The sequence below is a fragment of the Oncorhynchus keta genome, chromosome 5 (assembly GCF_023373465.1).
Source record: "Oncorhynchus keta strain PuntledgeMale-10-30-2019 chromosome 5, Oket_V2, whole genome shotgun sequence".
NCBI classification, from domain to species: Eukaryota; Metazoa; Chordata; class Actinopteri; order Salmoniformes; family Salmonidae; genus Oncorhynchus; species Oncorhynchus keta.
The window spans coordinates 12,094,083-12,238,261 of NC_068425.1; the positions used below are offsets into that span (position 1 = coordinate 12,094,083).

Below are 144,179 nucleotides of genomic sequence, written 5' to 3' on the forward strand. Positions count from 1 at the left end.
CCTGACAAGACAGCCCATCCACACCCACATACACACTTACTGATTTTCCCCTCCAACGTGACCAAAACAATTACACAGCCAAAGTCATTCAGTTAAAGCAGAGGGCCTTTGGGGAAGTTCAGCAGAGATTTAAGCAAATCGGGGGAAATAAGTCAATCAAATGTAGTGTTTCTTTTCCAGCCACTGGCATTGACTGGGTTTGTCTTATTCAGTAAATACAAATCATAAAGTACTCTCACTTGGCCCAATCAAAGGCATGTTCCCATTTCAATCAATTTTATATTGATAAATGTTATTGTTTCTCTCCAAAATGTCAAGAGATTCCTTTGATGCTACTTAATATGGCTGGATCAATCAATCATCTCATTTAGACACAACAGTAACTGTATCCTTATGGTTTGGGTGATGTTTTTAGCTCAGCGGTGATGAGCGCTTCAACAGAATGAAACCATCTTCCCTCTCTTGGCCTTTCAGTCACAGCTATTTTCTCAAAGCCAGTCTGAATGTGACTTTGGCTGGGCCATCAAACTGCTTTTGTGTGTAGCTAGATCCAGCCAGATCTACTATTATCCTCAGCTGACCCATCACTAACCACAAAACCTTAATGGTCTCTGTGTCTCCCACCATCCATATCTCGTCCTCACAATCTCCCACCATCTCTCTTTCTCTCTGGAAAGAACAATCATCCATGATCCACATATCCTAACATTTGTCTGTATGCTGCATGGAAATTATGAAGGATCTCTTCTTCTCTTGAAGCTCAGTTATCAGAAAGAGGCTAATTGGCCTTTAACTTCCCAACGCCTTCCCTTTCTCAGAGAATTCCCTTGAAAGACAACTGTCATCTGTCTCTTAATTGCTGGCTGTTTATTCACTACTTCTCTCTCTCTCTCTCTTGCACTCTCTTTCTTTCTCTCTCTCTCTTTCTCTCTCTCACTCAGTCACTCTGTCTTTTCTCTCCCTCTCCAGAGCAATTCTCTCACTGTCTCTGTGTGCCGTTAGGTCACAGTACTAATGAAAAAGAATGCTTGAAGAGTTAAGAGACCATGTTAGGATCAATAGTCTGGTATCCTCTGGGCTAAAGAGCGGGCTGATTATTGCTGATTGGGAGCCTTAGTGGATCAATGCTCCTGATTGGTCCTGTCGTTGTCTGATGGATGCTTTGTCCCCCCGCGATTGGTCGATCAAGCCAATAAAGAAGGGAAACCGATGTTGTCCAACATTGAGTGTTCATGTAATCTAACATTCATATTACATGCTAGAGCTTCAGGTTCCTCTGTGTCAACACACACTAATGCAGCCGTGAAGAGGGTACAACAACGTCTTCAGGAGGCGGAAAAGATTTGATGCCTCAGATCCTCAGAAAGTCCTCAGATGCACCACTGAGAGCATCTTGACTGGCTGCATCACCACTTGGTATGGCAACTGCTTGGCAAGGCGCGACAGAGGGTAGTACGTACAGCCTAACACTGCACATCACGATTTCTATGCCAGGCAGTGTCAGAGGAAGGCCCTACAAATTGTCAAAGACTTCAGCCACTCAAGTCATAGACCGTTCTGTCTGCTACCGCACGGCAAGCGGAGCCAATGGACCAAGTCTGGAACCAACAGGCATCTGAACAGCTTCTACCCCTAAGCCATAAGACTCCTAAGAAATTAGTTGAATAGTTAACCAAATACTGTAGCTACCCGAATTATCTGCATCAACCCTTTTTGCACTGACCTTTTTGGACTCATCACATAAACTGCTGCTACTGTTATCATCTGTCACTTTATTCCTTTATCTACCTCAATTATCTTGTACTCCTGCACATGGACTCGGTACTGGTACCCTATGTACATAGCCAAGTTATCTTTACTCATTGTGTATTTATTATTACTTGTATTATTACGTGTTTTACTTTTCTATTATTTCTCTATTTTCTTTCTCTCTGCATTGTTGGCAAGGGCCCACAAGGAAGAGTTTCACTGTTAGTCTGCTCCTGTTGTTTACGAAGCGACGAATGAAAAAATGACCTTTGATTTTAGTAGGGTATGCCAGTGTAACGGCTGTGACCACATCACATTGTCACTCAAACAGACAAATGACTCAGACAAACCCCAGACTTTATTGAGTCACTAGCTACATATCGAGAAGCTCCACCAGGGATAGAGCCAGGATCTAACCGAGAAATGCTTGAAAGAGGAAATAAACAATGGAATTAAATGGCTCCGTGGATGAACACACATGAAAGAAGCACTCAAGGGCCTCTCTGTGTCTCTGAGCAGGTTGAGTGTCATTGCGCTCTCTCAACGCAGCATGTTTGGAGCACGCTTGACATTCTGTGAACTGGCAAGCTGAGCTAGGGAGCTACAGAGAGACAGAGGAGCTCAGTGCACCCGCCTGCCTCTCTGTCTCTGTTTGGCCAATGTCTGGCTCTGATGTTTACACCCACTAATTTGGTTCTACCTCATCCTCCTCCAATGGAGAGTGAGTGAGAGAGAGAGAGAGAGAGAGTGAGTGAGAGAGAGAGAGAGAGAGAGAGAGAGAGAGAGAGAGAGAGAGAGAGAGAGAGAGAGAGAGAGAGAGAGAGAGAGAGAGCTGTATTATGGTCAAATCATGGGAGAACATCATTATTTTTCATTGTCTCCCTTTGTTGTATAAAACCCACCTTAATGAATCAGGTACTCAAGTGTCCTCTCCAAGTATCTCAATCGCCATGGATGGCAATCATGGCAGGCAGCTCTGCAAACATTTTAGCACCCCCACTACACTGTTCACAGGCTGCCTCAAATGAGCTTGTTTCTGTTGGAGTGGGATCATACTCATCCCTCTTTGCGCAAGTTTTCTGAAGTGGAGAGATTTTTTTTTCTGGAAATATGCACCTGGTGCACCTGGCATTGTTTTTGTTTAATCGGGGCGAGCAGTCTTCATTGAAGCTGAGCAGCTGTGTCAATATTGATGATGGATTTATCAAGTTTAAGGGGTCATTGGCGAGAAGAAGAAGGCAGGAACTTTGACCTTCAGCCTCTGCGGATGCCAGGTCATCAGCAATCCAAAAAACAATAGATGGTGTTAGTGGTTGTGGTAGAGAATGATTCAATGTCCCTGTCTTCAGATATACTCTGGTACATTTCCCTTACCATCTCAATCATGTCTACAATTTCATGCAACTGGTACTTGTGCAATTACTATAAGTTAAAAACAAGAATAGACACACTGTGGCAACTATAGAGAGCAGTGTCTTAATTAAAACAAATGTTAATTTCCCTCGATAAATGATAATTAGGCAAGTGAATTAGTTATTAAACTGTATTAGAAAAGTGGGATTATTTCCCCTTACTGACGGGTAACCAAGAACACATTGACGGAATGATCACCACTCGCCAGTCCCAGTTGCATGAAAATCACGTTTATATCAAATGATAGCAGTTTGCATAGCCCATGAAGGTTACTGTGTTCTATTAAATTAGATTTGACAGATTTATTACTGAATGGGCCTAGAATTTCAACATGCCTTAAAGGTTTGCCATTTGAATGTGCACAGGCTCGTACTGTATGTATCTTCTGTGCTCATATTCCAAAGTATGACATTTAAATATCATTGAAACGTTTGTTAGAATAATTATGCCATTAACCTCTCCTTCTGGTGATTAAAAAAAAAACGTCTTGAGACTTGAGGACCATTTCTACTTCAGTGTGAAGCAAAGTTTAAAGGAGAAGTTTACCCAAAATCAAGAAACTCCCAAGTGGTTCCATAAATTGAAACTCATTCAGTGGAGTTTGCCCTCTCCCCTTCTCGCTCCCTGGATTGCAGAGCTGAGACAGCTACAAAAACGGGTCATATGATACTTGACATTGCTGGATCCAGGCCTCGCTCTTCTCCGTTGTTAGTTAATGTATGATTCACAAATCTGCAAACTTGACAAATTCATTATTTTATTGAAAGCGGACAAAATAGCTTTTTTGTCAAAAGTAAAACGCGCACTTTCCCACCTAAAACATTTGTGATAATTTGATATACTTATTTTATGTAGCAGATTGCCACAGCAGTGGAGATGGGTGACAACTATGTGTTCCCTCCGGGGGTGACAACTATGTGTTCCCTCCGGGGGTGACAACTATGTGTTCCCTCCGGGGGTGACAACTATGTGTTCCCTCCGGGGGTGACAACTATGTGTTCCCTCCGGGGGTGACAACTATGTGTTCCCTCCGGGGGTGACAACTATGTGTTCCCTCCGGGGGTGACAACTATGTGTTCCCTCCGGGGGTGACAACTATGTGTTCCCTCCGGGGGTGACAACTATGTGTTCCCTCCGGGGGTGACAACTATGTGTTCCCTCCGGGGGTGACAACTATGTGTTCCCTCCGGGGGTGACAACTATGTGTTCCCTCCGGGGGTGACAACTATGTGTTCCCTCCGGGGGTGACAACTATGTGTTCCCTCCGGGGGTGACAACTATGTGTTCCTTCCGGGGGGGACACCCTACACACGATATGCCCTTATATGGATCTTAATGTCACAATTTTACTTGGTTGGAGAAGGAGCTGTTGCGAAAGTTTGTAGAGTTAGCCTTACGACAAGTAATGTTAGTTATGCAAAGTGGAAAAAGAGATGGTAGCAAGAGCAGGCTGGTGTTTGCTCCCCGGCTGCACTTTATACAGGAAATAAAGGGATGAAGACACAAAATGTCACAGTTTTCCGGTAGAAGATACATGGAGATGCAGAAGATGGTTAGCAGCAATTAGAAGTAGTAAATACGACGTACAAACTCCCGCAGCCAACTGTACATCGCTGTGTAGCAAGCACTTCAGCGACGATGAAAATGAACGAAGATGTGCAATCTGAAATTATGGGGTCAGAAAACTGAAGGATACTAAAAGATACAGCTGTTTCTACTGTATTCCCATGGACTGGATCTGGCACTGTGCCAAAATACAAAGGTGTGTTTGAGAAGAGAAAGCAAGCGTTTGGGTGTATGTAGCCTGATCCTTGACGTTTGAGGTGTTCTTATTGTGCTATTACCATTACACCATATCATGTAGATGTACCATACCCTTTTCAACGGCACTTCAACCTCTTGTCTTGTGCATTCAACCACCAGACTGTGTTGATCCTGAGGAAGGGTTTCTAAAACGGTGGCTGCCATCTGAAGTTCAGTTTGCTTACATTTTATGTCAGAATAAGTTACTCTGGCTCAACTAAATAAGGTTTGACAACGTCAACGTCCCTCTAGTAGGCTACTCTTCCTCCTGACGTCGTCAGACATGTTCTTATAATGCCACTGTACTGTCTTCCAGGTTAAACGGAAAGCATAGAAATAGTGCACAATCTGCCGCTTCTTAGACTTGTTTTCAATGACAATGACAGATCATAGAATTACTGACTGCGGAGTAGAGTGAGGCCTACATCCAGCAACGTCACGAGTCACGTGACTAATTTTTGCAGCTGTCTCAGTTCTGCACTCCAGAGCGAGAGGGAGAGAGGGGAAATTCCACTGAACTAGTTTCAATGTATGGAATCACTTGGGAGTTTCTGGATTTTAGGTAAACTTTTCCTAACCTCTACAGGATCGGTGGGTCCCCCGCGGGATGGTTGAGCTAAAGTAGGCTAATGTGATTAGCATGAGTTCGTATGTAACAAAACAAATGCCCAGGACATAGACATATCCGATTTGGGCAGAAAGCTTAAATTCTTGTTAATGTAACTGCACTGTCCAATTTACAGTAGCTATTACAGTGAAAGAATACCCTGCTATTGTTTGAAGAGACTGCACAGTTATGAACTTGAACATGTATTAATAAAAGCAATTAGTGTTGATACAAAATGTTGAAATGCAAGGGTTCATTGGATCAGTCTAACACTTTGCACAAACACTGCTGCCTTCTAGTGGCCAAAATCTAAATTGCGCCTGGGCTGGATGAATACATTATGGCCTTTCTCTTGCATTTCAAAGATGATGGTACAAAAAATAATCTTTGTATGAATCTTTTACCAGATCTAATGTGTTATATTCGTCTACATTAATTTAACATTTCCACAAACGTCAAAGTGTTTCCTTTCAAATGGTATGACGAATATGCATATCCTTGCTTCATGTCCTGAGCTACAGGCAGTTAGATTTGGGTATGTCATTTTAGGCAAAAATTGGGGGGAAAAGGGGCGGATCCTTAAGATTAAGGGCACCTAAGGAGAGGGTTGAGACTGACTGTGAGCAAACATGAATTATTAGATTATTAAAGTGTTTGTTAGTGTTTGGGTGACACAATTGGACTTGGGTTGGGTGGACTATTTTTAGGGCCCACAGCCTTCATGCTGTCCTGGGGTGATTCAAGGAGGAGAGAGATACTCAACAACAAAAAACACACCCTTTTGAGAAACAGTGACACATACTCTCTCCACCAAATACACAAACAGGTTCAAAACACATAGCCCAGCTTATCGAGTGGGGAAAATAACCATGGAGACAGAAAAAAAACATCCATTGCATCGTGCCCTTTTAAACTGTCAACTCATGATTTAGGATGAGTCTAAGGCACATGTCGCCCTTTCTTAAAGCCAGGTCCCATCACTTCAGAGAGCGGGAGTGAGGAAAGTGGAGTAGTGTGGGAACGCAGGGAAAATAAATCCATATTTACGCCTGGACACATCTGTCCGTTCCGTTGCTCCGAATTCATCTGCAGTCAAAAGCAAAATGTCACACCTTTCATCTACCTGCCCTCTGCCTACGCTTAATTGCACAGGAGGAACCTGGAGTGATCGAAGGGAACGTGGCGTAGGAACAGGGGTCACGGGTGCAGGAAGGGGCAGTGGGGGTTGGCCAGGGATGGTGGCAGATAGCAACAAGACAGTAAAGCAATAAACCTGATAAATGATGCCAAACTACTCAGATGCTAGATGTCCCCCCACCCACACTTCTCCCGCCCCCCTCCACTACCTCCATCAGAAACGCACCTATCCACTACAGCAGTCGTTCTCTTCCTGGAGTGCTCAGCACCTCCTATTGAGCATCAGTCTGTTTATAGAGCAACGCTTCTCAGCGGCTTTTGGGTCAATGGGATCATATTTTTTATAAAGCAGGATGGAGGACTGAACGAAGTGGAGGTGGAGGGTTTGGAAGGAGGGGACGGCACATGTTTGTAGAGGGGACGGAGTGGCAGGGCATGGGTTGGGTTGGGGGGTTTAAGAGAAGAGAAGAGAAAGAAAAGCCAATGCACAGAACAGAGATCGGATGGGCAGTTGTGTGTATTGACCTCCTGTCTGTCTTGCTCTTTGAGGATCAGTCCTAGACAGAGAGCTGGCGTTCATCATTTAGCCAATGTGAGGATGAGAGAGCACAGTCTGAGGATGTGGAAATGCACGGCAACTATTCAATAGAACTATTTCACTTACATGCAGATCGTGTGTCAATGTTTGAAGGTAATTCAGTAAATGGCCTACGCAAGCCACTAATTACTAAGTTTATAATGTCGTGTATTGGTCTTACAAGAAGGAAGAGGAGCGGAGAGCCAGAGAGAGAAAGAGAGAGAGAGAGAGAGAGAGAGAGAGAGAGAGAGAGAGAGAGAGAGATGTTGAGTCCTTTTACATGGACTATGGAAAAACAAAGACACTCCCAGCAGAGCCGGAGTGTACAGTATATTTGAGAGAGAGAGAGAGAGAGAGAGAGAGAGAGAGAGAGAGAGAGAGAGAGAGAGAGAGAGAGAGAGAGAGAGAGAGAGAGAGAGAGAGAGAGAGAGAGAGAGAGAGATGTGTTGAGTCCTTTTACATGGACTATGGAAAAACAAAGACACTCCCAGCAGAGCCGGAGTGTACAGTATATTTGAGTATATTTGAGAGAGAGAGAGAGAGAGAGAGAGAGAGAGAGAGAGAGAGAGAGAGAGAGAGAGAGAGAGAGAGAGAGAGAGAGAGAGAGAGAGAAAGAGAGTGTTTGTGTGTGTGTGTATTTTTGTTTTTGTTTTGGCATAGTTGACATAATAATTAAGCAGAAATTATCTGTGCCCAATTGAAAAAGATTAGCCATTACTCAAATGAGGGTGAAAAACACATATGGGAGGGGGGTGAGGAAAAAGGGGATGTTTGCCAAACATTAGTTGGAATATGCTTACTTGAAAAAATGCTTGTTGAATATATTTGCATATTTAGAAAAATGCAGGAGCTTCAAAAGTGACTGATTCCTAAACTTTGAATTTTCTCTTACTGAGTTCTAACAGATTGAAATCACATTGGGAGGGATGTGTACGTGAAATAGAGCTGTTAGTATTCCATTTGGATTACGTGTCTCGTTATGCCTGTCACTAAATGGACTGAAGATGGTTGGGCCTATGATTTTAAATTCCATATTGAACTGGTTTTGCTCCCAATGTCTTCTTACTTGCTCAGGCTTTCCTCTCTGGATCAGCACTGATCGTTTGGAATTTGTGGGTTTCAGTCATTTTGATGTGTGTTGTCTAAACCCATTTCCTGAGCAAGGTTTCCTCTCCTTGTCCCCTCGGCAGGCAGTGACACGAATGTATTCATACAGCACAACGCTATTGATTTCTCTTTGGAGGGGGAATTATTTCATGCTGAGCACAAATAATCTTTAAACCAGGCGTTTATTCACACTCTCACACCGTGGATGCTTTTAATCGCTCCGTAATTTGAGAAGGGGGATGCACTGGCATGCTCTGTCAAGTTAAAGCCTCCCTATCTTTAGTCCTCCTCTTCTCGCCCTCTTGAAAACACACGCAGGTCTGCAAACACACACACACACACACACAAACACACAGAATAAATGAGATTAATGTCAAGGACTTTTCGCCGCTGCTGAGAATTCTAACATTTGTTAGAGGAGAATTACAAACACACAGGCAGCCATGCACCTGCACTGTTCAGGGTTATCCCCCCCGTCCTTTTATTATCTATTTTCAAAGTGGCACCAAGTGTAATCCCCCTTAATGGACGTTTAATATTTATACTTATAGCATAACCGCTTAAACATTCATTTACGGGGCCATATTTGGTTGTTCGCGGGCCCTGACAGCGTATTCATCAAAAAGGTAACGTGCAGAACCTTGCTTCCCCCTGCGGCAATCAATCAGCACGCTCCTCTCTCCTCTCTCTCCTCTCCCCGCTTTACCGCCATCACCAGAGATAGGTCTCAGGCCAAAATTAATCAGACGCTGAAGTTTACATAATCCCCCTCTCCTCCCGCCTCCCCCTCCACCCATTACCCCATGTTTGAGAACCTTTACCTTTTACAGACTATTCCGATGGCTCGAAGGATTCATCAAAATAGTTAATTCACAGAGACCTATGCATTTATACGACTTCTGCACAGCCATAATGTGATATGTAAATGGTGAATTTGCATACAATCATTGGATCACAATCCTTGTTGATTAGACAATTTAGCATTTCTTCTATACTAGAATGAATACAAGTCAAGCATTCAATGTGTAACTGGCGAACCATTAAACATGTAGGCCCACTAATTGACTGGAAAGTTACATTAAAGGGTAGTATAGATAGATAGGGTCTAGACACAGGAAAGACTGAAAATAGTCCTTGGGAAGTGCCAGGTAATGGCAGACTGACTGAAACTGTTCGCGCTAAGTTGAAGTTCACAGGCAAAACAAAATGCATGTTGTTTTTAAACTCTTGTTTCACATGAACTACATGTTCACTCATTACATGGTTCTCCAATAGAACATGTTCCCGCAAATGAATACTTTTTGGATTGATACGGATTTGACGTTTAAAAAACATATAGATGAGCCGGTTAAGAAGCTAAGATTTAAAGTTGGCTTCTTCTACAGAAACAGATTGTGCCTTTCTCTAAGCAGTAGGAAACAGATTATTCAGTCCACCTTCTTATCAGTTCTTGATTATGTGATGTTGTTTATCAAAGTGCAGCTGCTAATCGTCTTAAACCTTTGGATTCTCACCACCAAAGTGCCCTTCGTTTTGTTACAGGTGACATGTTTGATACTCATCACTGCATCCTGTATCAAAAGGTGGTCTGGACTTCGTTAAAGACCCATAGATCTCTGTATTACTCCCTTTTGTGGGCCCTACATCATAAACTTCCATCTTATCTAACTTTGCTGTTGAAGTATAGACACTTGAGTTGCCTAACCCATTCACTGGATTGATTAACTCTTGAGGTTCCGAGGGTATTTTAGTTTTAATGCACCATATTGCTTGAACAAAATTCTAAAAACATTCAATCTTGATGTTCTGGTGCCTTTCTGGCAATTTAAATTATTGTCTGGAGACTTATTTGCCGAGGAATGTAAATGTTCTTCTGGGTGATGTTTTATTTGTGCTTCCCATGAATGTGTTTCTGTATTTTAATATACTGTATATATGTACAGTGGGGAGAACAAGTATTTGATACACTGCCGATTTTGCAGGTTTTCCTACTTACAAAGCATGTAGAGGTCTGTAATTTGTATCATAGGTACACTTCAACTATGAGAGACAAAATCTAAAACAAAAATCCAGAAAATCACATTGTATGACATTGTATGAAGCAGGGTTGGTAGGAAGAAGGAAGAAGAATTCCGGCTCTCACAGACCTGTTAGTTTTTCTTTAAGAAGCCCTCTTGTTCACTCATTACCTGTATTAACTGCACCTGTTTGAACTCGTTACCTGTATAAAAGACACCTGTCAACACACTCAATCAAACAGACCTCTCCACAATGGCCAAGACCAGAGAGCTGTGTAAGGACATCAGGGATAAAATTGTAGACCTGCACAAGGCTGGGATGGGCTACAGGATAATAGGCAAGCAGCTTGGTGAGAAGGCAACAACTGTTGGCGCAATTATTAGAAAATAGAAGAAGTTCAAGATGACGGTCAATCACCCTCAGTCTGGGGCTCCATGCAAGATCTCACCTCGTGGTGCATCAATGATCATGAGGAAGGTGAGGGATCAGCCCAGAACTACACGGCAGGACCTGGTCAATGGCCTGAAGAGAGCTGGGACCACAGTCTCAAAGAAAACCATAAGTAACACACTATGCCGTCATGGATTAAAATTCTGCAGCGCATGCAAGGTCCCCCTGCTCAAGGCAGCGTATGTCCAGGCCCATCTGAAGTTTGCCAATGACCATCTGGATGATCCAGAGGAGGAATGGGAGAAGGTAATGTGGTCTGATGAGACAAAAATATAGTTTTTTGGTCTAAACTCCACTTGCCGTGTTTGGAGGAAGAAGAAGGATGAGTACAACCCCAAGAACACCATCCCAACCGTGAAGCATGGAGGTGGAAACATCATTCTTTGGGGATGCTTTTCTGCAAAGGGGACAGGACGACTGCACCGTATTGAGGGGAGGATGGATGGGGTCATGTATTGCAAGATCTTGGCCAACAACCTCCTTCCCTCAGTAAGAGCATTGAAGATGGGTCGTGGCTGGGTCTTCCAGCATGACAACGACCCGAAACACACAGCCAGGGCAACTAAGGAGTGGCTCCGTATGAAGCATCTTAAGGTCCTGGAATGGCCTAGCCAGTCTCCAGACCTGAACCCAATAGAACATCTTTGGAGGGAGCTGAAAGTCCATTTTGCCCAGCGACAGCCCCGAAACCTGAAGGATCTGGAGAAGGTCTGTATGGAGGAGTGGGCCAAAATCCCTGCTGCAGTGTGTGCAAACCTGGTCAAGAACTACAGGAAACGTATGATCTCTGTAATTGCAAACAAAGGTTTCTGTACCAAATATAAAGTTCTGCTTTCCTGATGTATCAAATTCTTATCTCATGCAATAAAATGCAAATGAATTACTTAAAAATCATACAATGTGATTTTCTGGATTTTTGTTTCGATTCCGTCTCTCACAGTTGAAGTGTACCTATGATAAAAATGACAGACCTCTACATGCTTTGTAAGTAGGAAAACCTGCAAAATCGTCAGTGATTCAAAAACTTGTTCTCCCGCTGTATACAGTATATACAGTACCAGTCAAAAGTTTGGACACACCTACCCATTCAAGGGGTTTTCTTTATTTTTACTATTTTCTACATTTTAGACCTTAAAACTATGAAATAACAGATATGGAAGTAGTAACCAAAAAAGTGTTAAACAAATGAATATATATTTTATATTTGAGATACTTCAAAGTAGCCACCCTTTGCCTTGGTGACAGCTTTGTACACTCTCAACCAGCTTCCCCTGTAATGCTTTTCCAACAGTCTTGAAGGAGTTCCCACATATGCTGAGCACGTGTTGGCTGCTTTCCTTTATTCTGCGGTCCAACTCATCCCAAACCATTTCAACTGGGTTGAGGTCGGGTGATTGTGGAGGCCAGGTCATCTGATGCAGCACTCCATCACACTCCTTCTTGGTCAGATAGCCCTTACACATCCTGGAGGTGTGTTGGGTCATTGTCCTGTTGAAAAAGAAATGATAGTCCCACTAAGTGCAAACCAGATGGGATGGCGTATCACTACAGAATGTTGTGGTAGCCATGCTGGTTAAGTGTGCCTTGAATTCTAAATAAATCACTGACTGTGTCACCATCAAAGCACCCTCACACCATCACACCTCCTCCTCCATGCTTCACGGTGGGAACCACATATGCTGGGATCATCCATTCACCTACTCTGCCTCTCAGAAAGACACATTGGTTGGAACCAAAATTTTCAAATTTGGACTCAGACCATGACAGATTATAGAAAAAGGAAACGCCTGACATTCCAGATATACTATAGATGGATGTGACTACTAGTATCAGTCTTGGATATGGTGCATCAGGGATGGGGCAAGATACAAGTTTGGCATAGACAGCAAACGACGTCTGGAAGCCAGCAGACAGTGAGTCAGGAGTGTGAGTGCCTCAGTCACCCTCTCTGTCTGCCTCGTTCTCTCTCTTTGTTCTTTATTTCACTATTATTATTATATTTATCCTGATGCCTAGTTACTTTACCCTGCCTTCTAGTATATATCTACCTCAAATACCTTGCACCCCTGCACATTGATCTGGTACTGGTACTCCCTGCATATAGCTCTATTCTTGTGTACTTTATTTTATTCCTTTTCTGTCACTATTTTATTTTTCAACTCTGCATTGTTGGGAATGGCTCATAAGCAGACATTTCACAGTAAAGTCTACACCAGTTGTATTCAGTGCATGTGATAAATCAAATGTGATTTGATCTTTCTCTCTCTCGCTCTCTCTCAAACTCAATCTATATTTTATTCCCAACGTGTGTAATGTGCAATGTGTAGAACATTCCATAGCAATTTGCCATCAACCAAGCAGAGCACATCAACGATTGATATACAGTAGGTGTGTTAGGTCAATAAGAAATGGTTGTATATACGGAACAATGATATTTCAGAAACGTTGAGCTCTATGCATCAGTAATAATAGTTTAATATGCAGTTCTTCAGTCACGGATAAACCCCAGCGACAAAGATAAAAGACAATCAAGGCATAAACTATAACAATTACCGTGACCGACGACTGGATTTTCACTGCATCTTGTCGAATGTTTATTGTGTGTTCAGCTCTTATCCGGTTGTGTTTTCTAGTTTTGGGTGTGTAAGTTTAAAGAGGACTTTGAATGTAAATAGTAGGACTAATATGATCAGGTTGAGATTTGTTTTATAAACATATCCCACTTATACAAACACAATTACCAAGATGCATTTAACATTCGGACTCATTCATACAGAAAGAATGCCTTATTCTAGTCCTTATGGCTGAAGGTTGCTGTGTGTCCTATGTTCACAGCAGTGGAGGCTGCTGAGGGGAGGACGGATAGTAATAATGGCTTAAATGGAGCAAATGTAATGGCATTAAACACATGGAAACCATGTGTTTGATGTATTTGATACCATTCTAGCAACTCCACTTCAGCCTTTACCACGAGCCCATCCTCCCCAATTAAGATGCCACCAACCTCCTGTGATTCACGGTTATTGTTGTTGACCATAACATGACATTTTCACAGTACTCTATCAAATCTGTGCAGGACTAAATGTTAATTTCTGATATTGAAAGGTCAAACTACAACACAGAAGCATCAGTGCATTTCTGAAAGCATTGCGACCTTCGTAAAGCAAGTTCTATTTGTCCATAAGGCTGACCATTCAAACTGTAAGTGCATGTTTGGCGCCATCTGGTGAAGTCTGAAATCTGGTAACACTATTACAGCAGTCAGCAATGATCCAATTACACCAGCACATCTCACAGCATTTAGTGTGACCCAAATGGTACTTTATTCCATTTATAGTGCCCTACTTTTGACCAGGGCCCATAGGGATCACTATATCCGCTATAATTGAGAATTTCAATAATAATTTTTCTACGTCTAGCCATGCTTTCCACCTGGCTACCCCTACCCCGCTCAACAGCCCTGCACCCCTCACTGCAACTTCCCAAGCCTCCCCCATTTCTCTTTCACCCAAATCCATATAGTTGATGTTCTGAAAGAGCTGCAAAATCTGGACCCCTACAAATCAGCCGGGCCAGACAATCTGGACTCTCTCTTTTTTAAATTATCTACCGCAATTGTTGCAACCCTTATTACTAAGTTCAACCTCTCCTTCATATCGTCTGAGATCCCCAAAGATTGGAAATATGCCGCGGTCAACCCCCTCTTCAAAGGAAGAGACAATCTAAACCCAAACTGCTACAGACCTACTGTATATCTATCCTACCGTGCCTTTCCAAGGTTTTCAAAACCCAAGTTAACAAACAGATCACCGACCATTTCGATTCCCACCGTACCTTCTCCACTATGCAATCTGGTTTCCCAGCTGGTCATGTGTGCACCTTAGGCACGCACAAGGTCCTAAACAATATCATAACCGCCATCGATAAGAGACAATACTGTGCAGCTGTATTCATCGACCTGGCCAAGGCTTTCGACTCTGTCAATCACCACATTCTTATCGGCAGACTCAACAGCCTTGGTTTCTCAAATGACTGCCTCACCTGGTTTCCCAACTACTTCTCAGACAGAGTTCAGTCTGTCAAATCGGAAGGCCTGTTGTCCAGACCTCTGGCAGTCTATATGGGAGTGCCACAGGGTTCAATCCTCGGGACGACTCTTTTCTCTGTGTACATCAATGATGTCGCTCTTGATGCTGGTGATTCTCTGATCCACCTCTACGCAGACGACATCATTCTGTATACTTCTGGCCCCTCTTTGGACACTGTGTTAACTAACCTCCACACAAGCTTCAATGCCATACAACTTTCCTTCCGTGGCCTCCAACTGCTCTTAAATGCAAGTAAAACCTAATGCATGCTCTTCAACCAATCGATGCCCATACCTGCCCGCCCGTCCAGCATCACTACTTTGGACGGTTCTGACGTAGAATATGTGGACAACTACAAATACCTAGGTGTCTGGTTAGACTGTAAACTCTCCTTCCAGACTCACATTAAGCATCTCCAATCCAAAATTAAATCTAAAATTGGCTTCCTATTTTGCAACAAAGCATCCTTCACTCATGCTGCCAAACATACCCTCGTAAAACTGACTATAATACCAATCCTTGACTTCGGCTATGTCATTTACAAAATATCCTCCAACACTCTACTCAGCAAATTGGATGCAGTCTATCACAGTGCCATCCGTTTTGTCACCAAAGCCCCATATACTAACTACCACTGCAACCTGTATGTTCTCGTTGGCTGGCCCTCGCTTCATATTTGTTGCCAAACCCACTGGCTCCAGGCCATCTATAAGTCTTTGCTAGGTAAAGCCCCATCTTGTCTCAGCTCACTGGTCACCATAGCAGCACCCACCCATAGCACGCTCTCCAGCAGGTATATTTCACTGGTCACCCCCAAAGCCAATTCCTCCTTCGGCCATCTTTCCTTCCAGTTCTCTGCTGCCAATGATTGGAACAAACTGCAAAAATCACTGAAGCTGGAGACTCATATCTCCCTCACTAACTTTAAGCACCAGCTGTCAGAGCAGCTCACAGATCACTGCACCGATACATAGCCCATTTATAAATAGCCCATTTATAAATAGCCCATCCAACTACCTCATCCCCATAGTTTTATTTATGTATTTATTTTGCTCCTTTGCAACCCAGTATCTCTACTTGCTCACTCATCTTCTGCACATCTATCACTCCAGTGTTTAATTTCTATATTGTTATTATCTCGCCACTATGGCCTATTTATTGCCTTTCCTACCTTATCCTACCTCATTTGCAGACACTGTATATAGACTTTTCCTATTGTATTATTGACTGTATGTTTGTTTATTCCATGTGTAACTCTGTGTTGCTGTTTGTGTTGCACTGCTTTGCTCTATCTTGGCCAGGTCACAGTTGTAAATGAGAACTTGTTCTCAACTAGCCTACCTGGTTAAATAAAGGTGAAATATATACATTTTTAACTATATAGGGAATAGGTTGCCATTTGGGATGCAACCTATGATAATTACATGGGTTTCCAAAGCACACATTTGTAGCTCTTGTTCATTCAGTTGTCATTCCCAGCCACCAATAACCAGCAGACGTTTTGGACATCCGGTATCCACTGGGTTTCTCAATCGATGCTGAGTAATTATTCCCCCGCTCGGTTTTTACATTAAAAGAAGGGTGTGTTTATTTTTCTATTGACAAGTGTGAGTGAGGGAGAGGTTTGTGAAGCTGGGGTGTGTCAAAGGCTGTGTCGCAATGCATTGTTTTGATAGGGTGGTACCTGGCTGTGAGGAATCTGTTACAGGTCGGTACGTGCACATGTACAGATGCAGAACCCACATCTTTCCCAGGCCTGCAGTGATACCAGCAACAATGTTTCATTTGATCTCCCTCATCATGTCAGTACTATGGAATGTTCTATGAGTATTGTAGAGCTGGCTGTATGGATAGCATTTGGTACAACAGTCTCATTGGCACAAATCCCTTACTTTTCAATCTAAAATATCTTCTCCCATAGTATTTGATGTAATAATAGAACTGGCAGCAGCCAGCATAACACCAATAAATACAGGAAAAGTCTAAACTATTACATTGGTATGCAGTATTTCCTGTTTTTCGTTCTTTTTTTGGCTGCTCTCGTTCAAAAGTATGCCTTGTTTCTGTGTTCTGTGCCACACCTGTGTTTGTGCACGAACACGCAAAAGTGTAATCGGAGTAGGCGTGACTTCAGCCAATTCCTCCTCTCCTCCACCAGTCTGGGGAAACACGAATCTACTCTACTCTGCCTGACACAACTGGAGTTTTCTGAACTTAGAAGGTGAATATCTTTACATTGTCTTCATCATAATTCACGTCTTCTGCCTGCTACAATATTTAGCAAGTGATGCATTGGGATCAGAATGGTTTGTTTGCTACCGTGCCTAGATTTTTAGAAACATGCATCTGCCTGCAAACCTGTTCTGAGGTTTAAGTTTGAAGGGAAGATTAAAGAGATGTTTTATGAATGTTATTTTGATTGTGTTGGCAAAGCTACTCTCATGAGAGAAATATTATGTCTTCAGCTGTCATTATCTTTACACTCCAGACGTACTCTGTTTCCACACATCTAAATACCACTATACAGCTTTTTCCCCCTCTAACTCGCTCAGACCAGCCAAGATGCCAGAGAACGCAGAGGCCGTTTCAGCCACTCTAACCACCAACAGGAACTGTACTATAGAGCTCACCAATGTCACCACCGGTTACTGTCTCATCAACCCCAAGTATGTTGCCATTCAATACTCTAATCTCCCTACATTACATAAAGTATACCACTATGGAAATGAAATTACTTAACCAGATAACAAACCAGCTGACCATCCCCAGATTGTTATTTGTATGTTACTTTTCGGTGCATTTCTCAGAGTAAATATATTTTATGACAGGCTTCTCTTGGATGGGTGGTTTTCATGTGTAACGTGTCTTTGCGTACATCCACCTATCCATCATGAAGTGACACAACGTGGCTCATTGCACACTGCACGCTGGCTCACTCTGTGTTGCTTACGAATCCATAGCAGCACTCACACTCCATCCATCAGCACAGAGTGGCTGGACAGGAAGAAAGGAAGAGTGAAATGACTAAAAGTAGAGAGACAGTGATCCTAAAAGTTAAAAAGTGTATTTTCACACAACTTTAAGTCCAGTTGTAAGGTTTAGCATTTTATCAGCAACATGAATGTTCAGATAATTAATTAGAACTTTAATGACACCCCATTCCCATTACTAACCCCCCAGGGTGTACATGTCCAGTGGTTTCTGCTACCACCCACCCCAGCCCACTGTCCGCACCACCAAGACAGAGGTGTGTTCCTTCACCAAGGATGACGACACAGCCACGGGCGCCGTGGGGGTCCTGACCTACGACCTTTTCCACATGCAGAGCCGCGTGTGCTCAGAACGCATGGCCATCATGTTCTCTGTGCCCTACGACTACAACTTCTACAAGAACTGGCTGGGGGTGGGCGTCTTCGAGGTGGCACGCGCCTGCGACAAGCAACTGTACAACCACATGTACAAGGAGAAGGACTTCAGCAAGTTTGTCCGATCAGAGGCCAGTGGGTCAGGGGTGGAGTACAAGGCCCAACACGTAGACCTGAGGGCCACCATGTCCAATGTTGGGAAGTCCATCATTAAGGTGGAGCTCTATGATAAAATGGGGCACTAATAAAACAAGCCGGTAGCTGAGACATTTTTCCAACTCACAGCAGGGAACAAGTTTATATTGATACATAATCACGTACTAAATATAAGAATGAATGAATCAACCAACGTAGGTGGTTAATGTTATCCAATTAATAAATCTTTATCAACTGGAAGATATTACTGTCTAATTGTTCACAATATTTGATTCTGTGTCTTTTTATGCACCTGTACATGTTTGTTTTAATAAAACGTTTAACAATGAATTGGTGTAAGATGTTTTAGTGATAACCTTTATTAACATGTACTTACACACCCGATCTATTGAACCGTTTCATGTATCATTAATATTTACCATTAAGAATAAAAGGTTATACATTGAATTCAGATTTCTAGAACTGTCCGTTTTCAATGAATCATAAAGAGACCTTATACTAATACAATAATCCAATGTGATTCAGTGACTATTGGCTCAGAATTGATCATAATCCTGTCAGGGTTCACATGGTTCTTGGTTTCTTGCCTTGTCCAACGTCCTGTAGAACTGCAGCATATAAGAGATGACCGTAGCTTCAGGGGTGCATGTATTTACTTGTTCAGCTTTTTCAGTGCCTCTGTTGCACAATGCCATTGCAATGAATCACCCAATTCCTCCAAGTCAGTCAAGCATGCAGTCACACATAATCTATCATGAGAAACGGAGTATACTGCAGAGTGACTGCTCCCTGCTTACATAATGGGACTTTATCCACCTGGAACCATCTATTGTTCTGGTCTGCCAACTCCAAACCCAGATTAGGGTGTGGTACGGACTCGTTCCCACAGAGCTAGACAACATAATGTTGTTGGGGTGGGGTGGAGGGTGTTCTGAGAGTGTTTGACAGAGTAGTGAAACTGTTTCCTGGATTGAAAAAAAGGTCCCTCCTGTCAGGTGCATTTTTACTAAACTAAACTCTAGAGCTGAGAGAACACGCTGAGAGAAGTCTTTTACAGGTAAAATATTACTCCTATTACTTTTACAGGCAAGATATTACTCCTATTACTTTTACAGGTAAGATATTACTCCTATTACTTTTAAAGGTAAGATATTACTCCTATTACTTTTACAGGTAAGATGTTACTTCTTTTCATGACCACTATGAGTATTACTGGAATAAGTAGAACTAGAGGTTATATACTGTAGGAGTTGTAAGGGTGCCAGTATTCCACCTACATTTGATCCCTTCCCATGATACTTTTTAACACAAATCTTCTTTCCATTTGGTTCTCCCACGGTAACCATTGATATGATGACAATTTATAGATTCATTATTGGGCATATGTGAATCAATTAGTACAGTTTACATGTGAGACATCCGTTTGATTTGTGTCCATTTCCCTGCAAATGAAAGTGGAAATGATTTTCTCTAGGTTTCCCCTCTCTAAACTGTTTATTGCACCGTTACTTAGTAATGTAATGAAAGAGCCAGGTTTCCTAATGAGCTGAGCAGAGTGAGCAGCCATCTTGTTATTGTTGAGAACAGCTTTGAAGTATTCCTTATTACACACAAGTTCTCAGGTTTTTTCCCACGTCTCCCATTCTAAACTGGCTGTTTAAAACCTGTGCGTGTCGTGAAGACGTTGCTTTTGAAATTTGAAAAGTTCTCTACTGTATTTGAGAAAAACCTCTTGACACTGAGCAAGGCATGTCGTAACAAAGAGTGAAGGGTTTCAGAGGGTCACTTACAGTAACTGTATTCTACAGTACGTTTTTGGATGGAATTGGATCAGATATGAATACAGATCCCCTTGGCATCCCAGGGGGTCAACCACAGATGTATTTCTGCACAGCAGTCTAACTGAAAGGCTTAACCCTGCTAGTCTCTGTATTCTAGAAATAAAGAGGTACATATCAGAACCACTCCAAAATGGCAGAGTCAGCCGAGGCCGTGGTCGCTAACCTGAGCAGCAAGAGGAATGTCACAATTGAGATCACCAATCTCACAAACAACTACTGTCTCATAAACCCAAAGTGAGTACACACTTTACCAAACTATTGTTATTGTCACACTGTACATTCAAGGAAATGTTGAAAGCGTAACGTTGTGCGTGTGTCCTCACTAGGGTATTCCTGGAGAGTGGGGATACCTACAACCCTCCCCAGCCCACAGTGAGGCCCCTAAAGACCGAAGTCTGCACATTCAGCAAATCAAGCGGCAAGGCAACGGGCAGCTATGGCGTTCTGACCTATGACCTCTTTGAGAGGTCCCGGAACGACTACATCGAGACGGTGGCCCTCATGTTCGGTGTGCCATGGGACTACAACATCTACAAGAACTGGTTCGCCGTGGGCATCTTCAACAAGGGCCGAGCTTGTGATGAGTCACTGTATAAAGAGATGTACTATGAAAAGGACCAGAAAGGTTTCATAAGAGAAGAAGCCAATGGCTCAGGGATCAGCTATGAAGGGAACTACCTGGACATCAAGGCCACCATGTCCCCCATGGGCAGGGCCATCGTGAAGGTGGAGGTATGGGACAAGCTGTTCACTCCCAGCCAGCAGGCCCACTAAGGGGAACCTCCAGCCTCCACCCTCTCCACCAGCACTACAGTATACCTCTGCTGTGTTGTACCTCTCTAACCAATCCATCCACCAATAGATATTACTATTCTGCCGTACTGCTACTGTTTGTATGTTTTGTTACTGACATGTCTGAATTTCCAGACATGACCTTTCAGTAAATCTGGTCAAGATCACAGTTTAGTTTGTTTATGAATCCAGGCAGAAGCGATATCTGCTCTTTTCTGTAGAAGTCACTGTTCATCTCTCAGTAGGATCCTCTTTCAACTGGCATCTTCTCTAGAAATGTAAATCAAACAATGACTCACCGGAGGATGAGGGTGCATAGCTCTCTTAACAACACATGGCCAGGAGCTGTCTCTGTCTGTATCTACTTATGGCAATGATAGTCTATGGAATAAATGTTGTTGTTTTTCTAAAGCTATTTGTGTTTGATGAGTTTCTCTATTGATTGAGCCTGGAAATATTATGCAACACTGGCCCATGAAGGAAAATTATTCTGGCCTTTAATGGATAGCTAATACTGATATGAAGTCTTCAACTTCTGAATAACATTATGCATTGCATACCATGCAGGTTATGTGCAGTGGTGGAAAAAGTACTCAATTGTCATACTTGAGTAAAAGTAAAGATTCCTTAATAAAAAATTACTTGAGTAAAAGTGAAAGTCACCCACTAAAATACTAGAGTAAAAGTCTAAAAGTGTTCGGTACATGGAATTGCTCAAATGTACTTAAGTATCGAAAGTAAAAGTATAAATAATATCAAATTTCTTATTTTAAGCAAATAATCTTCTTGTTTATTTATTGACGGATAGCCAGGGGCACACTCCAACACTCAGACATCATTTACTAACAAAGCACTTGTGTTTAGTGAGTCTGCCAGATCAGAGGCAGTAGGGATGACCAGGGACGTTCTCTTGATAAGGGTGTGAAATGGACCATTTGTGACCCGATTCAGGAAACTAGGCGTATGTCACAAGTCACGACTTCACAGGAGAGCCGTTTGAACTTAAAAAACATTTTTTTTTAATCAAAATGCGTTTTTTGGCAGAAATGCCTTCTGGAACATGTCAACTTTTATGTGCCTTAATAACAAACTTGTATTCCATCTGTAAATATACAAATACAATTGTTAAGTTACGAGCCTTGGTTGGTTAAGCCACATAAATGTTTGCCTGTCGAAATGTATCGAGTACTTTTTGGTGACAGGTAAAAAAGTACATTATTTTCTTTAGGAATGTAGTGAAGTATAAGTAAAAGTTGCCAAAAATATAAATAGTAAAGTAAAGTACAGATACCCAAAAAAACGACATAAGCAGTACTTTAAAGCGTTTTTTACTTTGCACCACTGGTTATGTGCAGTATGTAAGGCCATATTACATTTTCATCAAATCATTTTTTCATGTGTTTTTTTTATACTTCAAGGGGACTTAAAATTCTGTATCAAATAGGCAATTATCCTTGGTGTGACCTTCTTAAAACAATTCCATATACTGTAGCTTAGTAGAACCCCCCCCCCCTGCTTAAACAAGGCTTAGTCTGTAGAGGGTACCTGTGATCAGCTAAACTATAGTGTATCTGTAGCAAGATGAGTGACTCCCAGAGTTGTAGTGAGTCAAGGGCCATGCCAGGCACACCCTATTCCACCACAGAATGTTTTCCTAAAATGTGTCAAGGCATAATGCACAGTTTGCATTATAGTAACCCTTGAGAAGCACAACCATGTCAATATTAAACCTCTATTGAAAGCAAATGTAGCATTTCAAAGGCTCTTCAGAGGAACAGTAGAGCTGCCGACTGCTTCGAGGGCCTGACAGAGGAGATGACAGCCAGTGAATAGGAAGTCTCTTCCCCCTAACAGCTATCATTCACTAAATACCAACACAGAGAAGAAACCTTTATCACTTCTACTTACAGTCTAATTCTAATTCCCGAGCCCTATAGGCTGAGGCATGGGTATTTCAGACTATCAACAATACTGCTCCAGTCCCACAATGGGAGTGACTTACACACATGGAGTACACACATATTATGCTAATAGTACTGCTACGATTGGAGGGATGCAATCATTAACCTTGTGAAAATGAGGGTACTGCTGGGAGAGAATGCTGCAGAAGCTCTTAAATCACATCCCAGCCAGATGTTATTGCGTTTCTAACAGCAAATCCATTTACAATTCCAACTCTGCATTTCTAACTCTGTTTCCCCCACGCGGTAGATTCATTTCGCTTAAGCTGCGTTAACTGGTTACCGCCACAAAGAGGCCCTGATCAAAGGTTTCTCCTCCCGCTGTAGCATTTACATAATATAGAAGCATAAACTTGCTCTATTTAGGCTCAATCTTAGAAGCGTTGTTGAGTGGTGCATTGAAACAGAGACAGGCACAGCCGCCTATAACAGATGGGGCCACACCGCGCGCAAAGCAGGGCTTTTTGTCTGTTACATCTTTGAAAGGGGATAAACTCCCTCACTCCTTTCACATTCTCCCTCTTTCAATCTCCCACATTTATTCACTCATACACCTGCATATACTTAAGCATGCTTTCATGTATTGTGTTGTATGTGATTGTGTTTTGTGTGGGTGCGTGTGTGTGTGTGTGCGTGCGTGACTGCATTCGTGAGTCTGTTTGTTTGTGTGTGTGTGTGTGTGTGTGTGTGTGTGTGTGTGTGTGTGTGTGTGTGTGTGTGTGTGTGCGTGCGTGCGTGCGTGCGTGCGTGCGTGCGTGCGTGCGTGCGTGTGTATAGACTCATACAATAGTAAGCTTGGCATTTAGTATATTTCCTCAAAAACAGCCAAGCACAACAACATACACATAAGCCAGTATCACAGCATTCACTTGGTAGTCAGCTAGTTCCTGCTGATTTCCTGTACTTTTACTCTTTGATTTGAAGAGAAGCAGTTGATTAGAGCTGAACATTCTCCTGTGTCTGGTGTTAAACATAATGCTGGCAAGATAATAATGCACCTTCATCTGCTAAAACATTCCATGGTCTGAACTAACGTTACCAATTTATTGTGTTTTCCCAGTGCTCTGTATTACTGTGAAGTGCTGAGAGCCATCTTTATCTGCTTTCAAAGACTGCCACCTAGAGGCTATCCAAGGTAATGACTCACACTGCTCTACTGTACAGCAGAACGTTATGGAGCATTTATCTAACTAATACTGGGCACAATATATAGAGGTACATCTAACTTGATGGTTAGCTGCCATTGAACAAAAATTAGGAGAAAAGAGGAGGAGAAAGTTTTGAAAAATCCCAAATGTCAGCACAATGAACCAAAATCTCATGTTAACAGATTTCAAAGGACACAATATCCTCCAGACAGCCTTCATCAGAGAGGAGGAGGACTGATGTCGTACTGAGAGTCAAGGGGTTAGAGTTGAGAGATCAGCTCACCCAATGTCTCCTCCCTTCAGCAGCCTGCGGTCTTGATGTCCAGCCGGGCCTGGTACTCCTGGGAGCTGTGCTCTGTGTCTGACCTGATCTGGGTCAGCCGGCTCTCCAGACCTGTCACCGACGCCTGTAGGCTCATCATCATGGCTCCGTAGCAAGCTTCCATCTCCGCAAGGTTCCCCTCCATAGAGCCTTCTACAAGGGCAGGGCCACAGACACACAGTGAGAACTGAGCTGAACTCTGAATCTTCAATCCTTTTTGGTTAAGTCTGACTTGTACACTTCATTTCTGGAGGTCACTTAGCATTTTATTTTCCAAATAGATGTATGTCCAATCCCTACAGCAGACGAGTACGGGGCAAGAGTTGTGATGTCTTGAGCTGAAGTGATCCTTGGAACTGTAAAAAATAATTTGTGGCTTGTTTTGAAACTCTTTAGGCCTATTTGTTCTGAGCATCATGACGCATGTTGTAATAGTAAATCATAGGGTCCAAACGGAGAGTCTTATAATGTGACAGGTAAATGAGAAACTAAAGTGCTTCTATCCAAGAAGTTCTAAATCTGCCGTGCTGGGCGTGCCACCAAACCATGGAACTCTATATCGGTTGTGTTGGGAATGCCACTTTACTGCAGCCCCAGTTCCAGGTCTCTGGCAGTGGACTGGCCGCTCTTCAGCTCTACACTGGTGGTCTGCAGGACCTCAGTACTGGAGCTCACCTCCCGCTGCACCACTTCAGCCTGAGGGAACCAACACGCACAGGTCAAAATCATTAACTCATGAATAAACATTTCATCAGTATAAGACATATAAAATATATGATATGAAAACGTAATAATAAAAATCATCAATACTGTTATTTCTTGAACAGAAAAAATAATCTTGAAATGTTATGTTTTCAGGTCCATGGAGTCATACACAAGGGTTGCGTCCCAAATGCACACTATTCCCTACATCTCGTGCACTACATTTTTACCAGAGCTCTATGGGCCCTGGTCAAAAGTAGTGCACCCTACAGGAATAGGGTGCAATTTGGGATGTACTCTATGTCTGTGTGTTTGTCCCCTTGCCTTGTTCTTGAACCAGGCCCCGGTCTCTCTACGGCTCTTTGACACCAAGCCCTGGTTCTGATCTCAGTGATGACAGTGTTCAAGTCCTAGACCGGGGCCGCGTCCACCTCCACCTGCACCTGTCCACTCATCGGGGCACGGAACCACATGGTCTTCTAGGAAACAACAACAACATCAACAACAACATTACAGAGGTATCAGCATAGGAATTGGCAGCACAGACAGATCTGGGACCAGGCTAACCTGGCCAAGCATCCTCCCCCAGCATCCTCTTCAGCCCCCACGATGTCAGCCTCAACAGATTGTCGTGAATGGAGAATGTGGCCATGATGACTTCAGAGAGCGCAAGAAGCATGGTCTCTGGTGGGAGATGCACTGCAAGTGGGGTGCAGTTGTGGTCTCTCTGTGAAACACTGTTATTAATGGGCATGTGGAATGTGATGACTGGGGTCTGCCTTGAGCCATCTCTCAATTTTCATGTTCACGATCGCAGGGTCTCTCTCTCTCTGTCTCTCTGGCATGCTCTGCCACTCAGTCCTATCTGTCAGCAAGTCAGCCCATCTGCAGGATGTCCTCTAGCTCTTTCACTCACAAACATGCCACCCCCTCCCCTTCTCTCACCCCTTCCTCCAAATCTTGTATGTCCAGACGTGCAAACAAGAATGATAGGGTCATAGGTTTACACTACTTAGTGGAGGCTGCTGAGGGGAGGATGGCTCATAATAATGGCTGGAGTGGAGTCAATGGAATAGAATCAACCACATGGAAACCACATTGTTAATGTGTTTGGTACCATTCCACTGACAGCATTCCAGCCATTATTATGAGCCGTCCTCCCCTCAGCAGCCACCAGTGACACTACTGTACAACTGCAAACTGCAGTAACTGCACATTTGGTCAAAATTGAGTTAAGACCGAAATCAGGTTTTGTAGTATCTGTTTTATCTTGTGTCCCCTGGTTCAATTAACTTTAGTTTCAGAGAAAATACTATGGAGTGTCAAATTTACAGTAACTACAAAATAAGTAGTAAAGTAAAAAACCAAGGCAAACAGCAGTAACTTAAGTTACTAAGTGAAGTTACTGTACTCTGGGTTTGTTCCACTGTGTTTTGACTGCAGTTACTGAAGTTTTCCCATTCTATTCGAGTTCAGGCCATCCCGATCATGACTCACACACACCATGAGACAGCCAGTGATCCAGTTGCTAACAGAATAAACAGGGCACAATCCCACAGACCAATTATGGCTGAACTCGCATTGAAATGCAAATACCCAGATAATGTATACATCGTTTGTGATCTTGTACCTACCTATTTAGTCACAGATTTAGATCCCTAATGCAATTGGAAACATTAATGTCATCACTTGCATATTGCATCAAGACACATTGTTGGATCTGTTTGGATATGTTTACAGACTAAGCTTCTTCTGCCTTTAGGTTATCCCACCAATGTGAAATTAAAGGATTTGAAAAGCATAAATGAATCCGAGTATATGTCAGAAATGACTGGTGTTACGTAAGTGAAAGGTACACCATATGGATGAGAAGACTAATGACAAGCAGGCTAGCTTGTCAAAATATTCCTAAGTAACTTCGTATTTATTTTAGAAAGATCCTCTTCGAATGGGCATGGTCTAATTGAATCAACAGTTAAATATACATATCTGATTTGAGCTTTCTTAATGACGCAAGTCTCTTCTCATTATTGGTGTCCTTTAGCAGTGGTTTCTTTGCAGTAATTTGAACATGAAGGCCTGATTCACACAGCCTCCTCTGAACAGTTGATGTTGAGATGTGTCTGTTACTTGAACTCCGCATTTATTTGGGCTGCAATCTGAGGTTTTCCAGAAATGTTCCGGATTGACTGACCTTCATGTCTTAAAGTAATGATGGACTGTTATTTCTCTATGTTTATTTGAGCTGTTCTTGCAATAATATGGACTTGGTCTTTAGCCAAACTGTGCTTCTTCTCTGTTTCATCCATACCTTGTCATAACACAACTGATTGGCTCAAACACATTAAGAAGGAAAGAAATTCCACAAATGAACTTTTAACAAGGTACACCTGTGAATTGAACTGCATTCCAGGTGACTACTTCATGAAGCTTCCTGTGGTTTACTGCGAAGTGGTAGGCCACATCGGGACCGCCGAATGCTGTCTGTCCTCTGTTGCAACACTCACTACCAAGTTCCAAACTGCCTCTGGAAGCAACATCAGCACATTAAATGGGTTTCCATGGCCAAGCAGCCGCACACAAGCCTAAGATCACCATGCTCAATACCAAGCGGTGGCTGGAGTGGTGTAATACTCGCCCCCAGTGGACTCTGGAGCAGTGGAAATGTGTTCTCTGGAGTGATGGATCACACTTCACTTTTGGATTGGTTATTCTGGAATGTTGACAACTCAGCGGTTTGGATTGGTTATTCTGGAGTGTTGACAACTCAGCGGTTTGGATTGGTTATTCTGGAGTGTTGACAACTCAGCGGTTTGGATTGGTTATTCTGGAGTGTTGACAACTCAGCGGTTTGGATTGGTTATTCTGGAGTGTTGACAACTCAGCGGTTTGGATTGGTTATTCTGGAGTGTTGACAACTCAGCGGTTTGGATTGGTTATTCTGGAGTGTTGACAACTCAGCGGTTTGGATTGGTTATTCTGGAGTGTTGACAACTCTGCGGTTTGGATTGGTTATTCTGGAGTGTTGACAACTCAGCGGTTTGGATTGGTTATTCTGGAGTGTTGACAACTCAGCGGTTTGGATTGGTTATTCTGGAGTGTTGACAATTCAGCGGTTTGGATTGGTTATTCTGGAGTGTTGACAACTCAGCGGTTTGGATTGGTTATTCTGGAGTGTTGACAACTCAGCGGTTTGGATTGGTTATTCTGGAGTGTTGACAATTCAGCGGTTTGGATTGGTTATTCTGGAGTGTTGACAATTCAGCGGTTTGGATTGGTTATTCTGGAGTGTTGACAATTCAGCAGTTTGGATTGGTTATTCTGGAGTGTTGACAACTCAGCGGTTTGGATTGGTTATTCTGGAGTGTTGACAACTCAGCGGTTTGGATTGGTTATTCTGGAGTGTTGACAACTCAGCGGTTTGGATTGGTTATTCTGGAGTGTTGACAACTCAGCGGTTTGGATTGGTTATTCTGGAGTGTTGACAATTCAGCGGTTTGGATTGGTTATTCTGGAGTGTTGACAATTCAGCGGTTTGGATTGGTTATTCTGGAGTGTTGACAACTCAGCGGTTTGGATTGGTTATTCTGGAGTGTTGACAACTCAGCGGTTCGGATTGGTTATTCTGGAGTGTTGACAATTCAGCGGTTTTGGATTGGTTATTCTGGAGTGTTGACAATTCAGCGGTTTGGATTGGTTATTCTGGAGTGTTGACAACTCAGCGGTTTGGATTGGTTATTCTGGAGTGTTGACAACTCAGCGGTTTGGATTGGTTATTCTGGAGTGTTGACAACTCAGCGGTTTGGATTGGTTATTCTGGAGTGTTGACAACTCAGCGGTTTGGATTGGTTATTCTGGAGTGTTGACAACTCAGCGGTTTGGATTGGTTATTCTGGAGTGTTGACAACTCAGCGGTTTGGATTGGTTATTCTGGAGTGTTGACAACTCAGCTGTTTGGATTGGTTATTCTGGAGTGTTGACAACTCACTTTGGATTGGTTATTCTGGAGTTTGACAACTCAGCGGTTTGGATTGGTTATTCTGGAGTGTTGACAACTCAGCGGTTTGGATTGGTTATTCTGGAGTGTTGACAACTCAGCGGTTTGGATTGGTTATTCTGGAGTGTTGACAACTCAGCGGTTTGGATTGGTTATTCTGGAGTGTTGACAACTCAGCGGTTTGGAGTGTTGATTGGTTATTCTGGAGTTTTGACAATTCAGCGGTTTGGATTGGTTATTCTGGAGTGTTGACAACTCAGCGGTTTGGATTGGTTATTCTGGAGTGTTGACAATTCTGGAGCAACTCAGGTTTGGATTGGTTATTCTGGAGTGTTGACAACTCAGCGGTTTGGATTGGTTATTCTGGATTTGACAACTTTTGGATTGGTTATTCTGGAGTGTTGACAACTCAGCGGTTTGGATTGGTTATTCTGGAGTGTTGACAACTCAGCGGTTTGGATTGGTTATTCTGGAGTGTTGACAACTCAGCGGTTTGGATTGGTTATTCTGGAGTGTTGACAACTCAGCGGTTTGGATTGGTTATTCTGGAGTGTTGACAACTCAGCGGTTTGGATTGGTTATTCTGGAGTGTTGACAACTCAGCGGTTTGGATTGGTTATTCTGGAGTTGACAACTCAGCAATTCTGGAGTGTTGACAACTCAGGTTTTGGATTGGTTATTCTGGAGTGTTGACAACTCAGCGGTTTGTTTGGATTGGTTATTCTGGAGTGTTGACAACTCAGCGGTTTGGATTGGTTATTCTGGAGTGTTGACAACTCAGCGGTTTGGATTGGTTATTCTGGAGTGTTGACAACTCAGCGGTTTGGATTGGTTATTCTGGAGTGTTGACAACTCAGCGGTTTGGATTGGTTATTCTGGAGTGTTGACAACTCAGCGGTTTGGATTGGTTATTCTGGAGTGTTGACAATTCAGCGGTTTGGATTGGTTATTCTGGAGTGTTGACAACTCAGCGGTTTGGATTGGTTATTCTGGAGTGTTGACAACTCAGCGGTTTGGATTGGTTATTCTGGAGTGTTGACAACTCAGCTGTTTGGATTGGTTATTCTGGAGTGTTGACAACTCAGCGGTTTGGATTGGTTATTCTGGAGTGTTGTTATTGATTGATCTGTGACGCCATGATGGAGCAGGTAAAATGTATTTGGGTTTCTGGGCTGCTGGAAGTGCAGCGATAGGGGCCATCCAGAAGATCTCCCCCATGCTTGTGGCAGCATCCACATTAGGGGTTAATGCGTTTCAAAGGGTTTCCGACTTTGATGTTAAATGACATTTGTAAGTAATTTTTTACATGATTTGTTTTTTAAGAAATGTGCAAATAAAAACTAAATCAGATGAATGTAAGTGTCAATATGTCTCAATCATGTTGAACATCTGCATGGAATTGCTTTGAAATGTTATTTGAGAGACTCACCTTTAGAGGGCAATGTTTGGCAAGAAGAAAGAAATCACTTTTTCAAGTAGTCTAGCCAAGCAAGCCTCTTAAATGACTCCTTACTTACATTGCTTAAGTTAGTCCATCGCATTTGATGATGACATTTACTACTGCTTGTGGGTTTGCTGATGACTGTATAATCTGATGTGGTATGCACTGTCTGCGACAGTCAGAGCACACAATGGCCTGTTCAGTCCTTTTTTTCCACAGCCAACTGCACACCTTGTTGGCAGAGCCCACGCCATATGGAATGGTCCGTGGCAACAGTCTCGAGGAAGGCAGGGTTTACCCCACACTTATTTAGTGAGGTCTTCAAGGGATCCTTTAGAGTGCTTTTCCTGCCCGGTGTGTCGGCCCAGTTGTAGCTGTCTGTGGAGCATCTTTCCCGGAAGGCGATCCTCTAGCATCCGGATGGCGAGGCCGAGTTATCATAGCTGCTGGTGGGTGATGGACGCCTCAATGCTCCTGCTCCGGTCCTGCCAGGTCAAACGTGTTGGAGGCATTTTATGTGAAAGGACTCCAGTTGTTTTAAATGTCGACTGAAGACTGTCCGTGTTTCACATCATTAAAGGACTGTAGATACACACACTGCCTGGTAGACTGCAACATCGGTGTCTAGGTGCAGGTTGCTGTTGTTAAAAACGGCTTCCAAGGTATTTAAAGTGTGGTACGAAGTGAGGAGTCTGAGAAGGAGAATGCTTGTGGTTCAGGGGGAGGATCAGATGACCTGACAATGGACCCCTGTTTTTGGGATGTTAACAGACAGCCCCATTCTGCTGTATTCTCTCACAGCTGCTGTGAGGGTGGCTTGTAGAGCTTCTAGGCTATGAGCGCAATTGTTCTCCAAAGCTGAAGCTCGTGTCTCTTTAATGACCCCTACAACCACTGACACAACCACACACCTCACAATGGCTTGGTGTTGGAGCAAAAACCTGAGCAAAGGCAGAAGGAGGAGAGGTGGGAAGCCAGCAGCTGAAGTATATATCTGCATGTATTATGAGATCTCTGCATATTGGGTCCTTGCAGAAACATGGGAAGCTCTAAATGGCTGGTCCTGCATGGTAAGGTGTGCTATGACCATACGCATATAGTTCACAGAATGGACATACAGTATGCCGTCTGACCATTGGAGTGTCCATTCTAGGAATTCAAATTCTATGATTCGAACCCACTGGGACCTGAAGAGTGACACTGGAGGTGGGTGAGGTCATTAGGAGGGCTGGGGTGAGGATGACCTGACTTCTAGAGAGGAAGAGGGCCATCAAACACACTTTCCCACCCCACCCAGCCTGACTTGTCTATGCCAGATAAGGGTGGGGATTACACAGCTGCTGTCACTTCTTTCTTAGAGAGGAGACCTCACACCGAAACACACCAGCTATGTTATGTGAGTAAAACAGCTTCAATGGACTCTTGTAGGACTGCAATAAAGAATGGTGAAAATACCACCCATGCAGTCACAAGACAGGGTAAATACTTTTTATTTATTTTATCTACAAGAGTGCCCTATATGGTGAAGGGCAAAGGGTCTATTTAGATTTCACAATAACACCCATCTCTGCACTGGGTCTAAATGAGTACAAACTTGATGGATGATCCATGGCGTTATCAGCTGTGCATTCCATTAAGGCAGGGGGTTTAAACCAATTAGATCCAGTTAGGAGACTTCACAAAAATACAATATCTACTTCTACAATCCATTTCCGTAGCGTTCAAAACAAAGTCAAGTGATTAGGCCTTTGGCTTTAATATATTTCATTGCAAAATAAAATTATATACAGTACATTGTGTAAGGAAAGAGGCTATGCTTTGACTAAGACCCACACCCCTCTCACAGACAGTACAAAGTCCAGGACGTCTTATGTCCAGAGTAAGAGCAGAAATACAATACATAAGCATACATATTTCTTTGTTTCTGAAACTGAATGCAACTCAATGCTTTCAGTGTCATTCCCGACAACATAATAAAAAATGAAACAAACAGTTCTTACACCGTTTAAGTAGAGGAGAGATAGACATTGGTTTTTCCTTCTGTCTTCAGTCAGTGCTCACTGCTACACTGAGCCGGGGGACTAAATGTTTGTCGTCTTTTGATCTAATGCTTGATTCAACTCTCAGGCATGCGTCGACTGGCTCATCATGGGCGACAGTGGGGGCCGTCATTGTCAAGAGGGAGAGAGAGAGAGAGAGGTTGAGGCGCTGGGCCCTTAAATGCTGGGAAATAGACAATTCCTGGAAACAGATCTCATAGACTACATGTTGGGCGTAGGCTACCCACCCATTGTGTCTAGTTCCTGACCCCAACACAGACTGATGCTTGGCCAACCCCCTTCATCATGTCCTTCCTACACCCACCCCATACCACATACATTCTTAACCCTACACTCGGGGGCAAAGAGGGCTCTCCAATATACACAAAACACATTCAAGGACAGGAAAGCTATCAGGTGAGAGGGTACATCACGTTTTGTTCTGGAGTTACATACAGAAATAAACATGATGGAGATCCTATATGGATAACTACACTCTAAGATAAAACGTTTTGGTTCTCGGCACAACTCTTTTGGGTTCCATGTAGAGCCCTCTGTGGAAAGGGTTCTACTTTGAACCCAAATGGGTTCTATTAAAAGGATTCTACCTGGAACCAGAAAGGGTTCTTCAATGGGTTCTATGAGGACAGCCGAAGAACCCTTTTAGGTTCTAGTTAGCATCTTTTTTTCTGAGTGTACAGTAAATGGAGAGTGGGAAGTCCTCAAACAGAAAGCCTTTGTCATTGGCTATCAACTCAATTGGAATGTCCAGCAATGTGAGACTCACGTTTTCCCAGCCAGAGGGTAGGAAATCCACTATATAATATCAAAATATTGTAAAGAATGTAACCATTTTAGCATAGTCAGTGTTAGGGTTCACATCTGGGACAAGATGGAGATGGTCATGGAATGGATTGTCAAGAATGACATAAGTCCATGAACCCTACTATCTTAAATACTTTCCTAAGGTGTGTAGGAAGTCGAAACATTTACATGGCTGTCGCTACTTTTGGTTAGAGTAGCATCGAGGAATGAGGAGAAGATGAGTTTTCAGGAAGCAACCCTGAGGATGTTGACCTGACACTCTACACAACACTGATTAACTCTTTCTTGAACCCCTGTGTCCTTGGACGATGCTCATGTGGTACAACTCATTCTGTATCAGTGCATCCAAAAGGTCATGTGTCAGGTGTTTGGGCTGTGAGATTGTTTTGGTAGGACTCCACAGAGCTAAGCCAATCATCAGTGGGTGGAAGATGCTCAGCAGTTCTCTGTAAAATAGTTGAGTCAATGGTCCCAGTCTTGAATCCTCAGGGGATGGAGAGAGTGAGTCTGAACATGGAGGTGAGGCAGGGTGGATGAGGACGGATCCAGGACGTCCTATCAGGAGCTGCCATCTCCGTTCTTGGTCTTGAGCACCACCAGGACCACCATGATGGGGATGAGGCAGATGGGGGTCATCACCAGGGCAAACACGATGCTGGGCGGGGGGTCGCTCAGCCCCTCGTTGGGACAGTCCGGGAAGAACCTGGAGTGGATGTTTACAAACTCATTCTCCACCATCCTGTTGGGCCAGGGAATCAGCAGACACTCTGCTATCTCCTCCGTGCACATGGTGAAGGTGTTATACATCCTACAGGGAGGGATACGAGGGGTACTATTAGTACAAGAGAGGGCAACATTATGTGTCTGAAAGACATTATTAAGACTTTCATGGTATGGATTGCTCATTAATGAGTGAGTTAACTCTGATTTCACTTGACTGTGTGTTGGGTTTCTCAAAACTACTGTTTGAACTAAGCATGTGATAATGCAAGATCAATGGCATGATAAGTTGGATCAGAAACAAATTAAACAGAACAATAAGTGGATTAAAATAAGCATTTAGGCCTACCTCTTCACATTGTTCCAGTTGCACCAGTCTGTGTTGTTTAATAACTCCATGCCACCTACAAAAGGACTGTAGCAGGTTTCCTTAAATAAGGTCGCGTAGCACTCCGTCCTTGTGTGAAAATACACACAAATGTCACAGTATTCTTCACAATTAACATACTTATTCCCACAACCTGTACAATAAGAGAGAGAATACTGTAAATTAGAAAATCAGTTCTTTAAAATTATGCAATCGTCAAAAATAAATCCTTAAAATGAGGGATTAGAAGAATGTCTAGAAGATTCATGGTTACACATTATTACTAACAAGTCCCAGTCTGACCCTATGTTGATTTAACAGCAAGCAGAAATAGCAGTCACCTCTGATTTAACACTATTAAATAGCCTACATGTAGAGTCAGAAAGGTAATAATGGCCCACCTAATCCACTGGAGAATCCTCTATCTTCGAGGCTAACGCCTGAGAAGAGAAAAGGACAATACATTTGTAGACATTTGACTGATCAATGGTTGTAATCGCAACAGAAATGTCTGTTAAAAACGGCCTCTCAAACAGACAGACTGAAAAGCTGTGCCATTCAACATATTTTTTTAAAGAATGATCAAATCTTCTAGAAAAGTTTTTCAAATGACCAATGTAACATTTAAGATCCCAATCAAAACGAAGCATGCAATGAATGTTATCTTTACTGCCGCACATCGTGTCAGCAACTCATTCTGACTGTCCAGCAACGCGAGACGTGCGTTCGCTGCCGCCCGGGCCGAGCCCACACACTCACCAGAGAGAACAGAGAGGAGCACCGCAAAGAAAACAAGCGCTCCCTTCATGTCAGAGAAAGTGAACATAGGAGAGTTTCCCCTACTGACTGACGACCATCTAGACTGAGCCTGAACTTCTAACACCGAGCCCTGCAAGGCATAACAGGAAACTAGATAGGGGTGGAAGCAGCTAGACACGGCATTACCCTCGGTTACCAGATGTCAGATCGGTGTTACCCGCGGTTAGGTTACCAGATGTTCCTCGGGGATCTGTCTGTCTGCCCTGCGCCTTGGCAGCAAGCTCTTACCCTCTCCAGTGCATTTCTTTAGGACTGTCTTGCCTTTTAAAGGGGTGGAGGCTCAAAAGACTGTCCTCTCTCTCTCTCAAATAAAAGGGAGCACACCCAAGTTGGGCTGGACTCACATCTGAAAACCCTTTACTCTTTAACTCTAGTTGGGCTTTTTAGTCTCCATTTCTCACAGTCAAAGGCCTGGCTGACTTGCAGCTTGTGATTTATTTGCCTTGAGGGCTGCCTCTGCCAAATCGGAAACATAAGTAAACATTTAGGACCAGGGCGTTTAGGGTGGATGTAATCATGACTACGCACGGTGTGCTGTGCAGACGGCTGTGGATTCATATCTGGGTTAATGTGATTGTATCTGGAAGACGTTATTAGAGTCAGCCAGCTGTTTGCAAAGACCTACTCTCTATCTGCCCCACAGCCACAGGCAAGTAATGCAAATCTCGAACTCAATAGGACTTTCAGCGTTCACACAATAGGATAAGCCTGGGAATATGGGTGGACTCCTCCTGGATCTTTATTTAGTACCTTGAGCCATGTGGAGCTGCATGACTGTTACCTCAGCAGACTACTGTCTCTGTTTCATACTGCTCTTCAAAGACAACGCATTAGACCACTTCTTCATCATCAGTAAAACAATTATTCATACCTCAAGCTCCTTATCAAAAAGGACGTTTTTCAAAATAAGTCTTTGTCGATTACTAGGATGAAATAATAAGATTTAAAGTGACTTTAAAAAGATTTAGAGGATGTATTCTCAGGACAATCTATGCTACACAATGTGGTTGGGCCCCTGAACACCATCTGTTCGCTGAGCAACGGTTTTGATTTAGTAATGACATCAGGAAATGTGTCTTTTCAGCAGAGGAGGAGCTCAGAGTTGGGTGAGTTGGAGGGGAGCGGAGAGAGAGAGAAAAGGGAAATCATAGGGTGAGGAACAGTGAAGGGGGACTAGCTGCTCCAAAGTTCCAGTTGTTTCACAACTCTAGAGTTCTTGTTTATAACACAGCCATCACATGGGGCGAATGGTTAACAAATACAGGAAGTGCAGACCAGGTGGGGGGGCTGCCTGTAACTAGGCTTCAGTTAACCTTTGACCACAGACAATTACGGGCCTTATGTCAGCTGCTGCTAACCCCACAACGGTGGGGACCTCCCCACAGGTTTGTCTTGGCTTCACGGTATGCTAGAAGCCTAGGACTCTTGGCAGAGAGCTGCATCTCAATTGTCTTTTTTATTTTTTTTAAGAGGTTGGCCAGTTCTGTTCTGAACCCATGTGTTTACAGTGCTTGTCCAACAGAGTCCCCCATGGATTCAAATATAATTTCACATCAAAGCGTTGCGCGATAGAGATGACGAAGGACAAACCTCGATGGTAATGTTTGTTTCGAACGTTAATGGGGTGCTACACCATTACAAACATTTCCAACATGATCCATCTGTGATCATTATGTTGTGTAATACCAATATTGTGAAATAGGTGTTAAATTGTTGCCTAAAAAGTGTTCAATTAATCTGGTAACTTACCGTGGTGTTGGTAGTTTGCATATGTTGTTGAGTCATGCCGTGAAGTGAAACCTAATTGATGAGAATAACATACTGTTTAGTCAAAGTATTGCTGTAAATGTATTCATCAGTACATTTACATTATAGTCATTTATCAGACACTCTTCTCCAGAGCGACTTACAGTAGTGAGTGCATACATTTTCATACTTCATACAACAGATCCCCTGTTGAAATAAAACCAACAACCCTGGTGTTGCAAGAGCCATGCTCTACAAACTGAGCCACACGGGACCCCAATGGGACCCCCATCAAAGTGAAGACAGTCTAACAAAAAACATTTGTTGTTGTTCCCTTGGTCTTTAACACTATTTGACATTGATGAGTTGTGTTAGTTGACGTAGAGACCACGAGAAGAGGACAACAGTTAGTTACCTGGTGTGGTAGCTTGTGGCGCCTCATAATGTCCTATCAGGCCAGCTGCTGTAGAGCTCAGTGCTACAGGGACAGACACAAAACAGGGACAATGTTACCGGAGAGTTCTTGACAGAAAGGTGTGCACTCACATTCTCACACGTGCACAGTCAGCGAAATAAACAAAGACAAACACAAGCAAGTAGAAATACAGAAATTAGTAGACAGATGTGTATTATTTTTTTACATATAGAAGACTGATGAACATATAGGAGAGACAGAAAGAGAGGAATGGGAAAGAGAAACAAATGAAGAGAGAGAGCTGGCCAGTGGCAGGGAGTGTATCCTCCCTTTGTTCTCTGAATAAAGTCTGAAACAGTTCAGCCATTTCCTCAAACACAAACTATTTAATTTAGTCTTTGAATAATTGTTTGTTGTTGTTTTTGTAGAGTGATCTGGTCTGGGAAATTCAGTCTAAAGCTGAGGTGTTCCTTATGAAACCGTTATTGTGACATTGTGTTCTGTGAAGACCGTGATTATCTCAATCACATATCTTGTGTATTCGTTGGTAAAAAAAAACCAGATCATATAAATTAGAACAACAATCTGCTTAAAATCTTCAAGGAAGACACCAGATCCAGAACATCATCATACCTATATTTAACCTCTGCTTCTTCAACATTGGAGCATGAAAATGTTTTTAACAAATCAAAATCACTAGTTTAGGCAACTTAAAACAATAATCTAATATTAGATCTGCCAAGCTCTTACTACAATCCCTTACTTCACCGTGAGCTTCTAAGCATTCCACTTACTGTAAGAGGTGAAATCGAGGGCAATATTTTACATACTTTTTTTCTCAGTAGTTCAACATACTTCTCCCTACCTCTGGCCGTCTTTACATACATATAGTACTATGTAAATCATCTACTTACCCAAGAGAAGAAGAGGCAGAAAGGAGAAAGAAGCAGAAGACACGGGAGACGGATTAGGGGCTTTCATTTCTGCCTGACACTGCTCTGTTTCTCTTCCCTGGTGGACCCAGATCACATATCTCAACCTTTCTGCAGGAAAGCTCTATAAAACAACAGGAAGCTCTCGTTTCCTAGGATGGGCGGCTTGGGCGGGTTCCCACAATGGGACAGACAGCCCCAGACAAGGGGAGAGCTACTGTAGCCCACTACCACTTACAATACAATCCATCTCTCTCCTATTCTCTTTCTCTCCTTCTCACTCAACTGCTCTCTCTCTCTCTTTCTTTCTTTCTCTCGCTCTCTCCCTCTCCCTCACACTCCTTTTCCTAGTTTCTCTCTCTCTGTCTCTCTACTTCAATGCTTCCTCACACTCTATTAGACGTTCTTTTTGGAAGGAACAGACATCTGTACCAGTAGTCACTGAAGGTCTTCGTTTTGAAAATAGACTGCTGACTAGCTGATGACCCTGTAGCCTTTCTCATTTGCTCAAATCCTGTGAGTAAGCTGATTTTCAGACTAATATGTGTTCCAATACACTGTAAAACCATTTTTATTCTATATGTGTTGATTCAACTTCAAATTCTCACAGCAACCAGCTGCAATACTATTTCCAGTTTGCTCAACATTTGGACATATTATCGACGACGTTGAAATGTCGGTTGGAGCATAATTAGAGTGTGCGACTTTCTTTATTTTTTACTTATTAGCCAAACCAACATAAATCCTCAAGTTGAATTGTATGTTCACTCAACTTTAAATCTTAGGTTGAGGGAACATACAATTCAACTTGAGAATTAATTTAGGTTCAGCTACAATAATATGTCCAAATGTTGAGCAAACTAGAAATCACATTGCAGCTGAACTATTTAAGCTGAACCAGTGTAGCGAATTCAGGCATAGCACCGACCAGGACACAACCCTGGTCCAACAACTGTCAAACCAACACCTTAGCAGTTACACCAAGATATCCGAAGTTGGATGAACTATAATATAGATGATTGTTAAACTATGGAAAAGGGTTTTGTTATTGACAGATGACAGTTATATTTCTTGTTTTGGTTGAGTAAAGTATGTTAATGATATAGAGTCCCCTTTGACTCCTTTCCAGTTTCAGTCATGTTTCAATTAATGGGCCAGACAGTGGATCATTTTAAATCACCACAGACCAGATAAACAGGCAAAATATTTTCAATAATGGTTTGAGCAAATTTACTTTTTTTTGCTATATGTGGTTTAAAGCATCATATTCCAGCCTCTGAAGTAAATGGTTTCGTTGTAAACTGGTCCCCCAAATTCATCTGACATTGACCTAAAATCCTTGGGTTAGAGTAGTATCATGTCAGCTCAACAATTTGACCAATTCCAAGTCCAGCCAGAATGGATATGTACGCTCCGGGGACATTTTTCTGAGTTGCATTCTTTACACAAATATATTTCTTTGTAACACACAAATACAACCTAATAGACTTCAGCTGTCAAAAAGGTGTGGGTGTCTATTCATATAGACTGGTTATACACTGAGTGTACAAAACATTAGGAACACCTGCTCTTTACATGACTTAGACTGACCAGGTGAATCCAGGTAAAAGCTATGATCTCTTATTGATGTCACTTATTAAATCCACTTCAATCAGTGTAGATGAATGGGGTATGAGTGGTGTATGCCAGGTGCACCGGTTTGAGTGTGTCAAGAACTGCAACCCTGCTGGGTTTTTCATGCTCAATAGTTTCCTGTGTGCATCAAGAACGGTCCCCCAAAGAAGAACATCCAGCCAACTTCACACAACTGTGGGAAGCATTGGAGTCAACATGGGCCAGCATCCCTGTGGAACACTTTCAACAAATTGAGGCTGTTGTGAGGGCAAAAGGGGGTGCAACTCAGTATTAGGAAGGTGTTCCTAATGTTTTGTGCACTCAGTGTAGCTTGCTTGAAGTGGAAAACTATAAACTTTTCAAAGGCTGAAATGGATAGCTTCATCATGCTCTTTGACAACACAAACTGTCAATCATTTCTTTTGATGCTATTCTGTTATGTCTCAAGGCTAGAGCTCCTTGTGAGAAACAGACAGAGCTGAATCAAGTTTGTAAGGAAACTTATATCAACTTCACTTTGTTTGTAGGGAAACGTTTATTAACTTAACACTAACAGTGAAGTGTACATCAGTCAAATATGGTTTGGGTTTTCTGTCACTGTCAGCACAAGGTGTGTGGGGTAGGTCCCAGCTGGTGTTGAGAGGATATATGTTTTCGTGTTGCTGTATTTATTATGTGAAGTAATGGCTGATGACAAATCTCTCCCCCCAGCAGTAGTTCTGTGGAATGTCTCACCCCCTGCAAGGCTGTCATTGGCATATCCACAGAGCTGCAGTAGTACATTGAGACACTTCTGGGCCCTCCAGTACACACAAAGAATGACGCATTCATGATGCATTCATCCACGTCACTGATGTACTGTCTGCCTCAGCTGGGACTGAGCTTGCTGGGACTCTGGGCCAAAATGACTTCCACATTTCAACACCGATCGATGATTTGTTTTTCTCTTTACAGCTGATTGAATAAACCTCCAACGTTTAAGGACTTGAGTACATTAGCTAATCTGAATCTGCGCAGAGCCATCAAGGGGTAATGCAACACATATCATCTGTACTATTGGTGCTATCATAGAATTTCCACCATAAACTCAGCTACACTTCCTCTCTCTCTAGCTGATCAGCTTCCACCAAACAATTCCATTGGGAGGCTCAAATCAATGTTCAATGGGCCACAAGACACAAGCATATTTTGAGGAATGTCGAAAAACGCTTAGCTCAGCACATCAATCAGAGAATTATTTGAGATGATTAATAACCGTGTAGTGTATTTCGCCAGCTGCACCGATAGGCCTCTGAACTGATTCATCTCCACTTGCACATCTGACCATATAAAACCCTCTTTCCAGGTGCCAAGAGTTACACACACCGTTTACATAGAGCACAATTAAGAACTTTCCGCTGATAAGGGCCTCGCTCTCAAGCATATCTTCCTGCGTTCTCATGTTGGCTATTGTTTCACAGTCTAGGATAAACTCGCCACGGCCCAGAGCAAGCACCAATGTGGATGTGCCAGGAAAGAGAGAGAGCGGGCAAAGAAAAACACACCGTAAGAAGAGCACTGTAGGTGACACACTGAAACAGCCTTACTGTCTGCAGTGTCAGAGTTACAGATCAGGGGCTGTATGTATCAAGCATCTCAGAGTAGGAGTGCTGATCTAGGATCTAAAAGGCAGGTCAGCGCTCCTACTCTGAGATGCTTAATGACCCCAGGAATACACCGCCAGTAACTGTGAGTGAGAATCAGAACTAATTGTACACAAAAATGATTCCATTGTAGGTGGCCTGGACATACTGTGCTAAATGTGAATCAATGATCAATAAAGGATCAATTATGCCTGATGATACACAGTAAAGATCGAGCTTCGTTACTTAATCACTCTTTTATTCTGATTTGCCTGGTGTTTTGATGATGATTTCATTACTTAATCACTATTTTATTCTGGTTGGGCCTGGTGTTTTGATGATGATTTCATTACTTAATCACTATTTTATTCTGGTTGGGCCTGGTGTTTTGATGATGATTTCATTACTTAATCACTATTTTATTCTGGTTGGGCCTGGTGTTTTGAAGTGGATTATGTTATCCTTTTTCCATCCTGTCGCTTGTCATTCGGCCCACCCCTGTTTTATCACTTACACTATCACCCAATGGCCTGATCATAAACTGGCCGTAGACTTGTCATTCTACACACTGGAAGAAGTTCAGGCCTAATGTAGTGATATTGGTAGTAGCTCTACAGTGCCATCTTGTGTATGGGAAAAAAAGAGCAGGGTTCACATTCACCAGTAGTTTTGTTAGTTTTCACTCCTACCTCCACAGTACTTAATTTATAAAGCATCATGATGTATCATGTATCTATTAACTGTTTCTATGGTATTTATGAACACTCTATAATAGAGTCTTTTCTGTCTCTCCTCCAGACAGTTATTTGCCATTTAATTTAAACAGACATAGTGTATCATAAAAGCAGTACGTCTCTAATGGTAGGACAGGCTACTGTTCAATGAGCACTGACTGTTGAACACAGCTAACATTGGCCTGGCCGGGCCGCTGGGTTGTCTGTGTTACTGGATCAGGCGAGTTCTCCTTGCTCTGAGAATCACGTGACTATGAGTAGTGTGCCACAGCCCCAGCTCGCACTGCACACCCGCCCCCGGAGAGAAGGAAAACAACATGCGCTAGACAAGAGGCTGGAGGCTTCCTCTTCCATGAATGACTGAGGAACAATCCTCATTGATAACATATGTTTAATCTTACCCCTGTATAAATGTGTATGACATGTATACATGAATTGTGGAAAAATACAACAAGGTGCCATACAGTATGAGAGCAAAGGTTATTGGTGATGAACGAATGATGCTACTATACCCTTCCCAAATAACATCCATCACCTGACACTCATATTAAAATGCATTACATCCATATAGATATAGGCATTTGTTCTATTGAACTTTAAAAAAATATATATCTCATTATATGAACAAATAAATGTAAATGTAAATGTAATAAACATATTAAACATCATCATTATGACTACCTATCAACTGTACCATTTTCATAAATTAGTATTATCCACTAGTTATTAGTAGCCTATTGTAGCTTAGTCGCCTATGTAATAGTTGACTAATAGTAATATTATTCTGATAGTAGTAATAACGTTAGTAGTAGCCTTATAGCAGGCGTGTAGCCCTTGTGAGTTTAATCATTCATAAGCTACATGTGGGCTATCCAAATGTCCATATACTTTCAAGTCGCACGCTTTTTTTACCCCAGTCCAGCTACCAAGCACAGAGTGATCATAATAAAGACGTCACTCTCTAACTGAGCCAGTTAAGTGCGCAGCTTTTAACTGTACAACTTCAATTTCAGCATGCTTGCGGACGACATAGGAATCTTCGGATCCCATCGGCGTGTGAACCCAAATACACGGACCCTATTATTTACTCCGCGTCCGTAGCGAAGAAATCCGTATTTTATGGTGGATTTCAAACGGGGAGTTCAACGCTATAGTGGCGAGCTCAAGTCGCTACAAATAAGAGGACACGAGGATCCTTAAAGGTATTTCTAACTGCGACACTGTATCAAAACTGAACGTGTGTGCGCGCATCCCAGAGAAGCGCATTAGAAATATCACATTATAATGTTATTGGTTGGGCGTGAAAGCTGTCCATTGCGTAAAACAAACATAATTGAAATGGATAGGCGATGCATCAACGTCTGTGACTTCTGTTATCGACTGTTGGTGTAGGATTCTAAGGGTGTAGGATTCTAAGGAAGGCTAATGCCTGGTACGGTTGATACGACTCATTTGCCCTGAAAACGAAAAGCCTTTACGCAGCGCGACATTTATTTTGCTTCTCACCAATCCCACAACATTTTTGTGGGATAGGGTTATAGAATTCTGCAGAAGAGGTTATGAAATCCTAGAAAAGTGTACTACGCACTTAGCTGCTCTGTTTTCATATTGGTTTTCAGAAGAGAAACGCCCACTTTTACTAATGTTGTATGTGTAGGGGAGAACGTGTTTTTCAGACTGCCATTTGGTCTAGGTATATGACAAGTTTGACGTGCTTGAGGTTTCACTTTATTATAGGCCCGTTATTTTATGATTCCGTTGTTCTAGTCCCACATGATAAGATTACGAATGGCACATTATAGCGCTGACCAGGATGCACTGGAAGGTGTTTTTTTAAGCCTTTTTTAATGCAGTCCTTGGTGCTTCTGCTAACAGAAGGGGGCGGTGGTTCGCTCACGCACAAGCATGCAGAAGTTTGAGTCATGCGTTTCGTTTGACTGTGTGAGTCTGTGTGTGTTTGTGTGTGTGTGTGTGTGTGGGGGGGCTGAATCACTTCTCTTACGGGAAGCTCTTGGAAAATTACTTTTCCAATTGCCATTGATGTTATCACATCCCAGATCCAAGTAAAACGTGTTTTTGGAGTTAGGCACAACCAATTCACACACCACACTCACACCAACAGCGATATCCTCCTTTAATACTACTTCTAACAACACAAAAACTGACCCTGAAGAATTGGTGAAATAGAAAAGCGTTCTTTAGCATGATTGACCAGGGCACTTCCATGTGTTTTGTATTTGTGTCAGTGCCAGTAACTCCATTCATTTATATCATTGTGCAGGACCATGGAGAAGGCCCCTGTCTCAGACCCAGTCCCGGCCCTGATCCCAACCCCAACACCTTGTCCTGCCTCCAACATACCCTCCCATAGCCTGTTGGAGTGGAGGAAGAGGGTGAAGTCTGAGTACATGCGACTCCGTCAGCTGAAACGCTTTAAAAATGCAGAGGAGGTCAAGGTAAGGATAAGAGAGAGAGAGAGAGAGAGAGAGAGAGAGAGAGAGAGAGAGAGAGAGAGATCGTGTGTATAGGTATTACAAACTCTTCTTACATTTCCTGTCTTTTCCAGGCCTTGTTCATGTCCAACCGGCAGAAGATAGAGGAACGTACCAACCTTCTGAACGAGGAGTGGTCCAAGCTGAGGATCCAGTCAGTTCCCCTGTCTACCCCAGGTGGAGCGCTACCCGGCAAAAAGGTGAGCGAGACAAAAGGATAGAGAGACATACAGTAGGAGGCGACGCATCACATTTTCTGGCCTATCCAGACAAAGCAACAATTTCCTGTGCCAGTGAACCTCGTAGCTGCACTTGCAATAGCTCTTATGAAACGGGAGAGTCTAGCAGATGCAACAATAGCAGTTGCATCTCGCATTGATGTTCTCAGATGGATTTATAGCTCTCAACAGGAATAAATCCAAAATAATTTCGGAGAATTGAAACCAGACCACTTTCTCTTAGTCACAGATGGACAGAATCACTTAGTGCTTAAATATGAGGTTGTAACGAGTCTGCACCAAATACATAAATACATGTGATTTTGTCTTTGAAACATTTAATTGAAATACTTTAGAATTCCTTTCATTCCTATGGAGGACTGCTCCTACTGCAGAGTGCCAATATGGCCGACCGGTGGCTTCGAAGCCTCTCAATGGCCAATACATAGCACCAGCAATCCAGGAGTTGTAGACATTGTTGGTCTGCACACATTTGAATGGTGTCTCTGGATTGCCCAGAGAATGTTTGTATGATCACATTTATTTTACAGTTATAAGAAAGGTGAAATCTTACAGTAAGTCGTTTATCATTTGATTGTTACTATATGTAGAAAGTATTTCAGTCATTTCAAGCCCTATTGTGCCACTTTTGTTGAATAGGACAAAAATAATATCAGATTTTTCATAATGTTTGTGCAATGTACTTGAGTTTGTACACTTTTATAAGGTTAGTTCACCTTTATAAGGTTAGTACACCTTTATAAGGTTAGTACACCTTTATAAGGTTAGTTCACCTTTATAAGGTTAGTACACCTTTATAAGGTTAGTACACCTTTATAAGGTTAGTTTTAGACCTTTCAACATTTTTGCAGCACTACCAGTTATTATTTATGGCCATCTCATGAAGAATATGTACTTTTGTGTATGTGTATTTAAGGGGAAATCTACATTTTGGCCATTAACTAGCCCTTTAAAGCCCATTCTGACTCCTGCCTCATAAACCAGGCCAGGGTCTGCTCTCCCATCAGGCCGACAGAGGACTGTGATGTTTCATCCCTTTTCAGGGAGATGCTGAGCTGCCAAAAAGGGTTCATGAGGCGGCCTTACTGAGGTCAATAACTAAATTCTCTCAGAACCTATGATGAAAACAGCCTGGAGGCAGACAGAGCAGCATCTTGTGTTCCTGAAATTCTCACTATGCTCTTCTCTATTGTCTTGGTATTTGTTTCCTAGTTCATTTCAGAGTAGTGTCAGTGGATATAGCATTGTCTTTATCCAGTTGGGTAATAGTAGCCTACCTGTTGGTTATAAGCCAGTGTTGGTCTGTCCTCATACTCCCCCATCTGTCTCTGGTCCAATCACAGTTGTGCATGGTGGAGTTTGGCTTCCCAGCATTTAAAGCTCAGGCGGTTGCCATGCGGCCCCTGACGACCGTGGCAGGAATCCCCTTCATGTACTCCTGGTCCCCTCTGCAGCAGAACTTCATGGTATGGGGATTTCCTGACAACATACACACATTCAGTATACACTACCGGTCAAACGTTTTAGAGCACCTACTAATTCAAGGGTTTTTCTTTATTTTTACTATTTTCTACATTGTAATAGTGAAGACATCAAAACGATAATATAACACATATGGAATCATATTGTAACCAAAAAAGTGTTAAACAAATCAAAATATATTTTATATTTGAGATTCTTCAAATACCCACCCATTGCCTTGATGACAGCTTTGCACACTCTTGGCATTCTCTCAACCAGCTTCATGAGGTAGTCACCTGGAATGCATTTGAATGTCTTTCCTTAATGTGTTTGAGCCAATCAGTTGTGTTGTGACAAGGTAGGGGGTATACAGAAGATAGCTCTATTAGGTAAAAGACCAAGTCCATATTATGGTGAGAACAGCTCAAATAAGCAAAGAGAAATGACAGTCCATCATTACTTTAAGACATGAAGGTCAGTCAATACGGAACATTTTCAAGAACTTTGAACAATCCTTCAAGTGCAGTCGCAAAAACCATCAAGCGCTATGATGAAACTGGCTCTCACAAGGACCGCCACAGGAAAGGAAGACCCAAAGTTATCTCTGCTGCAGAGGATACGTTCATTAGAGTTACCAGCCTCAGAAATTTCTGCCCAAATAAATTATTCACGGAGTTCGAGCAACAGGCACATCTCAACATCAACTGTTCAGAGGAGACTGAGTGAATCAGGCCTTCATGGTCAAATTTCTGCAAAGAAACCACTACTAAAGGACACCAATAAGGAAAAAAGACTTGCTTGGGCCAAGACAGAGGAACAATGGACATTAGCCCGGGGGAAATTTGTCCTTTGGTCTAGAGTCCAAATTGGAGATTTTTGGTTCCAACCGCCGTGTTAAAGGTGTCTTTGTGAGACACGGATGATTTCCGCAAGTGTATTTCCCACCATAAAGCATGGAGGAGGAGGTGTTTTGGTGTGGGGGGTGCTTTGCTGGTGACACTGTCTGTGATTTATCTAGAATTCAAGGCACATTTAACCAGCATGTCTACCACAGCATTCTGTAGTGTTATGCCATCCCATCTGGTTTGGGCTTAGTGGGACTATCATTTGTTTTTCAACTGGACAATGACCCAACACACCTCCAGGCTGTGTAAGGGCTATTTTACCATGAAGGAGAGTGATGACCTGCATCAGATGACCTGGCCTCCACAATCACCCGACCTCAACCAAATTGAGGTGATCCGGGATGAGTCGGACCGCAGAGTGAAGGAAAAGCAGCCAACAAGTGCTCAGCATATGTGGGAACTTCTTCAAGACTGTTGGAAAAGCTTTCCAGTTTAAGCTGTTTGAGCGAATGCCAAGAGTTTGCAAAGCTGTCATCAAGGCAAAGGGTGGCTATTTGAAGAATATAAAATATATTTTGATTTGTTTAACACTTTTGTTGGATACTATATTATTCCATATGTGTTATTTCATAGTTTTGATGCCTTCACTATTATTCTACAATGTAGAAAATAGTACAAATACAGAAAAACCTGCATCACGCACGCTTGGCCCAGCGTTGTCCGGGTTTGGCCGGGGTAGGCCGCCATTGTAAATAAGAATGTGTTCTTAACTGACTTGCCTAGTTAAATAAAATAAAAAATAAATAAAAATGGTTTCCTAGGTGGAGGATGAGACGTTCCTCCATAACATCCCCTACATGGGAGACGAGGTGTTGGAGCAGGACGAGGCCTTCCTGGAGGAGCTCATCGACAACTATGACGGTGTCCATGGAGACAGAGGTGACCTGCCTACCTGCCTAGACTAGGGATATCATCCTTTCTGTCCTGTTTCGATTACGCACACTGTCAGTCTGATCTATCACAGAGTTATATTATTGGACGCGTGGGGGTTAGGCGGGCTCCAGGAGGTCATCGGTACAGTACGTGCGTTGCTGTGTGCTGCTGGGGAAATCTTAATTGTTTAGGGGATATGTGCTGACGTATATTGCATGATGTCATCAGTAGGTGCTGACACGTTTGACTGTGTGGTTTGTCTCCCAGAGGGAGGGTTCATCAACGACGAGATCTTTAAAGAGTTGGTGGAGGCCTTGAGCCAGTACTCAGACCAGGAGGAGGAAGAGGAGGAGAAAGGGGGGAAAGAGGAGGAAGAGAAAGGGGTGAGGAAGAGCCCTGGGGAAGGGACTGAAGAGGCCAAGGTGGGGCCCACAGCCTTCTTCAGGAGGAAGAGGAGGAGTGTCATAGAGGGTAAGTGTCCTCCAGAGTCTTTTGACTGAAATATGTAACCACAACTAACATACAGTAGTTCATGTCTCCTAGATGTGATTGGATGCTTATCTAACTAAAGGCAATACGTGCTGTTTTCTATATGAGAGTCACTGGTTTTACTATGCTGGACTATCTTATTTGTATTTGCTATAGACTTGTCCTCTTACTCTTATCAGTGGCATGAGAGAAGAGCGGGTACAGGTCAGGTGATCACTGTGACTGTACTGTACCCCATGATGTACAGGAGCCAGCAGGTCGCTCTGTCCCAGCACGGTGGCACTGCCTGGCATTGTTTACATAGAGACTGTCCCAGTCCCAGGGACAGACAGGGTGGATGGGGGAACATGTTTGGTCATAACACCAATACAATACGACCAGGTTCTGGTTACAAGGCCCTTTGACCTCTGGCACATAGAGAGCACCCACCAGGGATTATGGGAACTGGTGGGTGGGGGGGGGTGACACTCACATTGAGAGATACTGTGGCATCAGACACTGTCACTAAGTGTCAGAACACATCAGTATGACAAACACATATTGGTACTCTCTCAATACACAGAGCACATGGACAAACAGTCCTTCTCAATAGGCTCGGGACTTTGCTATCGTTCCAATATGATTGCTTACATGGCAAAAAGTGCAAATACAATTACATCTCAATGGGAAATTGGAACTAGAAAAGGGGTGGTTTAGTTGCTAATTATCTGCTCTTTGCTTTTCTTCTCACTACCTTCCTTAGTGAGGGATTTGGCTGACAATAAGAAGGTCCCGCATGATAAGATATTCACTGCCATCGCCTCGATGTTCCCCTACAAGGGTACGACAGAGGAGCTGAAGGAAAAGTAAGAAAAGTGCCCAACAACTGTGCTGTGCTTAGCCGAGCGTTGCTTAGTGTTCACCATGGAGATGGGAGCTCTCAGGGAGATGCTAATAATGCTCTCTGCCCTCTCTCCTCACGCTCAATAGAAAAGTTGTTGCATCCCCGTCTGAAAGGCCTTTTTCTTATAAAATACCGCAAACTAAACACTCTCATCCAAATCCACCTGCAAATGAGCATAGGCCAGGGGTCGGCAACAGGGCCCCCAAAGTTTTTAGTAAAACAAAGAATGATGTTTTGTTTTTCGTAAAAAAGAGGACTGTAAAATCACCAGGAATTCATTTAGGAAATTTGTTCCCAAGTATTTCCACCAAAAAAATATGTTTTTGACTTGATCATGTCTCAATGTAATCAAGGTATGAAATTATTATTTCCTAATACAATTTATTTTTGGACTTAGTTGTGGTCTATTTGCAACGTACAAATGATTATAATTATGTTCCGGCCCCCCAACCATCCGCTCTGACAAAAATTGTCCAGCGGCTGAATTTAGTTGCCTACTCCTGGCATAGGCCTACTTGAGTCAGAATACAGCTACTTACTGTAGTTTCCCACTTCTACTGTATATCATGCCATATACGATGCTCATACAAAATACTATCCTAATACAAAGTTATATTATGCATGGTAAGGCTATGTTTTGTTTTATCCCCTTCTTCCCCAAATGACACCGCCCTAGGTACAAGGACCTCCTGGAGCCCCCCAGCCCGGTAAAGCTGCCCCCCCTCTGCACCCCTAACATAGACGGGCCGTTCGCCAAGTCTGTCCAGCGGGAGCAATCCCTACACTCCTTCCATACGCTGTTCTGCAGGCGCTGCTTCAAATACGACTGCTTCCTCCACCGTAATGTGTCCTATGGGTTTACTCTTTTCTCTCACTTTCTGTATCTCTCTCTAACTCTCTCTCTCTCTCTAACTCTCTCTCTCTCTCTCTCTAACTCTCTCTCTCTCTAACTCTCTCTCTAACTCTCTCTCTCTCTAACTCTCTCTCTCTCTAACTCTCTCTCTCTCTCTCTCTCTCTAACTCTCTCTCTCTCTCTAACTCTGTGTTTTTAACCTATTGACATCTGTCAACATGTGGCTTTTCCTCTGGATTTCTGTTTTTATTTTTTCTCTCTGTCTCACTCAGACTCTCTTGGAATCAACACATCTCTAGTGTTATAATAAATGCATTATTACTAGCCAGGACAAACATATTTTCACGATTTCACTAATATCATCAAAATCAATGAATCGTAGCACGTTTTTGGGCTCATTCAGTACTTTTTACCTGATAAAGTTGAATTCAGTTTAAAAATAATTTTCCAAGTACCGTTTGTATTCCATAAAAAAAAGATTGAAAATGACACTGTTGCTGCTTGTCATGGCTTTTTGATTTATGGCCGAGTGTTAAAACACCGGTTTTAAATGTCCAAATTCATAATCAATATGCTGAAATACTTGTGATATTTTGAAGACCAGTACATAAATGTTACACCCTACACACGTGTCACACATGTTCAGGATACTTGAATTTTGCTAAAAGGTTAGTGCGTTGGGCCAGTAACTGAAAGGTTGCTGGATCGAATCCTCGAGCTGACAAGGTAAAAATCTGTCATTCTGCCCCTGAGCAAGACAGTTAACCCACTGCTCCCCGGGCACTGAAGAATGTCGATCAAGGCAGCCCCCCGCACCTCTGTGATTCAGAGGGGTTGGTTTAAATGCGGAAGACCCATTCCAGTTGACAACTGACTAGGTATCCCCCTTTCCCTAAATTAGCACCTTACAAACTGCACACGTACTAATATTTACCGAGTGGTCACTCAAGAATGGCATTGATGAGCTTGTACTACTGTAATCAATAGAGCATATTAATCACTCACATCGATATTGTATTGTAATCAATAGAACTGGGACAATTACCGTGGCGATATGTACCATTAGCACTCTTCTACCAGACAAACCTCAATGAACTTGGGTATACAACATACAGTGCCTTGCGAAAGTATTCGGCCCCCTTGAACTTTGCAACCTTTTGCCACATTTCAGGCTTCAAACATAAAGATATAAAACTGTATTTTTTTGTGAAGAATCAACAACAAGTGGGACAAATTGAACGACATTTATTGGATATTTAAAACTTTTTTAACAAATCAAAAACTGAAAAATTGGGTGTGCAAAATTATTCAGCCCCTTTACTTTCAGTGCAGCAAACTCTCTCCAGAAGTCCTGAAATGTGGCAAAAGGTCGCAAAGTTCAAGAGGGCCGAATACTTTCGCAAGGCACTGTATATATGTCGAATGATGACAACCTGTCGTAGCCATTTATCAACTTATTTCTCTGTGAGAAAAAGATTTTGGTAGATGACCAATACGGAAAAGGAAACATTTTTTTGGGACTGGATAATTTCAACAAATCACCACCTCATCATCGGTTTCTAATAGCAATAGGGGTTGGTTTTCATTTGAATGATCGCTTAACCCTCAAATCCATTAATTCATGTAATGCCAGAGCGCCCAATTTCTTTCTAGCCACTGTGGTCTGAAAATGACAGCTGCGTCCCACAAAGGACTGGTGTGTATGACAAAAACATTGTCAGTGTCCAAAATATCTGTTTATCAGCTGTTGTCAAACACACGTCGGTCTCAAAATGATTCTCTTCCTCAATAGTGGAATACTAGATGAAAACCTCAAATTAGTATGACATCCTGGCATTTAAAGCATACAACATTTTCAACATTTAAAATACTATAAAACGTTCTATTTTTGCATACCCAAAATGGCTACTATTTAGAACAAGTATGGGTATTGATCTGTTTTAAGCAATCGATTTTATGAGATCATGATGACTATAAACTGTAATACTAACATCACCCATCTGAGGTAAAAAAGGATGTGTATTTCCTGCAATTCTTGTGTGGTAAAAACGTTAGTATGTGTAATGTAGTAACACATTCTGTCCACCATTGGAAATTAGCATAATGTAACCTAATTAAATATAAATGTAAATGTAGCAGACTCACACATTGTTACAACCATGGAGAGAATTTATATGCTCCTAATCTCAATTTAACCAGGCGCTCTAGACTAGAGTGTCCATAGGGTCTGTGCAGCATGCAAAATGTTTTACGTCCCTACTATTACTGTACTTCTAACATACAGTATTGTTACTATCAGTATACTAATAGTATGTATCTTTCCAGCTTTTCACGCTACCCCCAATGTTTACAAGAGGAAGAGCAAGGAGATTCGCATGGAGACAGAGCCCTGTGGTCTGGACTGCTTTCTGCTCCAGGTGTGCTCTGATCCTCTACATGTCCTCTGTCTTTAACTGCCCGACAACAGACAGACAAGCCAAGGATGACGCTCCGATCCATTCATCCCTTCTTTAACACTCTTCTATCTGTTCATTTCTGTCCCTCTCTTCCTCTCTCCCTCCTAAAGAAAGGGGCCAAAGAGTTTGCGGATCAGGAGATGCTGCGCTCCCAGAGGTCTCGGCGGCGGCGGCGACAGCCACGCCCTCCCAGCTCCAGCTGCCCTGGCCCGTCAGGCACCACTGAGGAGGCCAAGGAGGTGGATAGTGATCACGAGACAACCAGCTCCTCAGGTAGCTTGGAGAAACACAAGCATTATAAGGAACAAGACAGACCAACACAAACGTCAGGGATGCGCAGTAGAGCACCTGCTGGGTGTCGACAAACAGGGGCGGTTCAACATGTAGAATCGTTGGGAAATGAACAGAAAATGGCGGCCGATGTTCTGTGGTCAGAGGCGATAAGACGGCCACCCACTGCGCATGGCCGATGTTCATGTTAGTCTGTCTGGTCCGTAAGTACTATTCACAGGTTGCACCTGCGTCACTCGGTCGCGTCATGCATCTAAAGTCAATCTGGCGACATCAAAATGATGACAAAAGGTTTTGATTTATTTGCCTTCTTTTTTATTTGCATTGTATTTCTAAGCCACTGTAATTCCCCAGCTAGCAGAGAGGAATCTGCCCAGAAGCGGTCCTCTTCCGGGCGTCCGGAACTGATTGAATTGGCCCGGAATCGAGTGTCGGACTCGGCCCGGAATCAAAATGAATGACTGCCCAGAATCGGCCCAAGTACATCAGGTCTTTTCCATCTACCAGAATTCATTTGACTTTGCCGGCACCTTACCAGAATCCCCACAGAAGCGGCCCGATGCAAATGTAAATAAATGTATACAAAATGACCCGATTGAAATATTACCATTAAGCATTTTATACATATAAATTATACCCATCCACAAAAAAATACATTTTGTGTCAGAGGAAACACCATACACCTGGTGCCCGTGTCAGCGTGCATGCGCCTGGTCTGCCACGGGAGTCACTACAGCGCGACGGGACAAGGACATCCCGGACAGCCAAACCCTCCCCTAACTTTGATGATGCTGGGCCAATTGGGTCTCCCAGTCGCGGCCTGTAGTAACGCAGTTTTCACTACGATGCAGTGTCTTAGACCGCTGCACCACTCGGGAAGCTCCATCCACAAAGTTTTTCATGTTTATCAATTGCCTTGCACAAAGTATCAAAATACTACAATGGGCTCTTAAAGAATTTCATATAAATGTTAATTATATTTTTTGATCACAGAAACAATGAGAAAATAATGAAATGCTAATTATATAAAGCAGCCCGTGTAATCATCTGCCAGAGAGTAGCCTCAATCGGCCCGAGGCCCCAAGTAATACATTTGGGCCAGATAACTCTCACCGGAATCAGCCTGAGCCCCAAGTAATACATTTGGGCCAGATAACTCTCACCGGAATCAGCCTGAGCCCCAAGTAATACATTTGGGCCAGATAACGCTCACCAGAATCGGCCCGAGCTCAATCCCCGCATCCTAGCCATAAGCAATACTGCCGAAGGCGGACTCTCAGCCGGAATCGGCCCAGAATCGGCCCACTGTGCTAGCTGGGGCACTTTTGATTACATTTTCGTCAGTGCTCATTGACAATACATCGAGTAGGATGCTCAGTTGGGCATCAGTCCAAAACGAACGTTCAAAACAATATTGTGACGAAACATGCAACCCATGAATAGGAGACTGACAGCTTCCTATCTTCTAAGGTAGGAGAACACTAATGCCTCAGCTGCTACGGTACTACAGTATATCTGTCATACCTCAGTGTATTAATGACAGAATGGATCGACTAAGTTCCCCATAACGCTCATCTGCCAGAATGGTTCATGTGTGCTGAATGCAGTTCATCAGAAAAGAGAACATTGGCTGAAGAAGATTTTTTTTTTTTAAACCATTCACTCTCACTCGCTCTCCAAACACAAGAATCCAACCATGGGTTTCAGCTCCAAAACCAATAGATTCTTCACTCAGCCTCTCCCCCTGGTTTCCTCTTTCTGTTGACAGACTCATGTGGAGAACAGTGGGAGGGAGAAAGAGCAATCTACTCAGGCTCTCGTTTTCTCTATCTTAATCATTCACTCAGTCTCTCTACTGTCTCTCTCTTGCATTCAGTTTGGAAGGAACTAATATCTGTACTGTGATGTCACTGCAGCTCTTCATTTTGAAGATAGACTACTGACTTAAGCTGGTGGCCCAGCGGCCGTCCCCTCTAGCTCAAATCATGTGTAAAAACAGATTGATGAGCGGACTAATAAGCATTCCCCAGTCATAGCATGTGGTCACAATAACACAGCCTTGAACCTGTTGCCAAGCAACATGTTGCTCTCTGCCTTTGGCAGTGGGTGTATGTGCATGGCAGTGGGTGTATGTGCATGAGTCTCAAATGCCCCCCTCCCCTGTGTGTGTGTCTGTGTGCGTGCGCATGTATGTGTTTTTGGGTACGGTCAGAGAGCAACTCTCGCTGTCAGACCCCCACCAAGCTGTGCCCGGGGGAGGAGCACGGGGAGCAGGTGGACCCTCCTGTCCAGTGGAATGGGGCTGAGGAGTCTCTGTTCAGAGTGCTGCACGGAACCTACTACAACAACTTCTGCTCCATCGCTCGCCTCATCAGCACCAAGACCTGCAAACAGGTGAACCACCAAGAACCTACACCCACCAGATTTACATTTACATTTAAGTCATTTAGCAGAAGCTCTTATCCAGAGCGACTTACAAATTGGTGCATTCACCTTATGACAGATGTTCATATACTCTATTGATACACCAATTAAAGCATTTCTCCTGGCCAACACGCTAATGACCAAAACACATTACAGACCGACAAGATAACGAAGTGGTGCTGTGACTGTGTTGTAGTGTGTTGGCATTGATACAAGTGTCGTAACACATAATACTGTGTGGAAAATTGGGATGATTACAAATGGAATGTAAACAACATGCGGAGTCATAAATTAGGACTTTTACGACATGTACATGACAGCTTTGTTATTCTCTGAGACGCTGTCACGGTCTCCGGGCTCAGACGGCTTATAGCGAACGGATCCCTTCTGAGCTGAGGTATTGTGGGGATGTTGTGTGTCTCTAATATGGGGGAGTTATGGGAGTATTGTATGGGGAACATATTAGGCCTTCTGATCAGATTTGCAAAGCTATTGAGAGACACGTTCCAATCCTCCAAAACCAAAACAGAGAGACAAAGACCGAGAAACAAAGAGGGCGAAGCGCGACGACAGAGATCCGCCACAGACGTTGCAAAGTAGCTTTGCCCCTGCAGCAGCATCCCGGCCCCCAGCACAACGCCAGTGTGACTCTATAGCATGGCCTTGTTATCCCTCAGAGAGCCTGTGGTTTGGCTGGATGGAAACACCGCAGCTACGAGCTTCCCAGTCCTTCTCTCTGCGTAATGTGTGTCTGTCTGTTTTAGGGAGGAAGCCAAATCTTTTTTTTTTTTTGGCAGGCAGAAGGGGTTTGGGGCTTTGCGGGTGTGTGCGGTGAGTGGGATGGCGGGGAGGTGTGTGTGTGTGCATTACGCTGAGATGGTGGTGGGTTCTGATAGGAGAGGGCCGCGTGTTTTATGGAGTAATCACATGCAGCGATGCACTTCCCAGCTTAATTTGAGAGGCACTCAACTACACAATGGGACCAATTCCAGAACCACACAACATTCTGCACCGTTGTGGATATTTGCCTCATATCTGTGCGTATGCGTGTCGTGTATGCGCTGACAAATATGCCTGCATGTGTGTGTTTAATGTGTGTGTTCCCTCTCTTCCTCAGGTGTATGAGTTTGCTGTGAAAGAGGTCCTGATCCATCGTGTTCCGTTGGAGGATGGTGGCAACTCCCCTCAGAAGAAGAAGAGGAAGCACAGGCAAGATGGCCGCCGACTTTTACACTCACTCCCTCCCCGTCCCTGTTGCAGCATGACCTCATAGGAATGTAGTGAGAATGGACCCTGATACACAGATCAGTGGGAGAAAAAGATTAAACCGTGCAGAAAATGAAAGGAACTGCTCTTTTTCAAATACCTTTGTGCAGAAATAGACATGATTATTGAAAGTGTTTTTCATTTCTTTCTGTAGGTTATGGGCAAAGATACAGCTCAAGAAAGGTGAGTTCTTCACTTGACTGAAGTATTGAAATAGTCAAATTAACGTTGTCAAATGCATTTCTTATACACTAATTCAGAATTATGTATCTGCTCATTGTATAATTAAAGCCTTTGTCCTCTCTAGATAACTCATCCAATCAGGTGTACAACTACCAGCCATGTGACCACCCGGACCACCCATGTGACAGCTCCTGTCCCTGTGTGATGACCCAGAATTTCTGTGAGAAGTTCTGCCAGTGTGAGCACGAGTGTGAGTGTCACCTTACCCAAACACACATCCACTGTTACCACCATGTCCTAACACACACACACACACACACACACACACACACACACACACACACACACACACACACACACACACACACACACACACACACACACACACACACACACACACCACTTCCCAACCCGGACAGACCATTTGCAGAAGCCCAAAACATATCAGTGTGAAAACAGACATATTTCAGCACATACTGAACATTCCTTCCACTAAACTGGCCGGGGTAAATGTGTACTACAATTACCTGTACTGACAGCGAGAGGTTTCACAGCTGAACTCTGTAATGGGAATAGGAATGTGTACACAGGACAATTCTGCTGAAGACTAGCTCTCTTTCACTCGGTGGATGAAAAGGCCCTTTTGACAGGCCAGAATAGACAGTGGAACAGTGTGTAAGATGATCCTCCTCCTCGCTGTGTGTTCCGCAGGATAAGCTGTCCTCTGGCAGGCAGGGTTTGGTTAGCTGCATGGGCATCTGTTCAGCATGGGGCCGTGTTCACAATACTCTGACACATTCATCCCAGGAGAAATGAGCCTGAACCGCTGTGCCCACGCACTTCCACAAATGGCCACAGGGCGGAAGGAAGGAATGTTGAGAGAGAGAGAGAGAGAGAGAGAGAGAGAGAGAGAGAGAGAGAGAGAGAGAGAGAGAGAGAGAGAGAGAGAGAGAGAGAGAGAGAGAGAGAGAGAGAGAGAGAGAGAGAGAGAGAGAGAGAGAGAGAGAGAGAGAGAGAGAGAGAGAGAGAGAGAGAGAGAGAGAGAGAGAGAGAGAGAGAGAGAGAGAGAGAGAGAGAGAGAGAGAGAGAGAGAGAGAGAGAGAGCTTGGCTCTGAATTCACAGCTTTGGCTCATTTTGTGTTCTAATAGAAATACAGTTCTCCCTCCCCCTCCCTGGTTTTGACAGGAAGCAGCGTATGGAGGGTTTAATGTGTGAGCTCCACAGCCCTGGAGAGGAATCAAAGAGATGTGACAGGCACAGTGCCTGATCTACAACATCCATCCCTACATTTATACGAGACCGACCGCTACGACTGAACACTGCTCGGTGATGCGCACACACACACAGCCACACACACACACACACACACACACACACACACACACACACACACACACACACACACACACACACACACACACACACACACACACACACACACACACACACACACACACACACACACACAGCCACCCAAACTGTAGGGAAGAAGACTTAGGAAGGAGGGGAGACAAGACTAATGTTACTGCTCTACTTATGGAGTATTGTCCTCCAGCTAAACCTGTTGGAGAGGAGAGGGACATTTTAAGTTGTCTGCTGCTCGTTTTCCTTCTTCCTCTGCCCGGAAGGCTTTCCATTACTCTCAGCACAGCTGTATTTCAGCATAGCTGCCAGCAGAGGTCAGTGATTGATGAGTTACATTACAGAGCAGAAGCTTTTTTACCGTTGAGGCAGCGTTCATTAATGAAAATGCAGTTGCCGTTCGCCACACAGCCACAGAGAATTCTGTTACAAAATAGTTCTCCCGTCCACTGAGGCATGTAACTCATACGGCCTCTCTGTCACCGCAGTATGTTTCTATGCTGTTTCTAAAAGTGACTATAAACCTCTCCGCTGAACGTTCCCCTGACTGACTCTGAACACTACCCTGGGGTGTTACATTGTTCTCCAGGCCAGAACCGTTTCCCGGGCTGCCGCTGTAAGACCCAGTGCAACACCAAGCAATGTCCCTGCTACCTGGCGGTGAGGGAATGTGACCCAGATCTGTGTATGACCTGTGGAGCCGCGGACCACTGGGACAGCAAGGTAGTCTCCTGCAAGAACTGCAGCATCCAAAGGGGGCTCAAGAAGGTAGGCCAGCAGGTCATGTTCCAGTCCAAAGGAATAGAAAATAGCCGATGATGTGCTGTATCTGAATTCAGGTCGGAGTCAGAACCCATATTAACATGCTTATGACTTGCTGAGGAATAAAAGGCACCGTTGTATTATTCCGGTGTTGTCTTGTCATTTTGCGTAAATGTCAGCCAACTTTAACCTCTGACCTCTCCCAGCACCTCCTGCTTGCCCCCTCAAACGTGGCAGGGTGGGGCACCTTCATCAAAGAGTCCGTTCAGAAGAATGAGTTCATCTCAGAGTACTGTGGAGAGGTGAGGCTACATAAAACTGTTGAACGTAGCTTTCTTTATCATGTAATGGGGTATAGTTGGGTGTGGGGTTTATACGGTATCAGTATGCGTTTGTATGAATGCCTTTGTGTTAATGCATAAAACATTTAGTCTGACCATCACACTCTGAAACTGTCTGTGTCTGCAGCTAATCTCGCAGGATGAGGCAGACCGACGGGGGAGGATCTACGACAAATACATGTCCAGCTTCCTCTTCAACCTCAACAATGGTAATAATGACTCCTCAACGCGCTGATGATGCACAGTTAACCCTTTAAAGGACATCACCGTCGCTGTGTTCTGTGATCACTGAGCTGACACTGTTCCTGTAATGTCTCAACAGACTTTGTCGTGGACGCCACAAGGAAAGGGAATAAAATCCGATTTGCGAATCACTCGGTGAACCCAAACTGCTACGCTAAGGGTAGGATCACAGAGAAAAATACAAAGCCTGTTTTGTGGAGTGATTTGGTTGGTGACGTGCACAAATCGATGATGTGATGGCTGTTGTTGCAGTGGTCATGGTGAATGGAGACCACCGCATCGGGATCTTTGCCAAACGGGCTATCCTACAGGGGGAGGAGCTCTTCTTCGACTATAGGTAGAGCCTTGTGGCCATGGGAACACTGGAGCCTTCGATACAATACGGTATCGCAGTCCTTCTTTGGTTGTCTCTGATATTTGTGGGATGACATGCATTTTTTTTTTACACTGATGCTTCACACTGTCCTGACTCTCTCTCTCCTGCCCCTTACAGGTACAGCCAGGATGATGCCCTGAAGTATGTGGGCATAGAGAGAGAAGTCGACATGGCCTAGCATTAACCTGCTGCATTTCAGCCAACTGCACTGACCCCTTGCTGACTGACCCCCCCACCCACCACCTGGTAACTCTTCTGCTCCTCCCCACATTGCCACAACAAACAGAAGCTCTATTGGCCTCTGTGAAACTTTCACCGTAATGGAGGAGAATTAAAATCCCTGATCTATGTTACTGACTAGTCCCCCATTGACAACAGTGCTGAACGGTTTTCTTCTCCCTTGGTGACAATTTCCTCCTGCTACCACATCAGTGAAATCACTTCCTCTCTGTATGAAGCACTTCCCCACTGCTTTATCACTCACCTAGCGAAAACTGTGTACGTGAAGCTTCTGGAACGAAACAAGCAATTAGAATGGCAACAAAAACCTACTATCTACAGTATATATTCAATATATCGCTTATACTGTACCATCAGCCTCACGGCATTGTTGTTATTTTCAACACGAACACATGCTGTGTGTTATGCTCTCTGTATTTCTGTTACTGTACTCACATCTATTAACGATTGCTTGTCCTCTCAATGAGCAACGCTAGCTTTTAGCCTACAGTGTATCTATTAACAGTGCAAGACAGCGCACGTGTTGTCTTTTGGTTTAAAATGAACTCTAAGCACATTAGCAAGATAATTAGCTTTTATTTTCAAATGCAGCTCTATGGAGGAACTCAGTATCCTGTCATGCTAACTTTCCTGTTACTCAGAAAAAGCCTCTTCCCGGTAGCTTTTGGAGGCAATGCTAAACTCATGATAATGCTAAAGCTCTGTATCTGACCGGTCTCTGTGGCTATAGCATCAACACCACCCCCTTCATACATAGTGAAATAACTTACTGTGCATTTATATCAATGTTCTTCAAAAGAAAATATGCCGTACCGTACGAGAAACCGACTAACTGAATGTGAACTCTGAAGTGGTGGTTGATGGGAGATCTCATTCCTCCTTTAGTTTGACAACTAGTCACCTGTGCCATTGGTACTCAGTGATACGTGTACTTTATGAAGCATTTGCCATTCAGTTTACATGAGCGTCAGCTCTTCTAACTCAAAAAAGACTATATCCGTGTATAAGAACCATGAACACTATAGTCTCCCCTGAAAAAGCTGTAAGTGCCAAATGAATCTAAACTGAAAGAGGAGGGTTGTCATTATGATGTTTGTACTGTATATAATGGACAGGACTGTGTTACAGGTAACCATTTTACGGTTCTACTCGTCACGGGAAAATAAGATAGGAAAAATAACATTTTTTGACCATTTCAATTTTCAAGTGCCCCACTTGGATGTTGTGTACATACAACCATCCATCTGATCATGTTGTCACACTATATAAATGTGAATTGTGGAACTGACATCCAGGTCTGATATTCACCCAGGATTTTATCCTTAAGTCCAAAACATTTACACCCATGAGAAGATGAGATCTTTCTGCACGGAGGTGACTGAAACTATGTGGAATTTATCGTTATGTACAACTTCTGCCTATGAAAATAAAACTTTTAACTTTATACATTATTACAATATGCATTTTGTCGTTGAGTACCATTGTCAGTCAAGAGATAATTCTGGTTTCCTCCAGTGTTTAAATGTGGAAGTGGGGGAGTGCTATTTGGGGGGTGGGGGACTAGGATGAGTCAGGGTTGAACATACCCTGCCTCAACCACAACCTAAATGTAGCCTCAACCACTGCCCTAACCCTAGCTTTTTGTCCACATCCCGGTTCAACACTAATCCTCAACCCTAACCCTAGCTTTTTGTCCACATCCCGGTTCAACACTAATCCTCAACCCTAACCCTAGCTTCTTGTCCACATCCCGGTTCAACACTAATCCTCAACCCTAACCCTAGCTTCTTGTCCACATCCCGGTTCAACACTAATCCTCAACCCTAACCCTAGCTTCTTGTCCACATCCCGGTTCAACACTAATCCTCAACCCTAACCCTAGTTTCTTGTCCACATCACGGTTCAACACCAATCCTCAACCCTAACCCTAGCTTCTTGTCCACATCCCGGTTCAACACTAATCCTCAACCCTAACCCTAGCTTCTTGTCCACATCCCGGTTCAACACTAATCCTCAACCCTAACCCTAGCTTCTTGTCCACATCCCGGTTCAACACTAATCCTCAACCCTAACCCTAGCTTCTTGTCCACATCCCGGTTCAACACTAATCCTCAACCCTAACCCTAGCTTCTTGTCCACATCCCGGTTCAACACTAATCCTCAACCCTAACCCTAGCTTCTTGTCCACATCCCGGTTCAACACTAATCCTCAATCCTAACCCTAGCTTTTTGTCCACATCCCGGTTCAACACTAATCCTCAACCCTAACCCTAGCTTCTTGTCCACATCCCGGTTCAACACTAATCCTCAACCCTAACCCTAGCTTTTTGTCCACATCCCGGTTCAACACTAATCCTCAACCCTAACCCTAGCTTCTTGTCCACATCCCGGTTCAACACTAATCCTCAACCCTAACCCTAGCTTCTTGTCCACATCCCGGTTCAACACTAATCCTCAACCCTAACCCTAGCTTCTTGTCCACATCCCGGTTCAACACTAATCCTCAACCCTAACCCTAGCTTCTTGTCCACATCCCGGTTCAACACTAATCCTCAACCCTAACCCTAGCTTCTTGTCCACATCCCGGTTCAACACTACCCCAGCCTCAACCACAACCCTAACCCTAGCTTCTTGTCCACATCCCGGTTCAACACTAATCCTCAACCCTAACCCTAGCTTCTTGTCCACATCCCGGTTCAACACTACCCCAGCCTCAACCACAACCTTAACCCTAGCTATTATATCCTACTCTTTGAATACCATGAGGTACTGGAGCTTGGCTTCAGGTAACACCAACTTACTTTACCCACTGGTTTCATCTTAGGTTTTCCAATTCTTCCCATACCAACATCGATTTATTAGGACTGTACACGAGACAGACACATTGTGCCTTTGTCAACAGGTAAAGGGAAACTACACCATTTTCATTTCCTTCAGGATTCTTTATTGAAGTGTCAGTTTGGTTTTGCTTTGATTAACATAGTAATGGTCATTTACAGTGAACTTATTACAAAACAAAACCACATAACAGAAAGGGAGAAAAAAAAACTCCACGATTTCAATGTGGTCACAAACACAAAGTCCTGCAGTCGATCACCTTCAGCAGGGTTTTAAGAAACCTGAGACATCTGGTTTTCAGGGATACAGTATCTTCAACCTAGCTTCTTTTCCCCCTGAAAGCCAAATGTGGGGCTTTTACACCTGCTACATTAGGTCATACAGTCACTAACTGTCTGGTGCTTCCTCTTGCAAGATTTTATAGGGTAGCGACCCACAGAGGGGTCTGGCCCTCTTAGACCCCCCTGCCTGCTCCTCTCTCTAGCCTTGCCCTAGCTCTGTCTGTAGGCCACTCCTCCACTGTAGGGAACAACACTAGTCTGTCATATGATGACACCATGCATTTAGGATGGACAGAATCCTTGTCTCCTTCACCCTTGTGCTCACTCCCTCAACCCCTTATTAAATTTGAGTCTCCTTTACACAGAGAACCTTAGCTGCTCACCCTGGCGGCCACCCTATAAGGATGGCCAAGTTTATCCGCGGCTAAGTTGATATTCCACTATTTAAAAAAAAAAAAGGTGCTATATAGAACCATAAATGGTTATTTGGATGTCGACATAGGAGAACCCTTTGAAGAACCCTTTTTGGTTACAGGAAAGGGTTCTCATATGGGGACAGCTAAAGAACCCTTTTTTCTAAGAGTGAAAGGTAGGGAACTTGCTATAGACTGCCAATCAGCTCAGATCTAAGAGCTGAGGCTGTCATACAGTGTAGTCAAGTTTGTGGTCATACACACATCCTTAAAAATACTGATATTTTGACCTGATGAAGATGTTCTGGCTTTACCTGATTACCAAGAGCTGTAGAGCAACATCCGGGTAGGGAGGAGACTGCCTGGACAGCACCCAATCACTATCTGCTCACTGTTCTGCTATTGGTGGACGACAACAAGTGAGTTGGCTCATTCACATCATCAGTGCAGAGACTATCCTCATCATCATTAGGGAGGGTTAGGTGACAAACAGAACTGTGAACACACAAACCAGCACGTCTACTGTACATTCAATCACACACACTCCAGGGACCACGCATGGATGGACTAGCCAGTGATGCTAGGCAGGATGCACATGTACTGTCCATTTCAAATAAACGCATCACAGCTTAGACATTTACATAATATATCAATAAGTCGACTGTTTCCCTAAAAGGCTTCAAAGCACATTTGACCCAGGTTGTTGACTGGTCTACTATGAGCTCTGTAAGAGGTCCATCTCTGTACAAAAACACATCCTTCCTCTTGCTCCAGAGGTGGAACATGTTACTACTCTAATTGCCCAATGCTAACATTAATACTATTTCAAATGGTACATTCTGACAAATATGGCTTAACAGGCTAAAAACCAAAGATGTTGAAATATGTTCTGTGATGTTTTCTACTGAAACATCGGGAGGGTACTGTATTGTCCACATCCTGAACATGTGAGGAAGCTATGCTGAATAGTTTTCAGTGTAATGAGTGTACATATCATACAGAGCACACACAGAGAGGAGCAGAGCAGGTCTTGGTGCAGAGCCTGTCCACATGACAGGGTCATGATGAGGATTTTACATTCACACCTCTCAGCCTCCACTCATTTTCAACGGTTTCATACAAACCATAGGAATGAAGAAAAAAAGTCGATAAACACCTTATTCATATATTCACGTAAGACATATTATGTCTAGGATCCTAACTGCTGCAAGTTGCTGCGAACGGAACAGACACAAAAAATACCTTGAGGTGACCTGCGTTGGAAGCGGCTGATTTTATTGCATTTCATTGCAAGGTGCGATCATCATGCTCTATATATTTTTGCTCTATATATTTTCAAAATGCTCTTATGTTTTGTCTCTTTTTTTCTATGATGTATTACTGCTTGAGCGTCAAAGGGTGCTGGGTGATGATGTCAGAGACCTAAGCTTTGGCTACCACGCCACACATTACATGGGTCCAATGACGTTTCACCTACTGGGAACATCATCCCTGACCGTAACCTCACCCACCGTCTAACCTGAAATCGTGACTTTCCAGACAGGGAAATATCATTGGACCTAAAGGAAGAGAAGCACCATAAGAAGCACCTACCCACTGGGCACAGATGTCACTTCAACGTCTATTCCACGTTGGTTCAACGTAATTTCATTGAAATAATGTGGAAACAACGTTGATTCAGCCAGTGCCCAGTGGGTAAGAAGCAACAGCAGCGGGGGGCGGCACAGCACAGCACTGTCCTACTGAGCAGTCAGATGCAAAAATAGTCTAGTGTGGTGAGAAGAAGTACAAGACTGGCATTGACATTGTTGTGGTCCTCTACACAATATGCCAGTGTGTGTGTGTGTGTGTGTGTGTGTGTGTGTGTGTGTGTGTGTGTGTGTGTGTGTGTGTGTGTGTGTGTGTGTGTGTGTGTGTGTGTGTGTGTGTGTGTGTGTGTGTGTGTGTGTGTGTGTGTGTGTGTGTGTGTGTGTGTGCGTGCGTGTGTTTGCATGTCCGGATGTTCATGCGGAGCAGCTCTTTTCCTGTAAAGACCTTTGTAATGAGTCCTGACCAGGCTGGTCGACAGGGCTGCTGTTGGTAGGGGCCCCTCCACGCCGGGGCCTCTGAATCTGAAATAGCACCCAGATTTCAGCCGCATGTTCACTCGCTACTGGAAGTCAAACAGAAAACGAAGCGTGGAATGAGGATTACTAGCAATAAGGTTGTCCTGTCCCTGGTACAACATCTCCATTCCCTTTTCTGCAGTGCACCAACGGCCAGTCTCACACCAACACGAATAGCACTACCGCTGGGAGACGTCAAACTGCCACGGCTACCCAGCCATTTCACATGTTACTCTGAGGATTCTGAACAAGAATATTGGCGATCGTCTTATATTCCGAGCCAAATGTCACATCTATTCCGTATGTTTTGTTGATCGTACATGACTGCTTCATTGATTGGTTTGGGAATCGGGTTAGGAATCGCAGAGCTGTAATTGGCCAAGCTGCTATCTCATGAAACTAACCATTAATACATGTTCCTCTTTTGTATAGGTATGCAATTTCATAGGCTGCAATACAACAAATATATGTTTATATGCCTTCCATTATTCTTTAGATATGTCATGTCAAAGCTTAGAGCTCCATGCTTTTTATAGCTTCTTCAATTGGTGTTAAGCAGGATGTTTGCAGATGCCAGATTGTGCGTGTTGTTGTTGTTGTTGCTGCGGTTGTTGTTGCTGCACCGATGCAGCATCTCTCTGTGGTGGATCCTGGCTCACTAGTCAAAGGATGGGGCGAGTGGGATAGTTTGGATGGCTTTATCGAAACGGCTGCAAGAGTGGATGGTCGGAAAGAGTTACACAGTCGATGGCATTGATCTATCAAGTGATCTCAATGACAGACCTGCAAACCAGAAGAGGCTGCTGAATACGTGTTACTGCGTGTGAAATCTAATTCCCAAGGTCTCAAATCCTCAATGAACTCATGGGGTTATTTCTGATCTCATTTTGCTCTGTCGAGGCACTTCAGTTGGTCAACCCTTCAATACAGTGTGAGCTTGGTCGGTCGTCACTCACGCAATCCGGACTTGATTTGATCTCCGAAGCCTGCAAAACTATGAACACATGAGAAGAACAACACTACGTCGAGCACCAGGCTTAAGATAACACATACCTGGGGAAAGGAAAACAAAAACCGAAAAGTAAATCAAAAAGTTAAAGGAATTATAAAACATAAACAGGTATTGTGGTTGTTGTAAGCCCCAAAACCGTTCAATCCCTCCCACCCCCTCCTCCCTCCCGCCGTTCCGCAGCCTGAGGCTAGTCACTTCGAAAGTCTTCCTCTATCGCTGGATATCGCTTCTTCTCCAGGGTCCCTGTCAGGGGCCTGGAGCTGCTGCCTCCAGGAGACTCCAGGAAGTTCTTGGGCTCGTTGGTGTGGTAGCTGCCCTTGTACCGGTACAGATAGATGTAGATGCTGTACAGACCTATGAACAGCAATATCACGGCCGCGGCGACGACAACTAGAGGGAGAAACACACACAGTCAAGGTGTGGTTAAAACAACAGTGTGTAGCAAACAGCTGAAAACCCATTGTTCCTCACAGTAGGGTTCTATGACTCATGTTGGAATTGCCACTGTGAAAAGATGTACCTGTATCTCAGTGGATGATACAAATATCCCTTTAAATCAATACCATTGTGACTCAGTTGGTTCTCTGCCAAACTCACTTAACTTCCCTTTAGAGACAAGCGGTATCCTTTCTTATACAGCCACATATTGTTATGAGGGAACCATCCATCTCAAATGATGTCCAATAACTGGAGGAGGTCGGCAAGGGGACAGCAGGACCGGCCCAGACATCAGAAATCAAACTTGCATGTTCTGCGTTACCATAACAACCCTGTACGGATGTATCCAGTACATTAAGCTGAAGCATATATCTGTGATGAATAGTGGAGGGAGGTGCAGCTCTAAATATAGTTGATCCGGGTGAGGATCTCAGACAGGGATAGAGTGCAGACTACAGACTCTCTGAGCTGCTGTCCAATCCCATTTTCTTCGCCTCTCATGTTCAACAGATAAAATAAAATATCCTTCTTTACATTCCAGCATTTGTTCTGGTACATGTCACATTTTTTGCTTTTAGTGTGAGGACGTAAAGCCTATTCTGGAATCTGATGGTCTCCGATTTTAGGATTAGGAGATTTTATGAAAATGAGAATTTCAACTACTGCTGATCTGTGTCACTAGGGGAGAGAGAGAGGTAGCAAGAGAAAGAGAGAGAGAGAGGTAGCAAGAGGAAGAGAGAGAGAGAGAGAGAGAGAGAGGTAGCAAGAGGAAGAGAGAGAGAGGTAGCAAGAGGAAGAGAGAGAGAGAGAGAGAGAGAGGGAGCAAGAGGAAGAGAGAGAGAGAGAGAGAGAGAGAGAGAGAGAGAGAGAGAGAGGTAGCAAGAGGAAGAGAGAGAGAGGTAGCAAGAGGAAGAGAGAGAGAGAGAGGGAGGTAGCAAGAGGAAGAGAGAGGGAGAGAGAGGTAGCAAGAGGAAGAGAGAGAGAGAGCGAGAGGTAGCAAGAGGAAGAGAGAGGGAGAGAGAGGTAGCAAGAGGAAGAGAGAGGGAGAGAGAGGTAGCAAGAGGAAGAGAGAGAGGTAGCAAGAGGAAGAGAGAGAGAGAGAGGGAGGTAGCAAGAGGAAGAGAGAGAGAGAGAGAGAGGTAGCAAGAGGAAGAGAGAGAGAGAGAGGTAGCAAGAGGAAGAGAGAGAGTGGTAGCAAGAGGAAGAGAGAGAGAGAGAGAGATAGAGGGAGAGAGAGAGGTAGCAAGAGGAAGAGAGAAAGAGAGAGAGAGGGAGGTAGCAAGAGGAAGAGAGAGGGAGAGAGAGAGGTAGCAAGAGGAAGAGAGAGAGAGAGGTAGCAAGAGGAAGAGAGAGTGAGAGAGAGGTAGCAAGAGGAAGTGAGAGAGAGAGAGAGAGAGAGAGAGAGAGAGAGAGAGAGAGAGAGAGAGGTAGCAAGAGGAAGAGAGAGAGAGAGAGGTAGCAAGAGGAAGAGAGAGAGAGAGAGAGAGGGTAGCAAGAGGAAGAGAGAGAGAGAGAGAATCAGAGAGAGAGAGAGAGAGAGAGAGAGAGAGAGAGAGAGAGGGAGGTAGCAAGAGGAAGAGAGAGGGACAGGGAGAGAGTGAGAGGAGGCTTAATCTGAATCTTGAGGTAAACTAAGGTCAGGACTCACAGATGGCAGACGACAGATGAACACTTACATTAATAGATTTCACAAAAATCATCAAAGTATAGTTTCATGAGAAATGAGACATTATTGTGAATCGTAAGCAGTAAAAACGTACCTGTCAACCAAAACAGGCCTAGGTCATCGTGGATATATATGTATTCTGAAATGTAAAAAATACATCAATTATGTTATTATGGGGCATTTATATACTATCATCACTAGGTCATAATTGCTGATGGGATATGTAGTCCCATGTAAAGTAGATCTACTGATGGCTTCTGGGATATGTCGTCTCACCTATAGAAGTGAACCAGTGGTCCGCCTCCCAGGGGACATATCCATGGACAGGAGGGAAAGCCCCACAGTTAGACTCGGAGACGAAGCCCTGCACGGTGACCGGCGGTTCCGTCTCGTTCGGCCGGAAGAGGGTCTTAAGAGGGGCGTAGATGTTGTACCTCACCCCAGATATACAGCCTACCAGACCAGGACTGTTATGCCTCTGGATCTCATAGTCAATGTCACCCACCTCTGAGGGGGTTAGAGAGAGGGACAGAGGAGTTACAATGTGCACATCCACCTCAACTAATTCCCAAACTTACAGTGGGACAACTGATACCTTACTTCCAGTTTATTTGGATAGTCCATCTGTAGATGCTCCACAGACTATCTACTAACCCTAGTTCTAACCCTAATCCTAACCCTAAACGTAACCCTAATCCTAACCTTAACTCTTACCCTAACCATTATTCTAACCCTAACCGTAACCATAACCTCAGCAAGCAGTTGCTTAACAACAGATAGTTTGTTGATAGTATGACCATCTGCAGAGCACCTACAGATGGACTCTCCGGAATATCCAAATAAAGTGTGACCAAATCAATTCTCAATAGGAAAGCAGAAATGTTTCAGATGGGGTTTAAAGTTTATCCAGAACTCAGAACTCAGATTGGAAGGCGTGGGCTTACTTGAGAAATCTTGTTGGAATAAATATATAAGACAAATTCTTCATTCACAAAACCAACTTACACCGAGAGGAAAGTTTTTCTGGAACATGCTTATTCCTGACATTGTCTGGAAAAATGCATGGTTAAGGCCTTACAAATATTGTATACTAAACAAAGTTAAGGAAGTGCACTTCAACATTTTACATGAGATATATCCATGTAATTCTATGATGTCCAAATTTGTGGATTTTGATGATATCTGCGTTTTCTGTAAAAAAAGAAGGCGAGAATCTGTCTCACTTGTTCTTTGAATGTAAATTTGTGTCAGAATTATGGGAAAACCTTGCAAAGTACTTATTTACCATTATGAACACTGCCTATAATTTTAACATAAAATATACAATATGTTACTATTGCAAGGATAACAAAACCACTGAAATGATTGTTAATTATTTTATTCTTGTTGCCAAATACTTTATACACAAACAAAAATGATATACCAAAATTACCAATTTTTCTCATTTAATTTAATTATATTATTAAAACACTAACCCTAGTGAATAACAACAAGAATAACATATTCATGAATCAATATAATAAGATAATAAGATAAGACAGTATTTTCAGAGTGAATATAATTGCACTTAAATAGTTTATTTTGTGTATTTTATTTTTATTTATATGTTTTGTATGTTTGAGCATTGTTAATACCTGTGTTTGGTTTGCTAGACATGTTGGATGTAAGTTGATTTTTGTATTATGAATAAAATACATTTATAATAAAAAATAATAATAATAAAATAAATAAATGTTTCAGCTGGGGGGGTGAAGTGTAATCTTACCCATCACTCTCCCCAGGAAGATGTTCTTGGGCGAGTCAAACCTGCCGTCCTCCACTAGGGTGATCTTCTCCACTATCGGCTCCATGTAGTCCACCTAGGAGTTACACACGTGTGGAGTTACACACGTCAACACAAACACATTGATATTCACGCACAACCATAAACCTGTCAACACGAACAAATAAATCAAAGACTGAAAATACACAAATGCACACAACTCACAAACCAAGTAAAGTGGTACCAGACCATCCTGGTTTGTGATTGACTGTTAAACGGTGGTGAAGGAGGTAGGTAGTGTTAACAGGTGTATACATTGGGGCGGAGCGTCAGCGTACCTGTGTCCTGATGGTCCTGTTGTGTCTGGTTATGTTGACGTAGTGGGGGTATCCATCTGCCAGGTTCCTGAAGGACAACTGGTACTTGTGGGTAATCAACCCCAACCTATACCTCATGTCTAAGGTTCCTGTGGAGGGACGGTGCAACAATACACTCCACAGTTCATGATGAAGGGCATTAAAACATTATATTTCCATTAACTATTGTGAGAAGTATGGCTTGTGGCTGCTTCGCGTATTGTCGTCTCAACCTTCTTGCCCTTTGTGGTGTTGTCTGTGCCCAGTAATGTTTGCACCATGTTTTGTGCTGCTACCATGTTGTGCTGCTGCCATGTTGTGTTGCTTTCATGTTATTGTCATGTTGTGTTGCTACCATGCTGTGTTGTCATGTGTTGCTGCCATGTTGTTGTCATGTTGTGTTGCTACCATGCTGTGTTGTCATGTGTTGCTGCCTTGCTATGTTGTTGTCTTAGGTCTCTCTTTATGCAGTGGTGTGGTGTCTCTTGTCATGATGTGTGTTTTGTCCTATACATATATATATATTTTAAATCCCAGCCCTCTCCCCGCAGGAGGCCTTTTGCCTTTTGGTAGGCCATCATTGTAAATACGAATTTGTTCTTAACTGACTTGCCTAGTTAAAGAAAAAAAGTATAAAACATATTGTAAAGTACAATGATATATTTTTGTCCAAGTCCTATCTTGCTTCGTGTTTCCACTCAAATAAATTGGATGACTGAAGAACATACCACAGGAGGTTGGTGGCACCTTAATTGGGGAGGACAGGCTCGTGGTAATGGCTGGAGCGGAATCAGTGGAATGCCATTCCTTTTGCAACCTTCCAGTCATCATTATGAGCCGTCCTCCCCTCAGCAGCCTCCTGTGGAACATACAGTAATCCAACTTCAATCAGTGACAGTAAAATCTTCATTCAATTCGAACACTCTCTGCCTTGAATCTTAACCATAATAACCCATAATGTTAAAGCGCTCCTCCCTGCCGAGCGTTCCTACCATCTTTCTTGAGGATGACAGCCATGTAGTCCTGGACGAAAGAGCTGATGTAGAGCAGTACAGCCGGCGTCTGGAAGGTACTGAAGCTGAACTCTATCTCATCACTGGTGTCGTTGTAGCCCAGGCTGAAGTTGTGGTAGTGGGGGTCCAGCCAGTTAGCCCACCACTCCTCATTGGTCGTAGGCTTCTTTCTGATGTTGTAGCGCAACCACGAGCCTATCTCAAAGTAGGCTCCAATGTCTAAGGGGGTACAAACAGGATCAAGTTGAGCTAAATGCCCATATTTGGTTATCGCCAACACTGTCAAAATAAATCAAGGTTTTTGTTACTGTAACCCAGTGTGCTTAAGGCCGTCATAGTGCCTCTGGGGCTCCATGAAAAACCGAGGTAACCCAACCTGTGTGGAGCTCACCTTTGTGGCAGTAGAATCCGTCGAAGGCAGTGTTGCCGCAGTCACAGGTGTAGGCGGCGTAGCCCTCGATACACTGGGCGGCGTTTCGACACGGTATGGTCGCGTTCAGACACTGGCCCGTACAGTTCCGCCGTATACCCTGTTCCTCATTCGCTTTGCCTTCCAAGTCAAGGGTTACACCGTTCATTCGTAACCCTCGGAGACAGCCCAGGAATGGCCACAGCGTGCGATTGGCTGCGCCTGGATATATTGGGACACCGTCAGTTAATCATCACATTGAAGTTGAGCATTTTGGATTAAGAAGAATAAATATGTGTTCGTTATAAGAAAATAAAAAAACATCTGTTTCCTGCTGTAGTGCTGTTTAAACTCATAGGAATGGACTACATCAACCAATGGGAGAAGTCCAAAATCCTTGTCGACCACCACCCCGCCCTCCCCAGCCCCAGCGGCCAGGTGACGTACCCACGAGGAGAGGGTGGGTGAACTCCATGGTGACAAAGGTCTGGCCAGGGAAGCGTCTCACAGCCCATGGCTGATAGTCCACCTTGATCCTGGCCAACTTCACGTTGAGCTCTGCCTGGACAAAGTGCCACTCGTTGTCGTTTAGAGGCACCGGCGAGCGTAGCGTCACGTTGAGGATGCCGTCTCCCACCATGAATATGAAGACCAGGTTCTGGGTGGCTGGGAGAAGAAGAGACAAAACAGAATGAGGGATGAAATATATTATAGAAATAAATACCGGAAAATATTGATAATATAATTTCTAATCCTTTTCATTCATCAAGTTCCACAGCAACAAAACCTTTTGAAAATTGTAATTCGGAAATTATGTTTCCTTCCTTGGTCCTATGTGGTTTAATCGGTAGAGCATGGCACTTACCATGCCAAAGGTTGTGGGTTTGATTCCTGCTGGGGCCACCCGTATGTACATTTTATACACGCATGACTGTAAGTCACGTTGGAGAAAATCGTATTTTAAATAGTGTATATTATATGAGTAATTTCATGTGATTCACACTAGATAATCTGTGGTAATTTACTGTTGAGCTCAATGCGTATGAAGTTACGGAGCCAGTCATCTGAGTTCTCCAAGAAGACTCCGTGGGGGCGGTAGGTTTTAAAGTGGAAGGAGATGTCGACGGTGCTGCCTGGCCTGAAGGTGGGGAACTCGATGTAGGTGGGCTTGGTGAATGATATGGTATTCCAGATGCTCCCTGTGAGTACAAAGAGGCCATGAGATCCAAACCTGAACCACGATAAACAATCATTTGACTAATTATATACAGCAGAATGGTTTAACTACAACTCACTGTCGCCATGGCAACGTAGGGGCCCGAGGCTGATGTGGGCCTTTGACCCTGTCCTGTTGGTGTCCCCCACCACCACCTTCCTCACTGGGAGGTGGTCCTTCCACATCAGATAGCCCTTGTCTGAGTACCTGCACAATAGGTTCCATTTGTACAGTAATCTATATCAATCTATGGAAACACTTTTCTAAAAGTTATAGAATATAGTCTTTCAAATCCTTTCTCTCTCACCATTGGCGGTAGTCAGCGTCACAGTTACAGTGAAACCTGGCATCAGTGCAGGTCTGGTTGATAGCACAGCCACACTTCCCACTCTCAGGGAAAGCCCCGCCCCAGTACTCGTGACTCTCGTTATTTCGACCAATCCAGAAACTGTACGGTCTCCCATCTGAATGACAGGACAATAGAGCAATGGAATATGATTATTATGATTTCATCATTGAAATGTTCTATGATATATATATACAAATAGGTACAGATTCAGGTGCTTTCAATAGCTACCACTGCCCATAGGCCCTAACCAGTCCTACTCACTGGGCGTGTTGAGGATGCGTGACTTGTAGCAGGAGTAGTCGATCCACTGTTCACAGTACATGGAGGTGTTGGCCAGTGCTGTGACATCGTCCCAGGAGGCATTCCAGTAGTTGACATCTCCTATGTAAGGACGGTCCACCGTGCTACCGGTCACCTTGATACCGTCGATACGGTCATGCATCACTATCGTCCATGCCTTGTCGGCTTTGTCAAGAGACAAGGAAGGGGTTGACATTAAAGGGTAAAAATGTATGATTGTGTAAGTGAGAAAGAGAGAGAACTAGCGAGAGACAAAGTGAGAGAAAGCACATCTACTACTGAGGAATCTGTTTTTGTGCCATGCTGTGTCCAGAGATCTGATATGATCACAGACAGCTCTAACGCAGTAGACCCTGACTAATCTAAGGGATTTACATGGAACCTACAGTAATAGATGTTGGTTAATTGGATAGGATTGTATGGAGAATAATCTGTCCCCAGAACCAATTACTGATCTGGCCCCAAACTGGTTCTCCATTGTCCTTGTTGGAGTTCATTATTCCATGATCAACATCCAACAGATGTGGCCCTGCTGTCTCCTCTGCTGCTGCTGTTGCCTTGTCATTCCTCATGGAACACACAGTCAACATTCACCTCAACCTGAACACAGTTTAATATCAGGGTCTCTGCCTCAACATGTTCAATAACAGTCCATTTCTGAAAGGTACTGTAAGCACTGACTACCGTTATGTTCGATATGCACCATGGAATCATGTTGGTCAGATGGTATAATATAATTGTATACTAGTACATGTTATGAATGCATAAAAATGCATTTGACAAGCCAGTTACTCACATTTCATCGTGCAGTACACCTCGAATGGTTTCAAGGGTCCGCTCAGGTCCGGGTCTATGGTATAATTCCCTGACCAGGATTTACCAGTAAGTCTGTAGGCCTCACACGACTCTTTGTAGACCGCTGTTGGGGAAGAGAGAAGCCGAAGTCGTATTTTAACTTACACCAGCAAGGTTTTAATGATGACACGGGTCTGTCTCACACTACCGCAGGATATAGGCCTCAACAAACTGGTTGTTACACTAGCGAGGTTACGACAACATGCTGTCATTAGTACTCGCAAACAACATTAGGCTCTCTCAGGAAATACTCACACATATGGCACACCTCCCCTTTGTAGCCTGTGTTCTCGCACAGACATATGAAGTCATCCCAGGACTGGATGCATCTGCCCTCGTGTTCACAGGGGTTAGGAGTACATCTAGAGAGCACACCATGCAGGAGTGTGGGTAAAAGTCAAATGGGACATGTACAGTGCATTCGGAAAGTATTCAGACCCCTTGACTTTTTCCACATTTTGTTACGTTACAGCCTTTTCTAAAATGGATTACATTATTGTTATCCCTCAACAATCTACACACAATACCCCATAATGACAAAGCGAGAATTTTTTTTTGACATTTTTGCAAATGTATTACAAATACAAAACAGAAATACCTTATTTACATAAATATTCAGACCATTTGCTATTAATCTCAAAATTAAGCTCTGGTGCTTCCTGTTTCAATTGATCATCCTTAAGATGTTTCTACAACTTGATCGGAGTCCACCTGTGGTAAATTCAATTGATTGGAAATTATTTGGAAAGGCACACACCTGTCTATATAAGGTCCCACAGCTGAGAGTGCATGTCAGAGCAAAAACCAAGCCGTAAGGTTAAAGGAATTGTGCGTAGAGCTCCGAGACAGGATTGTATCGAAGCACAGATCTGGGGAAGGGTACCAAAACATTTCTGCAGCTTTGATGGTTCTCAAGAACACAGTGTCTGCCATAATGCTTCAATGGAAGAAGTTTGGAACCACCAAGACTCTTCCTAGAGCTGGCTGCCCAGCCAAACTGAGCAATTGGGGGAGAAGGGCCTTGGTCAGGGAGATGACCATTCCCATTCCAACATGACAGAGCTTGAGAGGATCTGCAGAGAAGAATGGGAGTAACTCCCCAAATACAGGTGTGCCACGTTTGTAGCGACATACCCAAGAAGACGAGATGCTGTAATCGCTGCCAAAGGTGCTTCAACAAAGTTGGGTCTGAATACTTATGTGAATGTGATATTTAATTTTATTTATCTTTTGCTAATTATTCCAAAAACCTGTTTTTGCTTTGCATTATGGGGTATTGTGTGTAGATTGATGAGGAGAAATAAATATTTAATACATTTTTTGAATAAGTCTGTGATATAACAAAATGTGGAAAAAGTCAAGGGTCTGAATACTTTCTGAATGCTCTGTACACTAAGTACACAAAACATCTATTTCCATGACATAGACTGACCAGGTGAATCCATGTGAACGCTATGATCCCTTATTGATGTCACTTGTTAAATACACTTCAATCAGTGTAGATTAAGGGGAGGAGACAGGTTATCAAAGGATTTTTACGTCTTGAGACAATTGAGAGATATGGATTGTGTGTGCCATTCAGAGGTTGAATGGGAAAGACAGAATATTGAAGTGCCTTTGAACAGGGTAGTGGGTGCCAGGCGCACCGGTTTGTATCAAGAACTGAAAAGCTGTTGGGTTTTTCAGTTTCCCGTGTGTATAAAGAATGGTCCACCACCCAAAGGACATCCAGCCAACTTGACACAACTCTGGGAAGCCTTGGAGTCAAAATGGGCCAGCATCCCTGTGGAACACTTTCGATACCTTGTAGAGTTGAGGCTGTTTTGAGGGGGATGTAACTCAATATTAGGAAGGGGTTCCTAATGTTTGGTATACTCCGTGTATTTTGTTCGTTATATGGTAACAAGAAAACATTATTTGGGTGGTGAAAGAGTATGAAAGGACATGAGAGGATTAGGTCACTCAATATCTTTCTCTCTCACTTTTCTGTAGGACTCTGGCAGGTTTTATTTACTGTATGAGGGAAGATTTAAGGGCTGTGGTCGGCTCTGATTAGGGTGGGCGTTGTCTGCAGCCCCTCAGCCCTTAGCGTCAACTGATAAATTACTGTACAGGTCTTTCATATCATTTACACATATTGGTCTCAATATTGATTCTCGGGATCACTAAGGGTGTTTTCACACATAGTTGTGATCTATAGTTTGAAGCAGAAGTTTGATTATTTGTTACATTGCATTTATCCGGTTGATTTCACATTGGGGGGAAAAATGCACACGTTAAATCCATCTATGATTATCATGAAGCGTCACTTGTGTGCCCCAATGTTCGTATTTCTTCCAACATTGACGGAGGAAACAGCGCAATAGCTGATCTAACAGTGTTGTGAACAGCCTTTATTCAGTCGCCTATAGCCCCGGTTTAGCCCCATCTTCCCTAATCTGCATCGGATGCACTCATAAATGCATTGCTACTGACAGAATGTTTCAGAGATACAGTATCAAGTTATGATGCTGTGTGCATTTCATCAAATGCTCACAGTCAAACAACCAATAATACAGCATAACTCCTAAATTGAACTCTGGTGTGTTCACCAACTCAGTTCGGATAGTTTGGACTTGTGTGAATACTCTATCCGCACTAGGGAGAACAATAAACAATGCACCATGGTTCGCTCAGAAAGGGTGGTCTCGGGAACGATTACATTTGTACCATGGTGCAGTTCTTACAGGTGAGAATGCAGTACAGACCAAACAGGGAAAAAAACGGGCAGTATTATTGGTTATTATAGTATATTGGACTAGTATTATTGGACTGCGAGAATTTGATGAAACGCACACAGCATCATAACTTGAGATATTTGAAACATTCTTTGAATACCAGTGCATTTATGAGCGCATTCGATGCAGATTAGGGGAGACTGGGACTATAACGGGGATATACAGTAGTATACTGTACATAGGCCATTCGATGCAGATTAGGGGAGACTGGGACTATAACGGGGATATACAGTAGTATACTGTACATAGGCCATTCGATGCAGATTAGGGGAGACTGGGACTATAACGGGGATGTACAGTAGGATACTGTACATAGGCCATTCGATGCAGATTAGGGGAGACTGGGACTATAACGGGGATGTACAGTAGGATACTGAACATAGGCCATTCGATGCAGATTAGGGGAGACTGGGACTATAACGGGGATGTACAGTAGGATACTGAACATAGGCCATTCGATGCAGATTAGGGAGACTGGGACTATAACGGGGATATACAGTAGGATACTGTACATAGGCCATTCGATGCAGATTAGGGAGACTGGGACTATAACGGGGATGTACAGTAGGATACTGTACATAGGCCATTCGATGCAGATTAGGGGAGACTGGGACTATAACGGGGATGTACAGTAGGATACTGAACATAGGCCATTCGATGCAGATTAGGGGAGACTGGGACTATAACGGGGATATACAGTAGGATACTGAACATAGGCCATTCGATGCAGATTAGGGGAGACTGGGACTATAACGGGGATATACAGTAGGATGCTGTACATAGGCCATTCGATGCAGATTAGGGGAGACTGGGACTATAACGGGGATATACAGTAGGATACTGAACATAGGCCATTCGATGCAGATTAGGGGAGACTGGGACTATAACGGGGATATACAGTAGGATACTGTACATAGGCCATTCGATGCAGATTAGGGGAGACTGGGACTATAACGGGGATGTACAGTAGGATACTGTACATAGGCCATTCGATGCAGATTAGGGGAGACTGGGACTATAACGGGGATGTACAGTAGGATACTGAACATAGGCCATTCGATGCAGATTAGGGGAGACTGGGACTATAACGGGGATATACAGTAGGATACTGTACATAGGCCATTCGATGCAGATTAGGGGAGACTGGGACTATAACGGGGATGTACAGTAGGATACTGTACATAGGCCATTCGATGCAGATTAGGGGAGACTGGGACTATAACGGGGATGTACAGTAGGATACTGAACATAGGCCATTCGATGCAGATTAGGGGAGACTGGGACTATAACGGGGATATACAGTAGGATACTGTACATAGGCCATTCGATGCAGATTAGGGGAGACTGGGACTATAACGGGGATATACAGTAGGATACTGAACATAGGCCATTCGATGCAGATTAGGGGAGACTGGGACTATAACGGGGATATACAGTAGGATGCTGTACATAGGCCATTCGATGCAGATTAGGGGAGACTGGGACTATAACGGGGATATACAGTAGGATACTGAACATAGGCCATTCGATGCAGATTAGGGGAGACTGGGACTATAACGGGGATATACAGTAGGATACTGTACATAGGCCATTCGATGCAGATTAGGGGAGACTGGGACTATAACGGGGATATACAGTAGGATGCTGTACATAGGCCATTCGATGCAGATTAGGGGAGACTGGGACTATAACGGGGATATACAGTAGGATACTGAACATAGGCCATTCGATGCAGATTAGGGGAGACTGGGACTATAACGGGGATATACAGTAGGATACTGTACATAGGCCATTCACGTTGTAGTTAGAGCAGCTATTGCGCTGTTTCCTGTTGTTGGAAGACCAAAGCGAAAAATAACACAAGTGATGCTTGATGATAATCATAGATGCATTTTTGTCCAATAAATAAATGGCTTACATGGACACGTGGTTTTGGTTAGGAATTTTAGTTTGTTTGATATTTGGCAATGTGAAACCAACCAAACCAAATGAAAAACAAAATACAGTGTAACAAATAATTGAACTATAGATCAAAAACTGTGTGTGAAAACACCCGGAAACACCAGGAAACCAGGAAGACTCTGAACCACCAAGGTTGACTGCGCCACAGACATAGTCATGCTGATACCCTCGTGAAACAGAGCAGGCATCGAGAAAGTATCATACATCATAAAGCAGATAAATATGTAACATACTGATGTAAGCATGTGACACCAATACAAACTAGTACACAGTGGTTTCGAACACAATGGTCTTTGCACATGATTTTGGAGAGAAACTAGCGCTCGCCCCGAATCTTTCCATATAAAAGGAGAGGAGAAATGGAGGAGGAGAAAGGAGTCATTGTAGAAAACGGTGGACTGAAGTTTAGTGTTACATGTGATGGTCTTACATTGACATTTTTCTCAAATGTTGATCTCGCAAACGTGTTGCAGTGAGAGAGGTTACATGTGGCGTGTCCGTCAAAATACTTTATACGTAAAATGGATCCTACTCTGATGTAAATAATCCTCCCTGTCCAGACAGGTGCATTCAACTGAGAATAGCCCCCGTCATCAACCGGATCTCCTGGAGGTGTCTGAGTGTTATATGTCCCACGTCTGCCATGGGGGCTGAGATGAGAGGCCTTCTCAGAATGATTCATCCCTATAGCAATGAGCCTTGACTCCTATAGCAATGAGCCTTGACTCCTATAGCAATGAGCCTTGACTCCTATAGCAATGAGCCTTGACTCTGTCTGTCACATTGGTCCATCAGCAATCAGGATGGAACATTCCAACACTATCTCTGTACTCCACTGATATTACAAGGCTGAGTATAGCATTTAGAATTCATCCAATCAGTTTACCCATGGATTCATCATGGATACTGTATGTGACCTTTGCCCTTGTGCTACTATTGTCTAGCCCAGGCCTGGGCAACGGCCAGCCCACGACCTGATTCAATACGGCCCGCAGAATCATGCTCAGATAACGTAAAGAATTTTCGATAGTGAAGTTTTGAAAAACGTATTTGTTATTCAAATTAAAAGCCCAATAAATACTCACCTTTTGTGTAATGATTTAACTCCTACCGCTTGTGGGACATTTATTTTGAAGGCACGTATAAATAACAACTGCAAGAGGACAGACGGTGACTGACAGGCTGACACACACATCACAGTTACAAATAGTAGCTTGCTAGAAATTGTGAAAAAATGAGTTTTTCAAAGATTTCAAAGAAAAGGAAAGTAGACAATGAATGTAGGGTGTTCCAGCAAGAGTGGACATCGACATATTTCTTTATTGGGGTATCAGGGAAAGCTGTGCGATTAGTGTGCAAAGAGAGCATCGCTGTCTTGAAAGACTACAACTTGTCCCGACACTTCCAGACGAAGCATGCAGAGAAATATAGGAATAAGTCTTCTGAGCAGAGGGCAGTGCATTTTGCTTTCTCCGTTGCAAAAGCAGCAAGGACTTGCCACAAAACTGCACTCAGCAAACGACAGAATTGCGAGAGCTAGCTATGAACTGTCCTACAAAATTGCTAAACATAGCAAGCCATTTGCTGAGGGTGAATTCATTAAAGAATGTTTAATTGACTCTGCAGCAATTCTTTGCCCCGACAATAAAGAGCTGCTTGAAAATGTTTCCCTGTCAAGACGAACAGTGACACGGCGTGTTGAGGACATGGCAGAGAATATGAACAACAGTTGAAAGACAAGGTCAAGGATTTCACCTATTTCTCCTCGGCCTTGGACGAGAGCAGTGATGCACGTGACACGACGCTGTTGTTGATATTCTTACCAGGCATAAACCCAGACCTTGAAATTACAGACGAGCTTGCTTCAGCGCAGTCAATAAAAAGCACAACCACAAGGAAAGGTTTATTGGAGGAGGTTAATAAGTATGTGGCAAAGCTGGGACTGAGTTTTGAAAAGTTATCCTGTGTGACCACTGATGAGTGCCCAAACATGACAGGAAAAAACATTGGCCTTTTGAAAAGGATACAAGATCAAGTAGCTGAGCTGAACCCAGATCAGACAATGACTGCATTATTCATCTGGAAGTGCTCTGTAAATGTTTATGAAAATAAGCCATGTTGTGGATACAGTCACTAAAGTGGTAAACTTCATAAGAGCAACATCTTTAAACCACAGGCAGTTTGTCTCGCTGTTGGCAGAGACAGAGTTGGGTCTTGCAGATCTCCCTTACCACACAAACATGAGATGGCTGAGTTTGGGGAAGGTGTTGAAAAGGGTGTGGGACCTGAAGTCAGAGATGGATTAAGAATAATTGGCTGATCTTGCCTTCACCGTGGACATCATGGCCTCATGAATGAACTGAATTCCAAACTACAAGGGAAGGGCCATTTTGCACATCAGATGTACAGCCTTGTCAGAGCCTTCTAGGGAGAATTATTCCTCCTGACCCACCCAGTATAAGCCAACAATCTCACCCACCTTCCCACACTACTAGTCTGTTCCCTATCAGATTACCAGCGGGAGAAGTATACTTCGCTGAACGGTGAGTTTTATTGTCACTTTGAGGATTTCAAAGTGTTGGAAAATGACATGCTGTTGTTTTCCTCTCCTTTCACCTTCAATGTGGATAACGCTCCCACTGACCTGCAACTTATCTTCAGTCTGATGCAGTGATTGGAGAACTACTCAAAACAATGTCACTGACGAGATTCTAATGCATCTCTTGATGAACAAAACTTTCCAAAGATTAGGAGTCATGCTCAGAAGACGTTTGTAGTGTTTGGGTCAACCTATGTATGTGAACAGACATTTTCAGTGATGAATTATAACAAGGCACTCTCTTACTGATTCTCATCTCTTACTGATTCTCATCTCTTACTGATTCTCACCTCTCAGCAATCCTGCGCATAGCGACAGAAACTATACCCGTCTTCACTGCTCTAGTCAATGCCCATCAGAGACTTCACTCCTCACACTGATTGAGCAGTTTAAATGTAATGTTGAGCTCTCTCTCTGTCTTGTGTTTTTGAGCATACTCATTAACAAGAGTTCTGTCCGTGGTGCTGAAAGCAGTGTACTTTTCCATCCATGTAGTTCATTGTCTGTTTAATAAAGAAAATACCTACCAAAAGGAGAACATGGATGTGGTTTATTTCTGTGCATAAAATAAGTAGCGTATCTGGACGTGATTTACAGTAGATATACCTGTCAACACAGTCATACACATGATGTATAATCCTGTAATATGGTTCTGGCTCGCGATGGCAAAAATATATTCTAATGTGGCCCTCCATGGAAAATAATTGCCCAGGCCTGTCCTAGTATGTTGCAAAGAAACCATTTCACCAAAGTATCTTAGTCTGTGCCCCTCCCCCTCTGCCAACCTCCTCCTCCGTATATGTCTCTGATGACCCCTCCTTCTGCTCTGTCTGTCACTGATGCCTCCTACCTGTCAGTGATACCACAGGTGCCCAACAACAGTTCAGCGTAGCGTCCCCAGCGTCGCTGCAGGATGATGTCGATGTCCACCGGCTCGTTGTCGATAAAGATCTGCTGCATGCAGCCATGGAAGTGGTTCAGCTTGGTCTCACACTTCCTGATCGTGTTGTTAGTCTTCGGACACCCTGAGGATCAAAGCACAGAGGGAGGTGTGAAGATATGTTCCTATTGGGTTGTCATTTTGATAGTGAGAACATCAAAATGGTGGCTAGCGGTTAAGAGCGTTGGGCCAGTAACGGAATGGTCACTGGTTGAAATCTCCAAGCTGACTAGGTGATAAATCTGCCGATGTGCTCTTGAGCAAGGCACTTAACCCTAATTGCTCCTGTAAGTTGCTCTAAGAGTGTCTGCTAAATGACAAAAAAAGTCAAAAAATAAATAAATCATTATAAAACAAATAATGTAGATGAACAGTGTTCTGGTATATAAGAGCAAAAGTAGTGCACTATAAAGGGAATTGGGTGCCATTTGGGACGTACCCCAGGTCTGGTCAACAGCTCACTTCCAGTGGTTGCTTTTGTAATGTATGTTGATGTTGGGAACAGTAAAGTGAAGAGCCAGAACAGGTGTGGTGAACAGCTCACCTCCAAAGAAGTAGCGGTCCCCTGTGCGGACAGTGAAGGGGTTGGTGATTTTCAGCGGAGAGCCCTCCTCCTCATCTATGGTGATGGACAGTAGGTTGTCCCTGGCTGCTACGTCTACCGTGTGCCAGAAACCGTCATTCAAACGGTAACCTGAAGAGGAGAACAAACAGAAACAACATTAGAACAGCTTTAGATGTAATGAATGAGCAATCAGTATGAATGCAACATAATCCAGTATTCATTTGACAAAGCTGCATCTTCTACCGTCTCAACAAACGTTCTGCACATTATTTCGAATTTGTAGAAGAGTAAGAATTTATTAACGAGGCAGGGTGAGTTCAGTTCCACATTTTGGCTCACCTGCTGCGAACTGTAGTTTCTTCTTGCCTGGCTGAAAGAGTGTGACATTGACCTGTCCCTCACTCAGGCCCAGCTCCAAGGCTCCCAGGTCGTCAGCGAAGCGTGTAAACATCAGCAGGCCTGTGTAGTCCCAGGAACGGAACTTAAACTTGACAAACATCCGAGGCTTCCTGAAGAACCCAGGCACCTGCAGGTAGTTGTTGGGCCCGGCGAAGGTCATGGGCTTCCATAGGATGTCACGGCACGCGTAGTGCATCTTTTTCTGAGAGAAAATAATCATTGCATTTACAACAAACTATACGAAGAAAGATTAGCTACATAGGTCACAGGTAAATTGTGTGTGTGTGTGTGTGTGTGTGTGTGTGTGTGTGTGTGTGTGTGTGTGTGTGTAGGTAAACAAGTACGTGATGCAGAGGTGAAGTCGGATGAGAAGCTACACCTGCCGAGGGATGCGTATCTCAGGCTCCTGGTCCTGGGCCATGTTGATGACGTTGATCCCGTTGATGAAGACGTTCTCCAGGCAGCCACGGAAGTTAGGAACCTCTGGGAGGTGGGGCACATTGGGCTCAATCACTCCGCCCACATACATCTAGGAGAGTACCAGCAGAGGAATAAATTAGATAAATGTACCCATATGATCAATGGAATATTATACTCAAAGGCACACATGTATTTGCTGGTTTAAAAAAAAAAAACTTTATTTAACTAGGCAGGTCAGTTAAAGAACAAATTCTTATTTTCAATGACGGCCTAGGAACAGATCATGTGTCTATCAACAAAGTACAACCTGAATGACGAGCAGGCGGCAGGTAAATAGTAGGCTGATCTCTGTCTATGACCATTGACCCCTTCTATGACCACTTCCTTCCTGTCCTTATGGACCACTGTCACAAGCCTGACTCCAAACTCTCCCGGCCCACTACCTTCTAATGTTCAGCAACAGAAAAAATGTCCAGACACACCTTAGCGTCTAGTTCTACGACCAACCTGAGTGTCCAGGTCTATGTAGGTGAAATCTCCTTTGCTAATGGCCGTCTCAGTGTGGGCGTCCACTGTGAAGTTGACCTGTCGACCGTAGCGCTTGATGGTGACGTAATGCCAGTGCTGGTCATCTAGTATGTTGCCAACGGTCATTGTGGTCCGACCGTCCACCTGGTTGACCGTACTGCTTCCTTTAATAGGAGAATGGACATGAATGACGTAATAATTTGATGGGAGGATGGGAGTACTGCTATGTGAAACTCATCCAATAATCAAGTTCGCTATAGTTCGCTATAGTTCGCTATAGTTCAAGCTATAGCTATACTGTAGGCTGTTTAGCAGAGGCTTTCATCCAAAGCGACTTAGAGTTCGACTTACAGCGTGTATACATTTTTCTATAAATGTTTCCTTTAGAGAAGGTGGAGCTGAAGTAATGGCTATACCAACCTGAGTTCTCCTCACAGATCCAGAAGCCTAATGTCTGCTTCAGCAGTAATGGAGGATTGACAGGGATATTCAAGCCCTGTTTTTCATCCAGTAAAGAGAACTAGATCTAATCTAGGAAACTGAACCCTTAAGTCATATCCCAGCCTATCAGATTGTATAATCACCCCACAACACGAATATTTATGTTCCATTAAGCATTTCATCTTGTGTTTATGACAATGAGCAGATTGAATTTCCTTTGACTTCCATTTGTTTCGATTTGATCCTTCACAGACCAACAGGTCAGAGTGCTTCTTATCTGACCAGTTTAGAGTCTCTGCCCAGCCGTACCCCACGCCTTCCAGCGGATCCTACCTAGGCCGATGGTGAGGACGAGGCGTCCTTTCCTCAGCTCCAGGGTCAAGATGTCTCCCTGGACTCCCTCACTGTGTAGCAGCAGCCCGTCCTGCTCCAGGGTCTTAAAGTTCACGGCAAAATGGTCCTGCAGGGTCCGGAACCTCTTCCCTGGGAACATGAAGGCCACCGAGTCGTCCCCGTTCATCTGCATCACGTAGGAGTCTGGCCGAGAGAGAAGGGGAAAGTGGTTAGATGTTAGAGGTCGAATGGCACATTTGTGATCATATGAAGATTCAAATGGTTGAGAGGCTCAAAAGTGTTCCTGTGATATGGTGTAGATAGATGTTTGATAGATACTGTTTTACGTTGGTGTCATTGAGTTGTGAGGGTTAACTCAATTCACTGTTGAGGTTAGTTACTGACTGTTAACTGTGTTAGTTGCATGACTGTTGAGTGTGCTATCTTGAGATTTCGAAGAAGACTCCTACAGCAAATTATAGTTACACTGATTCTGAAAGATGTCCTTACCGTAAGCACAGCCAAACACCTCCAGCCTGACACCAATCTTGCCTCCATTCTCTGTGTTCCACCCCAGGGGCAGGAGGCGGATGTGTTTGGCTGTGAAGGCATAGTGGAACACATTCCTCTTCACCTGGTGGTAGTTCCAGTTCCCAGGCATCGTCTGTGCACAGCAGAGGGGGAGAGAGAGAGGGAGAAATAGAGAGAGAGAAATGGAGCAAGAGAGAAATAGAGCAAGAGAGAGAGAGAGAGATAGAGAGAGAGAGAGAAAGAAGAAGAAGTTATTTATTCAGTAATAAACAGATAAAAACAGATTAGTGTTTTCAAACTCTCACTGAGGGATAATGTGGTAATGTTGTCTCTATTAACTGTTACTCTGTGGTGAACATTTCAAGAATGAACATGAAATCAAACAACCCACTGGGAACACACTGGTTGAATCAACGTTGTTTCTATGTTATTTCAATGAATTTCAATGAAATGACATTGAAACAACGTGGAATAGACATTGATTTGAAGTCTGTGCCCAATGTGAACAGACTGCCAAGGATTACATTTGAATGACTGTTTTGTGACCTGACAGACCCCAACCTAATGGATAGTTCACTCAAAAGTCATCATTTCATAACAGTCACTCCGAGCCTGAAGACAACTTTCAAGCTGAGAACAAATAATAAATCATTTGAATCCCTTTAACCCCCCCCCCCCCTCCCCTCCCTACCGAGTTCCCTCCTTTCATAACGTAGGGCGTCCAGGAGTCGGGGCGGTCACCATAGAGAAGGGTGTACTTGGTGACCCAGTCATAGGAATTGAAGGTGCCCTGGGTGGCGATGGCCTGGATGCGGTACTTCCTCTTCAGATCAATCTGCAGCCAGGGCTGTCTGTCCCGGGGGGACGGGGACCAGCCACTGCTCCCTGGAGGAGGAACGCAACACACACACACACACGTCATCAACCAGAACTCACACTCTGACTTCATTACACACAAAACACACACACATAGATATAGTCAAGAAAACTAACCATACAATTTGGCAAAGTTGGCCGAGTACAAAAAGTTATATCTGGAAGAGGCCAAGAAGGAGTTGGCATAGAGCGAAGATACCAAGGGATCAACACATTCATCTAGAACAAAAGATGAGAGAGAAGAGGCGGTTAAACACAGAGATTACAGTAATACTCAGACTACACAAGACATCATTCTCCAAAACCGTTCAAATCACACGATAACATCAGGGATTTTCAGCTGAACAGAACCCAACATGTCTAGTGGTGCCTCTCCTCACACAGATAAGTGACAGACGTTGGATTGCAACTAATTAAGCACGGCATAATCTGTCCTGTAGCTGGGCCACAAGCTATGAACAGTCAACAACTCTGATTACATTCAGAGGCAGGAACACAAAAGCACAGACTAGGCCTCTCTGTGGTGTGCAGTAATAACCCTTCCACAATATGACCTCCCATCTGCACAGTGCACGGTGCAGTCATCTGTAATGCTACAATGTAAAATGTCTCCTTAAGAACAGGTGGAGCTGTACTGATGAATCTAACCATCAATCCTCCCAGATAAAGATGCAGAGACCTAACTAATGTCTTTATTTCAGCAGTAATGGATGGTGGATTGAGTCAGGCATGAAACCAGAAGCCAGTAAGCATTTTTACACTGTGTCTGTGAGATGAATGATCGTTATCAAGAAGAAAACCTCCACCCATCCCCTTTTTATTGAGCTAAAGAAATAAATGGAATATACAGAGGGCTTTCAGCTTTGCAAACACATTTGGAAATGAACGGTGCGAGTGCGTGTGTGTGTGTGTGTGTGTGTGTGTGTGTGTGTGTGTGTGTGTGTGTGTGTGTGTGCGTGTGCGTGTGTGAGCGTGTGTGTGTGAGCGTGTGAGTGTGTGTGTGTGTGCGTACGTGAGTGATCATATACATCTGTTTTGTATGAACTACTATGCAGTTAATGAACAGCGTTACTGACTGAGGCCTTGTCTCAGGGAGATGGGAGATAGCTGGTGTTATTCTATGGGTGCCGAGTGGACAGATAGCAGCAAAATAAATCAGAGGCCTTCCCTCATCGTCTCATCAACCGTCTGTCTCATCCGCCGTCCCCCCTCCTCGATAAATACCCTCAGCAATTAGGAATCACTATAATTCTGCCTAATCTTGTCACTGGCACAGATAAACCCACTATGTCCTCACCACGGTCACTAGAAAACACTGCCTTATCTTCTGCAATGTCATAACATGTCTGTTACTCCTCCGCACAGCTCAGAGCCATGTAGATAGGTGGGAAAGGAATAGATAGAGGGATAGTTGGACAGGAAGGCTGAGAAGATGGAGAGAGAGAAAAAGACAAAGGGGGGAAAGAAAGAGAAACCCAAATCAGGGAGGGAGGGAGGGAAGGAAGGAGGGACAAGAGAGGTCGAAAACCAAACCAAGGGAGACGTTTGCAGAATTAGTATTCAGCCTGCAAAGGGAGGGAGGGAGGGAGGGAGGGAGGGAGGGAGGGAGGGGGAGGGAGGGAGGGAGGGAGGGAGGGAGGGAGGGAGGGAGGGGGAGATTGTAGACTCATCTTTTAGAACACATCTTGAAGAGGGAGAAAATAAATGCAGACAGGAGCGTCGGCGCTCAAACACGATCAACTATCAGGGGATAACCTCTGCTGAAGAATTGAACCTTATCTCTGTACTCTCCATACTACCCCACAGTATAGACAGCATCATTGAACTGGTCAGGAAGTTACAACAGTCAGTAGTACACTTTGCCACTCACTCTGAGCCTAAACACCTTCTATTTCATTTCCCACCGTCAAAACAGCTCAATCTGTTTCATTTATACATTATTTTAACAGGTAAGTTGACTGAGAACACATTCTCATTTGCAGCAACGACCTGGGGAATAGTTACAGGGGAAAGGAGGGGGATTGAAGAGCCAATTATAAACTGGGGATTATTAGGTGACCGTGATGGTTTGATAATGGCCAGATTGGGAATTTAGCCAGGACACCGGGGTTAACACCCCTTCTCTTACGATAAGTGCCATGGGATCTTTAATGACCGCAGAGAGTCAGGACATCTGTTTAATGTCCCACCCTACACAGGGCAGTGTCCCCAATCACTGCCCTCGGGAATTGGGATATTTTTTAGACCAGAGGAAAGAGTGCCTCCTACTGGCCCTCCAACACCACTTCCAGCAGCATCTGGTCTCCCATTCTGGGACTGACCAGGACCAACCCTGCATAGCTTCAGAAGCAAGCCAGCAGTGGTATGTAGGGTGGTATGCTGCTGTCACAGGACCTTGAATGCTGTCCTCCAAGGACCATTCAGGTGGAAAGAAATCAGCTGAGCCAGAGACATGTGCTGCCTTTGACCTTGAGTGTTATAGAATACTGTCTATGTCTGGGTATCTGAGTCTCGACTGGGTGTGACCTTTCTGGCCATGTCCCCTGATCCTCTCCTGCAGACATTACAGAATGAGAACTCACTGTTAATGAGGTATGTCAAGAAGTACAATACTCTGCTGCCTATAGTTTGTTAGTCAAGTCAATAATTATTCAGCTAACTCCAACAACAAAGCCTATAACTAACCCTACACTAATAGAAGTTAAAGTTTACTTCCAGTTTAAGGAACATATATTTTTGTTCATTTCTGTGGTGAGCAGTGTAGAGGGTTGTAGAGGGTGGAGAAGAACTACAGGTAGTAAAGGCATAGAGAAAGCAGAGAGCCAATAGGACTGCTGTAGGTTAACCCAGGCCTTGCCACTCAACGCCCACCTCCTACTGACAGGATGCTCCCCCCATCATCCGACTCCAAACCTCCCTCCACCCTCTTCTCTCTCCTCACATCAACTATCCCTCCATCTCACTCAGCATGCCTCTTATCTCTCTCCCTCTCTCTCTCTCCCTCTCTCTCTCTCTCTCTCTCTCCCTCTCTCTCTCTCTCCTGAGCCATAATCATAAAGGAGCGCCTTACCTAACACCTTCCCTCTCTCTTCCTCTCATTTGATCACAAATACCTCTCGAGTGGGTGTCGCTGTGTCGCAGTTACTAAAAGATGTACCCAGAGCTTATCCAGAACATTCCACCCCTCGCTCTCTCTTCCTCTTCTTCTCTCTCCCTCACTTTCTTTCTCTCTCTCTCTCTCTCTCTCTCTCTCTCTCTCTCTTTCTCCTCTCTATCTCTCCCTCTCCATCTCTTTCACTCTCACCCCCTCTCTCGATCATGCTACTTCTCTGTCTCACCCTCTCTCTCCCTCTCTCCTACCCCCCTCCCTCTAACTCCCTCTATCTATCTCGCCTTCTCGCTCTCTCTCTCTCTCCTCCCTCTCTCTCTCTCATAAATTGTATTTAAGGGCTTTATTGGCATGGGAAACATACATTAAAATTGCCAAAGCAAGTGAAGTAGATAATAAACAAAAGTGAAATAAACAATACAAATTAACAGTAAACATTATACTCACAAAAGTTCCAAAGGAATAAAGGCATTTCAAATGTCATACTATGTGCAAATAGTTCAAGTACAAAAGGGAAAATAAATAAACGTAAAAATGGGTTGTATTTGTTCTTCATTGGTTGCCCTTTTCTTGTGGCAACTGGTCACAAATCTTTCTGCTGTGATGGCACACTGTGGTATTTCACGCAATAGATGTAGGAGTTTATCAAAATTGGCTTTGTTTTTTCGAATTCTTTGAGGGTCTATGGTCATATATGGTCATACGTTTGGCAGGTTAGGAAGTGCATCTCAGTTTCCACCTAATTTTGTGGGCAGTGTGCACAAAGCCTGTATTTTTTTGAAATCCAAGTCTGTCTATAGCTGCCTTTCTCAATAAAAAAAGGCTATGCTCACTGAGTATGCACATCTCTCTCTCTCCCGCTCTCTCTCTCTCTCTCTCTCTCTCTCTCTCTCTCTCTCTCTCTCTCTCTCTCTCTCTACACTACCACCAGGGGTTCTCTCAATCCATCTATCATTAAGGGAATGGCTTGGCTCAGTCGGCTATAAGTGTGAAGAGCTGCTGCCTGCTTATCAGAGATGCTGACGCATCAGTCTAGTGTTACTGTAGGGTGGAGAGGCTGCAGGGGGCTGGGGCTGTCTGGGCTGACGCATCACAATTGCTGTGCATATTGAAACAGCCTCCTCCGGACACATCATGCAGTGGCCCATGATAAATGATGTACAGTGTGATGAATATCTCTGCTTTTCATGTATGGTTAGGAGCCAAGAATCCTAATGTTAAATGCCATAATGTTTTGGTATTTGGGTTGTGTGGCACACAGAGTGGAAGGCAGGCTGGTGTGTGTTAGAGTGCAGACTGAATTATTCATAGCCAAAGTCAGGCCTCACAGTGGGGAGTGTCTGCCTGGCGACACGGAGGACTGAGGGAAAGTTTAAAAAAATATATATTTTAAAAAGAGCTAAATATGAGAGACATCAAAGCCCCAAAACATCTCATATACAGGACCATCATCCCACAGCATCCTGCATCTGTCTAAGAATAGAACAGTTTCCACACTGGTGAGCCTCTATCCTCCATATCAATTCCCCTCACTCACACTCACACACACACAGCCACACACACCACAACACACAACTAGTCTCTGTGAGGACTGGAGATGCATGGGCGGCACACCAAGACGGAACAACACACATCAGTGCACACACACCCAAACAGATATATATACATTTTCACAGTAATAAACACATACATGCACAAACACCACAGGAGGCTGCTGAGGGGAGGACGGCTCATAATAATGGCTGGAACGGCACAAATGGAATGGAATCAAACACATGGAAATCATGTGGTATTTGATACCATTCCACTGATTCCGCTCCAGTCATTACCACGATACTGTCCTCCCCAATTAAGGTGCCACCAACCTCCTGTGACACACACACACACACACACACACACACACACACACACACAGACACACACACACACACACACACACACACACACACACACACACACACACACACACACACACACACACACACACACACACACAGCAGGGCAGCTGCACAGACAGTAGCATAGTAGGAGTGCTCCTGCAATGCTGTGTGTTATCCCCACCCCAGAGGAGCATGTCCCAGGAATGGAGTCTCCGTTCTAATCTGTAGAGTGTATTCCTGGTTGCCTGCCTGCCTGACTCACAGCCTGAGTCGTGGGCACTGCCTCATATGCCTGCCAGCACCCAGATACACAGGCCGGCAGGCCAAACTACAGGGGGTAAATCACCACAACACCATCCCGGTAAACCAGTCAGCTTCCAAACACCGTAGTGTGATACTACACCCCTAATAGCCAGTACTTACAACCAACTTCCCTCAATACTGAAGGCATGCAGTAGTAACACAATAGACCACTGAACAAAATGCCACATCTAGAAAAACTGACCAGTGTGGTTACCCCCAACACACACATGGATTCCGTAACACCAACTAGTTACCCAAAATGGGAACCATGTGAGACCACAACAAAAAATAGACGTCGCACCACATGACCATAACAAGTGTTCACAACGTATTTACACAACCAAATGTACCATACATGGACATACAGTCCAACTCTCCACAATATCACACCCAAATGCCCCAGATATTTAACTCCCACCTTAATAATCACTCTATCTGATAGTCCAGCAGCGCAGGATAGCCTGCCTGTGTGATCCTCTTACAGTAGTCTAACACCGCCACAGCACCAAGAGGGCACTGGGGCACTAAGTATTCACTAGTCATCCCTAATATAGCCTAGAGAGAGCAAAACAAACGACCTGCCCTGTTTACTGTACTATATGCAGTGATATGAAGTGAAGTAACAATGTTTTTCTTAAGTTTAGACCTTTACGTGGTACATTCATATATCATGGTGTCAGGTGGTCCTAGCCCACCACCCCCCTCTCCCTCCCCTCCACCCCACCCTCTCTCCCTCCCCCTACCTCCCTCCCCCTCCCTCCACCCTACCTCCCTCCCCCTCTCCCTCCACCCTACCTCCCTCCCCCTCCACCCCACCCTCTCTCCCTCCACCCTACCCCCCCCACCCCCCCTCTCTCCCTCCCCCTCCACCCCCTCTCCCTCCACCCTACCTCCCTTCCCCCACCCCCCCTCTCCCTCCACCCTACCTCCCTCCCCCCACCCCCTCTCTCCCTCCACCCTACCTCCCTCCCCCACCCTCTCTCCCTCCACCCTACCTCCCTCCCCCTCTACCCCACCCTCTCTCCCTCCACCCTACCTCCCTCCCCCTCTACCCCACCCTCTCTCCCTCCACCCTACCTCCCTCCCCCTCTACCCCACCCTCTCTCCCTCCACCCTACCTCCCTCCCCTCTACCCCACCCTCTCTCCCTCCACCCTACCTCCCTCCCCGTCTACCCCACCCTCTCTCCCTCCACCCTACCTCCCTCCCCCCTCTACCCCACCCTCTCTCCCTCCACCCTACCTCCCTCCCCCTACCCCACCCTCTCTCCCTCCACCCTACCTCCCTCCCCCTCTACCCCACCCTCTCTCCCTCCACCCTACCTCCCTCCCCCTCTACCCCACCCTCTCTCCCTCCACCCTACCTCCCTCCCCCTCTACCCCACCCTCTCTCCCTCCACCCTACCTCCCTCCCCTCTACCCCACCCTCTCTCCCTCCACCCCACCCTATCTATTAAAAAACTGCTTTGTGAATCACACTGCTGCAGCCTTTAATTCACATCTTCTGAGGTAATTGTTTCGACAGTGTATTATGGAAAAACACGCCACCAAGTTTTTCTCCACATGCATCTCAAATCCATCTCCCTACAGCCTTGCATGTTATAATAGCCTGCTGTACAACCACATCAGAAGCGACTATTAAAAACGATATACATCATTGAATACGGAATTCCTGTTTGGAATTTTTTCCGCGTGATGCGTGTTCCTAGATGAAGGGGACGTTTTTGCTCACGTACAGGTGATGAGCACACACTCTGCGAAAGTACTGCAGTGGGGTGGTCCCGCACGCAGCAGGCAGGTTAGGACACGGCTCAAATTATTCCATCATCCCACAGCATCCTGTAGCTTTTACAGATAATAAACCACATTTTCAGTGCCATCATTATCATACAGTTTGGGATATTCTCTGGCATGACCGTTACAGAGTGCTGGAGAGGTGGGCGGGAAATGAACCATGCGATGCAGAAACTTGCACGCTGGCGCGAGACAGCACTGCAATGCAGAAAGCCCAGTACGAGACTGTAACCGCCGCGCGCCCTCAGCCCGCAGGAAACATGCCACTTGACTTTCCTCAGAATTCAAAGCAAAAAATATAGAGATTATGCAACTGAGTAAAACATAACAGCCATCGTTAACCCTTATACAATGTTTTGATGATTATTGGTCATTTTAAATCAGATGTTCTGCCCTTCAAGGACTAGATGCACCTATTACCCAGAGGTTTTTGCCGCTTCTTTCTTGATTCACATTTTTACAATGAATCCCTTTTTTTGTCAATATTGTTATCAATATGCTGCATATACAGGCTTAGGCTATTTCATTAATATGATAGCAATAGGCTAACAAAGGACAAGACACTGACATAAATGACCGTTACTGTTTCACAAGACTTACGTGATGAGCATTCTTGAACACCCCAAAATAAAAGGATTATGCTCAATATTTTGCAAATCATCCTTTACAGAGGACACGCGTTTCCGCACATGCTATGTTAATTAGATCGTAGATTGTGTTCTCCTATCCACAGGGCACGGTAGCATCCTTTCACCCCCCTTTTCCCAACTTTAACTAGCGCAGTTTCAACTCCTCTTCCCGGGATCTCGGGTAGCCTCTGCCGGGGCGGGGACGCGCATCAGTTACTGGTGCTGATGCTGCGCTTCACCGAGAGCGCGCACTGCTAGGCTATATTTTATGTAAATTGTTTATAATTAAGGTCACATATAGGGGACACATTTCCAAGTGATCATTGTGATCACTTTGTGGATGTGAAATACTAGCAACGCGTGTGCTTTGACACTGTGACTTCAGTGGATCCACCAGAACTCCGCGTAGTTTTGGTCCAGAAGAAGGAAGGTAGGAAGGAAGGGGTGGGAGAGAAAAAAACTTTTTGGTCCAGCAAGCTACTTCTGTTTCCCAGTAGATAATTTTAACGCTATACGTTTGACGTTGTTGTCAATAGTTCCGCAAATATACCTAGTCAGTAGTTTAGTAACCCAGGCTTTATGCGATTCGTTTTACCGTTGTAGAATAAGGTCGTTCCTTTCCCGCATCGTTACACTCGTATACTGCTTTGGTTTGGCATCTCCCATATTATATCAGTGGGCTTGGCATGCGGTACTTCTCACGGCCTCGCGCTGGTCATAGGCGCACTGAGCCTATCAGAGAGCATCATCAATTTGGTCAAAAGCCTCTTACTCCCCTGAGGCCAAAAGTCTGACAACGATTCTGACGTTTATAATGTCTGCCGTTGCTCCCTAGTTATGTGTTCGAGAATAATACTGTGCTGTACAAGAGTGAGTAGCCTACAGTCGGCTACACCACAACCAGTTATGTGGAGGACTGACCTTCACCTACAATAGGGCCCTGAATAGGTACCAACAAATTTACAAGAGACTGATAATGTGTGGCCCAGGTTACTGACAGCCAGTTTGTGGCTGATGCTGAGACAGGCAGAGGCAGAGAGGATAGGGTGGGGGCGGGTTGGTAAGATTGACTGAGGGATTTATCTATGAAATGCTTGGCACACTGGCCATAAACTAAAAGGGCTTTGGGATTAAGAAGTGGGTTTATGGGTCAGCGGGCAGCGGCAGTGATTGGACGTCGAGGCCAGTCTGGGATTTGAGTTTTCAATCAAATCAGATTGGCATTTTGTAATCTCTCTGCCTCCACCTCCCCCAGCAATATCAAAACATACTATATACCTTTGGAAATGGAATATATAAAGCCTGTACTCTAAAAGATGAGGAGGAGGGGGAGGAGTAATAGTCTAGAGTTGTTTTTCTTCCCACTAATTGCTTGTATTAAAGAATAATCATTGTGGTTTTAAAATGCATGTCACATTGATTGGATTGGTTCTCTCAGCAAAGCACTGATTGGTCAACAACAGTGAGAAAAATAGAGTTATGGGCCATACGGCCAAGGTAGATTAGAAAAAAAAAAAAAGTCATCAATGAAACAAAATAGCACACACACAAACACACACTGACACACACACACACACACACACACACACACACACACACACACACACACACACACACACACACACACACACACACACACACACACACACACACACACACACACACACACACACACACACACACACACACACACACACACACTAAAAAATGTCAATCTCACTCATTCACACACAGTAGTATACATTCAGGTGGGGGTCAGGGGTCAAACTCAATGCAACATCCATCTTGATTACCATCAGTTTCCAGGGTGACCTTGACCCGTCTCTTACAGTTTGTGGTGAATTTTTAAAACTCTTTGTACAGAACTCCAAACTGTTAACATTTGTAACACAGCCAGTCTTACATTCAAAACCTTTCATTGTGCATTCATTTGGTTTTCAGATGTCTTTCACCTCACAACCATTGGTAGAGCATGGCGCTTGTAACGCCAGGGTAGTGGGTTCGATTCCCGGGACCACCCATACGTAGAATGTATGCACACATGACTGTAAGTCGCTTTGGATAAAAGCGTCTGCTAAATGGCATATATTATTATTATTATTATTATACAACATATAAGTTTACTGTGAAATATAATGAGTACATTAGTTTAATCACCAAAACACAACATAATGATATCTTCTCAATGTAGTTATTTTAACAACCAGCTAGCAATAGCAAAAATTATAAATTTTTTCAAAATTACTATTTCAATGTAGATGCTACAGTACTGTAAATTACAGTACATTACACTGTTTTCACATTAGGCAATACACTTGTACTACCCATTAAAAGTGACTGAACATAACATGTGCATAATTTTTATCCCATGTGTGATCAAAGGTACGATCATTGAAGACATCTTTCACAATATCCACTGTATATACAAAAGTATGTGGACACCTCTTCAAATTTGTAGGTGTATAGAATCAAGCACACAGCCATGCAATCTCCATAGACAAACATTGGCAGGAGAATGGCCTTACTGAAGAGCTCACTGATCTTTAACGTGACACCATCATAGGATGCCACCTTTCCAACAAGTCAGTTCGTAAAATGTCTGCCCTGCTAGAGCTCAACTGTCAACTGTAAGTGCTGTTATTGTGAATTGGAAACGTCTAGTAGCAACAACGTCTAGGCCGCGAAGTGGTAGGCCACACAATCTCATTGCCAAGTGCTGAAGTGCGTATCGCGTAAAAATCGTCTGTCCTCCAAACGTCAGCACAATAGTCTGGAGCTTCATGAAATGGGTTTCCATGGCCGTGCAGCCGTATACAAGCTTAAGATCATGCCAAACATTGGCTGGAGTGGTGTAAAGTTCGCCACCATTGTGGAAATGCATTCTCTTCACCATCTGGCAGTCCAATGGACGAATATGGGTTTGGCTGATACCAGGAAAACGCTACCTGCCCGAATGCATAGTGCCAACTGTAAAGTTTGGTGGAGGAGGAATAATGGTCTGGGGCAGTTTTTCATGGTTCGGGATAGGCCCCTTACTTCTAGTGAAGGGAAATCTTAACGCTATAGCATACAATGACATTCTAGATGATTTTGTGCTTCCAACTTTGTGGCAAAAGTTTGGGGAAGGCCCTTTCCTGTTTCAGCATGACAATGCCCCCATGCATAAAGCGAGGTCCTAAACGGAAATGGTTTGTCAAGATTGGTGTAGAATAACTTTACTGGCCTGCACTGAGCCCTGACCTCAACCCCAATCGAACACCTTTTGGATTAATTGGAACGCCAACTGCGAGCCAGGCCAAATCGCCCAACATCTGTGCCCGACCTCACAAATGTTCTTGTGGCTGAATGGAAGCAAGTCATTGCAGCAATGTTCCAGCATCTAGTGGAAAGCCTTCCCAAACAAGTGGAGGCTGTTATAGCAGCAAAGGGGGGACCAACTCCATATTAATGCCCATGATTTTGGAATGAGATGTTCAACATGCAGGTGTCCGCATACTTTTGGTCATGTAGTGTACCTTAAAAAAAGGTAGGGGCGTGGATCAGACAACCAGTCAGTATCTGGTATGACCACCATTTGCCTCATGCAGCGCGACACATCTCCTACGCATAGTGTTGATCAAGCTGTTGATTGTGGCCTGTGGAATGTTGTCCCACTCCTCTTCTATTGCTGGACATTGGCGGGAACTGGAACATGCTGTCATACACGTCGATCCAGAGCATCCCAAACATGCTCAATGGGTGACATGTTGGGTGAATATGCAGGTCATGGAAGAACTGGGACATTTTCAACTTCCAGGAATTGTGTACAGATCCTTACGACATGGGGTCGTGCATTATCATGCTGAAACATGAGGTGATGGTGGTGGATGAATGGTATGACAATGGGCCTCATGTCGTAAGCAATTTGAATGCACGGTATCTCTGCGCATTCAAATTGCCATCGATAAAATGCAATTGTGTTTGTTGTCCGTAGCTTATGCCTGCCCATACCACCATGGGACACTCTGTTCACAACGTTGATATCAGGAAACCACTCGCCCAAACGAAGCCATACACATTATCTGTGGTTGTGAGGCCGGTTGGATGTACTAAAATGACGTTGGAGGCGGCTTATGGTAGAGAAATTAACATTAAATTATTTGGCAACAGCTCTGGTGGACATTCCTGTGTTCACCATGCCAATTGCACGCTCCATCACAACTTAAGACATCTGTGGCATTGTGTTGTGTGATAAAACTGCACATTTTAGAGTGGTTCCCGGCACAAGGTGCACCTGTGTAATGATCATTAATCAGCTTCTTGATATGCCACACCTGTCAGGTGGATGGATTATTTTAGCAAAGGAGAAATGCTCACGAAATGGGATGTAAACAAATTTGTGCCCAAAATCTGAGACAAATAAGCTTTTTGAACATATGGGTCTTTTATTTCAGGTCATGAAACGTAGGACCAACACTTTATATGTTGCGTTTATATTTTTGTTCAGTGTAGTATACTGGTCTATGACTGGCCCAGTGGATATTAATTAAACCATAGGGACTTTACACTCTAGTCTATGTTACATGACAGGCCTTAATAGTTATTGAAAGTAATGGATCAACAGCTTAACAAACCGTTTCATAGATCCTCATCACACCAAAATGTCCCACAGACATCATAACTAAATGTCCCACAGATATAATACCGAAATGTCCCACAGACATCATAACTAAATGTCCCACAGATATAATACCGAAATGTCCCACAGACATCATAACTAAATGTCCCACAGATATAATACAGAAATGTCCCACAGACATCATAACTAAATGTCCCACAGATATAATACCGAAATGTCCCACAGACATCATAACTAAATGTCCCACAGACATCATACCTAAATGTCCCACTTGACATCATACCGAAATGTCCCACAGACATCATACCTAAATGTCCCACAGACATCATACCTAAATGTTGCTCCAAGGACATCATATGAAACAATCAACATTCCAAAATGTGTTTTGAAGGCAATGATTCTGCCCACTGAAATTGACTACAATTTACTTGATCAATGTATTCATTTGTATTCATTTGTGTGTATAGCATTAATGAGTTGAATATATTATGTGTTAAAAATAATGTCTGTCTAGGATTCGTTGCATTCTTGTGTTATACATCAACGGACCACCAGATGTCACCTGAGGCTCAATGTTAAAGCTCAGTCCCTGAAGGACGCAGGCTGTGACTGGTACTATCGACATCTCACCCTGTCTATTCATCACTAGACTTTATTCTCCACCTCGAAAAATACTGACACTAAGAAATGTATGAAAACTGAACACACTGGATAAATAATGTGCAAATAGCTACTGGGTCAATATGCTACTTCAATATCCCAAATGACCTTTACATATTGGACACTTTGCTTTTGCTGCCACTGTCTTGGTCTGTGGCCTTGTCCTCTACCACATACCTCCCACGACCACCTCTCAGAAGGGGTGCTTGTCCTCTACCACATTCCCCCACACCTCTACCACATACCTCCCACGACCACCTCTCAGAAGGGGTGCTTGTCCCCTGCCATTCCTTGTCTTCCTCCTCCCACTGCTTGACCTCTATTGTGACCTGGATCACCTGCCGGCTCCATGTTTTCGCTATATTGTTGTACGTGGATACGATTCATTTCACGATATACTGGTACCACAATGTGAAATCAATCATCACTAACGAGTTGGCAGTATTGGAAAAGCAATTACAAGGGTCTGCATACATACACTCACCGGCCACTTTATTAGGTGCACCTGCGTGTTAACGCAAATAGCCTGCTCCTTCGAACAGCGAATCATGTGGCTGCCTGCAACTCAATATATAGAGTATATAGAGCAGAGAGCTTTAGTTGTTGTTCAAACAAACATTAGAAGGGGCAAGATACGCAATCTAAACAACTTTGACCGTGGTATGATTGTTGAAGCCACACGTGGTGGTTCCAGCATCTCAGAAACAGCTGCCCTCCTGGGATTTTAACACACTACAGTCTCTAGAGTTTACAGAGGATGGTGCGAGAAACAAAACACATTCAGTGAGCGGCAGTTCTGTGGGCAAAAACACCTTGTTAATGAGAGAGGTCAGAGGAGAATGTCCACTCATTCAAGCTAACAGTAAGGCACAAATGCTCAAATAACAGCTGTTTAAAACAGTGGTGTGCAGAAGGGCATCTCTTAACGTACAACACCATGAATAATTCAGGCTGTTGTGGAGGCAAAAGGGGGTCCTACCCAGTACTAGATAGGTGTACTAATAAAGTGGCCGGTGAGTGTACAGTAATGTCAAATCTGAAAACATGGTCTGGAAAGTGGTACATGGGACCATAGAAACAGTGTCTGATAAAGAATGATGATGAAATATTACATCCATGGATAATGTCGTCCAATCATCATTTGATCATCGGTTGTGAGTTTTGTGTCTAGATTTTAGAAAAATGACATCAAGGTTCTGAAATTAGTGCCAAAGTCGTTGTTAAAAAACTATAATGAGACTCAAAGCAGAAAGGCTTGATGTAATCCAGGGGTTCACCAAACATATTTACTTGGAATCTCCCACACCAACCCCCTCAAACCACCCTAGACACACACACACACACACACACACACACACACACACACACACACACACACACACACACACACACACACACACACACACACACACACACACACACACACACACACACACACACACACACACACACACACACTATGTCTGCTTTCTCACAGGGAATTTTTGAGCAGATTGTACTTTGGCCAGCCCCCATTGGAGAGTGTGTATTTTCCATAAGGGTGCCATTGTACAAGGCGAGGGACACAAGCTGTACACACACACACACACACACACACACGTACACACACACACACACACACACGCACGCACACACACACACACGCACACACACACACACACACACACACACACACACACACACACACACACACACACACACACACACACACACACACACACACACACACACACACACACACACACACACACACACATGGCCCGGTGCTGTAAAGAAGGACCAAGAAAAACTGTAGCTGGCCCAATACTATGCATGTCAGTCTCTCTCGTAAGTATCGCTTCTTGTTTTTATAGGAAACATTAATGTGTTGACACGCACACTTACCCCACCTTACATTTCTTTTCACAGCCCCCAAATCAAGTGAACTGAAAACCTGGCTTTAAAAAACAGATAGAGAAACACCTCACAGCTCAGCGCCTCTCGCTTGTTTTACCTAAATATTTTGTGTGTATGTACTGATATGTATGTACCAGTGGAGGCTGTTGAGGGGAGGACGGCTCATAATAATGGCTGGAACGGAGCGAATGGAATGGTACCAAACCATGTTTGATGTATTTAATACCATTCCACTGATTCCGCTCCAGCCATTACTCTGTGCCCGTCCTCCCCAATTAAGGTGCCACCAACCTCCTGTGGTATTTACTGATATGTATTGTACTGATATATATGTACTGGTATGTATTGTACTGGTATGCATTGTACTGATATGTATCATACTGATATGAATTGTACTGATATGTATTGTACTGATTTGTATTGTACTGATATGTACTGTACTGATATGTATTGTACTGATATGTATTTTACTGATATGAATTGTACTGATATGTACTGTACTGATATGTATTGTACTGATATGAATTGTTATGATATGTACTGTGCTGATATGTATTGTACTGATATTAATTGTACTGATATGTATTGTACTGATATGATATGTATTGTACTGATATGATTTGTACTGATATGTACTGTACTGATATGTATTGTACTGATATGAATTGTTATGATATGTACTGTGCTGATATGTATTGTACTGATATGTATTGTACTGATATGATTTGTACTGATATGTACTGTACTGATATGTATTGTACTGATATGAATTGTTATGATATGTACTGTGCTGATATGTATTGTACTGATATTAATTGTACTGATATGTATTGTACTGATGTGAATTGTACTGATATGAATTGTACTGATATGTACTGTACTGATATGTATTGTACTGATATGAATTGTTATGATATGTACTGTACTGATATGTATTGTACTGATATGTACTGTACTGATGTGTATTGTACTGATATGAATTGTACTGATATGTACTGTACTGATATGTATTGTACTGATATGAATTGTTATGATATGTACTGTACTGATATGTATTGTACTGATATGAATTGTACTGATATGTATTGTACTGATATGTATTGTACTGATATGAATTGTACTGATATGTACTGTACGGATATCAAATCAAATCAAATTTATTTATATAGCCCTTCGTACATCAGCTGATATCTCAAAGTGCTGTACAGAATCCCAGCCTTAAACCCCAAACAGCAAGCAATGCAGGTGTAGAAGCACGGTGGCTAGGAAAAACTCCCTAGAAAGGCCAAAACCTAGGAAGAAACCTAGAGAGGAACCAGGCTATGTGGGGTGGCCAGTCCTCTTCTGGCTGTGCCGGGTGGAGATTATAACAGAACATGGCCAAGATGTTCAAATGTTCATAAATGACCAGCATGGTCGTATAATAATAAGGCAGAACAGTTGAAACTGGAGCAGCAGCACGGTCAGGTGGACTGGGGACAGCAAGGAGTCATGTCAGGTAGTCCTGGGGCATGGTCCTAGGGCTCAGGTCCTCCAAGAGAGAGAAAGAAAGAGAGAAGGAGAGAATTAGAGAACGCACACTTAGATTCACACAGGACACAGGATATGTACTGTACTGATATGTATTGTACTGATATGTATTGTACTGATATGAATTGTACTGATATGTATTGTACTGATATGTATTGTACTGATATGAATTGTTATGATATGTACTGTACTGATATGTATTGTACTGATATGTACTGTACTGATGTGTATTGTACTGATATGAATTGTACTGATATGTACTGTACTGATGTGTATTGTACTGATATGAATTGTACTGATATGTATTGTACTGATATGTATTGTACTGATATGTATTGTACTGATATGAATTGTACTGATATGTACTGTACGGATATCAAATCAAATCAAATTTATTCATATAGCCCTTCGTACATCAGCTGATATCTCAAAGTGCTGTACAGAATCCCAGCCTTAAACCCCAAACAGCAAGCAATGCAGGTGTAGAAGCACGGTGGCTAGGAAAAACTCCCTAGAAAGGCCAAAACCTAGGAAGAAACCTAGAGAGGAACCAGGCTATGTGGGGTGGCCAGTCCTCTTCTGGCTGTGCCGGGTGGAGATTATAACAGAACATGGCCAAGATGTTCAAATGTTCATAAATGACCAGCATGGTCGTATAATAATAAGGCAGAACAGTTGAAACTGGAGCAGCAGCACGGTCAGGTGGACTGGGGACAGCAAGGAGTCATCATGTCAGGTAGTCCTGGGGCATGATCCTAGGGCTCAGGTCCTCCGAGAGAGAGAAAGAAAGAGAGAATTAGAGAGAGCATATGTGGGGTGGCCAGTCCTCTTCTGGCTGTGCCGGGTGGAGATTATAACAGAACATGGCCAAGATGTTCAAATGTTCATAAATGACCAGCATGGTCGAATAATAATAAGGCAGAACAGTTGAAACTGGAGCAGCAGCACGGTCAGGTGGACTGGGGACAGCAAGGAGTCATGTCAGGTAGTCCTGGGGCATGGTCCTAGGGCTCAGGTCCTCCAAGAGAGAGAAAGAAAGAGAGAAGGAGAGAATTAGAGAATGCACACTTAGATTCACACAGGACACAGGATATGTACTGTACTGATATGTATTGTACTGATATGTATTGTACTGATATGAATTGTACTGATATGTATTGTACTGATATGTATTGTACTGATATGAATTGTACTGATATGTACTGTACTGATATGTATTGTACTGATATGTATTGTACTGATATGTATTGTACTGATATGTATTGTACTGATATTAATTGTACTGATATGAATTGTACTGATATGTATTGTACTGATATGTATTGTACTGATATGTATTGTACTGATATGTATTGTACTGATATGTATTGTACTGATATTAATTGTACTGATATGTATTGTACTGATATGTATTGTACTGATATGTATTGTACTGATATGTATTGTACTGATATGTATTGTACTGATATGTATTGTACTGATATGTATGTGTCACTGATAGCCTACGGTAGATGGTACTGAATGCAAATGTCATATATCCAAATGTAAATCCTAAATGTTTGACTATTCATGTTCTGTATTATGTAAATCATAAATGTAGGTCTTGAATATTAATGTTCTGTATTATGTAAATCATAAATGTAGGCCTCGGGTGGACCCCAGGTATAATAGCTGCTGCTATCGTAACAGCTAATGGGGATCCTAATAAAATACCAAAAATACCAAATACACACACAAAAACATACACAATAAACAACCGGGGATGCAGACAAGTCCTGACGCACATCCAAATGTTCCCTAGAGATAGTTTCACTAATCATAAATGAGTGCTAGATGTCATGGTATGATGAGCACATTCTTCATTTATATGTGTAAACTGTGTGACAAACAAACAATGAAGTTACAGTAAATTGAAGAGGACCTCTGTGTGTGTGTGTGTGTGTGTGTGTGTGTGTGTGTGTGTGTGTGTGTGTGTGTGTGTGTGTGTGTGTGTGTGTGTGTGTGTGTGTGTGTGTGTGTGTGTGTGTGTGTGTGTTTGTGAGTGTTGAGCAAGTGTGTTTCCATCAGAGAAAACTGAATGTCTCTTTATGATGTTGAAGTGTACTACACATGATAGCTGGGTGTTTTTTGTAGACAGGCATTTCTCCGGCCCCCACGCATGGGAGTCACGAGGACCCCACACACTGGTGGCCTGTTGTCCATCCACCTGTGTGACCTCCACCAGGATGACTCAGTCCCAGTTGAGAGCATGCCCAGCAGGGGGCATCCAGACTGGGATCCCACCTGGTGTCAGCCCCCCTCCTGGTCCAGCCACACTGTTAGCTCAACAGGTGCCTCCTGGACAGCTGCTAAAACGAGCAGAGCCCGCTAAAACACTCAGGACTTAGAGAGGACATAGACAAACAAAATAAGCAAGAAAACAGGCTTAAAAGAGTGATTTCTCAGCCATCCTAAAAATGTTTTTGTAATAGATATCTTTGCAATTCATGAAGTGTGTACAATGCAACAGATATCTCACAAGTGCATATCCAGCAACTTCCTGAAAATGCTTTCTGAAGTTCCTCTTAGGTGAAATAACTTCCCCCTAAGTAAAGTTTCCCCAATGGCACTGAGAGGAACTAATCCTTTTTTGTCTTTTCAGCCAGAGCAGTAGAGGTAGGGTTATAATAAGTCTTGGCCAGTACTCACTGCTCTATCATCACATTCCACTTTACTATGTTGAAGTGCCATGACAGCAGCATGGTGAGGTTCACTCAGGTCACGTGACTGGGGAGTGTGAACACTGTCTGGGTGTCACTGGGCCTCCACCAATACGCTGCTAATGAAGGACCACTTCATCATCTTTCTCTTACACACTTGCACGTGCGCACACGCACACACACACACACACTCGCTCTGTTCATTTCCAAATGTGTTCGCAAAGCTGAAAGTCCTCTGCATATTACATTTATTTCTTTAGCTCAATAATAACCGTTCACACACACACATATCCAACAAACACTCAAACACAAGGAGACGATGGAGACGCACTGGTAGCTTCACAAAGACGGCAACACCTGCACTGAGTTTAAATACCAACAGCTGTGGCCTACTGGAGCAAGAGCTGAGGCTCTTTTGTTCCCACTGTTTGCTGCCAATCCCACACACATGCACGCTTGCGCACCACACACACACACACACACACACACACACACACACACACACACACACACACACACACACACACACACACACACACACACACACACACACACACACACACACACACACACACACACACACACACACACACACACACACACACACACATGCACACACAGACTCATGCACACTTCCCCCTGCCTGGTCCTATATTTCCCCACACGCCAGACAAGCCTGTTTAGTCTGTCTGCCAGTTTGTTTGCCCACTGTCTTCTCTTTTGGTTTGATGTTGATTGCTGACTGTAGCACTTGACAATTGCAGCTGGGACGAGAGGGTAAAGGAAAACAGATGGGATCAGGTGACCGAATGTGAGAAAGGACTGGTTTGAGTGATGGGAATTCAACTTAGCACAACACAAACAATGAGTCTGAGTATACAGTACGAGGCTGTTTCCACTGGAGTTTGTCCACAAAGGACACCTTGTGCCTGTGGAACAAGATCTTAGATAACAGACACAATGAGGTGGGGAAACCCAGTGATTCACTTGGTTTGGTCTCACTCACACTGTGTGTTCCTCAATGTAACTTCAGTTTTTTACAATCACTTTGGCACTAATTTCAGAACCTTGTAGTCGTTTTTTTCAAAACTAACTCAAAACGGTCATCACTTGTAACAGAGGCTGTCCAATGTTGTTAACATTGCATTGTGCATTCATATCTTTAAAGAAACCTTGCACTTGCAGAATCATCGGTTCAAATAACTCACTTATCATGAAATACCATAGGAACATTCATTTAGATCACCTACACACAAGATATTGATAGTTTCACTGTGTAGCTGTTCGTACAATCATTAAATATTGTAGTACAAAATACGTGATACATGTTTCATTGTGGTACTACATGTAAATACATCACTGTAAAAGGACTAGTAGAGAGAATACTACAGACACACTGGAATCGTTGAATAAAATCTGAAATGTATTGATGAAATACAATAAAATCACAACATAGGTTTCTTTGAGTCAAAAATAATTAGCTACAAGAAAGAAAAACATTACAGTAAAATGTGAACTGCAGTGTTCCTCACCTGGCTTACTGTAAAAAGCAAAACAAAGAATTGATTACTGTACTTCTATATTTCCATCAACCCTGTCTTGTGGATTTGGCCAGAGGTTCTCATCCACATCACATGTTTTCATTAGCCAAATCCAGGCCTGACACTGGTCTGCCGTGATGTCATTGCATGCACCATTCATGGTCTGGAGAAGGGTGGCTTGGGCGTGGGGGCGCCTATCATATACCTTCCACCTCCATGTGGAGAACAATTCCTCAATCGGGTTTTTAGGAAAGGAGAGTATGGGGGTAAGTACAGGGTGGTAAATTGTGGATGGGCCTGAAACCATGCTTGCACCGTTTGAGCATGGTGGAACCTGACATTATCCCACACAATTACATAAGTCAAGCCATCAGCTCTAAAGACCTGATTTAGCTCATCAAGGAAGGTTACAAGGAGACCTGCATTATATGATCCAATACGAGGTCTGCATCCCACCACACCATCTTCCGATATAGCCGCACACATGGTGATGTTGGCCCCACGTTGTCCAGATACCTGGATGGTTGCCCGCTGGCCAATGAAATTCCTACCTCTCCTCCTTGACTTGACCAGCTTGAAGCCTGCCTCATCCAAAAATAGGAATTTGTGATGGTTTTCGTCTGCATCCGGCTCCATCACCCTCTAAAAATACATTTTGGAAAGAGAATTACTGATTACAATGATGCAGAATTTTGGGGGAATTTTACACAACAGGCATCTTGAAACTGAACATACCTGAACATACTCAGTCCTCAGTTGCTTCACTCGGCCTGCATTTCTTTCAAAAGGCACATGGTATAGCTGTTTTAGAGACACCTGGTGCCTTTTCAGCATGCGGGCAATAGTCAGCAAACTTATGGCTTCCACATTGTTGAACATGTCGTCATTGTCCAAGATGCGCAGCTGAATTTCTGAATGGCGAATATCATTTCTGGCCCGAACCAATTTGACCAGCCCGCTCTTGTTGGTCAGTCAGAATTTTGCCTCTGCCTCCCCTATTTGGCCTAGTCTCGATTCTGCAGGGAAAATGACAGTAAGAACACATTTAGTCATATCACCTAAGAACACATTTAGTCACATCACCTTCTCACCCCCCTCACTGTGGTACATATTGGCATGCAGTTTTCAGTCATTTGACAATTGAGAGTAGCCTAATGTTTAGTGCACGCTGAAGACTTACCGGTTATCATTGTGGAAAGTTCTGATGATTGAGGCCAAGATTGATCTTCTGAGATTTTGGTTGAATCATTGAAGCTGCCTCAGTCATTGTCATGCCATGATGTACGACATGGTCTACAACTATTGCTCGGATTTCATTGGACACTCTTTGCTGTTGCTGCCACTGTCTTGGTCTGTGGCCTTGTCCTCTACCACATTCCCCCACACCTCTCAAATGAGGCCCACGACCACCTCTCAGAAGGGGTGCTTGTCCTCTACCACATTCCCCCACACCTCTCAAATGAGGCCCACATACTTGTCCTCCCACATTCCCCCACCTCTACCACATACCTCCCAGACCACCTCTCAGGGGGTGCTTGTCCCCTGCCATTCCTTGTCTTCCTCCTCCCACTGCTTGACCTCTATTGTGACCTGGATCACCTGCCGGCTCCATGTTTTCGCTATATTGTTGTACGTGGATACGATTCATTTCACGATATACTGGTACCACAATGTGAAATCAATCATCACTAACGAGTTGGCAGTATTGGAAAAGCAATTACAAGGGTCTGCATACATACACTCACCGGCCACTTTATTAGGTGCACCTGCGTGTTAACGCAAATAGCCTGCTCCTTCGAACAGCGAATCATGTGGCTGCCTGCAACTCAATATATAGAGTATATAGAGCAGAGAGCTTTAGTTGTTGTTCAAACAAACATTAGAAGGGGCAAGATACGCAATCTAAACAACTTTGACCGTGGTATGATTGTTGAAGCCACACGTGGTGGTTCCAGCATCTCAGAAACAGCTGCCCTCCTGGGATTTTAACACACTACAGTCTCTAGAGTTTACAGAGGATGGTGCGAGAAACAAAACACATTCAGTGAGCGGCAGTTCTGTGGGCAAAAACACCTTGTTAATGAGAGAGGTCAGAGGAGAATGTCCACTCATTCAAGCTAACAGTAAGGCACAAATGCTCAAATAACTGTCATTTAAAACAGTGGTGTGCAGAAGGGCATCTCTTAACGTACAACACCATGAATAATTCAGGCTGTTGTGGAGGCAAAAGGGGGTCCTACCCAGTACTAGATAGGTGTACTAATAAAGTGGCCGGTGAGTGTACAGTAATGTCAAATCTGAAAACATGGTCTGGAAAGTGGTACATGGGACCATAGAAACAGTGTCTGACAAAGAATGATGATGAAATAATACATCCATAGATAATGTCGTCCAATTGGTTCATGTTCCACAGTAATTGGTGTCAATGGATTTCGTTATCCTGAAACTTTCATGATCTATACATGAAATATAGTTTCCATAAAGCCATGCTTTAAGAGTAATGCAACACCGTGAATTGCATCTTGAAATGCAAATACTTTGATGTTAAATTGTGTCATTTTGAACAGGAGATTTTAGTTAATTGAACAAATTATATTAGCTTTATGTGTATTGTATCCAAGATATTGGAAAAAGTGTTAGATTTTTGAAAAATGTGCATTTTGATCATCGGTTGTGAGTTTTGTGTCTAGAGTTTATAAAATTACATCAAGGTTCTGAAATTAGTGCCAAAGTCGTTGTTAAAAAACTGTAATGAGACTCAAAGCAGAAAGGCTTGAGGTCCAGGGGAATCTCCCACACCAACCCCCTCAAACCACCCTAGACACACACACACACACACACACACACACACACACACACACACACACACACACACACACACACACACACACACACACACACACACACACACACACACACACACACACACACACACACACACACACACACACACTCCCTGAGACACACTCCCTGAGACACACACAGAGTTGGCCAGACAGTCCTACAGGCCTTTTCTCCTTCACCCTTGGCCAGTGCTGATTCCTTTTCCTTGAAGCAGAGAACTGAGCTCCAGTAAAGTACCTCTGGCAGTACGGCCTGTCCTCTCAGCGCTGCAGATGGCCCCCACTCAGCCCAGAGCACACGGGTGTGTGTGTGTGTGTGTGTGTGTGTGTGTGTGTGTGTGTGTGTGTGTGTGTGGGGGGGGGGGGAGTGCCTCTCTGGATTGGCTGCTTTTACTCTCTCAGGCCTAGCAGAGCAGGCAGACAAGTGGCAGAATATGATTTTAAATGGAAAGTAATCATGTGATGTTTCTTTAATCCAGGCAGGCTTGTGTTGCACCAGTTGTTTGGAGGTCAAACCCATATTGAGTCTGTGTTAAATGTCTGACACAGCAGTCTGTGTTCCTGCATGATGAGAGAGAGAGAGACCTCACAGTGAACGGTGGCCTTTCTGAATCTTCTGGTCAGCCAAAGAAAAATAAGGCCATCAGCATTGATTGGTGGGGACGCTAAGAGATGGATGTTGCTCCTAGCATTTACAGAATTAACCCATGAGCGGTTCCTGAAGGAGACGGCAGTGGTGTGTGGTATGTGGTGTGTTTGGAGGAGGGTGCAGTAATTAAATACTGCCCCGCACATAGCAGGGTTCACCCTCCGCCCAGGAAACTGTTGCTTTTGGAGGTCATGGTGCCTAGCAACAGTCTTGAGCTGAGCCTCAGCAGAACCTGAGACAACACACACACACACACACACACACACACACACACACACACACACACACACACACACACACACACACACACACACACACACACACACACACACACACACACACACACACACACACACACACACACACACACACACACACACACACACTTACAGTATACACATGGAAGACATGCTGATGTGCTTTTCAACCTTACTACCTTACATTGAGCTAAACACTCCCACAGGCAGAGCCAAATCAAGGGAGCAGAAGTTTCCAAAGGTCCTCTGTGAAGGTTCATTGCTAAGTTCGAGGTACAGCAGTGGCCACTTGTTTTCCCATATTCAATAATTATACTGCTTGTATTGCTAAGAGCCCTTCTCAAGGCTGATATCTATACACGGGAAACTAGGGTAAAACCAACTACAGATACACAGGCATCTTATTAGTTGCGCAGGGCAAAGGGTTTCCACTGAATCTGCCAATGTTTCTGACATGTCCATCATTCAGCCCTGTTGTGACTGCCAGTCAACACATTCCCCCAGCGTGTATACATGCAGACACAAACGCACACACACACAGTCGTGCACACACTTACAGTACACACACACACATATGTATGCTCACACACACACATGCACACGCACACACACAAACACACACAAACACACACACACAGGTCGGTCCAGAGTTTTATTTTGGCAAAGTACCACACATTCTGTTTTCTGAGTACTGAGCACACAGTCGAAGAGCCAAAAATAGTTCAAGGACCCTGGCCATCTGCCCAGTCCCTTAACTCTCAATAAGTTACCCTCTCTCCTCTCTCCCAAACACTGAGCCTTTTACCCTCCCTTGATTCTCAACGAACCTCAGTTTTACTGCCTCCTTCTACCTCTCCAATGTCCACCACGCACGGAAGAGTGGCAATGCACGCACACTAACTCCAGAAAACGATTCAAAATGCTGTTTGTGCTTTTGAGCAGTGAGCCTTGCCCGAGGACAGAATAGACGGAGTGTAACTGTATTGAACTGCGCAGTGTGCATTCCATCAAGCCTTATCTCCCCTGCCTGTTCCCTTTAATGTGAAAATACCAGGCAATATGAGGGCGTCTGTCTCTCCTCACTGTTTGTTTGGCTTTTTCCTTGTTTTGTCTTCTACCTCTTCATCGCAAGCCCAGCATCTGTCCTATCCCGTTATCCGTCCTTCCCTATCTCCTATCGACTATCTCCCTGTTTTTTCTCCCTCGTTTTGTCTCAAGGCTGTGAAGTTCTTTCCTGCCTGTTGTTTGGTTTAAAGATTAAAGTCGATGATAAGGGAGCTTAAGCTTTTGTTTCTTGTCTTGTTTTACATTTTGTGGTCAGTTGAGGAATTAGTGCCTGTGGAATATTCATCTATCTATGAGTAACGGGGAGTAATGGTGTAAAGTCCTGTTATGTAATTCTACTGAGGGCACGCACGTCTTCTGTGTCCTTGGTATAACCTTATACTTAATCCAAAATGCTTACAGCACTGTATACGCCTACTGTAACTCAGCTCAGAGAAAGATAACATGTTTTGTAAACTCAGATTAGCTTTTTTATTTTTTTAGGAGAATATCGTTTAAAAGGAGATAAATCAATGTCTCCAGGCTCCTAAAAGAGTTCAACAGAACCCAGGGGAAAGTATTCAATGTTCTCTACTCTGACTGAAGGGGCGGAGGGTGGGGCCAGAGATTTCTGTTGTATGTCCTAAACTGTCCCTTGTTTTATTGTCCAGAGGGTGAGGTAGCAAAACGTTCGGTTAGTTTGTGTATGCTCAGTCAATACGCACACAGCCAGTCAATTCAGCTCCTGTTCTCCTGTGGACATACACCACAGTGGCCTGCTTAAACAGAAGAGGGTCTTTAAAGCAAAACATTCCTCACGCAGTAAACTCCCATCTCTCAACACAACGCTAGCAGTGTACCAGTAACACAGTACAACACAAAGTCTCTTCCAGTCCAGATTGAGGGCTGTACTGGTGTGACAGGCGGGTGTGATCAGTGTAACAGGATGGTAAGTGCTAGGGGTATTAATACTGTACTGGAGCCAGAGAGGGGTTGTGGGTTAACTTGGGCGAGGGGGTCAGAAGTTTAAACTGGGAAGGTTTCCCCTTCTCGCCCTGGCCCTGACACCGGTCCCTCTGCTCCGCCACTGGCTCCCTTTCTCTCTGGGAACAGATGTGCCCGCGGCGATGGTTGAAAACCCCATGATCCTCCACTGCTAGTTAACATGACCCCTCAGGCTGACCAGTGAGACCTGCTGTAAACACACACACGCACAAGCATGCGTTACACATACACACACAACATACACTGATTACACTCACAGTCCACATCGTCATTCCTTTAATTCAATTTTTTTTCCATTACATGGCCTTTCTGTCACATAGTATTGGGTGGTGCAGCGGTCTTAGGCACTACATCTCAGTGCTTGAGGCATCACTACAGACACATTGGTTCAAATCCAGGCTGTATCACAACCCGGCCGTGATTGGGTGTCCCATAGGGCAGCACGCAATTGGCCTAGCGTCTTCCGGGTTTGGCCGGTGGAGGCCGTCATTCTAAATAAGAATTGGTTCTTAATTTAATTGCCTAGTTAAATAAAGGTTAAATATATATATATATATATATATATATATATATATATATATATATATATATATATATATATACAGCAGGATATTCCTCAGAGGGAACTTCCATTCAAGTACTGCAGTTAAAGGGCTCCACTATCCAGTACATATGGGCCAATAGCGCAACATCCCTCTATTCACCAACTAGCTGTAGCCTCAGCGTAAACTTCCACCATCCCTAACAGAAGTAGGGTGAGGGGTGGAGAGATGAGTTGGGGGGTTAAGTTCAACGCTTGACCCAGTGGGGACTCAGGAAATCCTGTAGGAGACTGGGTTGAGAGGTCAATAGGGTAAAGTAGATAGTCTAAATCCCTATTTCAGAGATGAGACGACCCCTGACCTTTGAACACTGGGACTGCATCTGTAAGATGGTGGTTGTAGCCAGCTCTTCAAAGACAGATCTCCTTCCAAAGGAACCCCCTTCCCTCCTTTCACAGCATCGACCAGTCGTAGCTTCAGTTATTGGCCATGTATTGTTTGCTGTTGAAAATCTAGATGGATCCAACTTTATTCAACTTCTGCACCTTTTTCAATAAATAAGTAGGTCTACCCCTCTCCAATCCCAACCTATCAACTGCTCCAATCCCTGACAAGACCGTAGGGTCCACTAATTTACACTGACTTTCAAAGCTTCCCGGAAATGTCGATGTTAATAATCAGTCAAGTACACCCCCATAAGACGTGTGCAGTAATCCTGCATGTAACTGGTGGTGCACAGAGAGACTGTGAACAACAGGGCCTGCTCTGCTCTGTCTCCCATCAGTCTGACATGTGTGACTTGGGTCTATTCTACAAAACGTCTCCCTTGGAAACACCAAACCACCAATGTCAACAAACGGGCTGGGGCGGCCGTGGAGAGGAGAAGAGAGGAGCGGTAGGAAGACAGGAAATGGGTGCGATCAGCCAACAGAAAGGCTTGGGGGAAATATTTGATTAATACCCCACCAGGAGAGAGAGAGTTAGTGAGTGGGTGGGAGAAGGAGTGGAAACAAGAGTAAGAGATATGTTTATGGCTTTAGTCCGTCTCCCTGTGTGAACCTCCTCCCCAACAATGACTACAAATACTAGAGCAATCTCTCCTACACACCTATGGTCTTTTTCCAGGGATAACAGTGTCTATCCCAATCCCATACATACCAACCAAGCAGGACCACCACCCCATCATAACAGAGCCCCCCCATGTATCAGGTTAGCCTGCCTGGGTGAGTGGGTGTGTGCATGTGTTAATGGAGCATCATATCTCAACTGAGGGAAACTGAGAGGCAGGAGAGAGCGGGGCCTGAAGGAGGAGAGCAGGGGGAGAGGAAGACAGAAGGGGGAAGGGGAGAGATGGGGGAAGCGAGAGAAAGAAAGAGGGGGGCTGGGTGAGAGTGTTGGGTGCTCCTTCCTTCAGCAAACAAAGTCAAACTAATCTGACACGCCGACTATGAATTATCTTGATCTATGACGGTAATCATAATAACAGCCATTCACTTTCTGTGAAACTTCAACTCTTAGAAACCGTATGGAGGGAGAGGCCTTTCTTTTTTTCCGTTTTATTGCGTTGGCGTGGGCTGAGCGAGCTCTAAAAATAAAACATATGTTTCTGCAGGTCTGTGGGAGCTGGGCCTCTGGGTATTGTTTTGGGAGATGGGGGAGGATCTGGCCCAGAGAGAGAGAGTGAGAGAGAACTGAGAATGGATACAGATAGAGGGGAGGTAGGGGAGGGCTGTTCACTCAAGACAAGGGGAGAATTACTGAGGAGAGCTGCTGGGAAACTCTCCATACTCAGATAAAAACACATCCATACACTCACATACATACTCACTATAAACAGAACAAAAACATCACGCCCACACCTCAGGCCACCCCCCCCACCCCCCACACCCACCCCCCACACCCACCCTCTCGCTCTGCCTGTGTCATGGTACAGTTGTTGTAAAACAGTGAGCAGCTCCTCTCCTCTCCCCCTTATAGTGCTGGGGTGGCCTGCGGGGCTGAGGGAGGGAGGCAGGCAGAGAGCTTATGGTGCATGACACTGCATCGTGGAGCTGGCACTCGGGCAGAACAGGGACATCCATAGGCTTTTATTGAGCTGCTGTGCTGCACACAATAATGAGAGGTCCTCAGACAAACTAGTAGTCTGCAGAACACAGTGATCCCTACTGAATGTCCCTACAGTCAAGAATGAGTTAAGGCCGGCTGAGCATGAATGCACGGGGGAGTTTACTCCAAGCAGCGCAGGGGAAATGAAGGGATATTAAGGGAGAAATGAGAGTGAGCGCCGAGGGGTCTAGAGAGATATCACGTGTCTGGATTTAGTACCCGTCACTCTGCCTTCTACCACGGCATCTTTACATAGTGCTCAGCAAAGTGGAAGAGGGGAAGGTGGGGGGGATTGGGGAGTGTGTGTGTGTGTGTGTGTGTGTGTGTGTGTGTGTGTGTGTGTGTGTGTGTGTGTGTGTGTGTGTGTGTGTGTGTGTGTGTGTGTGTGTGTGTGTGTGTGTGTGTGTGTGTGTGTTTGAGGGAGTCAAAAGGACAGTATAAGAGTTAGAGTTTGGGTTGGACAGCAGTGGAGTGTTGTAGTGTAGAAAGGGTTTTATTGACACAAATACAGTGAAATGCCTTTCTTACAACCTCTTTCTCAGCAACGCAGTAATCAATGATCCCTAATGTCCCTAATACTATCAATTGAAGTAAAGTAGGACATAAACACATGAGAAATATAAATAATAAGAACAGGAAAAAGTAAGTAAGCTGTATACAGGGTCAGTTCCTGGGTCGGTAGCTATATACAGGGTCAGTTCCAGGGTCAGTAGCTATAGACAGGGTCAGTTCCTGGGTCAGTAGCTATATACAGGGTCAGTTCCTGGGTCAGTAGCTATAGACAGGGTCAGTTCCAGGGCCAGTAGCTATAGACAGGGTCAGTTCCTGGGTCAGTAGCTATATACAGGGTCAGTTCCTGGGTCAGTAGCTATAGACAGGGTCAGTTCCAGGGTCAGTAACTATATACAGGGTCAGTTCCTGGGTCAGTAGCTATAGACAGGGTCAGTTCCAGGGTCAGTAGCTATAGACAGGGTCAGTTCCAGGGTCAGTAGCTATATACAGGGTCAGTTCCAGGGTCAGTAGCTATATACAGGGTCAGTTCCAGGGTCAGTAGCTATAGACAGGGTCAGTTCCAGGGTCAGTAGCTATATACAGGATCAGTTCCAGGGTCAGTAGCTATATACAGGGTCAGTTTAAGGGTCAGTAGCTATATACAGGGTCAGTAGCTATAGACAGGGTCTGTAGCTATATACAGGGTCAGTTCCAGGGTCAGTAGCTATAGACAGGGTCAGTTCCAGGGCCAGTAGCTATAGACAGGGTCAGTTCCTGGGTCAGTAGCTATATACAGGGTCACTTCCTGGGTCAGTAGCTATAGACAGGGTCAGTTCCAGGGTCAGTAACTATATACAGGGTCAGTTCCTGGGTCAGTAGCTATAGACAGGGTCAGTTCCAGGGTCAGTAGCTATAGACAGGGTCAGTTCCAGGGTCAGTAGCTATATACAGGGTCAGTTCCAGGGTCAGTAGCTATATACAGGGTCAGTTCCAGGGTCAGTAGCTATAGACAGGGTCAGTTCCAGGGTCAGTAGCTATATACAGGATCAGTTCCAGGGTCAGTAGCTATATACAGGGTCAGTTTAAGGGTCAGTAGCTATATACAGGGTCAGTAGCTATAGACAGGGTCTGTAGCTATATACAGGGTCAGTTCCAGGGTCAGTAGCTATAGACAGGGTCAGTTGCTATATACAGGGTCAGTTCCTGGGTCAGTAGCTATAGACAGGGTCAGTTCCGGGGTCAGTAGCTATATACAGGGTCAGTTCGTGGGTCAGTAGCTATATACAGGGTCAGTTCCGGGGTCAGTAGCTATATACAGCGTCAGTTCCAGGGTCAGTAGGCTGTATACAGGGTCAGTTCCAGGGTCAGTAGGCTGTATACAGGGTCAGTTCCAGGGTCAGTAAGCTGTATACAGGGTCAGTCCCAGGGTCAGTAATTATATACTGGGTCAGTTACAGGGTCAGTAGCTATATACAGGGTCAGTTCCAGGGTTAGTAGCTATAGATAGGGTCAGTTCCAAGGTCGGTAGCTATATATTCAGGGTCAGTAGCTATATACAGGGTCAGTTCCAGGGTCAGTAGCTATATACAGGGTCAGTTCCAGGGTCAGTAGTTATATACAGGGTCAGTTCCAGGGTCAGTAGTTATATACAGGGTCAGTTCCAGGGTCAGTAGCTATATACAGGGTCAGTTCCAGGGTCAATAGCTACAGACAGGGTCAGTTCCAGGGTCAGTAGCTATATACAGGATCAGTTCCAGGGTCAGTAGCTATATACAGGGTCAGTTCCAGGGTCAGTAGCTATATACAGGGTCAGTTCAAGGGTCAGTAGCTATATACAGGGTCAGTAGCTATATACAGGGTCAGTAGCTATAGACAGTGTCAGTAGCTATATACAGGGTCAGTTCCAGGGTCAGTAGCTATAGACAGGGTCAGTAGCTATATACAGGGTCAGTTCCTGGGTCAGTAGTTATAGATAGGGTCAGTTCCGGGGTCAGTAGCTATATACAGGGTCAGTTCCGGGGTCAGTAGCTATATACAGGGTCAGTTCCAGGGTCAGTAGGCTGTATACAGGGTTAGTTCCAGGGTCAGTAGGCTGTATACAGGGTCAGTTCCAGGGTCAGTAAGCTGTATACAGGGTCAGTCCCAGGGTCAGTAATTATATACTGGGTCAGTTCCAGGGTCAGTAGCTATATACAGGGTCAGTTCCAGGGTCAGTAGCTATAGATAGGGTCAGTTCCAAGGTCGGTAGCTATATATCCAGGGTCAGTAGCTATATACAGGGGCAGTTCCAGGGTCAGTAGCTATATACAGGGTCAGTATTTATATACAGGGTCAGTTCCAGGGTCAGTAGCTATATACAGGGTCAGTTCCAGGGTCAGTAGTTATATACAGGGTCAGTTCTAGGGTCAGTAGTTATATACAGGGTCAGTTCCAGGGTCAGTAGCTATATACAGGGTCAGTACCAGGGTCGGTAGCTATATACAGGGTCATTTCCAGGGTTAGTAGTTATATACAGGGTCAGTTCCAGGGTCGGTAGCTATATACAGGGTCATTTCCAGGGTTAGTAGTTATATACAGGGTCAGTTCCAGGGTCAGTAGTTATATGCAGGGTCAGTTTCAGGGTCAGTGCCAATACCATATTTACAGTGTGCAGGGATACTGGAGTGGTAGAGGTAGATATGTATAGGGGTAAGGTGACTAGGCATCAGGATATATGATAAACAGAGTAGCAACAGCGTATTTAATGATTGTATGTGAGTGTGTGTGCATGTGTGTAGAGTTAATATGAATGTGTGTGCGTGTTATGTGTGTGTTTGTGTGTGTGTGTGTGTCTCAGTGTGAGTGGGTGTGAGTGGGTGTGTAGAGTCCTGTGTGTGTGTGTGTGTGTGTGTGTGTGTGTGTGTGTGTGTGTGTGTGTGTGTGTGTGTGTGTGTGTGTGTGCGTGCATGCGTGCGTGCGTGCGTGTGTGTGTGTGTGTGTGTGTGTGTGTGTTTGTGTCTCAGTGTGTGTGTGTGTGTGTGTGTGTGTCTCAGTGTGAGTGGGTGTGAGTGAGTGTGTAGAGTCCTGTGAGTGTGTGTGTGTGTGTGTGTGTGTGTGTGTGTGTGTGTGTGTGTGTGTGTGTGTGTGTGTGTGTGTGTGTGTGTGTGTGTGTGTGTGTGTGTGTGTGTGTGTGTGGTCAGTGTGAGTGGGTGTGAGTGAGTGTGTAGAGTCCTGTGAGTGTGCATAGAGTCTGTGCAAAAATACAAATTAAAGGGTCAATGCAGAAAGTCTGTGTAGCCATTTTGTTAGCTATTTTGCAGTCTTATAGCTATTTTGCAGTCTTACACCTTGGGGATAGAAGCTGTTCAGGAGCCTGTTGGTGTCAGACTTGTTTCTCTGGAACTGCCTGCCGTGTGGAAGCAGAGAGAACAGTCTATGATTTGGGTGGCTGGGGTCTTTAACGATTCTCCTTCCTTTCACACCGCCTGATATAGAGGTCCTGAATGGCAGGGAGTGATATGTGACCTGTTGCCACGAGAAAAGGGCAACCAGTGAAGAACAAACACCATTGTAAATACAACCCATATTTATGCTTATTTATTTTATCTTGTGTCCTTTAATTATTTGTACATTGTGTATATGTGTGTGTGTATATATGTATATATATATATATATATATGTATGTATATATGTATATGTGTATATGTATATATGTATATATGTATATATATATATATATATATAATATGACATTTGTAATGTCTTTACTGTTTTGAAACTGTTGTATGTGTAATGTTTACTGTTAATTTTTGTTGTTTTTCACTTTATATATTCACTTTGTATGTTGTCTACCTCACTTGCTTTGGCAATGTTAACACATGTTTCCCATGCCAATAAAGCCCTTGAATTGAATTGAATTGAATTGATATACCAGCCTCTCTAGCACCATGCGATCCAGGGCGATGCAGTTGCCATACCAAGCAATGATGCAGCCAGTCAAGATGCTCTTTTTGAGGATTTGAGGTCCCGTGTCAAATATTTTCAACCTCCTGAGGGGGAAGAGGTAATGTCGTGCCTTCTTTGCGACATTGTGTGCGTGTGGACCAGGGGAATGTGGATAGAAGTTTTGAGGTGTTGGTTATTTTCTAGTTCTCCTGAATTGCTCTCAAAGCAAATTTCATACACCAGTCTAGTCTAGTGTCAAAGCTATATTGTATGGTAATTACTTATCAATATTCACTCTGGAACAGAACAACACATATCATTTGCTAAATTTATATTGGCTAAAAACACATCTAGATATACTCTGATCAAATCTGGTGGTCATTATTAAGAAGTTCCAACCACAAAGTAATACACTCATGAGTTCAATCTGATATCACAAGTAGAGAAAAATGCTTTCTTGTAGTGCAAACCCAAACAAACAGACAGGCTTTTCTCTGTTAACATTTGGGAAGAAGAGCTCTGTCTATTAGTGATCAGTGATCACCATAACTGCCCGTGAAGTCATTGGAGGGAGTTTACTGGAATAGAGAATAAAGGGAGAGCGTCCATCTGCTTCCTATTGAGGCATTTCTTGTATTTCCGAGGGCAAATGCCTGTATTAACATCGCCATTAGGCATGCACACACACTCACACACGCACAACACACAACACACATGCACACATGCTAAATCAACCAGAAAAAACAGCATGTAAATACACATTTACACAAGTCCTGGCTTAGGCCTACCAACACAGTATTTACAGTAGCCTTCACACAAACATGAAGTAGACATGTGGTAAGAAAACATATTTTCTCAAGAATGATGGGCAAAGATGCTAAAGTCGTAGGTCATCAAAGAGGCATGTGACGCAATAGTCTGTTGGAAGAGGGGGCGTGTAAGATAGGCGTGCCTTTTCTGGTCGTGTTATAGTCCAGCCAGTTATATTTCGCATTCGACATGAGGGGACGGCTCGACCCGCCCATTCAAGGCTGGCTGATCTCTGGCACGCTTTTGTTCAAACTCAAGTCAAGTAAGTCATAATCGCCTGCCTACCCTTTAGTTTAGCTACAACACTGTAGTATGTGAATAGTAGCAGGCAACACGAATTTCGCTCCTCATATTGATTTCTTTATATGTCTTTTATTTACAATATTCATGGTTTTGTCAGCCAGTAGTGGTATTTAGGCTTCAAAGTAGATACATTGGTATTTTAGTTAGCTTGTGATAACTTGCGCAACGACTTCAGATACGAGCAAAGTCTCGGGACAAGGCAACAACTAGTCTTTTGGAAGGACAGATTTGACATAACTTTCAGACTAATTTTCACCAGGTTGAACTCTTCGATAGCTTCTATGTTCCTTCTATAGGCTAGTGTTGGTCAGTTCTTTTGGCGTATGTGTCTGTTTGTCATATTCCCTCTGGAAGTCTATGGAGAGAAGCTGTTCAACTTGGATGTTATCCTCACGCGACTCTGGATTTAGTTACGTACTGTGAGACGTACACGCGTAACCCCAGAGGCCAGACATTGAATGTTGACTTTACGACAAGAATAGTCGAAAACACCTGACTTGACCCGATTTGAATGCCTGTGCAAGGATTTTGTTGGTTTCTGTGCTGCAGGCAGGGTTTCAATTTGCTCGGACGGGACTATGGGGAGAAAGAGGAGGAAGAATCTTTTGAGTTGCGCAACAAGGAGGATCTGACTTGCAACGGACGTGTAAGTAACCTTATCTGCATGCATTATTAGTATTACCATGTTAATATGATTTGTCTGCCCCCTCCTGCCCTATGATGCACGTCGTTGTTAAGACCTGTCATACGCATCTATGCACAGCCTATGTATTATTCACATCTTCATGTCTACTAAAGAACAGCCAATATGTCAGTCAGATGGGATTTTGCTACATAGGGAGACATACCAATTTATAATAACACACCACAATGGCTGACGCTACATGTTTATAAAAAAAGTATTTAACTTGTATGGAACACGTTTGAGAGTACACAAAGTAGAATTGTATTTGAATCTGATTGCTTACTATGACACATGCACATGTTATAACATAGTTCTCTTTTTAAATAATTTTTATTTCACATTTATTTAACCAGGTAGGCCAGTTGAGAACAAGTTCTCATTTACAACTGCAAGCTGGCCATGATAAAGCAAAGCAGTGCGACAAAAACAACAACACAGAGTTACACATGGGATTAACAAAGTACAGTCAATAACAATAGAAAAATCTATATACAGTGTGTGCAAATGGAGTAAGGAGGTAAAGGCAATAAATAGGCCATAGAGGCGAAGTAATTACAATTTAGCAAATTAACACTGGAGTGATAGATGTACAGATGATGATGTACAAGTAGAAATACTGGTGTGCAAAAGAGCAAAAAAAAAGTTCAGAAAAACAATATGAGGATGAGATAGGTAGTTGCTTGGGCTATTTACAGATGGGCTGTGTAGAGCTGCAGCGATCTGTGAGCTGCTCTGACAGCTGATGCTTAAAGTTAGTGAGGGAAATGTCTCCAACTTCAGCGATTTTTGCAATTCGTTCCAGTCATTGGCAGCAGAGAACTGGAAGGAAAGGCGGCCAAAGGTGGTGTTGGATTTGGGGATGACCAGTGAGATATACCTGCTGGAGCGCGTGCTACGGGTGGGTGTTGTTATGGTGACCAGTGAGCTGAGTTATAACATAGTTATAACTAAGCATAACCTACATAGCCAGCATAAATAATGGTGCAGCTTGCTTTGAAGGGCAACACACAAGTTGCAGCTATAAGTCGATAAACCAATTTCATTCCTCACCACAGAGAGGTATAGCTGACTACACAACTCCTTGTCACCCTAGTTACCCACCTTCCTTATTTTTGCCCTGAACACCAGCTCATGAATACACTCACGGCTGGCTATGGATTCAGCAGGAAAATGATGTGTAGTTGGGCCAGGGCAAGGTCTATTCATGCAAACAAAAGAACCACGTTCCACTTTAGAATCCTATCCATGATGGATTAAAATGGTGACATGCAGACATAAGCAGGAATGAGCAGGCCTATGTGCACAAAGATAGGCATAGACTAGAGGTTGTGTTAGATCAGCTTTGTTACAGAGCCCATATTTACAGTTTTGAAGTGGTACCACTACCATCATGCTGACCTGACTGATTCCTTTTCCAGGATACAGGGAGTGTGTCAGGTCATTCATGTGACCTGCTCCCTCCATCACAATAAAAGACAGTTCCACTGTCATGGATACAGGGCACGCAGACAGACAGAATGTGTGTTTGGCCTGTTCTTTGAAGCCTGGGCAACATTGAGTAATCTCACACAGTGTGATGCAACCAAAAAGCCTACTGTTGAATGGCATCGATCCTGTGGCCTCCGTCCACTGTATGGCAAACAAGACTGTGGCCTTGTCTTCTCCGTAATGTCAGTCTTCTAATCGGGCACAGAGAGTTCAGCATTGTCCGCCCACTTGTGAGGGGTCATTGTTACCCTGTATTGAGGTAACCTCTTCACCTCAATCTAGTACACAACGTACTGTACCCTCCTCACATGTCCATTAAAAAGGAGCTTTACCTAGAATTCATTGTCAAAGTCAGTATTACTGACCGCAGCATAACAAGCCCTCTAGTTGTAGGCCTAATTCAATATTTCTTCATGTTAAGCTTTCAGTCATATTTTCTGTATTGCTTGCAGTGCTTAGCTTGACTTGGGCAGCATGTCTTCTTCCACAAAGAGAACATGAAGCACACATCCAGCCGAATAGTCCACTCTCTCCTCCTGTTCACCTCTGAAGATAGATAGTCTATATCCATTCCTATCATCTCTCCTGTCTGCCAGCTGTTACACACGTATGCTTTAGAAACTGGAGGGAGATACTTTTTTATGGAAATGGTCTTGAGTTGCGATGGATAGGCAGGTCTCTTCCCATCAGTCCAATGGCACTAACAGACTGGTCTGGTCCGGAGATAAGAGGAACATCTGGTGCTCAGGGGGATCCAGAGAGGTGTCTGTACTGGAGAGTTGTTCTTGGCAAACATCCCATGTCTTGATCATTATGCACCATCTGTCTGGCAGTGATAGCTAAAAAAAAACTCCATCCATGGTCCATTTCCTCAATCAATGCAGGGTTATTGTAGTATGTCTCGGTTAAGGACGCTTGATGGGTTTAAAGTAAGACCCACTCCACCCCAGTGGAGGCTGCTGAGGAGAGGACGGCCCACAATAACGGCTGGAAAGGAGCTAATGGAATGGCATTCATCACGTGGAACCCATGTTTGATGTGTTTGTTACCATTCCACTTATTCCGCTCCAGTCATTACCACAACCCTGTCCTCCCCAATTAAGGTGCCTCCAACCTCCTGTGCTCAACCTCCCACCATATAGCACAACCCCCCCATCAAACCTAGCCATGCATATCCAGGTCAAAAAACTGTCTCCACCCCTCTTAGCCCCTCAATCATGTCTTCTCTCTGTCATTACCCCTTTGCGACTTACAGTGGGTTAAATCCATTTGAGTTCACTCACTTTTTGACAGCACCCCTTTTGATTTGAACTAAACCTTCCATACTTATTTGCCCGTTGCTCAGAAAGTGACTTTTTGGACCTGAATACCAAAACCTTCAAGAGATCAAGGTGCACAAAGTGGACCTATTTTTGCATACCCCACCATACCATGAGACATGTCTTCATCACTGGAAAAGATAAACGGTGGAGATTGATATAATTTACAAGCTTACGAACAGGGTTGTCAAACTGTTTTATAATTGTTTTTTTTTATTACATATTTGCATATGTTGTAGCTTAGCCCCTATTTTACATAATCTAAGGTTTTTGTGTTGTGCCCGCCATCGGTTGAGACAAAACATGCTCTTGAATACAGGTGGGTGTCATGTTTTGTCTGATAATGTACTAAAATGAGAATCAAATAGTACCACAAAGATAGTTGGAGGTCCACATATCAGAGAATGTTGACTTGAATAGGATATGTTGTTTTACATTTTAGGCTAATGTCAGTCCTCCATAGGAAATCTATTGAAATCATTGAAGGATAGATAATATTATAGACATGACCACTTGACATTAGACGGTGGGTGGACCGGCGGCCATCTTTGAGATAGTAATTAAAACTTAAAATTGCCATTGAATTGCCCTTTTAATGGTGTACCAGCTACAGCTAGTCTGAAGGGATAGGTCCATTCTCAGATTTGTTTTCTATGATTGAAATGACAACGATGAGACAGACTATAGGGAGGAGGTCAGAGACCTGGCCGGGTGGTGCCATAATAACAACCTATCCCTCAACGTAACCAAGACTAAGGAGATGATTTGTGGACTACAGGAAAAGGAGCGCCGAGCACGTCCCCATTCTCATCGACGGGCTGTAGTGGAGCAGGTTGAGAGCTTCAAATTCCTTGGTGTCCACATCAACAACTAACTAGATGGTCCAAACACACCAAGACAGTCGTGAAGAGGGCACAACAAAGCCTATTCCCCCCCAGGAAACTAAAAAGATTTGGCATGGGTCCTGAGATCCTCAAAAGGTTCTACAGCTGCAACATCGAGAGCATCCTGACCGGTTACATCACTGCCTGGTACGACAATTGCTTGGCCTCCGACCGCAAGGCACTTCAGAGGGTAGTGCGTACGACCCAGTACATCACTGGGGCAAAGCTGCCTGCCACCCAGGACCTCTACACCAGGCGGTGTCAGAGGAAGGCTCTAAAAATTGTCAAAGACCCCAGCCACCCCAGTCATAGACCGTTCTCTCTACTACCGCATGGCAAGCGGTACCGGATTGCCAAGTCTAGGACAAAAAGGCTTCTCAACAGTTTTTACCCCCAAGCCATAAGACTCCTGAACAGGGAACCAAATGTTTACCCGGACGATTTGCATTGTGTGCCCCCCCCAACCCCTCTGCTACTCTCTGTTTATCTTATATGCTTAGTCACTTTAACTATACATTCATGTACATACTACCTCAATTGGCCCTACCAACCAGTGCTCCCTCACATTGGCTAGCCGGGCTATCTGCATTGTGTCCCACCACCTGCCAACCCCTCTTTTTACACTTCTGCTACTCTCTGTTCATCATATATGCATAGTCACTTTAACGATACCTACATGTACATACTACCTCAATAAGCCTGACTAACAGGTGTTTGTATATAGCCTTAATACGCTTATTTTCAAATGTCTTTTTACTGTTGTTTTATTTCTTTACTTACCTACACACACACACCTTTTTTTTCTCACACCATTGGTTAGAGCCTGTAAGTAAGCATTTCACTGTAAGGTCTACCTACACCTGTTGTATTCGGCGCACGTGACAAATAAACTTTGATTTGATTTGACCCACCCTGTATTCAACCGACGGCGGCACAACACAAACACCTCAGAGGACCTGAAGTAGGGTCTAAGCTACAACGTATGAACAAAATCGGAGTTTACACGTTTTTAGATAATTGACGTTAAAGATTTTAAAAAATATATATATTTCTATTGAAAAAACATTTTGTGCAAGAAATTATGAAATAGTTTGACAACTCTGTTTGTAAGCTTTTGAAATGAGTTCATTATGGATTTACCCAATAGTGTGCTGCACACTTCCTTTCTCAAAAGAGAACAACGAGAGTAACCTCAAAAGAACATCCCTGTCAAAAATTATCTGATTTCACATTCATTGTGTGGCCGTCCATGTTGTATCATGTGGACTACAGTGAGCATAGGCTATGTGAATGAGTGGTGATGAGGGTTTGGCCTATTGTTCAAACCACTGGCTTTGGTTTGCACCAGTGACTTAGGTTATTGTGTGTTCATACCCTTTTCTACAAACAGTAGGCCTCACCTCCCACTTGAGATTGTATCAGCTCCTTAACTACAACCGGACACAACTCCCGAGAAAATATTGATTATTGATTTCTTGTCTACTGCTAATCCTGTTTCCTCCCGGCCTGACCCTTCTCACTGATCTGTGCTGGATATAGATACGACCAGTCAATACTAACAGCTGAGCCAACCATTAGACCTCAGCTGACCCAGACTAAGATTTGTATTTATTTTTTATCCGTTATTTTACCAGGTAAGTTGACTGAGAACACATTCTCATTTGCAGCAACGACCTGGAGAATAGTTACAGGGGAGAGGAGGGGGATGAATGAGCCAATTGTAAACTGGGGATTATTAGGTGACCGTGATGGTTTGAGGGTCAGATTGGGAATTTAGCCAGGACACCGGGGTTAACACCCCTACTCTTACGATAAGTGTCATGGGATCTTTAATGACCTCAGAGAGTCAGGACACCTGTTTAACGTCCCATCCGAAAGACAGCACCCTACACAGGGCAATGTCCCCAATCACTGCCCTGGGGCATTGGCATATTTTTTTTTTGACCAGAGGAAAGAGTGCCTCCTACTGGCCCTCCAACACCACTTCCAGCAGCATCTGGTCTCCCATCCAGGGACCTACCAGGACCAACCCTGCTTAGCTTCAGAAGCAAGCTAGCAGTGGTATGCAGGGTGGTATGCACCATTACAGCACAGACTCCGAAGACCGTCCATCCCATGGAAAATCAAAGGATTTGTGAACTGTAATATTTAGCTTTCCATGGTGTCAATGGTGGTTTTGGGGGTGGGGTCGGAAGGTGGGTGTCGTAGATGAGTCCTGGTCCTGGGAAAGCCCTACAGGGAAGTTCCACTGTTTACACAGTGGCCTCAGTTACGTTCAGCGTTGGACAAGCCGCACTTTGAGGCAGTAGGTCAGACCTCCCAGCCCTCCCTGTGCGTGTGTGTTGGAACATTTTCTCTCTAAAAGCTTGTTAGCTAAATGGTCCCTGCTGCTGCCAGGGGTGACCACAGCTACCCACAGGCCTGGTGGAGGAGTGACGAGTCTCCCCTCTTCTCCAGATACATCCACCCAACATCTTCACCACCACCACCATCTACTACGTCAACGTTTTCCTCTGCGGTGCCAAGAAGGGTTGTGAAGCGTAACAGCCATAATACTGAAACTATGGAGTGATGCTCTGTGCCCGGCCTGTGCTCCAGCTGAGGTTGGAGGCATGACTCAGTTGTGACGCTTGTGCAGGCTTGGCTGGCAGAACGGTCCCTGCCTAGGCCAGTTCAGAACCTTTCCCATGCATGTTTACAATCCGGATTCAAAGAAATTGCTCTCCCAACAGCTGCCCAAACAGTCAGGCAGGCTGAGCTGAATGCCTCCAGTGTTGAGATAGCCAGGGCACTAATTTTAGGAGAGGACATCCGTCATTCTCTCTCCCTTCCATGTTTCCACTTAAATCTCAGCATTCTGCTAGATGCAATATGAAGTTAGGCCTAGCTATGTTTGCCACCGGGCATTGTGCCCGTCTACAACAGCTGCCAGCATTACCGGGAAGAAGCAGGTCCAGTCCTGGCTTGCCTGAAAGTGGGTCCCGTTAACCGGCTAACGGCGATGCCTCTGCCCTCCCCTCCTCCCTCTTTATTAGAAAAGAGTCTTCAGAGGTGTTACGGTACACTGGTTTATATTTGGTTTCCGTTGCGTCGCGGCCTCACCACCTTCAGGCCACACATCTGGTCCTCAGGCTGACGCTGGCAGAGCCCGAGCATTTCATCCTGGTTACTCAGCCTCCCAGGAGAGCTGCAGGGCCAGGCAGGGGGAGGAGGGAGGAGGGTGTGGTGGTGGTGCCAGAGGAGAGCGGAAGTGAGCCACGGAATGAATACATCACGGCATCTCTCTCTCCCTCCTTCCCTAGACCCGGCTCCAGTCCGGATGAATCATCCCCTGCCTGCTCTCTCTTCCACTCTGTCTACTCTCTCCATTCGAGATCGACTCCTCCAGACTTCTGAAAAGCACGCCGTTCCCTCCTTCTTTTCTCCTTCTATCAACTTTGGGACTATGCATTTTAAGAGGTAGCTTGGATCAGTGGTTCCCAGATCGGCAGGGGCTTTCAACATACCCTTGAAAGTTGTAATAGTGGAATGCACAAAGTGCGATTTTGGGTAGTGCATCATCAGTTTTCCTCTTGTCATATCAGTCATTGTATACATTAGAGAGATATTTATCACTTGTCCAGATCAACTAGCCCATAGATTTTGTTGTAATGTTTGAGTCATTCAAATGTCACATAAAATGTCACATGAATACACATACACATTGCAGGAAATAAGTGTGAGTGAAAAAGTCTGGGAATCTCTGGCCTAGATAAACAGACAGGGGAGATAGTGTTCAGTGAGAGTACCTACTCACAATAAGACTGGGGAGGATTTATTTATTGGATTTATAAGCAGACTTCCCATATGGCAATTGGCAATCATTTCCGTCACCAGTTTTCTCTCAGTCAGACATGGCAGGCTCAGGCTGTGTCTGGTGTGAGCAGAATGTCTAGGGAACGGGACTTGGCCAGTTGGTTGAGGGTCGACGAGGGCCAAGCAGAGCCAGGAGCAGGGGAGGGCCACAGCCCGCCCGAGCCTCATTCACAAATTGCTTTTCGACACCATTCAGTCATTCCTATCGGGCTCGTCTGACGTTTGCAGTACCTCTCCCTGGGTTAAACTTGAACTCAGTCACATTACTCACACCTTCTTCTTATCCTTTCATTTGACCTCCGGCCCTCCGCCCGGCGTCTACCCTCATACAGAGCGCGTACTGTACATTAGTAGTTGGATTTTTCTTTTCACTTAAAAAAAAACAACTTTCTGAAGCACTTTGCAGAGGCAGAGTCCTAAACTTAGCAGACCCAGCAGTAACATGTGGTGTTTGAACAGCGAGGGGCCCAGGGCTGACCTGGATAGTGTTTCAGGTAGGCCGGAACCCCAGGCCGGGCCGCTGCAGGGCCTCCCTCAAGGCTGTGACTCCTCAGAGACAACATCACAGGCCACAGAAACACACAGCGCACCACGGACACGGGCCGACTGGATCACAGGCTAGCTCTGATGAGGTTTTCCAAGGTCCCATACGCAGTAAAAGGTACATCTCCTTTCCAGCCCCTGGCTGCAGGGCGTCCAGAATAAAAAGTTCACTGTTCCAACTCGACTGCTAGCAGGGGCTCCGTGTATTCAGTTGACACATCTCTCAGTGTGCAGCAGAGAGAGGGGTGGGGATAGATGGCTGTTTAAGAGGAAAAGTACTGTACAGGGAAATGATGTTGGCCCCTCGTTGTGATTTTCCAGGAAATGAAAAAAAGCCCTCTGCTTAATCATCAGTGCAGTTAAAGTAGAAACAGGAGTCTGTCTCTACACCCTCATTTATGGGCCAAGTCTGTTTGTCTCCCTGGTCTGGCTTCTCTCTCTCTCTCTCTCTCTCTCTCTCTCTCTCTCTCTCTCTCTCTCTCTCTCTCTCTCTCTCTCTCTCTCTCTCTCTCTCTCCGTCTCTCTCTGAAAGGGGAGTGCCAGCAGTATGTGAGGGTAGGCTATACTATGTTACAGCCTTGGTTGGTCTAGTGACCTAAAGGTTCAAGTGCTCTGGCTAGAAGTGTTTGCTAAGAAAAAAGTGATTTATTTCTGTTGGTTTATTTTGACACTGTACCAACATTAGTCTTATGGGACTTGAATATATCATTGTCTCATTTGTGTGTTTATATAACAGTAATAAACCAATAAAGACACATACAGCTAGCTATGTGAGATAGGAGTGCGACCGACCACAAATATTTGATGTTAGTTGCCTTTTTCACAGAAATGACTGGATGTGAATAAAAGGGCGTGGGGGTGTGTGTTGAGCTAAAGCACAAAATAATCCTCTGTTCCAGGTTCTTATGTTAAATGAGCCTGTTTTGAATGCCATATTTCTCCCAACCATCTCACCCTTGCATTTGAAAGCCAACCATTACAAGAACAGAGCAGCTATGTGCCTGGTGTGGCTGCCAGGAAAGGCAGGCAGAATGCTATACTTTAACACACAGGGTTGGCTGGGGGGCAAACCTTCAGGGGTGAAATCACCCCATCTAGACTGCCTGGGAACCTACCATGCTAACTGTCATAGCACATTAACTAGCCTACATCAAATCTCCACAGGGTCATCTACCTTGAACTGATGGGCCCATAGCTCTCTCAGATCACCCCTCATTACACATGTATGTTTTAATCAGGATGCAGACTCTTCCCAGCTAGCACATAACGTTATGAGAACCATACGTTTCTTAGATCTTGGTGAGAGGGTGTTGGTCCTATGGTTATTTTACATACTACCTTCCCAAAACCTTTTGGAAATGGTGCAGGATAGTTGTTTGGCTTTGGAACTTTCAAAGCTCATTTACACTACTTGAACAGAACGTTTCCTAAAAGTTCAAACATGGTTACGTTTAATAAAAATGTTGGTAATATTCTAGGAACGTTCTCCAACTGGTTTAACAATTGAGAATATTCTCAAATAGTTCAGAGAACATTAAGAAACAACGTTCTTCTGTGAGAATTTCAGTACTTCAGCATAACATTTCCTAAAGGTTTCCTCATGATTCTATTTAAATTCATGTGCTTACATTGTTCTAAGTATGTTAAGAAACAACATTCTTCCCTGGGATTTTCAGTAGTTTCAGCATAACGTTTCCTACATGAGGAATCATGGTTCTATTTAAAGTAATTTTCTCAAATAGATCAGAGAACATACAAATAAGATCCATAAAAACCACAATATTTTTTTTTGTAACGTCCAGAGAACTTTCTAAGAATGTTATTTAAAAAATAATTATGTTCTGTAGCATCAACAAAACTATCTCTATCCTCTGTCTTGTTAAGCTTGTTCAGCTGTGTGGGTTGCGCCTACTAATTGGCCACACCGGAGCTTAATCAGTGCTTGTTTCCTTTGAAATGGAGTCTGTTTGAATAGACTCAAATGAACAGCTTTGAATGAGTTCAAATATATGGCATGCTAGCTCCATCCTGGTGGCCCAGTGGACTAATTCCATGGATACAGAACAGAAGGTCATAGATTCAAATCTCACTGATGTGCCACAATAAAAGAATACATGTGTTTACATGATTAATGCCTAAGCAAATAAAATGTGATTTGTGCTTGGAGTTCAAAACAGTTCAACTAAGCTAACAGTGTTATTAAAAGTCTTGTTGGAACATGTTCACAGAACCTTATTTTTATTGCCTTCAAATAACCTATCATTTCCATTCTCAGAACATTAATAAAACCTCTCAGGAAACGTTCAGGGAACCATAGTAAAACGTTCTCAGAACCTCCCTTCAACCAAAATATGAATGTTCCCAGAACAGGAAAAATGTTCACTTTCGTTCGCAGAATGTTTTACCGGTCAGGAAACGTATGGCTTCATTCCCAGAACCAATGTGAAACCAAAAATGTACGTGTCCACGACATTCAAGGAACCAAATGTGCTAGCTGGGTTAAGTGTTTTTTTTGTTGTTGCTTTTTTCACAGGGTCCACTTGAGGTGACTCTCTCTCAGCCGACTCGCACAGCCAATGGGACAAACGGGTAAGTTGTTTGTGTGTGTGTTCGTGGATGTGTGTGTGTGTGTGTGTGTGAGTGAGTGAACACACGTTGTGCTGCTTTTAGGAAGTCAGTTCCTCTATAGCTCTTGATGTTCATGTATGATTCTGTGTACGTGATGTGTCACCAAGCACGGACATCATTAGTACTCAATCTTTTTATCTTTTACTTCCCTCTACAGAGCTTGGTTCTTGGGGTTTCTCACCACAAGACTCATAGTATGCCTGACCACACATGCACACACACACATGCAGAAGTACAAGTAGGATCTTAATTTGAGCCAATTTGCTACAACATAAAAGTTATCCTGCAGCGACAAGAAATGTGAATTAATGGTCATTTTTGTAGGGTTTGATACATTTTTTGTAAGGGAAAATCACAAACTTCAAAAGCCTTTTAAACCTCAAATACACTACAAGTTCTCCTACAACAGGGTTATCAAATTAAGATTCTATATCTGTAGGACGCGCCAATACCACTACCAGATTCGCAGGCCATGTGTCAGCGGGACTCTCACACCGGGGTGCAAGATCTCTCTCACACACACACACACACACACACACACACACACACACACACACACACACACACACACACACACACACACACACACACACACACACACACACACACACACACAATTTCTTATTTATTTAACAAGGCATGTCAGTTAAGAACAAATTCTTTTTTACAATGACGGCCTACTCCAGCCATATCCTAACTCGGACAACGCTGGGCCAATAGTGCACCGCTCTATGGGACTCCCAATCACAGCCGGTTATGATACAGCCTGATGATGCCTCTAGCACTGTGATGCAGTGCCTTAGACCCCTTGTGCCACTCGGGAGACATGACGTGAGTGTGGGATGGTGGTGGTTGAGGGGGAGATGAGTGATCTCAGGCCTGCATCACACTATCAGTCAGGCATCATATCCTTATCTACCCCCTCCTCTCTCCCACCTCACTCCCAGGCAATCTCAGTCTCAGTCCTCTCAGAGCACAGACGGCGTGGTGAAAAGTCCTAGAATTATATAACGTAGCTGATGAACAGTATACATGTCTGATAATGTCACAACTCGCTACAAGAGGACAACTCAAACTGGAAAGGGAGGAGGGCTGAGGGTGGGGGCGTTGAGGGAGCGGTGAGCTGAGGCTCTCTGAAGCCTCAAGTCAGACGGGACATGCAGCCTCCTGAGGGAGCGAGGGAGGGAGGGAGGACAGGGTGAGCGAGGTGACTCAATCTCACTTCAGGAACACACCCTAGAGGGGCGAGGCTGGCACAAGCGTGTGTGTGTGTGTGTGTGTGTGTGCTGCCACCTCCACAGAGCAGAGAAGAGTGATAGGCCTCAGAGCTGTCACACAGGTGATTTACTGCTGGTGCTAGAGGGAGTGTGTCAAATAACTGACTGACTATAATCATCACACTAAGAATTAGATGCTGTGCTACACGACCATTACATGGCCACTGGCCACACCTTTCTAATGGCCCATTACAAAGCAGGGAGGAGACACTGACATATAGTCACATTTATCTCAGATATATTGGCATAGATTAGACCAGTTTAATTCATTTTTTAGGGGCCCATTTAGAGTCAAGTTAGACAATTCAAGGCATGGAATTCAGTCACAAGTGAATGCAGGCTAAGCAGAGTAGATCTGTATTGAAAAGCACTGCAATATTGAAGGGATGTTGAGAGTTTGTGCTATTCTGAAAGTGAGCTTCGTAGATTTCTGTCCATCCGGAATAGGAGAGTATAGGTTCCAGCAGGTCATCCCACACCTCCGTCTGTGTGCACTAACCTTTATAGCACCTTCATTTGAACATGATTAGTCATGTCATGTAGTCGTTATTGCTCATTATGAGCCCTGCAGGCTTCACGTTCTGTTCTGCGGATAGAGAGCTTCACCTGAGCAGCTCAGTGGGCGTAATTACATGTGTATTCACGTCCACAGTGTCTAGTGTGAAGTGAACAAAAGCCTCTGGTTAGCTAGGTTGATTGAGATGTGATACTGCAGAGAGAGAGAGAGAGAGAGAGGAGACAGGTGTGGGATCAGATGGGAGGGCTGGCATATGCCCATATGGGCAACATATGTCCATTTTAGGTTAGGTGTTGTGTGTTAGTTTCCCATTGCGTTGACCTACTAACCCAGAGTGGCAGCTCACCCATGGTGCCTGTCTTGTACAGAGTAGACCGACAATAGACAGACAGTAGACGGACAGTAGACAGTAGACAGTCAGTAGACCGACAGTAGACCGACAGTAGGCAGTCAGTAGACAGTCAGTAGACCGAGAGTAGACCGACAGTAGACAATAGACAGTCAGTAGACCGACAGTAGACCGACAGTAGGCAGTCAGTAGACAGTCAGTAGACCGAGAGTAGACCGACAGTAGGCAGTCAGTAGACTGGCAGTAGACCGACAGTAGACAGTCAGTAGACTGGCAGTAGACCGACAGTAGACAGTCAGTAGACTGGCAGTAGACCGACAGTAGACAGTCAGTAGACTGGCAGTAGACCGACAGTAGACAGTCAGTAGACAGTCAGAAGACTGACAGCAGACCGTCAGTAGACCGACAGCAGACCGACAGTAGGCAGTCAGTAGACAGTCAGTAGACAGTCAGAAGACCGACAGCAGACCGTCAGTAGACCGTCAGCAGACCGACAGTAGACAGTCAGTAGACAGTCAGAAGACCGACAGCAGACCGTCAGTAGACCGTCAGCAGACCGACAGTAGGCAGTCAGTAGACAGTCAGAAGACCGACAGCAGACCGTCAGTAGACCGTCAGCAGACCGACAGTAGGCAGTCAGTAGACAGTCAGTAGACAGACCTGAGTGGCAGTCGCCCCCTCATCCCAGCATGTGGTGCCAAGCTCAGTGTCAGCAGCAGTCAGGCCCATGATGTCTAACAGAGGCCTGTCATACAACCCCAACCCATACAGTCTGGCTGGTGCCTTTATGAAATGCCTCCATGGCCTACTGCCTGCCCCTCAAACAGGACAGGAGCCTCTCTCTCCCATGCATCCATATCTGTCTCACATCATCTCTATTTTCTCCCAACTCCTTCCCTCTGCCGCCTCAACCGAGCCCCTCGTTGGCAGCCCAGGGACAGACAGAGGAGTGGGAGGCTAGGAGACACACAGGAGGCAGAACACAGTGGGACTACTGAGGGAAGCTCTCGCTAGCCCCCCCTCTGTCCCTCTCTTTCTTCTCACTTCTATGAAACACACTCTCTCTGTCAAGAGCATGACTCTTGGTGTGGGATGCCAGACAATGATGGCTGGAAGAGACTGAAAGAGACAGTGTTTACAACGGTCTTTGGAAGTGTGTGTGTGTGTATCTGTGTGTTCCAAGAAGTCCTTGGATGTGATCTGTGTGGTAATTGCCTGTGTGTGTCAGTGCTCCTGAAATGCATTGTTTTCCTCCTTTCAAGACATTCCCTTCCTTCACACGCACATTGTCAAAGTCACGTACACGCATGCAAGCCCCGTCCACCCCACACACACACACACACACGCCCTCACACATACACATACACACACATGCCCTAACACACACGCATGCCCTCACACACACACACATGCCCTCACACACACACATGCCCTCACACACAGACACACTTCCTGTCCTCTCTCTCCGGTTCCCCCCCAAAACACATTTATGCACTCCCCTCTGCCTAGTCCAGAATTCCTTGGCAGTGGTCTTGAGTAAACAGTGTATTTTTAGAGCTGGGAGGTCATATAGGCCCACTCTTAATCACCACATTCCCATTTTCCCACCAGCCCCCTCCGTCTCAGCTCAGACAGAGGCCCAGCCAGGCACACTGGAGATGGAGAGGGGAATGGGAGGAGGATAGGATGGGGACTTGAGAGAAATATGGGCCTCTTCCCTCCCTCCACAGATTCCACAATAAGACTGTGGTCTGTGATTGCTCATTACCTACCTACAGTATGTGTTGTATTTGAAGGTTTCCCCAGAGACCCGGTGTTTGTTTAAGAAGCCTCTGTGTTATATGACAGTTGCTTGTGTGTTTGTTCAGATGTCTAATAAAGTCTGAGTAACTTGCATAGCTTTCACCTCTGTATATGAGCCACGGTTTAAAGCTGGACGTTGACCTCCTGGTTGAGCTCACCATAGCCGTGTGTGTTGTGCGATGAAGCTGTTTTTACGCCCCCAGTTAGCCGTATCTGGACGTTTGACCCCTCGGATCACAAATCTCAACTCCCATGTCATTTCCTGGGCTGGTTACTCAGCGACTGATGTAACATAACCCTGCATGAGAGGGCTTTGATCGGGCAACCATGGCTATATCCCAAATGGCACCGTATTCCCTATATAGTGCACTACTTTTCAACAAAGTCCTATGGGCCATGGTCAAAAGCAGTGCACTACATAAAGAATAAAATGCCATTTGGGATGCAAGCCATGTTCAGGAGGGCGTACTTTGTATTCTGAAGCATGTCTGTCTGAACAGCAGTCTGGCTCTGACCACGGTCCTCCAAGCCTCAGAGCAAGGACACTGTGTTTTTACAACTTTAATTAACGTCTCGTTAAAATTAACGTCTCGACCAAAATCGAGTCTGACTGATTGGTAGACTCAAGTCAGACTCTGAAAGCCCAATCCCTTATATATTTAGTCCAGAGAGGACATATGAATGAAAAAAAATAATCCCTTCTTATGACGAGATCACAATTTATTTATCTCCTAATCTCGACATAACAAAAGGTTTGTCGAGATCACGAGATAATAAAAAGTACCACGCATTTCATTCGCGACAACCACCTCATCAAGGAGCCCTGTGACTGCGTTGATCGCAATGCGCTCGTCGATGCCTGACAGGCTGCACTGTTTCCCAGGCTGCGTGCCACCCCCAAGACCACAGTCAATCGCATACAAGCAACAACAACGCTAATTTGTCTTGTCTTGTGAGTTAGCTAGGTAGTCTTGTTGGCTAGCTAGTTAGCTAGGTAGTCTTGTTAGCTGCTATTGTTAGCTAGACTAACTAATCTGACTGGCTGATCAGATTCAATTTCAGCCTCAGAGGCTTAGAAATAAATTGGGTGCCTTGTAGGCTGTTTCATAGGCAAGGCTCCTTGCAGGCAGATTAGCTGTCAAAGTGCTTTACAGGTAGATGCATATCTGATCCAGGGATGGGCTCTATTCCTGTCAGGCTGATCAGATTCAATAGCAGCCTCAGAGTCTGATAAATCAAAATGCTGCCTTGTAAGATGTTTCATATGTCAGGCTCCTTGCAGACAGCCTCTTTTTTTGTTATTGTTACCTTTATTTAACGAGGCAAGTCGGTTAAAAAAAAAGGTATTATTTACAATGACGGCCTCCACCGGCTAAATACAGACAGTGCTGGGCCAATGGTGCACCGCCCTATGGGACTCCCAATCACAGCCAGTTGTGATACAGCCTGGATTCAAACCAGGGTGTCTGTAGTAACGCCTCAAGCACTGAGATGCAGTGCCTTAGACCACTGTGCCACTCAGGAGCCCATCCTCTGAGGCTGCTATTGAATTTGATCAGCCTGTCAAGAATGGAGCTCACCCACTCTGTAAATTTAAATATTATCCAAAAAGCATGAAGTGTCCCTTACAATTATACACATATCAGTTATGCTAGCTAACAACCAGCATAGATAACAAGCTAGCTAGCTAACAAGACTACCTACAGTTGAAGTCGGAAGTTTACATACACCTTAGCCAAACACATTTAAACTCAGTTTTTCACAATTCCTGACATTTAATCCTAGTAAAAATTCCCTGTCTTAGGTCAGTTAGGATCACCACTTTATTTTAAGAATGTGAAATGTCAGAAAAATAGTAGAGAATGATTTATTTCAGCTTTTATTTCTTTCATCACATTCCCAGTGGGTCAGAAGTTTACATACACTCAATTAGTAATTGGTAGCATTGCCTTTAAATTGTTTAACTTGGGTCAAACATTTTGAGTAGCCTTCCACAAGCTTCCCACAAGAAGTTGGGTGAATTTTGGCCCATTCCTCCTGGCAGAGCTGCTGTAACTGAATCAGGTTTGTAGGCCTCCTTGCTCACACATGCTTTTTCAGTTCTGCCCACAAATCTTCTATAGGATTGAGGTCAGGACTTTGTGAAGGCCACTCCAATACCTTTACTTTGTTGTCCTTAAGCAATTTTGCAACAACTTTGGAAGTATGCTTGGGGTCATTGTCCATTTGGAAGACCCATTTGCGACCAAGCTTTAACTTCCTGACTGATGTCTTGAGATGTTGCTTCAATATATCCATATAATTTTCTGTCCTCATGATGCCATCTATTTTGTGAAGTGCACCAGTCCCTCCTGCATCAAAGCACCCCCACAACATGATGCTGCCACCGCCGTGCTTCATGGTTGGGATGGTGTTCTTCGGCTTGCAAGCCTCCCCCTTTTCCTCCTAACATAACGATGGTCATTATGACCAAACAGTTCTATTTTTGTTTCATCAGACCAGAGGACATTTCTCCAAAAAGTACGATCTTTGTCCCCATTTGCTGTTGCAAACTATAGTCTGGCTTTTTTATGGCGGTTTTGGAGCAGTGGCTTCTTCCTTACTAATTTTACTGTGGATATAGATACTTTTGTACCTGTTTCCTCCAGCATCTTCACAAGGTCCTTTGCTGTTGTTCTGGGATTGATTTGCACTTTTCGCACCAAAGTACGTTCATCTCTAGGAGACAGAACGCGTCTCCTTCCTTAGTGGTATGGCGGCTGCGGGGTCCCATGGTGTTTATACTTGCGTACTATTGTTTGTACAGATGAACGTGGTACCTTCAGGCGTTTGGAAATTGCTCCCAAGAATGTGACTTGTGGAGCTCTACAATTTTAGATTTTCCCATGATGTAAAGCAAAGAGGCACTGAGTTTGAAGGTAGGCCTTGAAATACATCCACAGGTACACCTCCAATTGCCTATCAGAAGCTTCTAAAGCCATGACATTATTTTCGGGAATTTTCCAAGCTGTTTCAAGGCACAGTCAACTTAGTGTATGTAAACTTCGGACCCACTGGAATTGTGATACAGTGAATTGTCCTAACCGACTTGCCAAAACTATAGTTTGTATTAACAAGAAATTTGTGGAGTGGTTGAAAAACGAGTGTATGTAAACTTCCGACTTCACCTGTAGCTTACTAGCTCGCTCGCTCATAAGATTAGCCAAGTTAGCTGCGTTGTTGCTCACATGCGGGAGACATGTTTGCCTGTCAGGTATTGTTCAGGGCTTAGATGCCCCGTGAGCTCTTAGATGCCCCATGAGCTCTTAGATGCCCCATGAGCTCTTAGATGCCCCATGAGCTCTTAGATGCCCTGTGAGGGCTTAGTTGCCCCATGAGCTCTTAGCTCACGTTAAGCAACATTTAGCTTGTTACTATTCTAATTTATCAGCTGATAATGAGCTCCAAACGAAAATGAAAGAATAATAGCACGAAATGTACCATACTTTAGTGTAGCAACCAATAAAAACATATGCGCTGATCCACTTTTTCTATTCATATGGCCTCTCTGCACTTCCATGTGTGTTCATGTGTCTTCCATCAGTATGAAGCATAACAGAGATGTATTTTGTCCACTCTGGTCAGAAATGAGGATGCCTTGTCAGCTGGATCTGGTCAGATGCTTTATTTCCTTCCCTGTTGAGGGTTGTGAAAGTGAGCGTGAGATTGAAACGAGAGAGAGAGAGAGAGAGAGAGAGAGAGAGAGAGCCCAGTGGTGGTGATAATCATGGATAAATTAGAATATTGAGCAGTCAGACTGTTTTATTTGTCAGCCTTCTCTTACTCAGCCACACGAGACAACACACACACACACGCGCACACACACACACACACACACACACACACACACACACACACACACACACACACACACACACACACACACACACACACACACACACACACACACACACACACACACACACACACACACACACACACACACACACACACATCAAGTATTTGCACACGGACACACAAATGCACAGAGATAGTCCCTATACCCAAAAAACGCGAAGGTAGCCCGCCTATAGGGAGGAGGTCAGAGACCTGGCAGTGTGCTGCCAGGACAACAACCTCTCCCTCAACGTGAGCAAGACAAAGGAGCTGATTGTGGACTACAGGAAAAGGAGGGCCGAATATGCCCCCATTCACATCGACAGGCTGTAGTGGAGCGGGTTGAGAGTTTCAAGTTCCTTAGTGTCCACATCACCAGCAAACTATCATGGTCCAAAACACACCAAGACAGTCGTGAAGAAAGACTGAAAAGATTTGGCATGGGTCCCCAGATTCTCAAAAAGTTCTACAGCTGCAAAATCGAGAGCATCCTGACCGGTTGCATCACCGCCTGGTATGGCAACTGCTCGGCCTCCGACCATAAGGCGCTACAGAGGGTAGTGCGTACGGCCCAGTACATCACTGGGGCCAAGCTTCCTGCAGTCAGAGGAAGGCCCAAAAAATTGTCAGACTCCAGTCACCCTGGTCATAGACTGTTCTCTCTTCTACCGCACGGCAAGCAGTACTGGAGCGCCAAGTCTAGGTCCAAAAGGCTCCTAAACATCTTCTACCCCCCAAGCCATAAGACTGCTGAACAATTAATCAAATGGCCACCCGGACTATTTACATTGACCCCCACCCCCTTCTTTTTACACTGGTGCTACTCACAGTTATTATCTATGCATAGTCACTTTACCCCTACCTACATGTACAAATTACTTAAACTAACCTGTACCCCCGCACATTGACTCGGTACTGGTCCCCCTGTATATAGCATCTGTATTGTTATTATTATTTTTTTGTTTGTTTTTTTGTACTTAGTAAATATTTTCTTAGCTCTATTTCTTAAACTGCATTTTTGGTTAAGGGCTTGTAAAGTAAGCATTTCACTGTAAGGTTTACACCTGTAGCATGGAGCATGTGACAAATACAATTGTATTTTATTTTTGATTTGATAAGACTTGTGTACAGTTAAATTGTCTATCATAAGTACAGTGAATGGGGCATGTGTATATTTGTATTCAGCCAAAAGATAATTATTCATTTCCATCTCCCTCAGTCCCCCTCTCTCTCCCTCTGGCACTCCCTCTCTCCTACTCGTTCTACTTCCGCCTCTCTCTTCCCTCTCTCTCTTTCTTTGTGAGCTAGCTTCCCGTTTATGTGGGGCAAACAGATGGTTTTGCTTAGCGTGCTGGTGTTAGGCCTACAGTGGAAAGACCGGAGTGAAGAGGGGGAGAAAAAGAAAGAAAGAGGGAGAGATTTAGGGAGAGGGAGATATATGGCATCTGAGCTGCAGGACTTGTCCATGTGTTCCCTTACACTTCCGTAAACAAAGCACCACAAGGGTATTTTTCCTTCTCTCACCAAATTCCTGACATCTCAAACACAAAAACCTCCTCGGGACAACGCTGAAGTGGTGACTTACACGTCAGACCATAGATTTTTTACTCACAACAGATCAATTGAAATGTTTGAATATTAAACACAAACCTGAAACAGCAGGTTAATATGGGAGTGTCTTGTCTCTTCTCCCAGCTTCATCCCTCCCTGACTGTGTCATGGTCTCTCCAGGGGGGGTGTAGTGTGTGTGTGTGTGGGGGGGGTTCTGTTGGTCTGCTCTCCCTCCAAGCCGTCTAATCCCCGTGTAAAATTGTTTCCTGGCCTCCACAGGAAGTCAGCACTCAAGGCCCCTCTGTCACGGCCTCAGCCGGGGCTTCTGGGAATACGGGGGCGGGGGGAGAAGGAGGTGGGGGGGGCTACTGGACAGCTGTGGAAACCCCAGAGCCTCATCTGTCAGAGTGCCAACATGTGACCCCAGCTGCACTACAGCTACACCCCCAAACTCCAAACTAGTTGGTTTACAGCACTCATTCACAAGCCCCTCTTTACTCAATTAGCAGAGTTTAAGCATTACTTCGGGCCTGTGTGGGCAGCTGGGCGCAGATTTGCCTGTTAAAACCTCTAAAGTCTAAGCCTTTGGGGGAGGGGGTTCTACTAAGCTAACATATGACATTGTTTTAAGACGGTCATACCATGGATCAATTAGCTATTTGATTTGGAATTTTAGGACCCCTGTAGATACTGTATATAATTTTTTTAATTTTTTATTCTAGAATTTGGCTACCACTATA

At 44.1% G+C, this 144,179-nt stretch overlaps 6 protein-coding genes and 1 long non-coding RNA gene across 12 annotated transcripts in view; 5 read left to right on the plus strand and 2 right to left on the minus strand.

Moving 5' to 3' along the window:
• Positions 1-17,013: 17,013 nt before the first annotated feature.
• On the plus strand, positions 17,014-18,801 carry LOC118370816 (uncharacterized). 2 transcript variants are annotated; one of them, XM_035755971.2, is made up of 3 exons: positions 17,014-17,171; positions 17,503-17,616; positions 18,131-18,801. In XM_035755971.2, exons 2-3 carry the CDS (start codon positions 17,513-17,515, stop codon positions 18,558-18,560), a joined length of 534 nt encoding a protein of 177 aa, XP_035611864.2. In that variant the 5' UTR covers positions 17,014-17,171; positions 17,503-17,512; the 3' UTR covers positions 18,561-18,801. The 2 variants fall into 2 exon arrangements, with proteins under 2 accessions (XP_035611864.2, XP_035611866.2); XM_035755973.2 differs by having other exon boundaries at positions 17,024-17,171; positions 17,478-17,616.
• A 560-nt stretch (positions 18,802-19,361) lies between these two features.
• On the plus strand, positions 19,362-21,519 carry LOC118365280 (DELTA-stichotoxin-Hcr4a-like). The gene is made up of 3 exons (XM_052518726.1): positions 19,362-19,528; positions 20,410-20,546; positions 20,639-21,519. The coding sequence occupies exons 2-3, from the start codon at positions 20,443-20,445 to the stop codon at positions 21,084-21,086; spliced, it is 552 nt and encodes a 183-aa protein (XP_052374686.1). The 5' UTR covers positions 19,362-19,528; positions 20,410-20,442; the 3' UTR covers positions 21,087-21,519.
• Positions 21,520-23,748: 2,229 nt separating this feature from the next.
• LOC118370815 (uncharacterized) lies at positions 23,749-29,595 on the plus strand. Of its 2 annotated transcripts, XR_008136474.1 has the most exons (4): positions 23,751-24,200; positions 24,396-25,253; positions 25,394-28,846; positions 29,544-29,595. It is a non-coding gene; the product is annotated as an uncharacterized LOC118370815 (long non-coding RNA). The 2 variants fall into 2 exon arrangements; XR_004822877.2 differs by lacking the exon at positions 29,544-29,595 and having other exon boundaries at positions 23,749-24,200; positions 25,394-29,218.
• Positions 29,596-32,407: 2,812 nt separating this feature from the next.
• Positions 32,408-38,842, minus strand: LOC118370814 (receptor activity-modifying protein 1-like). 2 transcript variants are annotated; one of them, XM_035755969.2, is made up of 6 exons: positions 38,521-38,842; positions 37,607-37,669; positions 37,195-37,245; positions 35,028-35,066; positions 34,609-34,780; positions 32,408-34,347 (listed from the first exon to the last, which is right to left on the minus strand). In XM_035755969.2, exons 1-6 carry the CDS (start codon positions 38,585-38,587, stop codon positions 34,098-34,100), a joined length of 642 nt encoding a protein of 213 aa, XP_035611862.1. In that variant the 5' UTR covers positions 38,588-38,842; the 3' UTR covers positions 32,408-34,097. The 2 variants fall into 2 exon arrangements, with proteins under 2 accessions (XP_035611862.1, XP_035611863.1); XM_035755970.2 differs by lacking the exons at positions 37,195-37,245; positions 37,607-37,669; positions 38,521-38,842 and adding an exon at positions 35,386-35,537.
• Positions 38,843-43,445: 4,603 nt separating this feature from the next.
• LOC118370832 (histone-lysine N-methyltransferase EZH1-like) lies at positions 43,446-62,099 on the plus strand. 2 transcript variants are annotated; one of them, XM_052518728.1, is made up of 20 exons: positions 43,446-43,710; positions 44,790-44,964; positions 45,075-45,200; positions 46,583-46,705; positions 48,367-48,484; positions 48,746-48,949; positions 49,710-49,812; positions 50,527-50,690; positions 53,029-53,120; positions 53,270-53,432; positions 55,663-55,844; positions 56,992-57,083; positions 57,295-57,323; positions 57,448-57,573; positions 59,276-59,454; positions 59,655-59,750; positions 59,917-59,998; positions 60,112-60,192; positions 60,285-60,416; positions 60,526-62,099. In XM_052518728.1, the coding sequence occupies exons 2-19, from the start codon at positions 44,794-44,796 to the stop codon at positions 60,371-60,373; spliced, it is 2,220 nt and encodes a 739-aa protein (XP_052374688.1). In that variant the 5' UTR covers positions 43,446-43,710; positions 44,790-44,793; the 3' UTR covers positions 60,374-60,416; positions 60,526-62,099. The 2 variants fall into 2 exon arrangements, with proteins under 2 accessions (XP_052374688.1, XP_052374687.1); XM_052518727.1 differs by having other exon boundaries at positions 43,447-43,710; positions 60,285-60,369.
• A 1,476-nt stretch (positions 62,100-63,575) lies between these two features.
• Positions 63,576-96,368, minus strand: LOC118370831 (contactin-associated protein 1). Its single transcript, XM_035756006.2, has 24 exons — positions 95,717-96,368; positions 88,150-88,251; positions 87,848-88,041; positions 87,136-87,289; positions 86,626-86,829; positions 85,831-86,015; positions 85,283-85,432; positions 84,844-85,105; positions 84,484-84,633; positions 83,850-84,024; positions 75,917-76,023; positions 75,603-75,725; positions 74,768-74,971; positions 74,465-74,621; positions 74,237-74,364; positions 73,967-74,140; positions 73,389-73,607; positions 72,924-73,163; positions 72,512-72,751; positions 71,502-71,629; positions 71,167-71,260; positions 69,678-69,908; positions 69,496-69,540; positions 63,576-67,687 (listed from the first exon to the last, which is right to left on the minus strand). The coding sequence occupies exons 1-24, from the start codon at positions 95,775-95,777 to the stop codon at positions 67,485-67,487; spliced, it is 3,930 nt and encodes a 1,309-aa protein (XP_035611899.2). The 5' UTR covers positions 95,778-96,368; the 3' UTR covers positions 63,576-67,484.
• A 26,265-nt stretch (positions 96,369-122,633) lies between these two features.
• LOC118370812 (unconventional myosin-X-like) overlaps positions 122,634-144,179 on the plus strand; it is a 57,771-nt gene continuing 36,225 nt past the window's right edge. For both annotated transcript variants that reach the window (XM_052518729.1, XM_052518730.1), the window contains exons 1-2: positions 122,634-123,310; positions 133,972-134,027. In XM_052518729.1, the coding sequence (XP_052374689.1) occupies positions 123,176-123,310; positions 133,972-134,027 (191 nt within the window). In that variant the 5' untranslated portion in view covers positions 122,634-123,175. The remainder of the gene's footprint in view (positions 123,311-133,971; positions 134,028-144,179) is intronic.

Bases quoted from the DNA above. Each gene is read 5' to 3' on its own strand.
- LOC118370816 (XM_035755971.2), top strand. From the start codon at position 17,513: ATGCCAGAGAACGCAGAGGCCGTTTCAGCCACTCTAACCACCAACAGG. The intron at 17,617-18,130 runs GTATGTTGCCAT...CTAACCCCCCAG, and splicing joins TACTGTCTCATCAACCCCAA to GGTGTACATGTCCAGTGGTT.
- LOC118365280 (XM_052518726.1), top strand. From the start codon at position 20,443: ATGGCAGAGTCAGCCGAGGCCGTGGTCGCTAACCTGAGCAGCAAGAGG. The intron at 20,547-20,638 runs GTGAGTACACAC...TGTCCTCACTAG, and splicing joins TACTGTCTCATAAACCCAAA to GGTATTCCTGGAGAGTGGGG.
- LOC118370814 (XM_035755969.2), bottom strand. From the start codon at position 38,587: ATGAAAGCCCCTAATCCGTCTCCCGTGTCTTCTGCTTCTTTCTCCTTT. The intron at 35,067-37,194 runs GTAAGTTACCAG...TTCTCTTCTCAG, and splicing joins TGCAAACTACCAACACCACG to GCGTTAGCCTCGAAGATAGA. The intron at 34,348-34,608 runs GTAGGCCTAAAT...CCCTCCCTGTAG, and splicing joins AACTGGAACAATGTGAAGAG to GATGTATAACACCTTCACCA.
- LOC118370832 (XM_052518727.1), top strand. From the start codon at position 44,794: ATGGAGAAGGCCCCTGTCTCAGACCCAGTCCCGGCCCTGATCCCAACC. The intron at 53,433-55,662 runs GTAGCTTGGAGA...GGGTACGGTCAG, and splicing joins CGAGACAACCAGCTCCTCAG to AGAGCAACTCTCGCTGTCAG. The intron at 55,845-56,991 runs GTGAACCACCAA...TCTCTTCCTCAG, and splicing joins GCACCAAGACCTGCAAACAG to GTGTATGAGTTTGCTGTGAA.
- LOC118370831 (XM_035756006.2), bottom strand. From the start codon at position 95,777: ATGATTTGCAAAATATTGAGCATAATCCTTTTATTTTGGGGTGTTCAA. The intron at 86,830-87,135 runs GTAAGGACATCT...TCTCTCGGCCAG, and splicing joins GGTGTTTGGCTGTGCTTACG to ACTCCTACGTGATGCAGATG. The intron at 84,634-84,843 runs GTGAGCCAAAAT...TCTCCTCTTCAG, and splicing joins GAAACTACAGTTCGCAGCAG to GTTACCGTTTGAATGACGGT.